General features: G+C 44.9%; 4 protein-coding genes and 1 pseudogene across 4 annotated transcripts; 2 read left to right on the top strand and 3 right to left on the bottom strand.

The window, feature by feature from the left end:
• Positions 1-31,980: 31,980 nt before the first annotated feature.
• Positions 31,981-32,916, bottom strand: LOC118525701 (olfactory receptor 5G9-like). Its single transcript, XM_078059147.1, has one exon. The coding sequence runs from the start codon at positions 32,914-32,916 to the stop codon at positions 31,981-31,983; it is 936 nt and encodes a 311-aa protein (XP_077915273.1).
• A 36,990-nt stretch (positions 32,917-69,906) lies between these two features.
• On the top strand, positions 69,907-70,860 carry OR6Q1 (olfactory receptor family 6 subfamily Q member 1). Its single transcript, XM_036076521.2, has one exon. The coding sequence runs from the start codon at positions 69,907-69,909 to the stop codon at positions 70,858-70,860; it is 954 nt and encodes a 317-aa protein (XP_035932414.1).
• Positions 70,861-86,320: 15,460 nt separating this feature from the next.
• Positions 86,321-102,937, bottom strand: LOC118525741 (olfactory receptor 9I1-like; annotated as a pseudogene).
• Positions 102,938-114,651: 11,714 nt separating this feature from the next.
• On the bottom strand, positions 114,652-121,462 carry LOC118525740 (olfactory receptor 9I1-like). Its single transcript, XM_078059123.1, has 2 exons — positions 121,392-121,462; positions 114,652-115,618 (listed from the first exon to the last, which is right to left on the bottom strand). Exons 1-2 carry the CDS (start codon positions 121,460-121,462, stop codon positions 114,652-114,654), a joined length of 1,038 nt encoding a protein of 345 aa, XP_077915249.1.
• A 14,336-nt stretch (positions 121,463-135,798) lies between these two features.
• LOC118525703 (olfactory receptor 9I1-like) lies at positions 135,799-136,740 on the top strand. Its single transcript, XM_078059145.1, has one exon. It carries the CDS (start codon positions 135,799-135,801, stop codon positions 136,738-136,740), a length of 942 nt encoding a protein of 313 aa, XP_077915271.1.
• Positions 136,741-144,179: the final 7,439 nt, after the last annotated feature.

Genomic DNA, 144,179 nt, shown 5'->3' with positions numbered 1-144,179 from the left:
TTTGCACTCAGAGTGCCTTTGTTGAATATGTATTTATAAAGAAATTGTATGCTACAGTGACATTTCTAAGATGGGGGATTGAGTGAGTTTTCCAAACTGTCACTCAATAATATAAAAAGTCAAACTTAGTGCCATATTTTCTAAAAGTCAGTCATGATTTTTGCTAACTTTACATGCTACTTAATATTTAAAAAATATTTACTTAATATTTAAAAAAGACAACTCACAGGGCGCCTGGGTGGCTCAGTAGGTTAGGCATCTGCCTTCAGCTCAGGTCATGATCCCAAGTCCTGGGATCAAGCCCCGCATTGGGCTCCCTGCTCAGTGGGGAGCCTGCTTCTCCCTCTCCCTGCCGCTCCCCCTGCTTGTGCTCTCTCGCACTCTCTCTCTGTCAAATAAATAAATAAAATATTTAAAAGAAATAAAAAAATAAAAAAGATGATTCACTTAAAAATGAACAAAATCTAGTCCTACCTTAAGAAAAAATGTCCCTGATGGGACAGTTGTATTTTTAATGCATATTAGAAGAAAAATATAACTATTAAAATACATTTAACTTGTGTTTCACCTAAAATCCAGTGGTCCACACAAACTTGGCCTTGTAAATCACTTAAACTAGGTTTATTATTTTTTTCTAAGACTTTATTTGGCAGAGAGAGAGACAACGAGAGAGGGAACACAAGCAGGGGGAGTGGGAAAAGGAGAAGCAGGCTTCCCGCTGAGCAGGGAGCCTGATGTGGGGCTTGATCCCAGGACCCTGGAATCATGACCTGAGCTGAAGGTAAACGCTTAACATCTGAGCCACCCAGGTGCCCCTTAAACCAGGTTTAAATCCTGGTGCTGATATGTTTATTAATGGTGTATCCTTGGATAAATTACATAGTATCTGTGACTGCCAGGTTCTCCATCTGTAAAGTGGGACTGAAAATCCCTATTTCACAAGGAATGCTGAGAGAACCAAATGAGATATGGCACATATAGTATGTAGATTAGTGTAGTCCCTGGTATATAGTAGCCTTCCAGTTAATGACAGTTTATATCAACTATGGATGGCAATTTAGATTCATTTATTGCCAAATATCTTTGTCTTCCTGGAAACAAAGACAGAAAGAGTGACCTATTTGATTCCATCCTAGTAGAATAGATTTGGTGGTGGTAGGGGGGGTTGTTGTTAAATACAGGCATGTCCAAGGAGGTGTCAGAAATCCATTAAGCAGCTCTCAGAGGATTGGTAAATTGTGATTGGAATGAAGAAAAAGGTGAATCTGAGGTAGAATTGAAACAAGAGAACACACCCACTCTTGAGTAGCCAATGGGAAGGACAGCCTGGAGGAAGTGCTGTCCAGTCACGAGGGTGCTGAAATCACTCCATGATGCAGCCAGCAAGTTGCAAGTGCCTGAACATGTCTCTGCTTTTTAACCATCATATCTCAGGTACGCCTACTCTTCTCCACCTTTCTCACAGTCTGTCACCTCAACCTTCCACCTACATCTACCATTCTCACTCAAGGCTCCACATCCCACCCCGTCTTCTTTTCCAGCTGGCTGAATGCTGACCTTCCTGCAGATAATGCTCACTGCTGCCAGCGCAGGGATGGTGCGGAGTGTGGGAAGTAGCTGGAATGAGTCGTTGAGGGCTGATGACTACTCAACACTTTTTCCTTCAGTCATAAATAGCCCCCAGTGTTAATGTGGCTGGATCACAGGCTCAAAGACTGGAGATGCTGAGGATGACAGCTTTCAGAAACGTGGTTATAGCTGCCTCTTATTCTGTGCTAAACCCTTCAGCTCTATCTCCCACATATCTCAGCCTGGACTGCTCCTGTGTTCCATCCAGTCAGAGATTTGTACGCAATACCTTGCTCTCATCCCTGTCTTCTTCTTGTTCTTTAAGCTTATGATAGCCTTCTTTCTTTCCCAATCAAGATTTATCTTTCCCATATTTAAATGTCCAATGTAAACTTCCCCTCGCAGATCACCCTAACTGAAAGCAATGTTGCTTTTGAATTGCAATTGAAAGCAACCACTTAATCCTTGGTTATAAACTGCCTTAAGTTCATTTTGAAAATTGCTAAAACATGTGGCAGTTTTGTCTCTCCAGCCAAACTTTAGGCATCCAAGGGCAGGAACCAATGTGTTTGCATGTTCTGCATTCCATATAGTTCCAGACACCATAGCAGGATACACAGTGCTGCTCAATAAATGTTTATTGATTGAATAATAGAAGGAAATGACTTGCGGGGAAGTGAAAGGTACAAAAAAGTGAACTGAAAGTTGACTAATAGCCTCTCAGGAAGGGCATAGGAGCAGAGAATCTGACAGGTTGTTACTTTCCCTCTGAATAGACCCAAAAGGATGTGGGGATTGGGCATGGGAGGAATTGGATGGAATTGGGGTGGAGCAGGTTATAACAGATAAAGACTCAGGTGTACCTAAGCCTAAAACTTTAGAGTTTCATGGAATTCAATCTAATCTGATTAAACTGTTATAGAAATGTAGAGTGACCGAGTTTGAGGGGACTCAGGGTCACTCCAAAAGACATTGGCTGATGCATGATTCACCTTTTCAATATCCTCACCAGGTGGGCATCAAACCTCTGCTCAGACACCTAGTACTGGGGACTTTACTAGCTGTAGAGACAATATATTCAATGGAATGGAATTCCAGTTTGGCTCAGTTCAACAATTTAAAAAATTTGAGAACCTAATATATACTAGCACTGTGGTAGGTACTCCTGCTGGTAAGAACAGATGACCCATGGCTCTGCATTTCTGTGGATCCTATGGAGTTGTCGGGCATTCTTTACAACCTTTTGTAAGGAACATCTCTATTTTTTCTATCTTCTCTTGTCCTTTCCTCTATGGTTAATTCTTTCCCACAACTTTCTTTTCCAACTTCCCCCTCCCCCATACCTTTTATATCTTCAACATGATTTAGGCTTTCTAGGAGCTTTCAAATCCTGGGGTAGCTTCCTGGAAATACTGAGGACAAAGAGAATGACTACTGTCTATGCTAACAACATTTTTAAAAACTAAAAGAAACCTTAAAGATTATGTATCCAACTCTGTCATGTAAAAGAAGTCAGTAAGGGCCAGAGTGGAAAAATGCTTCATCCTTGATCAAATAGATAGTGAAGTGAGCGAGATTAGCAGTCAATCATTTCACAGAGTAGATCCCAGGGGGAATATTCCCAGTGACCAACACTTAAGTATGTAAAATGAAAGGACAGTAAGAATTTGAGCTGGCATTTACATATATTTGCATACACCCACACCAACTCCCTGCAATCTCTTCTCAGTTATTTCTCAAGTGAGAATGTATCATTGCTTCCCTTGTTTGTCATTTTTAACTTTTCATTTCTCTATTCCTCTTCACCCACTCATAGTCTTTGGCCCGGATCCCCTGCAGCATGCAAGGAAAAAAACGTATTCACAGATCATTAAAATAAAACTTCAGACACCTGTGTTTCTCTGACCATCTGGTTCCTTCTAGAACAGCCACTTCCCAAAGATGGGGATCTTGGCCTCAATTACCCATCCAGTGCCCAGAAAAGGGGGATGCTTGGCAAGAAAGGCCCAGGTTGGAAAGGCTGATGGTTATAGACAGAGCCACCCAGAGATGATTGGGATACATAGTCTGACAGGGATTTTAACCCAAGACTATATATTCCTTGAGAATAGGGACTTTCTTATTTATCACCCTATCTCCAGAACTTAAGTAAGGGTATAAAAGCCAAATATCAGTTAGTTATCTACCGAATGAATCACCTACATAGAATATAGTAATATTTGATGTTTTTGGAGACTTTATAGCCACCCTCTTACTTGACCCCCACTACAGGTTTCTAAAGTGAGCATCTATTGGGAAAATGCTACATGAAGTCCCAAGTGCTATACCAATGTGACATTATTTTTGGCACTGTTAATGGATTAATCAGTTTTTAGAACACATATTTCCAGCCCTAGATTAGGTTCCTCGGATTCAGAGTTACAAAATTTATCCTCAAGAACTTATTAGACAAGAGGGACACATAAATAAACTCTCAACAAAGACATCTGAATGCAGCATGGAGGAATCCAATTTGAGTCAGTTTAGACAAAAGAGGAGAATTTATCATAAGGTTATAGAGGTATCTCATGGCTTTGGTGGTGATTTACAAATAGCTCCGGTTCTCTGAGAGCATTCCTTTCAAGAGGTGGGGCTTCATTCCCCTCCCCTGGACCATGGGCTGGATGTGTGACACACTCCCAACAAATGGACTGCAAAGGAATGGTGTGTGACCCCTGAGGCTTATTGTCCCAGTTCTGTAGGTGAGAAGCTGAGGTCAAGGGGTCAGAAGTCTTGTTTCCTTCTGAGGGCTGTGAGGGAGAAGCTGTTCCATGCCTCTTGCCTAGCTTCTCATGGTTCGCTGGCATTCTTTTGGTGTTCACCCTGGTCTGTCTTCATCTTGACACAGTGTTTTCCTTTATGGATATCTGTTCTGTGCCCAAAGTCCCCATTTTATAAGGACACCAGTCACATTGGATGAAGGCCCAGCCTAATGACCTCATTTTAATGTAATTACCTCTATAAAGACCTTCTTTCCAACTAGGGGCACTTTCTGGAGTCCTGGGGGTTAGGACTTCAATATGTGAACTTTGGGAGGACACAATTCAACCCATAGCAATATCATAAAAGACCTATGGCTTCCTCCCTGCTCCCTCTCTTGGATCACTCACTCTGGCGGAATCCAGCTGCCGTGTTTTGGGAATACCCAAGAGGACCTATGGTAAGGTTCACAAGGCAGAAAACTGAGGCCTCTGGCTAACAGCCATGTGAATGAGCCACCTTGAAAGCACATCTTCCAGCCCCAGTGGAGCCTTGAGATGACTGTGGCCCTCTCTGACATCTTTCCCCTTCCCTCCCCCTTTACTGAGGTATAATCAACAATTAAAAATTGTACACGTTTAAGGTGTACAACTTAATAATTTGATATACTGGTACATTGTGAGATCATCATCACAAGCTAATTAACATAATCATCACCTCACATAGTCACCATCTTTTTTGTGGGTGTGGTGAGAACATTTTAGGATTTACCCTCTTAGCAAATTTCAAGGATACAAGACAGTATTAACTATAGTCACCACACTGTACATTAGATCTCCAGAACTTACTCATCTTGCTTAACTGAAACTTTGTGCTCCTTGACCAACATCTCCCATTTCCCCTTCCTCCCAGCCCTTGGTAACCACCATTCCACTCTGCTTCTATAAGTCTGACTATTTTAGATTACACATGTAAGTGAAATCATGTAGTATAGTATTTGTCTTTCTATGTCTGCCTTATTTCACGTATTTAACACAATGTCCTCCCGGTTCATCCATGTTGTTGCAAATGGCAGGATTTCCCTGTTTTGAAAGGGCTGAATAATATTCCACTGTGTGTGTGTGTGTGTGTGTGTGTACATCTATCTGTATCTATCTATCTATCTATCTATCATCTATCTATCTATATCACATTTTCTTTATTAATTCATCTGATGATGACATTCGGGTTGTTTCCATATTTTGGCTATTGAGGATAATGCTGCGGTGAACATGGAAGTACAGATATCTCTTTGAGATCCTGATTTCACTTCCTTTGGATAAATACCCAGAAGTGGGATTTCTGGCTCAGAAGGTAGTTCTATTTTTAATTTTTTTTAGGAAACTCCATACTGTTTTCCACAGTGGCTGAACCCATTTACATTCCCACCAGCAGTGCACTAGGGTTCCGGCTGACATCTTATCTACAGTCTCGTGAAAGACACTGAGCAGAATCATTCGGCTCAGCTGCTCCTGAATTCCTGGCCTGCAGAAATTGTGAGATAATGAATGTTTGTTGTTTTAAGCTGCTAACTTTTGGGGTAATTTGTTATGCAGCAATAATGAACTAACGCAGACCCCACAGGAAGGGAGAAGGCAGAAACCGGAGTCTAGAAAGTAGACAGAACTTTCTGCCCCTGGCTACCCCTGCCTACTGGCTTTCTCCAGTATTTCATCCATAGAGAGAAGCATGGTAACCCCACAGCTCCTGAGTTTACATGTTTCAGTTCCAGTAACACAGAAATCCTAATTCCAAATTTCTAGTGAGTGTGGAGTTTAATCTGTGTCGGCTGTGGCAGGGGATAGGTTTGGGGGAAATTCAAGTTTTGTGGGGCTTGAAGATTCTATCATTGTGGGGAGGCTCATTAAGGAAAAGAACACTAGTTTACACACAAAAAATGATTATGTGAAGTGAATGAGAAAATAAATCACATGAAATTAAAAATGTTCTAAAGCTGACAAATACCAAAATGTTATAAAATTTAAAAATTGCATGATATTTGGGGTGCCTGGGTGGCTCAGTTTGTTAAGGGTTGGCCTTCGGCTCAGGTCATGATCCCAGGGTCCCGGGATGGAGTCCTGAGTCGGGCTCCCTTCTCAGCAGGGAGCCTGCTTCTCCCTCTCCCTCCCCCTGCCACTCCTGCTTATGCACTCACTCTCTCTCTCTCTCTCTGTCAAATAAATAAATAAAATCTTTAAAAAAATTGCATGATATTTGTATTAGTTAACTCTGATGGCTGGAAGAGGTTTCCATAGGCTATATTCTGGCTCTGTACATGTCCAAGCCACATGCATCTGGGTGCTGTAGGCCACATGAATACAGTGATCTGAATTCTGGTTTTGTGTTTTCATGCATGATGCTGGGTGAGTTGGTCCAGTGGGTGATGGCAGTGCCCTAGAAGTCATTCTCCACTGGGATGACTACCCATACTTAACTATAGATGAAACTATTTATAAGTCGTATAGATAGATGCAGTAAACCCAAGTATATTCTCATCTCAACTACCCCTTAGCTGGATCTCACATTGCCTACAGCCCCTTTAAAGCTGTGAGAGGGAAAGCGTGATGGGGGGGAACCAAGGTGGAAAGATACAGTGATTTTAGCCAATTGTGTCTAAAATTACTTGTAAAATATTACAAAAGCATCTATGGCCTTCCCAGAGCCTTGGAAGAGTCCAGGCAAGTGAGGCGCCCTGGAGCCTTGGTTTGTCACCTTCATGGAAAAATTGCTTCTGGGCAGGGTCTTGGAGAACAAAAAGACAGCTGGAGACTTAACCTGAACCTGGTGGATGAGGTGGGTGTTCCCTGAGAAAACAAACAAAAACATTCTATGATGATAAATAATAGAGTATACGCTGAGGAGGGATTTGGGCAGGCTGAGAGAGCACGGAAGTGGAGGTGGGGGGTTTACTCAAGTTTGCAGAGTAGACCTCAGGGGAGGCTTGAGCGGAGAATGACATCTGGGGTGAATTACAAAGGTTGAGTGGGAGCGGGGCGGAGAATGTTCTGGGCAGGTGGGTGGCATATGTAAACGGGGGAGGTGTGAGGGACTCTGGCTGACGGCAAATGCTTTAGTGATGTTGAGTAAAGGGTACGAGGATGGGCTTGCCAAGAAGCTGAAATCAACCCGGGCCAGATCGTGAGGGGCTTTGCCTGCTAGGCTATGCTCTTCAGACTATATCCTGAAGGGCATGGGGCCTCAGGGAATGGAGCAGAGAATTCAGATGATCAGATTTGCACTAGTATACCAGCCTGGCACTTTTAGTTAGTATGGGTGACTTAGTGGTGTTAAGAAAAATGTTTACAATTTACTGAGCTAGTAAGCTTTTATTGGGTGAAGCCTGAATTGGGCATCATCTACTCTAGCAGATAGAAAGGAGCCTTGGAGAGCTGTACAAGGTGAGAGATGTTCATAGACCAAAAGGAATGAATGATGAATGATGATTTGGTTGACCTTGGCCTTCCTTTTCCGGCAGAGCTGAGCATAGAAACTTAACCAAATTTTGGTTTGCTGACATGGGCTTAGCATGAGCAACTCCATCTTGGGCCGCATATGGTTACTTTAGCAGTGGAAACAGGGACTCCTTCCCATCTCATATATAGACATGTAGGGGGGAAAAATTGCAAAATAATTCAAAAGGTATGACTGAGCTCAAATGTCAGGAAAGGGAATCCGGAAGAGCCAGAACTGAAGAGTCTCCTAAAAGCCAGAAAAGTGAGTGGAGCTTCAACTGTGGTTCCAAGGGGAAAGAGACCGGATCAGGTCTTCACAGTGGAGGCCTGGGGCTGCAAGGGCCACCCTGGGGGGTGGGTCTGGACTATAGGCTGGGCAGCTAGAACACTGGAACCAACCTCAGGAGCTGTAAATCTGGTTGTTGCCCAGGCCTCTGTGGAGAAAGGGTTAGGACACTGGAAACAGCAGGTAAGAGGTCATTCCTTCCTGAGCTTCAGACATGGAGGCCTCTTGGACACCCCGTGCCCCCCAGGCTCTGGGCTGTGTTTGCCACATACAGCAAGTTCATATACGTATGTGTGTACATCCTACTATGTGCCAGGTCTCATGCACTAGACACCTAAAGTGTTTTATTTATTCATTTTTGTTTGTTTGTTTTAAAGCTGCTGAGTGATTATCTGGGAACATTTCCAGTGAGAAAAAATTTGGAAAATTTTGGAATTTCTTCCCCTTACCTGGCTGTGGCCTCAGCATTTTTCTGTCTTTTTCCATCCAAGCCCCTGCAGGGTCTTTGTTTGAGGCAGAATGAGTTGATTTCAGGATGCACATCTGGGCAGAAGAAGGAATGGGGAGGATCCCACCCATAAAGGGAGACTATAAATCTTTATCAAGGGTCGCAATCCTAGGCCTGGTGCCTTGACTAGGAATTTGTCCCCCAGGGCTTGGGAATGTATGAATCGGAAGTGAAGTGGTCAGTGTAACTGAGCATCTTATCTGTCTACCAGGAAGCAGATCTGGATGAAAGGTTAGCAAATAGATAATGACACACAAGGCAGGGGCCACAGGGCCTCGTGGTTCTGAAGTCCCGAGTTAAGCAAGTGGTGAGCAAATTGGGCTGCAGGGAAAGGAGCAGGGTGTGTAAGGCCTTCGGGGACGCATCCGACTCCGGGATGATAAGTCTACCTATAGGGTGGGGTTAGGCTAATTTACAGCCTGAAGATTTATGACTTTCTTCCTGACAAGGGAGTGCAATGTCTGAGGTCCAAGTCTAGGAAAAGGGCCTTCCCTGAGGCAGTTGCCAGGCGAGACAAGGCTGATTTTCCACAGGATCCTTTTTTTTTTTTAAAGATTTTATTCATTTATTTGACAGAGAGAGACACAGTGAGAGAGGGAACACAAGCAGGGGGAGTGGGAGAGGGAGAAGCAGGCTCCCCACTGAGCAGGGAGCCTGATGCGGGGCTCGATCCCAGGACCCTGAGATCATGACCTGAGCAGAAGGCAGACGCTTAATGACTGAGCCACCCAGGCGCCCCCCTCAGGATCCTTTTTGCTTCTAGACTTATAACTTGTGTTCAAAAAATAAATAAATAAATAAAAAATTTAAAAAAGGCCCCCAAATGGAGTCGCTTGCTCTCAGGACAGCCAACCAAGACTTAGTGGCAGGAATGTGACCTTTAACCCTGTCAGTCTGGAAAGAAAGACCCCCCACTTCCCCCAAAAGGAAGGTGATCCTGACTGAAACAATCCTTTTTTTAAAAAAATGTTTATTGTTATGTTAATCACCATACATTACATCATTAGTTTTTGATGTAGTGTTCCATGATTCATTGTTTGTGCATAACACCCAGTGCTCCATGCAGAACGTGCCCTCTTTAATATCCATCACCAAGCTAACCCATCCTTCCACCCCCCTCCCCTCTGGAACCCTCAGTTTGTTTTTCAGAGTCCCTCCTCTCATGGTTCGTCTCCCCCTCCTATTTCCCCCCCTTCATTCTTCCCCTCCTGCTATCTTCTTCTTTTTTTTTCTTAACATATATTGCATTATTTTGAAACAATCCTTTCTTTTCCTTAAAATTTTTTGTCCCCCCCATGTCTGCCTGTAAAAGCCTTCCATTTTGTGTAGCTCCTCAAATGCGATGGTGTCAATTCATGAATTATTGAATGGAGCAAATTAGAGCTTCAAAAAAAAAAAGTTGAACTTTTTTTTTTTTAAAGATTTTATTTATTTATTTGAGACAGAGAGAGTAAGAGAGAGAGAGCACATGAGAGGGGGGAGGGTCAGAGGGAGAAGCAGGCTACCTGCCGAGCAGGGAGCCCGATGCGGGACTCGATCCAGGGACTCCAGGATCATGACCTGAGCCGAAGGCAGTCGCTTAACGAACGGAGCCCCCCAGGCGCCCAAAAAGTTGAACTTTTAGAAACAGAGAGTAGAATGGTAGTTCCTAGGAACTGGGTGGGGCGGGGGGGTGGCTGGGGTGGGGATTAGGGAGATGTGAGTCAAAGAGTATAACGCTTGCTGTGAGAAGGTGAGTAAGTCCTAGAAATATAAGGCACAGCCTTGTGACTACAGCCAACAATACCGTATTATATACTTGAAAGTTGCTAAGAGACCAGATCTTAAATGTTCTCACCACGAACAAGAAATGATAATTGGGTGATGCGGTGGAGGTGTTAGCTAATACCATGGTGGTAATCATATTGCAATGTGTAAATATATCAAATCAGCACTCTGCTCATCTTAAACTTACACAGTGTTATGTGTCAGTTATGTCTTAATTTAAAAGAAGGCCTTATTAAAAAAAACCCCAAAACCCAAGTATCTTCTTTGAGACCAGATGGCCTCACTGTGTAGCTAAGGTCTTGGCCTCTGGAAGCGCCTTGTTGCTGGGAGAAAGGCAGGGGTGAACCTCACCCTTCTGGCCCCACACTGTCCAGTATGGTTACCATTAGCCACACGAGGCTGTTGAGCACTTGAGACGTGGCTGGTCCACACTGAGGTACGTGGTAAGCGAAAGGTACACTTCGGGTGTCAAATACTCCGCATGAAAAAAAGAATGTGAAATATCTCATGGCTAATTTAGAACTATTGACTGCAGGGTTAAAGTGACTGCATTTTTGATATATTGGGTTAAGTAAAACATATTACTGAAATTCTTTTCACTTGTTTCTTTTGGTAAAAAGCAAAAGTCGGCGGACGGGGCTCCTGGCTGGCTCAGTTGGAGGAGTTGGCGAGTCTCAGATCTCGGGGTTGTGAGTTCGAGCCCCGAGTTAGATGTAAAGATTACTAAAAATGTGAACGTCTATTAAGCGATTCATGAATGGGGCAGCTGCCCATCTAGCAAGCAGAGGGGAGCTCGGAGGAGCTATAAAAAAATGGAAGGTTTTTATAGGAAGGAGGGCGGGACAAGGAAGTTGTTAGGAAGAGAAAACGAAGGATTGTTTCAGGCTAGGTCCCCATCCCTTAGGGGGAAGCACAGGGGCTCTTATCATGCAGATGACCTCATCTTCCTTGTAGAATGGAGAGGACCCATGTGACAGATTATCTCCCTCGTGCTGACCAGAAAACTCCCAACTGACCCATTAAGACTTAAATTTCTGGGGGAGTTTGAAAGCGCAGTTAGGTTAGGTAGTAAGCCCAGTTTGATGACGTGGCCCAAGTGACACCATTTTGGGCCTGTGGTTTTCTTTTTGACACTTTAAATTTTTTACAAAAGTAACTGGTTCTGGGAACTTGGTTCCTTCTCGGTGATCATTACTTACTCTTTCTCGCCCACTGGCCTGAAAGAAGCAGCAGTAGAGCCTTGATGTAATTAGGGCCCGAGGGATAATCTCCAGGAACTGCTGCCTGAGAGGGGAGAAGGAAGATTGAAGTCCCTGCCCCATGTTCTGCATAAGCAAGAGAGGGGAGCTAGCTAGACTGGCAAGGCCAAGGTCTCAACCCGGCTGATTCCTCCTTACCCCAGGGACATTTGGCAGTGTTGGGAGACATATTTGGTTCACACAACTGGGTGTAGGGGGTGGTGTGCTAGAGACAGGCCACCCCCCGCCCGCCGCCCCGCCCCCAAACAAAGAATTATCCAGCCCCAAATGTTAATGGTGTCCAGGTTGAGAGATCCTGGCCTGCACCGAGGAAGGGCTCTGGACATCCTTGGACAAGGGTCAGGAGGGAGGCTGTGGACGCTGACACAGCAGAAGAATCTGTTCTACCCTCTTTCTTCCATTCCCTGGCTCTTTCTAGATCCTCACTGACTCATGGGCTTTCCCCCTGAACTTCTGAGCCTGTCTGAACTCATCCTGGTGGAGAGAGAAGGAGCTCTCCTTCAGAGGAGTGACTCACCCTCCTGGAGCCCCAGGTAGAGGCTGCTTCCAGCTGGAGACCAGCCTTCTGAGAGAGAGCTCCAGAAAGGGGATTGGTCCGCAGGGACCGGGTTGGTTGCCCAGCCTTGCCTATCTCTTTTCTTCCTGTCCCCAGTGCCCTCAGTAGCTGCCCTGGAGCTCATTAGAAGCTCCTGGTGAGACCAACTCTGCCACAATCGTTGGGTAGCTGTCAGCCCCTGAGGAGGAAGCCGGTAGAAGCTGACAGCATTTTCTCAGAGGGAATAAAAGCTGACCTGCCTCCAGGTTTCTTGAGGAAAGCCCCGTCTCCAAGTGTGCAGGGAGGGGAGTTGGGGGAAGAGCGGCTGGTCGATTCTGTAACTTTCCAACCAGATTTCCTTGAACTCCCTACCCCCTGCCCTCAGGGAGAGTACAGTCTAGCTGGGGAGGGAAAGCCTGCATGCTTCAGTTGATTATAAAGGGCTTGAAAGAAGACGCCGGGGGAGCAGAGGCTTCAAAGAGGAAGATTCCTGCCCATGATTCAGTCTCAGGTGTACCTCTGAGAAGAGCTATAGTTTGCTGAGCATCTGTTCCATGTCAGACACTGTGCCGGGCACGTTGCTGCAGGCTCCTGTTTAAGTCCTGCTTAAGGTTAGCAAGAACCTAGCATTCTCTCTGTATCCCACACCAGGCCAGGGGCTGGGCGACTGGGATATAAGGCTAAAAAAAAAAAAAAAGACAATGTGCTCCAGGTACTCATGTCTCATGGGGGAAGAAACCTGTTTCCCACCATGGTCTCCTGGCTTTAGAAAAGGACCGCATCCCTCCTTCCACATCTTCAGATCCCCGTTTTTCCTAGACTCCTGGACAGTGCTGGATGGGGCTTCCTGCTTGAAACGAAATGTTTCTTTTCTCCTTTCCTTTTCCTTTTCCTTTCCTTTCCTTTTCCTCTCTTTTCCTTTCCTTTCCTTTCTCCTTTCCTTTCCTTTCTGCTTTCCTTTCCTTCTTTCTCCACTCAGCACTCAATCTTTGATTTCTGATAGTTTTCACATTTTTTTCTTTAATAAAGGCAAACCACAGCACAGAGGAAGGAATGATAAATTGTCTCTGTAGGAGTCAGAGAAGTTTCCCAGAAGAGATTATGTTTAGGCGGGGACTAGAATGATAACGCAGGGATTTGTCAGGGCTGACGCAGGGATGGACAGCACATTCCAGGCGCTGGGGAAGCCGTGAGTAAAGGAAGAGCGAGGCGAAAATGCATGACTGACTCAGGCCAGGTCACGGGTTGTGGCTGTAGGGCAGGTGTTTGGTGGGAACTGTGGGGTGCTCCCTGGAAAGTTCAGTTGGGACAAGCTTGTAAGACAACACGAAGGAGTTGAGAATCTCCCCCATGGGCCAAGGGTTGGAAATTCAAATGCTTGCAAGGGATACTCGGATACCTTATGTGAACAAAAAACGTAGGCTTTAGTCTTTCTACATGGACATACTATTTTGGGGGAGGGGAAGCTCCTATTACATCTATATGGACTTTAAATTTTTTTTTTAATTTATTTTTATTTTTGACATGTTTCACATCCAAATGATACACGGTATCTTCATGCATCCAGAGAGTATTGGCCGAGCGCCGTCTGTGCGCGCACTGGCTCTCTGCCTTGAAACAGGTCATTCGTGGGTCCCTGTTTTCTCCTCTCACTTTTGCCAGAGAGGTGAACATGGTCGGTTTTCTGAACTAGTAGCAAAAACTCAGGGCGTGATGAATGGTGGGGGAGACCAGGGTGGGGGAGGGGGAGGAATGGAGAGCCTTTGACTCAGTGCCAGGCAGTTACAGCGAGGCTGAGGACAAGGCTGGTGGAGAGTGCCGCGTTTCAGTTTTCCTTCCCAGAGAAACTGGGAATACGGATTCCTGAAATGTGATCTCATCAACACTTTTATGTTCACTAAAAAATTCAAACTTATGATGCTGTGCACACACAACCTGTTGGCAGGATGCGTGGGAGGTTGTGGGTGAGCCGTCATTCGCTACCATCCTCTGCTCCAGGCAGTAGGCCATGAGGGAGGCATGGCCACGACTGCTAGATGCACAGCCAGCATTCATTCACCCCTTCCTTCAAAACAGAATCCCAAGATAGTCAAGGTGGCACAGTGCCCAGCTAAGAGCCATATATCCTAGCCTCCCTTGCAGACATAGGACTCCCGTGTGACTAAGTTCTGGCCAGTGAGAGGCAAATGGCTATGACTGGCTGTTACTGGAAAGGCTACCGAAAGGGACTAGGTAGCGGGCAATTTCCCCTGTCCCTCCAGGTTTCTTCCTCAAACCCTGAACTGATGGCTGGAGCTTCAGCAGTCATGCTGGGCTAAGAGGCAGCCTTGACTATAGAAGCTGTATTGTCTGATTGGGCTGCCATGACAAAATACCACAGACTGGGTCACTTAAACAACAGAATTTTTTTTTTTTTCTCATAGTTCTGGAGGCTGGAAGTCCAAGATCAAGGTGTTGGTAGGTTTGGTTTCTTCTGAGGCCTCTCTCCTTGTCTTGAAGATGACCACTGACTTGCTGTGTCCTCACTTGGTCTTTCCTCTGGGCAAGTGCATCCCTGGTGTCTTTGTGGGTCCAAATTTCCTCTTATTATAAAGACATCAGTCAGATTGTATCAGTGTCCACCTTAATGGGCTCATTTTAATTTAATCATCTTTTTAAAAAGATTTATTTATTTATTTATTTATTTATTTATTTATTTAAGAGAGAGGGAGGGCGGGAGATAGTGGGGTGAGAGGCAGAGGGAGAGAATACTCAAGCAGACTCCCTGCTCGGTGTGGAGCCAGACACAGACATGGAGCTTGATCTCAAGATCCATGAGATCACGACCTGAGCCGAAATCAAAAGTGGGCTGCTAACTGACTGAGCCACCCAGGCGCCCCTAATTTAATCATCTTTTAAAAGCCCTGTCTCCAAATATAGTCATATTCTGAGTTATTAGGGGTTAAGCCTTCCACGTATCAATTTTGAGGGGACACGGTTTAGTCCATAACAGAAGTTGTGCACTGAGGATGCTGGGACAGAAAGATAAAAGTCACCTGGATCCCCACTGCCTTCATGGACCCCCCATACCAGTATGAACCATTTCCAGCCTCTTAAAAAAATATATATGATTCCATTACAATTCAGGATGCATGGACTTCTCCCTGATCCCTTTGTCGGCATGAAAAATCTCTTATCAGTCTAATCCTAGCTTAAACATAACTGCTCTTGGGCAACTTCTCTGACTCCTACAGACAGACTTCATCGTAAGAAATCATAGGGACTTAAACTGTTACGGTCAGTTCTCTGTTACTAGCAGAGGAAGGCAATTCCGGAGGGCTCCCTGGAAGGGGAAGGATTTAGCCCAGTGTGTGTTTTCCAGAGGTTTGAGGCAGAGGAGGGGCATTTGGAGGCAAGGGAGACCCTATCAAAAGAAATTAAACTGGAAAGGCAGGAAGGAGGCAATCTGGAGCCACGAAGATCAAGAACTTCCATGTTTCCTGAAATGAAGTTGAGAAGTGTGTTCTGGGGAGTCCACCATGAATCCCTAGGGCACCTGGGTTCTCTGCTCTGCGCTATTTTATGGCGGTCTCATGGGACTCGGAGCTAGCCAGTTCAACCCCTCAGATTTATTATTACTCTTTTGGTTATCTGTAAAATGGGGGTGATGACACCTGGCTTATCTATCATACAGCATTTGGTGAAGATCAAATAAAAGAATGAATGAGAAAAGGTTTAAAAAAATATAAATGAGCCAGAGCAGTGCTTCTAAAGTCATTTGTTTACATCCTTTCTGATGTTTTGCCTTGTGTATCACCTAATTGTGATTTTTAAAAATTGGACCGCGCTAAGCAATTTTTTATTAAAACACGCTTTTTATCAGAATAAAATAAAAAGTGACATAATAAGTAAAAATTAAAGTAGCGTAACATTATGAAGTGATAACTAGTTACTGTTAAGTGTTAAAACTGACTCTCTGTATCAAAAAGGGAGACTGGATTAGGGAAGGTCAAACTTGTACCAAGTAGAGACTTCTGCCTTGACATAATCAGAAGAGGGAAGGAGAAAAGGAAGAACTTTCTGCTGATTCAGTTAAATGCTATTTAATGTCAGAGCTACATGACATAGCCTCACTCTTAAAAAATACTGATGTATAAATCTACTTGGTCGTATGAAGGTTTTCCCAGGGAAGAAAGGAAGACAATGGTGTTTAAATAATGGTTTGTGAGCCTCGTTGACTCTCCTGGGAACCTTACAGTAATCAGTTGAGATGTGGGAAAACTGAGGGTCAGGGGGTTATGTACCTTGACTCGACATCACAGAGATGCCAAGAGACAGAGTCACTCTGAGGTAGCGTGAACTCAGGTGTGCCAAGCCCCTAGTAGCCCCTTCCGTACCACTGGATAATTCCATGATCTGGTTCTCCTTATGATGTATGAATTTAGGAAAAACTGTGCCCGCTGTCTGTTAGATGCGGTCATCAGAAAGGGGCAATATAGTGTACTGGTTGAGAATATTGCTGCTGGAGCCAAACTACCTGGATTCAAAGTATGGCTCTGCTTCTTATTAGCTGTGTGACCTTGGGCCAGTTACTCGGCCTCTCTGTGCCTCAGATTCCCAGGGATAATCACAGTATCCATTTCATATGGTTGTTGTGAAGATTAAATGAGTTGATATGTGTAAAGCTTTTAACATAGCGCTGGGGCACCTTGCTGGCTCAGTCAGGAGAGCATGTGATTTCGGGGGGCTTGATTACGAGGGGCTTGAGTTCGAGCCCCATGTTGGGTGTAGAGATTACTTAAAATAAATGAAAAATAAAATAGTGCTGGCACATATTTCACTCTATTTAAGTGTTAATATGATCTGTGCTTTATGTTGTGGCTCCCATGGTAGGGCTTGGGATAGAATGTTCCACACTCGGTTAAGAAGGCAGCTTGCCAAAGGCATCTCTTCTATAAGCAGCCTCCACCTCTTTATTCCTCAAGCTGTAGATCAGAGGGTTCAGCATGGGGATGGCCACAGAGTAGAAGACAGATATGACCTTGTCTTATTATTCTATAGCATGTGAAAACTCCGCTGAGCTTCCAGGACAGGTCTGGTGCCCGAGATGGGGCAGGTGTGTGTGGGGGGGGTGAGGTGGGAGGCACAGGTGGAAAGCCTCTCGCTCTGAGCCTCAAGGGAACACAGCCTGTGGATGGTCACTGGGATGGAGGCGTAGGAGACCAGGGTAACACTGTCTGTAGACAAGACAGATAATCAGGGCGGAAGTTGTGAAAATGACGCGTGTCCATCTTTGCAAGACTGCGGGCGGCTCAGAGCACAGGCTCCCGGGAAGTGGCTGGAAGTGCTAATTGAAACCGGTGTCTGTGTGCTTTTTCAGGATCTAATGTGGCTTCTTTCCCAACTGGTATTTCCTGTGATCTTCAGAATAGCCTGGGACATGCGCTTGATGGGGTGTGTGTGTGTGTATGTATTTGCTATATGTGCACAGTAATGGGCTTATACCATAGTTGCTTTATTCACTTAACAGTATTGACATCTCTTCACCTCAAGAAAACAAAAAACCAACCCATAACTCTCCCCCCTCTACAAAATAGCGTTATTGTTTTTATAAAAATCCATGCTAGTTGCAAACAATTTAAGCAACACAGAAAAGAATTGAGAAGACAGTAAAATCTGAAAACGAAAGTCAGTTGGGGTCCCACTACCACCACAGAAGATGGGAACTGGCGGACATTCTTACTGGAAAACTCTAAACACAGTCGCGACTCTGTCTGTCCTCGGACAGACCCGTCCTGCACAAGCTACTCTATCAGGTACTCAGCAAGATGCCGTGGGCGTTTTCCCATATCTAGCAGTGAGTGATGGCTTACGTCATCATATTTGACGGCTGCGACTTATTTTGTTGGCTATGTTCTGTGCGTGCCACCCTTTGCTTACCTAGCCCCCTTGGTTGACAGTAAGGTATTTCCAACTTTTCCCTGTTATAAGCAACTCTCTGATGAACGCCCCCAGGGATGGGCCCCCCCCCCGAGGGCCACGTCCAGGGAGCACGGGGTGTAGAGAGACTGCTTTTCCTATCCTAGGAAGGAAGATTCTGGCTCACACCTTGGGGAGCCTGGCCTCTTGGGTTTCCACAATCCCAGGGGCAATCACCATGCAAAGCAAAGGGTCTTGTTAGGCAAATGACTGGTTTGGATAAAAGAAATTCTGTCCCTAGACTCTGATCTGGCAGAGTCTCAGCAGATGGGGGAATGGTTGGCCCGTATTTCCTGTAAGTAAGAAGGGGTTTGTTCCCTTGGGGGGAGACCTGCTGAATCTCCTCTATAGAAGTGACAGCGCTTTGTCCCCTGGCCTTCCCCCACTGCACCCCAACCTGCACAGGTGTCTGATGCGGCTTCCTCACCAATGCCCCCTTCCCCGCGCCGGTCCTCTGCTGTGAATGCACCTCAGCCTCCGCCTGTCTCTCCGCAGGGGATGTTGTGGTGGTGCCGGGGAGTCAGCGCCCCTCCCTGCAGCTCCTTACCTTCATCCTGTAGACGGAGCGTCCTGGACGTGGCTACATGACTGGGTTTGGCCCTGGAGTGGGAGTGGAAGTGATCTGTGCCCTGTTATGAGCTTGAAGCCTTAGGAGCCCCCAGCAGCCCCCTGCCTTTCCTTTCTTCCCTCTGCCGTGACACCAGCCGTGCGTAAGACAGAGGGGCTTCTCTTAGCCCGAGTCCTGGAGTAAGAAGGAGCAGACTCATCATGGACTCATGGTGAACATGAACAGGAGTGAGGAATAAACTTCTATTCTTTTTTTTTTTTTTAAGATTTTATTTATTTATTCGAGAGAGAGAAAGAGAAAGAGAGCGTGAGCAGGGGGAGGAGCAGAGGGAGAGAGAGTCTCAAGCAGACTCCCCGCAGAACGTGGAGCCCGTCGAGGGGCTCGATCTCACAACCTGAGACCATGACCTGGTCTGGTGCCCGAGATGGGGCAGGTGTGTGTGGGGGGGTGTGAGGTGGGAGGCACAGGTGGAAAGCCTCTCGCTCTGAGCCTCAATCCCAGGGGCAATCACCATGCAAAGCAAAGGGTCTTGTTAGGCAAATGACTGGTTTGGATAAAAGAAATTCTGTCCCTAGACTCTGATCTGGCAGAGTCTCAGCAGATGGGGGAATGGTTGGCCCATATTTCCTGTAAGTAAGAAGGGGTTTGTTCCCTTGGGGGGAGACCTGCTGAATCTCCTCTATAGAAGTGACAGCGCTTTGTCCCCTGGCCTTCCCCCACTGCACCCCAACCTGAGCTAAAAGCAAAAGTTGAACGCTTAACCGACTGAGCCACCCAGGTGCCCCAATAAACTTCTATTCTAAGCTGATGAGATTTGGGTGTGGCTTGTTAATAGAGCGGCCTCCGCTGCCTGATGTATTCTTCAAAGGCAAAGTTCCTTTTTTGGCTCTGGCCCCAGTTCTAGCTCATCTGCCCCCAGATCATCCACGCCTCTCAGGTGGGGTGCCTTCCTACCTTCTCTGGGGAGCAGCTCCTTCACACTCACCGAGCCTACATCTAGCTAGTTGAACCGAGGAAATAAAAAAAAATTTTTTTTTTTTTTACTGTTTTTGACTTTTATTAAATTTTAGAAGTTGAGATATAATTGATAAATAACACTTTATTAGTTTCAGGTGTCCAACATAATGATTTGATATTTGTATGTATTGCGAAATGATCACCACAGTAAGTGGTTAATAGCCGTCACGCACCCAGCTGCAGTTGTTTTTCTTGTGATGAGAACTTTTAAGATCTACTGTCTTAGCAACTTTCAAATATGCAGTACAGTATTGTTAACTGTAGTCACCGTGCTGTACATTACACCCCCAGGACTTATTTATGGCAATTTATTATTATTTTTTAATATGAGAAGGTTCCAGCTGTGAGTGGCAGGTTCCATTTGACTCCATTCTTGCCAACCTGATTGACAGGCGATATGTTGCAATGAAACAAAGTCCTGGACTAAATTCAAACTTACAAGTCCTGCCAAACAAGTAAACAAGCGCAAACTGCTGATAAACCTGTCTGTGGTCTAGGAGTAATCCCTTTCTCTGTCCTCAGGACTGCTGACCAGCAAATTCTTCATGAAGTGAAATATCGATGTTCCTACACCAGTTATATCAGCGAGCAGGACCCTCCAGGAAGCAGAGAGATCCCGAACCAAAGGGCCCTGCATTCTAATTACGTGGTGGGAAGTGGGAAAGACGATAACGTGCTATGAGTTCTTAGTGCTTGCTTGCCGATGGCACTGTGCTAAGGTCTATACTGAGTGATGCAGGTCCATGGTCTTAGCCAAGCTGTTCTTGAGGAATATCCCGACTGGGAAAACACATAAGGGCTATGTCAGCAGCCAAATGGATGTCCTTTCTTGTCTTTGCATCTTTTTTTGATCAAGGGTGGAAATACGTTAATAAGGCCAAGTCCAAGAGTCCCAGAAAGCCAGAGTTGAAAGGACTCTTGGGGAACATCGGGCTCAATGTATTTGGGAAGAGGCCTAGAGGGGAAGGTGCTTGCTAAAAGTTATTTGCAGCCAGTGAACTCTGGGGCTTGAGACCTGGTCTTTCTGAATAAAAAATATTTCCTAAAATTACCCAAAAATGCCATAGTAATGTACTGCTGTTCCCAGTCCCACTGGATGACCTGGAATCTTTCGGATGAATGCTGATTATTCATTAACCATCAAGGGCACAGATAGACTATGTACACATGGCAATGGGCTCCTTTTCAGCCGAAATGATTTCCCTATTGACTGTCCCTGCTCACTCGGCGCAGTGTGTGGGAGACACGTTCAGCATGATAACCCCATCATAATGTCATTGATGGAGAAAGTGAGGTGAAGATCTGTTTCCAGGGGAATAGAATAGCATCCCATAGTGGTGTTTTTTTTTTTTTTTTTTTTAAGATTTTATTTATTCATTTGGGGGAGAGGCAGAGGGAGAGGGAGAAGCAGGCTTCCCGCTGAGCTGGGAGCCCGACATGGGGCTCCATCCCAGGACCTGGAGACCATGACCTGAGCAGAAGACAGATGCTCAACCATCTGAGCCACCCAGGCGCCGCCCCCCCCCATAGTGGTGTTTTAAAATAGTAAGTTGAATCTGAGAATGGAAATCATCTATACCTACTGGCTTAACTATCGGGGCTGAGAGAAGTGACTTCCGACAACAACATGACCTAACTAATTGTTCCAGGAAATTCAGCCAAGGAAGATATGGCCATAAACCAAGAAATAACTTCACTGTTTGCTTCGTGAAATTCCTGCAAACCAATTTATCTAAACAAATAGTTTGCTCCTCTGGGCAAACAGCTCTCCTATTAGGACAGTAGATTACTCGCCCAGGGAAATAATCTTCTCAACAAACAATGGTTTACTTCTCGAGATTTGCTTTCAGGCCCTGTCTTCCCTGTACCTGCCAGCCCTAAACTATAATGTCACAAATTTTGTCCAGTCCTAATGTGCTCCCTAATTTATAAGATCCACTTTAGGGGCACCTGACTGGCTCAATGGGAAGAGCATGTGACTCTTGATCTCAGGGTTGTGAGTTCAAGCCCTGTGTTGGGCTCCATGCTGGGTGTGGAGCCTACTTAAAACAAATAGAAAAACTTAAAAAAAAAAAAAGATCCACCTTAAACCACTTGGGTCCGGACGCCCAAACTCTGTAAATATCTTCCACTGATTTCCTCCTTTTGAGATACTAAGATTCTGTGTACTGTCTTACTATAGTAGGTCTCATAAACTTAGCTTTGAGCAACAGGTGTTTGGTGATCTTTTGAAGAGTGATCAGTTGATAATCTATCAATCTATTCTTTACCCAGGGTTACTGTTCTTTGAGAGCATTTTGCTTCTTTTTTCTATTCTTTTCATCTCTTCTCTTCTCTTCTCTTCTCTTCTCTTCTCTTCTCTTCTCTTCTCTTCTCTTCTTCTCTTCTCTTCTCTTCTCTTCTCTTCTCTTCTCTTCTCTTCTCTTCTCTTCTCTTCTCCTCTCCTCTCCTCTCCTCTTCTTCTCTTCTCCTCTCCTCTCCTCTCCTCTTCTCTTCTCTTCTCTTCTTCTCTTCTCTTCTCCTCTCCTCTCCTCTCCTCTTCTCTTCTCTTTCTTCTCCCCTCCCCTCCCTTCCCCTACCCTCCCCTTCCTTCCCTTCCCCTCCCTTTCCTTTCCTTCCCTTCCCTTCCATTCCCTGCCCTCCTTTTTTGAGGCCCTTTTGCTTCCTGTTTTGGCTCCTTGATAATTGGGCAGAATAGTAGAGTTACATTGCCTTGTGGCGGTTACCTTGTCAGTGTATCTTTTATGAGTACACAGATTCACTGTGCTGCCAAGAGGGTTCAGATTTCATGTGAAAGTCAGGACCGGAAGAGACCTTACATAGATCATATTTTCTAAATACCTCTTTTTGCACAAGGAATAATTGGGGTTCTGGGACAAGAGATCCTTCTCTGATTTGGAGGAGAGATGCTAAAGTTAGCTACTTTAAGCAACATCACTCCTTCTCCAAGCCCCCAATTTTTGATGAATCAAAGAATCACTGCAGTCCACTCTTGAAGCCAACCTGGACTGACCATGGAAGAAAAAGTGCCTTCATTCTTTGTTGTGAATCACAGAGAAAACCCTACTCTAGCATGAAGATGGAACCCAGGAAGGGGTGGAGGGCGAGGTAACTGGCTTAGGGAATTGGGGCTTTCTTTGGTGGCAAGAGGGCTGGGGCCAAGGCAGGGGCACCAAGGGTCCTTTCATGTCCTAATTCTTTCTGCCTTTTCTATCCCATTTCTTTTTTCCTGTTCCAAGAGACCAAGGTCATACAGTTTTGTGTGACAGAGCCAGGATCCAGGCTGGGTCGGGCTGTCTTCAAATGCTTTTCAGGTGCTCGGTAGGAACAGTAAAGTCTGTTTACTGTGGACTTGGTTCACCCCAGGAATCATCATGAGTCAAGACACTATGGAATAAGTAGAAAGCTGGGCCCTGGTGGGAAATATGGGAGCAGCTCCTTGGAATTTTTGGAAGCAGTAGAAATATAAACGTGTTGCATAATTTCCTGCAAAAATCCAAGGGGTTTTAGCACTAGAGTAGAGCCTAGGCTTTGAAATCAGCTGGTCTTGGGTCTACCAATTATGACCTATATTTGACCTTAGAGTTCTTGGACTCTGAGTTTCCTCATACGTGAAATAAGCATAACCTACTCACAGATTTGTCCTGAGGGTTAAATGAAGTAGTGTGTATGATGTGCCTCCCAGAATGCCTGGGGCATAATATATGTTCAATAGATGTTAGCTATTAATTATCATTATTGAGAAAATGCCTTCTTTGGGTAGCAGTAGTGTTTTGTTAGGCCCAGGCCTTATGGAGTAATGACAACTTGTCATCTTTTCATCATCTGCTGCCCCAAAGCCTAAAATCCAAAGAGGAATATGCCTTCATCCCTATGTCCTGATTAAGTACCCAGCACTGTGCCAGGCTCCGTGGGGATGAAATGACGTCTGAGGCTGGGCTCTTGCTTCCACATGCCTATGGTTCAGCTGGGGAGGCGAGTAACGGTGGTGAGCAGAGTCTGTGGGAGTGTAACTCTGTGGGGATAATTCTGCACTGTCCCAACAAATGTGCTTGTATCTGGACTGGTGAGGGGACAGGTGCTGGAAAAGAGTATACTTCGCCGCAGGCTCTCAAGTGCTGCCTTTGGCCACTGTCTCCTATCTGGGAATAGAGATGTGGGAGAGAGGCCAACGGCAGGTAGCAGGATTCGAGAGGAGGGGGCTTCAAAGGAAGCTCAACTCCATATAAATTTTGCGCATAAGCAGAAGTCTGGAGGGATCCCGACACACCCCTTTCCTCTGAGTCTGGCTCCTCTCAAGCTAGGTTTGACGTCCCCCTGGCCTTAAGGACAAGAAAGCCAATATTTGTCTTGCCCTCAGGGCACCACCTCTTGGTCTAACTTCATGGCTGACCCTGATTTCACTCATGATGCTGCTTTACTTATTTTGACCCACGTCTTGAAATCTTATCCTCCTCTCCTGGTATTTGACCCTTGGCTCATCCTTGGTTTGGAGTCAGCACTCTGCTCAGCACGATCTGATAACTTGGCCTGGCTCTGACCTGCCCCAGGACTGCAGGGTCCAGCCCGTCACGAGAGCCTGGCTGAGCATGATGTGAATCCCGTGGTGCCACCGAAGAGGGAGAAGATGGGAAGAAGAAAGGCACAGACAGAGAGCTCTGCTTTGGGCTTCAGGGAATGCCTCCTTCAGAAGGTGACTAGGATGCCGTGATGGGGAGGAGGCTGAGTGGAAGGAAGGAAGAGAATGCCCACCCCCCCGGCCTTGGCAATGTCAGCACAAGTAAGCAGGTGGCTGGGCAGAGGTGCAGGTCACAGAAGAAGTGATGAATGATGCTGGGGCCACAGAGGAGCAAAAGGAAGCTGGCATTTTGTGTGACCACATCACTGATACCAGCAGCCAATGCCCCTTTCATGCCCAGAGTGGATGATGCCAGGGGAAGTGGGGAAACCGTATCAAATGAGCATCGATTCAACAGCGTACTTCGAGCTAGGGTTTTTTTTGTCATTTGAGTATTTAAGCTTCACACAACTTTCTTGTTTACAAATGATGCCAGATTGTATGTTGTAAAACCAGATTTAGACATCAGTCCTGTCTGATTCTAGAACCCATTAACTTCTGTTTCATCTTATGTTCTCACGAGTCTCCATTTCTCTGGCCCAGCATTGCTGGTTCACAGGGAAAGAGAAGGAAATTTGGGAGCGTGACCGGGTGGCCTAGGAGGTAGTTTCGTTCCCTGTAGGTCTGGGCTGAGTCTGGGGCCCTGTGATGTCTCGGCAGGTTCTGGGCCTGCGGAAAAGGGGATCAGGCCGTGGAGTGGCAGAAGAGGGGCTGGGGCAGGCCTGACAGCTCGCTGTATTTCTCTCCTCGCCGACAACTGTGGTTCTTCGCCAGTGGACCCCGCCAGCCTCGTTGTTCTGTGATTTCTGGCCTCACCAAACTGTCTCCCCAGCATAGAAATAATAAGGGAGATAAAATAATAAGATAGCACAGGTCGGAGAAATGATTCAGTGTAAGGATGACTAATTACAACAGCTAAGTTGTGCTGAACGTTAATTAAGGACCCGATGGCGTTCTCAGTGCTTTACAGATGTTAAATCTTTAATCCTCACGAACCACCTTATGAGGTAATTAGTATCGACATACTCATTTTTCAGACAAAGAGACCAAGGTCATATAGCTTTGTGTGACGGAGCCGGGATCCAGGCCGGGTCGGGCTGTCTTCAAATGCCATGGTCTGAACCTCCAGGATAGGCAGCCTCTCTCAGGGAAAATGACAATGAGACAAGACTGCACAGGCGTAGAGACCAAGCCTGATGGAGCCCCATAGAGAACCCCACAAGGTTTGGGGACTAAATTCAAAATAATTCAAGGACAACCCATTAGGGGTTATTTCAGTTTTTTTTTTTGTTTTTTGTTTTTAACTGTATAAGAAAGCTCCTTAAAATGTAGTATCTTAAAACTACAACACTTTGTTACGTTTCACAATTCTGTGGGTTAGGAATTTGGGTAGGCTTGGGGCAAACTGGTCTCCTCCTCCACGTGGTGTGGACTGAGATCGCACACACAACTGCATGCACCTGGCCCGGGGCTGTCCCGGAAGGCCAAGGCTTCTCGCAACATCTGGTGCTTAATGCTCTTCCATATGGCCTTTCCACATGGCTAGCGGGGCTTCCTCCCAGCCCGGTGGTCTTAGGGTAGGCTTCCAAGATGGAAGAAGTGGACACCAGCAGTCCTCTTCAAGGCTGGGCCTGCAGTTGGCATGTTGTTACTTCTGCTCTGTGTCATGGGTCATAGCAAGCCGCAAGTGGGGTTGCCCGATAAAATACATGGTGCCCATTTAAATCTGATGAACAAATTCGGATAGACAAAATAAAATATTTTTTAGTATAAATCATGCAATATTAGGACATATTTATGCTTAAAAATTATTTGTTGTTTGTCTCAAATTCGATTTTAACTAGACACTCGTATTTTTATCCCAACCTTGATGGGAGGGGTGGCGTGTCATTCAGAGAAGTAAGGAATCAGTGGTGGCCATCCTTAGAAATCCAACATCGCAGGGGTCCATGGAATACGTCCCAAAAGGTGGAGATGATATAGCATAGTGGTTAAACCTGACACTCCAGAGTCTGAGTTTCAACCCTGTGATTTATGTAATCTGAGACAAGTGATGTCAACCCATCTGTGACTCAGTTTCTTTCTTTTTTAAAAAATATTTTATTTACTTATTTGAGAGAGAGAGAAAACAAGAGACAGAGCATGAGTTGGGGAGAGGGGCAGAGGGAGAAGCAAACTCCCTGCTGAGTGGGGAGCCCCAGGCGGGGCTGGATCCCAGGACCCCAGGATCATGACTTGAGCCAAAGGCGGACCCTTAACTGACTGAGCCACCCAGGCACCCTATGACTCAGTTTCTTTATCTTAAAAATGGGGCTATAGTAGTTTGTGTCTCATGGGGGTAGATGGGAGGATTTTATGAGATTAAAATAAAATTCCTGACATACAGCAGGTATTTGATAAACGTTTGTTATCATTAAGGCAGGATTTCAAGCGAGGATCTGGCTAACGTTCCAGTCCTACCTAGTCGGGGAGCCAAGGGCAAAGAGTGGTCCCTCCGAGGGTCACGCCTAAGGTGGGCACCTTATCTAACACTGTCAGAGAGCTGTACTGGCAGAGAGCTCGGTTGTACTGGCAGAGAGCTCGGTTGTACATTGGTACTTTCCTTAGGCTTGTCCTGGAAACAAGCCAGCACACACATCCGACATGCGCCCCTGAACCCCTGCCCCCCACTAGTACGGTTTTATTCCTTTCCTGAGGTTTTAGTCATGCTGGGGCCCTGTGATCTGACATGCATAAAGCACAGAAGATGGGCACCCAGGAAGAAACATAAAGGACAAGCTGCAGAGTTTACCACGAAACCAATATTGGGTTAAAGAAGTTAAGGCTGAGAAATCGGGGCTTTCAGGAAAACTACTGGCAAGATCCTTCCAACCCGCGCTGCCTGGGAAATGAAGGTATCTTCAGGCTCCTTGACACGCGGAAACAACTGGAGCCATGAGGAAGAAGGGGAAAGCAGCTCTACTTATCTATTTTGCCTTTTCCACATTTGTGAGCCGCTGTTAGCCCCATGGCAGATGCGCAATCACGAGCTGGGGCCTCTGATGGCAGGTGGATGGAGAGCATTTAGCTAATATGTGAGCTGGATTTAACCATGAATTTTGATGGCCACACCACACCAAGTGAAAAGTCTTGTTGACAGAAAGAGGTACTAGGGGATGGTTTCCCCAGGGAGCTCTGCTACCCATACTTGGGCACAATGTCTGAGCACAACGTCCGATGGAAACCCTAAGAAGACTGGAAAGATCTCATCCTGCCCAGAGATCCCTTCTCTAGTCCTCCTTCCCGCTAAGTCACAATTTGCTGCTAACACCTGCAGGCCTTGCTCACATCACTTATTTACAGGTACATTGTAAACTGAGTGATTGGGTTACTTTTATAAAGAATTGTAGATTTGAGGGGCTCCAGGGTGGCTCAGTCGGTCGAGCGTCCGACTCTTGATTTCAGCTCAGGTCATGACCTCAGGGTCCTGGGACTGAGCCCTGTGTCGGGCTCCACACTCAGTGTGGAGTCTGCTTAAGATCCTCTCTCTCTCTCTCTCCCTCTGCCCTTCTTCCCCACTCGTGCGCATTCTCTCTCTCTCAAATAAATAAATAAATCTTTAAAAAAAACTAGAATTGCAGTTTTGAACTTAAAAGCACAAGCAAGTAGAACAGTGAAGTGTGCTGTTGGGTACAATAATAATACAATACCCACGGGGGGCGCCTGGGTGGCTCAGTCGTTAAGCATCTGCCCTCAGCTCAGGTCATGATCCCAGGATCCTGGGATCGAGCCCCACATCAGGCTCCCTGCTCTGCAGGAAGCCTGCTTCTCCCTCCCCCCTCCCCCTGCTTGTGTTCCCTCTCTCTCTGTGTGTCTCTCTGTCAAATAAATAAATAAAATCTTTAAAAAAAAAAAAAATACAATACCCATGGGAAACTACACTGTTCAGACCCTGAGGTCATGCTTTAGACATGTTGTTCATTGGGCAGCATCTCACAGATTTATGGGCATAGAATTTTCTGGCTGGTAATGACTGGTGGACTGGCCTTGGAAACTCAGTCTCTCAAATTATGACAAACATCATGCTTTATTTTAGAGAAGAATGGGATTCTAAGATTGACTGGTGCCCTCCATTGAGCAAACCTATCTTTAGAGAGCTTATACGAACACTGTCCCTGAGCCAGGCTTGTGTCCCGTCTATCTCAGCTTCTTGGGGCTGGTGGCGTTTCTGTGAGGTCCTGGAGAGGGTAGGGATGAAACTGTGTGTATGACACTCTGGGGTTGGGGTGGGGACAATGCTCAGTATCTTGACCTGTGGAGAAGGCAGGGCAACCACCTGGCAGGATCCATGAGTCTTCTGGAGGGTGTCTGCCCATCTGCCCCTTCTGTAATACTAGTCACCTCTGACCAGGCCCAGTTGGAGGTATCTTGGACTGCCTTGGATTCTTTCTCCCAGGGAAGGCCTTGCTCACTTGCATCTGGCTCCTTCCATCCTGTGCCAAGTTATCCCTGGATGTGATGCCTGGAGAGACGTCCCGCCTGGTGAGTGACAGCACTCAGCACTGGAGAGCTTGAGTGTTCCGCTGGGGATCCCAATGCTCGGGCTGCCTCCCTACATGGTTACAGTGTCCCTCCCCCAAGGGCCTCTTAAGGTTAGTTTAAATGAGTTTGAGAGCCTTGGGAACCAGAGGAACATCGAAGAGATTCGAAGTGACTTAACCCCTTTTCCATTTGTAAACACGTAGGCTTCGGCCATCACATCTCTATTGCACGCGGGACAGGTGGAAGCCCAGCAAGGCTAAGTAACTTTTGTCGGGTGACGGAGCGAGTCCCCGCCAACAATAACCGTTTGCTCAATGTCCAGTCCTTGCTGGCTGTGGTCTGCAGTGGCCCGGTGCCTCAGCTGCCCGGCCAGGACCACAAACCGGTCTTCCTTCCAGCACCTGTGGCTGGATCTGTCCCTCCACCTGACCTTTGGCTTCACTTCCACCCAGTAGAAAGTTCCACATCTTCAGGTACTGAGTGGGTTCTGGGTGGTCTCAAGACGTAGTGTAACTCAAATGCTCTTGAGAGAGGTAACACTTTGACTTAATTTCCAGCCAACATTCCAATGCCTCCTATTGGGTTCTGCGCCCGATGGTTTTAGTTGAGGGAAGAGGGGAGGAGACATTTGGACAGGGAGGTGTGCGTGGGGCTGAAGGGGCTGGGTGCCTGTCTCCTAGCAAACTTCGCCATGTCCTCAGCTGCTTCTGCTCTCCCCTCTCTGCCCTGTATTCCCTCCGTTCCTCATAGGCCACCCTGTAATCCATTTCTGGGAAGCCTGTTTACTTTGTAGTCTGTGACTGGGTTGCCCAGGACCATGGGGTGAGCGTGCTCAGGAATTGCTGACATTAGGAGCAGAGTGTGAGCTTACCAGGGCAATGAAGGAGGGGCTGACACCCCAGTGTCTCTGTTCCTGGGTCCTCTGGGTCTCCTTGGTCCTAAGGGAAATTATTATTCGAAGGAAAGTTTTCTGTTAAGCAAATGGCTTATTTTCATGAAAAGACTGCAGTTCTTAAACTGCTGAGTCTGGGATGGAGTGTTGGGATGGTGGGGGGGGGGGACCAGCTGGGGCCTGCTGTATTCTTAGTGCGTGTGATTGTTAACTTACGTGTCACCTTGACTGGGCTCAGGGATGTGGGCATCTCTGGTAAAAGGGATGCTAAAACGTTACTTCTGGCTATGTCTGAGCGGGGTTTCCAGATAAGATTAGCATTTGAATTGGTAGACTGAGTAAAGATTACCCTCACTAATGTGGGTGGGCCTCATACAAATCCATTTAGGGCCTCAGTAGAACAAAAAGGCAGGAGGACGAATTTGCCCTTTTGGCTGGAGTTGGAACATCCATCTCCTCCTATCCTCAGACATCAGTGGGCTTGGTTCTTCGGCTTTTGGACTCCCACCAGGAGTAACACCATCAGCCCCCAGTTTTCAGACCTTTTGATTTAGACCGAATTACACCACCAGCTTTGCTGGTTCTCTGCCTGCAGATGGCAGATGGTGGGACTTCTCAGCCTCCATAATTGCATGAGCCAATTCCTATAATAAATCTCATCTATCTATCTATCTATCTATCTATCTATCTATCTATCTATCATCTATCATCTTTCTATCTATCATCATCTAATCTATCATGTTCTATTGGTTCTGTTTCTCTGGAGAGCCCTAATACAGTATGTTAAGAAAAATGACCCTAAACCATAAATTAAGCCAAGAGATGATTTCAGTACCATCACTGAGCATTGATCAACAGTTCACCCATGCATTATTCAATTTTCTAAGAATATGTTGTTTCACTTCGATAATTATGAAGTTACAGGTGAACATGGAGGTTTCTTCTGGAAGAGATGCAGTTGTTTTTGGTTCCCTGTAAGAAGCAAGCCCAGCTGTGTTGGCTCAGCCCAGTCTGCCTAAAGCTCCCCTTCTCCCCTCCCACCAGGCTCTATGATGGTCAGATTTTGTTTCTCTCTCCTCCCTATTTATACCATCCACATTTCTGGCCCCATGCTTTCCCCCCTTCCTGGATGATGTGTAGGCCAAAGTAAATCATTTAGGAATTTAGGATTTAGGAATTTGGAGCTAGAGGTAACCAGGAAAAACATAAACCATTTACATCCTATCCTCTGCTACCTCAGATTCTCCAGACAGGCAGAAATACAGACATTTTAGCACACATGAGACAGGGTTCAAGCCAATTTTATTTGACTCTCAGAAAGATAGTAAACCTCAGTTGACATCTGGATTTCACAATAAATTTCACCTCTTTCTTTCCCTCTAAAGTTAGTAAGATTGATTTCTGTTACAATAAAAAAGGTTTTTTCTAAGACATAAAGATAATTTGATCTTGACTGAAAAGAGCTCTATGGACTTTCAGCTTTTTATTTTGTTTAAATTGGCGATTTATAGAGAAATAATAGCTCATTATTGCTGTAGCACACATTCTGGTCCCTGGCTAGTTATAATGGAGATTTCTGTAGCTGGGGCTCCATTCAGCCCCACAAAGTCAAATGATCACTATCTCCTTCCTATACTCAAATATCACATGGACCATTTCTCCAATATCACAGAAGGGCAATATCCCCTATATAACCTTTTAGGTCGCTGTGGCATTCAGTGCTCCTTTCTATATTTGAGAACTCTCACAGATAGGAGGAAGACAGAATCGGACTCCCACTCTGGGACCACTGAAGGCGGTCCTAGGGCTCTGTAAGGTAGAAGTGGACGTAGCATGTCAGGGGGTGTAACATATCCGTGCTGAATGTGGTATATTGATGGGTGTACAATAGGGATGTTGCCAAACAGGTGGATGTTCCTGACTCTGGCTTGAACTTCAGGGAATGATGGGAAGGCATAGGAACAGTTGGAGATGAGATGTGGTTGGATGCTATAAGGATGGTAGAGGCTAGTGTCAGTGGCTTTGTCCTGCAGCTGAGCCGTGCTGAATGCTCAGGGGCAGCAGTGCTGGCCATAGCAATGGGGAACGCTCAAAGGTGATGCTCCCAGTGGGGCAACCTGCACAGACCACAGACCACAGGCAGGCGTTCAGCTGTGTTTGGCCATTCTTGGTTCCTGTCCCAGCTGGGATCTCTAGGCTTCTCTTCTATTTTATGAGCTCCCAGATACCTTTCTAACAAATTCCTTTTCTGCTTAAGTTAAGAACCCTAATTTGTACAGCGGCCTTGACACCTTTATTCCTAGGCTGTAGACCGGGGGGTTCAGCATGGGGATCACAATGGTGTAGAACACAGAGAGGGCCTTGTTATAGGCTGAAGCACTTTCTGGGTTGGGTTGGACATATACAAAGAACACAGACCCGTAGAAGAGGGAGAGGGCAGTGAGGTGGGAGGCACAAGTGGAGAAAGCTTTGCTCTGGGCCTCCAGGGACCTCATCCTACAGATAGTGATCAGGATGTAGGTGTAAGAGACCGAGATGGCTGACACTGTGGGGACAGTAACCAAAGCAGAAAAGAAGAGCAGGATGACGTTGGCTAAAGTGGTGTCTGAGCAGGCCAGTTGGAGCACGGGGGGGGGGGGGGGGGGGATGTCACAGAAGAAGTGATCAATGATGTTGGGACCCCAGTAGGGCAAGATGAAGGCATTCCCTGTCTGCACAGCTGAAATGGACACCCCCACAGCATAGGTGCCCACCACCAGCTGGATGCACAAGCACTTGGACATGATGGTGTGGTAGAGGACAGGGTAGCAGATGGCCACAAATTGGCCATAGGCCATGATGGCCAAGAGCAGGCACTCCCCTGTGCCATGGAGGATCATGAAGGCCATCTGGACCACAGAGCCCGCAAATGAGATGGACTGGTCCACGGTGAGGAAGCTGGTCAGCAGCCTGGGGGTGAACACGGAGGAATTGCAGATGTCTAGGAAGGAGAGCACGCTCAGGAGGAAGTACATGGGGGTGTGGAGGGCGGAGCTGGTACGGATCAGGTCTATCATGCCCAGGTTGCCCACGGGTGTCACAGCGTAGATCAGCAGGAAGACGCCAAAGAGATGTTTTTGGTCGGCCTGGTCTGTGAGGCCCAGCAGGATGAATCTCGTCAGCATGGTGTGATCCTGCCCCGATGTCATTCCGCTGGTGTGTCACACACAGGACAACAGCCAAGGGTAAGAGAAACAGGAATGTTAACATTCTCATCAAAGAGGTAGCCTTTAACATCTCCTACCACCGAAGAGCTCATGTATCTCCGAGTGGCAGACTTGTCCCCAAACTCCACATCAATCCCATCCTGTCACACTCACGCTGAGGTTCTGAGGGTTCTCTGTCCCCCTTAGGAAGACGTCTACTTTCCTCTGCTTCCACATCACGTGTGTTCTGTGCCACCTCCATGCTATCCTGCTCTCAGTTTGCAATTCTGAACCATTTACTTCTACAAACACACTGAGCTATTGCAAATGGCTATGCCTTTTCAAATTCTATATTTTCTTGTTGGAATGTCCTTCGGTCTCTCCAAACCCAGTTTAGAGGTTCATCTCCTCCCTCCCTCCCCTGAATTTCACAGATACTCCTTCAGTCAAATTCATGGCACTATATTTTAACATTAAAAAAAAAAATGCCCATCCATCTTTCCTGTTGGACTTTCTCACTCCTGGTAGGAGGAGAGTTACTTCCTATCTCAGGAATTTGTGCTCTGGTATCGATCACAGTGGCAGTGTCAATGAATAAATATAAATTAATGATCAATTCGGTAAGAAAATCTGCCTCATTTCAAACCCCTCAGCAAATCCTATTGGCTCTACCTTCAAAATGTGTACCAATTTCCCACCCCTTCTTTGCAAGACACCCTCATACCTTGCTTGATTAATTGCAAATTGCTCTTAGCTGGTGTCCTGCTTCCCTGTTAGGAGGAGCAGCTGGGGCGAGCCTGTCACTGCACACAAGAGAAAGGCAGGATGCTCACAATGGCTCTGCGAGTTTGGCCACTACTCCGTCACTTCCTTTCACCTCTCTGGCCTCTTGTCTGCTCTTATCCCTCTCGCTTATCCTGCTCCAGCTACTCGTGTCTCCTCGCCCCTCTTAGGACACGCAGGAGGGATTCAGGACCTCTGCGCTACTGTCCCTGCCCCTCGTCCCTCGGAGCACTCTTGCTCCTGGTCGCCACAGGGCTCCTTCCCTCATTTCCTTTAAGTTCAGGCTCCAGTGTCACCTGCATGTCAAGCCCTCTCTAAGCATCTTATTTACAATGAAACCCTGTCTTACCCCGGCACTCGCTATCCCTCTTCTCTGTTTCCTTTTTGTCCTCATAGGACTTTTTCTCTTCTAATGTGCGACACACATATGACATATTGCTTTTGCCTACGAGCTCTGTCTTGATGTCAGGATGCTGGAACCGTGGAGCCGGGCATTTGTGTCAATTTCATTCATTGCCGTATCTTCAGCGCCTGGCACATAGTAGGGTCTCAGTAAACACTTGTGGCATGGGGGAAGGGAAGCTGTAAAGAAGATACAGAGTCTCTTCGAGGCAAATCAGGCTGCAAAGAGGATGGTTACTACCCAGATGGGTGGGTTCAGAATGCCCTTTGCCCAAGTCAGGTGGTAAAAATTGGAGAATGATTATGATAAGAAGTGGGTAAGAGTGGAATCGGGGGACGATGCCCTGTGAAACCCGGTGCCTCTGAAAGCTGGGGCCTGTGGCGCCTAGTTGTTCAGTTGCACCCATGCTCCGCTCTTCCAGCCCTGGAGTTTTGGCCCAAATCCCTGAATTCACAGCCCTCATCTTGACTCTCTGACAACCACACATTTTTAATTCGAGTTGCTGTGGAGGCTTTAGGGTGATTCTTTTCAGATGAGTGTATGCTTTGCATCCTATACTGATAACTTTGGTAGGATCTCTTTATAAGATGATAAATTTTTGTAACAATTCTATCATTTAATATGAACTTGAATACATATTTGAATATACACATATTGGATATACTATTTGAGGGGTTGAAACAAGAGTATCTGCTTAATTTGACTCAAATTAAGGAGGATGATTGGCTAAATTGAATTAGCTGAATTTATGTTTGATTTGACTGCTAAAATGCAGAAGAACATTTGATCTATTAAATACATAGGTTTTGATTTAGTAATTTTCTGGAGTTGTTTAAATGCTCACGAAGGCATTTGAAGGGCTTGGGAAATCAGGTACATTAAATTTGTGATTGTAGTTTAAAAGGTTGAAGAGCATTTAATTAATCATATTTATATATAGTGTTTAAATGTTTAAGAGAATTTGCTTCTGTGGATTTTGTGTGTGTGTGACTTTGAATTGTTTAAGAGAATTTAACTGTAAACAGTGCTTAAATTATTTGGGGGAGTTTAATGTTAGATTTTGAGGCTAAGGGAACATTAACCAAGGATCAAGTGTGATTGTTTTAAATTCTAACAAACATTACTAGATCTAAAATTCAATTGATTATATCTGAAAGTTGCATTTAATGGCCTAAGAAAAACTGAGTTCTAAATTTACAACTTAAAATATTATGATCAATTGACAAATGGCTTTAGAGAATCCTTTCCATGCACAAAAGATCTGGACATCAAAAAAAAAGTCACTGGCGTAACATGACACATTGTGGGAGCTCAAACACTGGTGGATTTGAATGTATTGAAGGGAGAATCATGAAGGAGCCACAGGACTGGGCATCTTTAGTCTTGGAGGAGTTGGGTTGGGAACATAGGGAGGTTCAGGGAATTCTGCCAGGAGCCACCAGATCTGCCTGTGGTCCCAGTTACGCTACACTTGTGATATGCCACTGGGCAAGGATTGGAGAAAGCTGAGTCCTGTGCACCGATCTGCTTCGTCTGGGCTTTTGGGATTCCCGGGAGGACTGAGATGGTCAAAACAGATGTGCTTTGGAGAGAATGGAGAGCTTATAATGATCCCAAGTGGCTGTGGAGTGAGGAAGACATGTTACAATGGAGGAAACATATTTGTTGAGCTCCTGCTCTGGGCTCTTCTCTAGGTCAGGCACTCCCCTGATTTGAGAACTGAGTAACCTGCCTGAGGTCCCAAAAGGATGAACTGATATCTGAACTTGAATGACCATCTGGACAGTGTTTGGCAGAATCCTCTATTCACTAAGGAGGGATAATAGCTGGGGGAAAGCGCATAAAGAACACAAGCTGGAGAAATTATTTCATGAGAATCGAGAGATAAAATAAGGCAACCAGAGCTGAACAGTAAAACCCAATCATTCAGCCAGTCAAAGTCAGCACGAGGTCCTCACAGGAAGGCTTTTTAGGTGAAGTCATTGTCAAGTTCCCAGCCACCTGATGGTAGAAAGGTGACCCAGATGTGCAGACTGTCTTCCATCTGCAGAACACTGAGATCTGCAGTTCTTGTCCTCAGTGGCAGGTCTCTGGAATCCCACCAGGGAAATTGGGACCCCCCCAGAGCCTCTAGACTCTGAATACACACCCTTTGGAGTTTCCACGTTGGTGGAACATTGACACATGGGTAACACAAGGCAATGCTACTCTGTTCCAGTAACCAACTGTTCCAAGTTGGATCCCTGTTCCAAGAACCAACTCTGCTGGGGACTCCCCAAGAGGGTTCTTGAAAGTGTTCGTTGAGTGAATCAATTTCATTGAATTTTCAGGTGGATGGAGGTATAGAAAGAACAAGGGGATTCTCTTTCAATTTTAGTTGTTTTTTCGAGTGGGAAATATATTCCAGTGGTACAAAATTCAAAAGGGACTACATTAAAAATAAGTCCTCAACCTGCCTGTTCCCTGCTGATTCCCCAGTCACTCAGCAATCTGCCTCAGAAGCTACCAGTTTCTTGTATATCTTTCCATGGTTAGTCACTGCTTATATAAGCAATATGTGAACCTATATTTTCTCCTCTTTTTATAAAGATACAAACGGTAGCAAACTATACACATTGTTCTGTACCTTGTTTCTATTTTTTTATTTAACAACTTATTTTGGGGCTCTTTCCAGGACAGTAATTAAGGGCTGCCCATCTTTCCCCACCAAACGCTGCGCAGTGTTGCATTTTATAACATTTCAGCAGTTTCCCGCTGAGGGACTTTGAAATTGTTGCCACTCTTTTACGATGAGCAACAAAACAGCACCTATCTTAAAGCCATTTAGGGTTAAAGCAATTTGCAATCCAGAGCGTGGAGACCTCAGTAAAAGATATTTGCATGCACCTCTGACAAGGCGTTCATGCTGGACCGTTCACAGTTTTGGGGGTGGGGGAGACAGAAGAAACCTGGCAGGTTCGCAGAGGGGTTCTGCTTAGCTTTCTCTTGCTTCTTTCTCTTTTTCCCTCCTAATCAAATGGGACAGAGGCTCACAAGCTATTGTTGCCGATCTTTAGCACCCGGTCACCAAAATGAGACTTGTACACCTGCAGCTTCGACATCACTGCGTGCTCCTTAGAAATGCAGAATCTGGTTCTTCAGACCCACTACTGAATTGGATTTGCATTTTAACTAGACCCGCAGCTGACTTCTATTCTGGTTCGAGTTTGAGACATGCTGAGGGGCAGCCCGAGTGGACTGAGTTCCTGTGCCAGTCGATGCCTGGGGAGAGGGACAGAGAGGAGAAGGCTCCTAGTCCCCAGTTGTGAAACTCCCTCACAGGGACCTCTGGGTCAAGGCTGGCCCTGAAAGTGACCACACATTTGGTGTGAATGTCTGGAAGTGACTGGGGGGTGGGGGCTGAAGGGGGGAGTGTCGTGAAGGTGGGGGACTTGCCGAAGGAGAGAGCACCCGAGAAGTAGACACTCTGGTTCCAGCCCAGATGCGAGAATGACAGACAGTGCCCCGGCCACGGGCGGCCTCCTCCCTTGCCCAGGAGGAAAACTCACTATCCTCTGTGTAAGGTATTGAAGTTGCCTTTTTAAAAAAGATGTTTTTATATAAGTGAATGGAAGAGACGTCCTGAACTTAATAACCAACCCTAGGGACAACCTCACAGATGGGATCTCAGGAGCCAACTTATTGGTCCAGAGGCCCAGAGCCCAGGAGTATATGCAGACTTTGAAAGTCTGGCATTGAGAACCCAGCCCCGTGGAGCAATGGCGAGCATAAATGGCCTGGAACAGCTTGGGGACAGAGAGATTCTCCACCCCTCCTCCTCCACCCACCCCCAACCATTGCAAACCGTACCACTGAATAGCGGAAACTTTCATTGCCTTTTAGGAGGGTTTCTTCCAACCACTGCTGCCTCCTTGGGCCAGTGGCTTGTTTTGGGGAAGCACCATTGCCTTGAAGGGAAGCAGCGAAGAGCACGGGGACTTCGTACTGGCCTGATCTGGATTTGAGTCCCATTGTCAGCCATGACTAGTGTTGTGACCTTGGGCAAGTTATTGAACCTCACTCAGTTTTGTCTGCTCTCAGGGCTGCCGTGAAGATTACAGGACATGATGCATTGGAAGCACTTGTCCCCGTGTTTGGCAGAGAGAAAAAAAATCAGTGCTTGTTATGATTTCTAAATGGGGACCTGAAGGGACAGGGAAGGAAGGGAAGCAAAGGAGAGGAGGTGGACACTGCCAGCGAGCACACTGACCTGTGGAGAAGCAGGGACCATCTCCCTGGTCAAGCCCATCTCCCAGAGCCCCCTGGAGTGACCCCCCACCTCCACCCCGTGACGTTGGCTTCCTCAGACAAGCTCTAGAGGCAGGTGCTCCCAGTCAGTGTGGGCAGACTTTTGGATCTCTCCTCCCTAGGAAGGCATCTGGCTGAGCTTTTATCTGGCCTTTCCACCTGGACCTGTGAGAATTACCTCAGTTTAGATGGTCCCAGGGGCTGAGCAGGAAGCCAACGACTGGCGGTCCAGGATGCCCAGGGAGTGATGCCTAGAGATGCAGCCCCCGTTGGTATGTGAAGTCGGGGACCCCTCGGGGCTCTAGGTACAGGGCTGACCCTCCCCATTTACCAAGTCCCTCCCCTGAGGGACTCTCCTCAAGTTTAATGAGTGTGAGGCTCCAGAGGGGAAGAACTGTACAGAAACCCACTCAACACAATATCACCTTCCTAGGGGCTTGAGGCAATTAATTTTCCCCCTCATTAACAGCAGAGAGGTTGTTAGTGATCTTCTTCCTCTTTCTCCTAAGACCTGGGACCCAATAAGGCTCACTAATTTTTTTTTCTGATGACACAGAAAATCACCAGTAATAATAATGATAGCAACTAACATGCGCGTAGTTTAGCAATAGCTTGCATGTATGTTCTTTTATCTTCAAATTGCTAAAAGCACTGAAGAAGATAAAAGAAGATAAAGCACTTTGCCGCCCCGGGTGCTCTCCGCCTGCATTCCTCTTCATGTGCTCATCCACCCTGGCCCAGGACCACATTTCACAACGTCGGGGGGCCTCGTTCACACTGCGTTCTTGGTGACTCTCACCCCCGGAGCACTCCAACCACACCGACTGCTGGTCCCAGCTTAGACCTGTCGTTATCACGGCTTTGGGTGCCTCCATCTGGGGCCAGCCTTTCCTTCTCGCAGCTGCTGCTCTGGAATCCGTCCCTGCCACCTGAGCCATCCCACCTCCCTTTCCCTGTGAATGGCTGTGGCTTCAGTTCCGGTTTCTTTCTATTGGATTGCAGGGATGCTTCATGTCTGTGTGGCTCTGAGATATGATAGGGCTTGGCTTTATCTTGAGGATCAGGTTGAACATCCTTCTGACAGAGGGACCTGTATGAATGTTTGTTTATTTCAGAATACTTCTATCATAGGGGCGCCTGGGTGGCTTAGTCGATAATGCTTCTGCCTTCGGCTAAGGTCATGGTCCCAGGGTTCTGGAATCGAGTCCCGCGTCTGACTCCCTGCTCAGCGAGGAGCCTGCTTCTCCCTCTGCCTGCCACTCCCTCTGCTTGTGCTCTCTGTCTCATAAAAAAAAAAAAAGAAAAATACTTCTATCATAGAAGATAAGAGAAACTGTCAACTCTATTTCAATTAAAAAACAAAAACCGAAAAAGAAGCCAACCTTGCCAACACCCTTGATTTTAGACTTCTAGTGTCCAGAACCATGAGAATATATATTTCTTTTGCTTAAGCCAAAGAAATAATAAAAAAAAAAAGAAGAGAAACTAAGTATAGAGCCAGGGAGCTTGTGAGAAGCGAAGTGGAGAATGTGTACGATGAATATTTATGGGAACGCATGAAAGGACGGGGAAGCAGCACATAATTGTGAAGCACAGGGGACAGACAGTTCCGTGAAGCGCTCGGCATTCATGAGATCTGAAATCAGCTCGCTGGGCTCCTGCCCGCTTTTGGGTCCACTTGCTCTCTGCCCAGGACGTGCCGAGAAAAGGCACGGTTGCTCCACCTGTCACTGGCCAGGTACACTCACTCCTGCATTTCCGCTGGAACACGTGTGGCTCCGGACGCCTTCTGTCCTCTTTGTTTATCTCCCACTCAATGTGCGCAGGACCACGTGTCAGTAGGGAGGCTGATGTGGCAGAGAAAGAGAACAGGAGAGTGACAGAGAGATGCAGGCACACGCACACGGGTGCGCACACACGCACACATGCGCACACACACACACACACGGGATCCAGGTAGCATGGTTCTTCTGCCCTGCCTGAGCATCTCTTTCTGCTTTCCTCTCCCTGTCTCTTGGTATTAACAAACCATTCTTTTTTTTTTTTTTTTTAAAGATTATTTATTCATTTATTTGAGAAAGAGAGAGAGGGAGAATGCAAGCAGGGAGGAGCGGCCGAGGGAGAGGGAGCAGACTACCGGCTGAGCAGAGAGCCCGATGCGGGGCTCGATCCCAGGACACCGGGATCATGACCCAAGCCGAAGGCAGATGCTTAACTGACTGAGCCACCCAGGCGCCCCTTAGCAAACTATTCTTTTTGAACATCTTAATTTTGTCCTCGAGCCTCTCTGCTCAACAGCCTCCCTGGAGCCTGCACCACGATAATCTCACGTGTGGGCAAGAGCACTTTAACCCCATCTTACGAGCCGTAGCAGGTTTTGTCCCATCAGTGGGCAGCTTGGCACGTGAAGCGCACGAAGGAAGCTTCAGGGAGGTGGGGGAGAGATCGGAAGGGAATCCTGGGCTCTCGGCACCAAGTGTTTTTCTGGACAGTTTTGTCATGACTGCCCACATGTCTCTTTGTGGGATCTTGGCCCGGGTTCTTCTTCAGTGTCTCCATCACCTCTAGCCCAGCGCTTCGAATCTCAGGTTCTTCTCATTCTGCTGAATTCTCTGCTCCAAATCTGACAAGCCTGCTTCGTTCTCTGTATTGGGTACCCCGAGGCAGGGTCTGAGGCCTGGAAGAGCTGTAAGGATGGACTATGGCAAGGCTGCTACTCCAAGGTGACGCTGTATGGGGCTGCCCCTTTCCTCCTGTGCGTTTGGAGACCATTTTCTGCCGCACTGGGAAATGGTCTGATGCAAAACAGTTTTGTTAGGCAGGTAGCTTGTTTGTGTGAGGGAAATCCAGCCTCAAGACTCGTGAAGCTGGGATGGAGTGCTGGGGTAGAGAGATTTGTAGAAGGCTTGGAAAAGGTGGGGGGTTGGGGCGCCTGGGTGGCTCAGTCGCTAAGCATCTGCCTTTGGCTCAGGTCACGGTCCCAGGGTCCTGGGATCGAGCCCCGCATCGGGCTTCCTGCTCAGCAGGAAGCCTGCTTCTCCCTCTCCCACTCCTCCTGCTTGTGTTCCCTCTCTCGCTGTCCCTCTCTCTGTCAAATAAATAAATAAAATCTTAAAAAAAAAAAAAAGAAGAAAAGGTGGTGGGTGTCCTCTGGAGGGACCCACAGGCTCCCTCGGCAGGGTCCCAGTGTGGTGTATCCTTTGGATCCTGACTATCCTATCCCATTTACGGTTATGTTCTACTGCTTTGAATATCGATCTTGTATCCAGTGACCTTGCTCAGCTCACAGTGGTTTATCAGCAGATTCCTTTGGGTTTTCTATGTACACAATCACATCATCTGCAAATAATGGCTGCTTCATTTCAATGCTTATTACAAGGGCGTGGACCTCCCACACAATATTGAATAGAATTGTGTTAGTGAACAAACTTGTCTCATTCTTGATCTCAGGAAGATTGCCTTCAATATATTACCATTAAGCACAATGTTTGCTGTAGTATGTTTTTGGTTTTGGTAGATATGCTTTATCAGACTAAGGAAATGCCTTTTAATTTCTGGCTTGCTAGAATTTAAAATTTAGAATTTAAATGTAGATTTTATTTATTTATTTTTTAAAAAGATTTTATTTATTTGACAGAGAGAGACACAGCGAGAGAGGGAACACAAGCAGGGGGAGTGGGAGAGGGAGAAGCAGGCTTCCCACGGAGCAGGGAGCCCGATGCGGGGCTTGATCCCAGGACCCTGGGATCATGACCTGAGCCGAAGGCAGACGCTTAACGACTGAGCCACCCAGGCGCCTGAATGTAGATTTTAAAAGAATCACTAAGAAGCATTAAATTTTATCAAATATATTATTCTGCATTTAGTGAGGTGATCATAGAGTTTTTCTTTCTGTATTCTAAAAACCTGGTCACTTACATTGATTAATATTCAAACATTAAATGAATCTTGTTTGTATTCTTGGAACAAATACAAGAATTAATCCAGGAATACAACTTTGAGATGTATGACCCTTCTTAGATATCACTGGATTTAATTTGCCGACATATTTCTTATGGCATTTGCATCTATTATCATGAGAGAGGTTGACTTATAATTTTCTTCTCTGTTCTTGTGCCATTATGGATTCAGGTGACATTAGCTTCATAAAAGACTTGGGAAATGATCCCTTTTGTTTCCTTAAATGTTTGGAAATTTCACTTGTGAAGCCCTCTTGGACCAGGAGTTTTCTTTGTGGGAAGATTCAGTTTCTTGATGAAGTATAGAATTATATATGTTCTTACTCTTCTCGTGTAAGTTCTGGTAAGTTTGGTAGATATCGGAGATGCTGAAGTCAAGTTCACACGGGCTTCATTCCTACATGTACAGGTGGAAGGATCCCTAGATGTGGGTGAGGAATCCCAGGTTAGACTAATGGACCCAGCTCAGTGTTCTGATGGTGCTTGGCAGGGAGTTATAATGGGTGGGTTGTAAAAACTCCCCCATTTATCGGCGGTGGCATAAGCTTCTACCAGTTTGACCACATCCAGAAAACTAGATATTCTTTTGGATACCATCAGGTTGAGGTCTCTATTAGGATTACTTCAGCAAGTCCAGCTCCAGTGGAGGCTGAGGTGAAAAGCTGCAGGGCCTCAAATAGAGGAGATTTGTGACCAGTGCTGAGTCCGAATATTCTGAATATAGAGAGGGCGAAAGAAATCAGGGATGTAGCAAGAATGAAGAATTCAACTCCTTTGGGGATTTGTGGATAACGAGAGGAGACTGGCTCACTAATGAGTCTGGGCAGTTTCCAGGGAGGGGCAGAGGAAGTGGGACTGGGACGGGAGGTTAAGGATGGGGCTGTCACTGAGAGTGTCAGAATCCGTGGCACAATCACAGCAATGAGGAGCTGAGAGAGAGTGGCTGTATAGCGGAGGTCAGGAGCTGAAGGGTCAAGAGTTTTAGAAGGATCGGTGGTGACATTGCTCTCCGCCTTGGCTGTATAGTGTCATCACCTAGAGGGTTAAAAAAAGTCGATGCCTTGGTCCTTTATAGACCAAATTAAGCAGAATCTCTGTGGGCTAGATTTTAATATAGGTATATATATCTTAAAGCTCTCTAGGTGATTCTCATGTGCAGCAGGGATTGAGAACTTCTGAGGTGCAAGGGTATCAGAATCACCAAAACCGTGATCTTGGGCCAGGAACGACCACTTTTCCATAACAAGGGGAAAGACCCACTGCTATAGACGGTGTTCACAGGAGGGCTGGTGGGCTGGATAGCGACAACCTGAGAGGACTTTTTAACATTTTTAAGGTTGCTGCTGGGGTCGTGGGGGAGTGACAATGGGTTGGAGGGGCCAATGAGGAAGAAAAAGGAGTATTCCTTTGCTTAAAACCCACGGTGGTCCCCCATCTGGTTCAGAATGGAAGTCTAGGCTCCTCCCAGGGTCTGCAAGGCCTTACTCGGGCTCTTCTTTCCCCCCACCCTGAGTGGTTTCTTGGCTCTCCCTCTTGCCCATTCTTCTACTGCCACCCCATTTCCTTGTCTGCCTTCCATCCCCAGTTTCTGCTCAAATGTCATCTTATTAGATTTTTAAAAAAATGTTATTATTTATTTATTTGCCAGAGATAGAGAGAGTGAGCACAAGCAGGGGGAGCTGAGCTGCAGGCAGAGGGAGAAGCAGGCTCCTCCCTGAGCAAGAAGCTGGATGCAGAACTCGATCCCAGGACCCTGGGATCATAACCTGAGCCAAAGGCAGATGCTTAATGACTGAGCCGCCCAGGCATCCCGAGAGACTTTGCTGATCTTATTTAAATACCAATGCCAGGGCGCCTGGGTGGTGCAGTTGGTTGAGTTGGTCCCCCTCTTGGTTTTGGCTCAGGTCATGGTCTCAGGGTCATGAGATCGAGCCCTGCGTGGGGCTCTGCGCTCAGTGCGGAGTTGACTTGAGATTCTCTCTCCTTCTCCCTCTGCCCCTCCTGTTTGTGTTCTCTCTTTCTCTCTCTAAAACAAATAAATAAATCGATCTTTAAAAATAAATAAATAAATAACAATGCCTAACCCTCTGCCCTCTTGCTTCCTAGCACTTACTACCATCTGCAATGGCACGTGCGTACTTATTTTCTCTGGTCTGCCGTCTCTACAAGAACGTAAGCTCCAAGAGTTCAGGCGCAGCCGTCTGTTTTATTCACTGATGTGTTCCCAGGGCCTAGAGGGCAGTGGAACAGAATAGATGCTCAATGAATGTGTGAGGAATGAATGAATATATAGAGCAAATGAAAAAAAAGCGAGTCGTGAAACTGAATGTCCAACATGATCCTGTGTGTGGGCGTGCGTGTGTGTGTGTGTGTGTGTGTGTGTGTGAGCGCGTGCCCATAAGCTACATATACCTAGAGGTCTGTAAGGATATGCGCCAGGTGTTCACAATGTTACCGCAGGGCCGGGGAATGGGGTGGGACTTTCACTTTATACCTTTGGATGGCTGAACTTTTCCAGCTGTCATGTATGTCCCCTGCCAGCCTCCCGCTCCCCTCCCTTCGCCTCCAACAATAGAAAGGAAGACATGAAGACCACCTGACTTCGGTGAGGGGGAAGGGGGCGGTGGTGGGCAACTTGGAGCAAATATTGGCCAAGTCTGGTCTGAATCCAGATGAATCTCCAAAATGGAGGCTGCCAGGTCTGAATAGAAACAAAGATTAGGGGATCAGGCTCCGAGGGAAGATCTGAGCTTGTGCATTTATTTCGTGAATTTCCTGCAGGTTCAAATCTGTGACGAGAAGGTATAAAATATCACATCACCCACTGGCCAAGCTACAGATGAGAGATGCTGATTCTGCAGGAAAAAGCAAAGACCTAGAGATGATAGAAATAGGAATTTCTGAACTGGATTCCTTTAAGGTCACACACTGTAAATTTGGGTGTATAGCTTTTCCATGTTCTGATCGAAGGTGAAGTTAACCAGGTGAAGCTATCTGGCCGGGAAAGAAGTAGTGAAACATGTAGTGAAACAGTTAATGAAAAGTACAGGACCCTGGGATTACAGAGGCAGGTTGTTTTAGATAAACAGGTTGTTCAGCTGAGAGAATGGGGCACATTGTACAAAGTTTGGAGAAATCGCAAATGGGTTTGTGGGTCCATGCTAGTCTCGGTATTCAAGTTTGGTCATTTGTACAGAGGATTAATTTACCTTTGAATGGATTGTTGTCTTCCTTTGGTATCTGTTAGCGACTGAGAGTTAATTTGTTTCTAAAACAGCACAGGGCTTTTTTGGTTTCACCTAGGAGAATGAATGGGTCTATTTTCTTTCAAGGTTGCGCATTTTTCTGCATTTCATCCAGGCAGAGATAAGACCTGGAGGGCCAGCCGAGTACAACAGGCTATTCTTGTTAATTCAGATGTGACTGGGCACCCCAGTAGCCTCTGTTCTTGACCCCACACCCACCTTGAAGCAGGAGCATTGTTATGTTTCCCAGAAAGCACAGCCAATGCAACAAAGAATGAATGAATAATGATAATTTTACTGAAAGTCTTGGGGAAACCAAAAAGCTCTACTGAATCCTGGGGAGACAGTTTTGGTTATGACAAAACCTATAAAAATTCCCATTAGTCATATATGATTTCCTTCCAAAGGGGAAAGATTTCACATTTCCTTCATCTCTTTTCTCTGTGTTCTCTTTTTTTAAAAAAGATTTTATTTATTTATTTGACAGAGAGAGACACAGCGAGAGAGAGAGAACACAAGCTGGGGGAGTGGGAGAGGGAGAAGCAGGCTTCCCTCCGAGCAGGGAGCCCGATGCGGGGCTCGATCCCAGGACCCTGGGATCATGACCTGAGCCGAAGGCAGACGCTTAACGACTGAGCCACCCAGGTGCCCCTTCTCTGTGTTCTTAAGCAGAACAACCGAATCCCTTTCCAAGTCTCCACCTCGTCCTCCCGTCTATCCCTCAGCCTGGCACACGGAGGGCCCTCGGGAGCATCCGCCCCCCTGTGGTCCCTGTGGCACCCTCTGCCTGCCCGCACTGGGTGTCCTATGGGCGCAGGCCCCTCTTGGACTGCCTGGGGTTTGTTGGTCTCACCTGACAGCCTTATGGTTCAAAGGAACGGGAGGCAGGGAGGGCTTTCCAGTTTGGCCCCTCCGCCCCTTACTTCTTCCTCTGTGTCGCTGACTGCTCCCAACCCCCTAGGAGCAGCATCCTTGGGTGAGTTCCGTATCTTGTCATATCTTTGTTTTTCAGGTGAAGACCCTGGGCCTTGCCTTAGACAAAAAAACAAAAACAAAAACAAAAAACCATAATAAGCACCTCTCCCCACCCCCAACACTGCTGCATTTCACTGCAGTGTTTCCCCGAGGCAGACGCTCTTCTCCAGATTCGTTCTGAACTCAGCCGAAAAACAGAAAAGTCCCAAGCACGCAACTACTAAGCGTTATAATCCATGCCTTTAAAACACCTTCGTGGATTGTTCAATGATTGACTTGCTCTTTTTCTTTCCCTTTAGAGTCCGGTTCTTGTTGCCACTGTGTATTTATCCCTCTTCACCCTAATAGGAAGATTTTGCTACTGAATTGCCATTCATTCATTCATTCGTTCATTCATTCATTCAATGTTTCTTGACCACTCTCTGTGGGCCGGGCAGTGTTCTAGGCCCTGGGGACATAGGGACAAACCAGAGTGAGAACATTCTTGTTCTTGCAGCTCTCACGTTAGGAGGAGGGGGACGAACATACACAAACGTGAACGTATCAGATGGGATAAATTCTTTGACAAAAGTTGGCCCAGAATGATGGACGGGGCTGTGTTGGGGTGACGGACACTGAGCGAACAGGGATGGCCTTTATGATGAGGTGACATTTAACTTACCTTTTACCGCTTCTCAGCGTCTGAATTTTCGGGTCAGGGTTCTAAGGTCGCCGGCACCACTCCCATTTCAGAGGTAAATGTGAGTCTAGATCAGGGATCGGCGAACTTCTACAGAGGGCCACATAGTCCACGTTTTTGGCTTTGCAGCCCATGCGGTCCCCTCTGGCGTTTATACCACAGAAGCTGCCACCACGATACGTCAATGAGTGGAGGGGGCTGGGGTCCCAGAGAACTTCATTTACAAAAGCAGGTGGCAGGCCGTCGCGGCCCACCCGCTGTAGTCGGCGGACCTCCGATCTGGACTGTGCTGTGCCTTTGTTTACTGCAGCTGTTAGAGAGGCCTTGGCCTTTCTTTGCTTCATTAGAAAAAAAATACGAGGGAAGACAGACTAATTCAGAAAGTTTATGCAATATACAAGAAAAATTAGGAAAAAAAGAGCGTCTCATCTTTACCTTTAAATACACTCTAAGAACAACCACTCTTTTTTTTTTTTAAGACTGACCACGCTTAACGTATATCTTTCAAGATTTTTCTATATGAGTGTACATACGTAAGTATATACGTACAGACATCCAAATAGAGGTTTTCTTTTGTTTTATATTTCTTTTTTCCCCTCCCCTCCCTTCCCCATCCCTCCCCTGCGTCCCTCTCCCTTTCCATCCCTCCTTTCGGTCTAGCACCAGGTGGGATTGGTCTGAAATACTGGTCTACAACTTGCTTCTTTCGCCCTCCCTTACATCATGGTGTGCCTCTTTGGATTCCACAGCTGGTGGTGTCCTGCCATTACCAGCCGACACGACGTGAGTGTCGAATTATTTTTGGTGAATGGTGCTCTGGGCAGGTGGTGGGGGGGGCGCGTTCTACTTCACCCCACAACCTGGCTGCTGGCTGGACTGGACCGTTGGTACGAGAGCAGGTCTCAGGGCCTTTCCTTGGTGAGCAGGGGCAAACAGCCAGCCTGGAGTTGGGAGGGGGCTCTGTCTTGGTCGTCTGGCACACTGGGCAGCACTGGTTGGAAGGCTGTCTCCAGAGCAAGCCCCTCTTACAACAGGATTGGCAAACTCCTCCACACAGTGTGGAGAAGGGGGCCCTAGGGGCCTCAAGCACCTCCTCTCCACATGGATGGTTGGGCTTGCCCTTCATTTTTTGAAAATACCTTATTCACAGGAAGCCCATGAACCCTCCTACATGATCCAAAAAAATGACCGATTCGCTCCCCCTTCTTATTTAGAAAAATCAAATAATAGTATAACACTATGATTATAATAGAATAAAGAAAATAGTATAATAAATACTGATATATCCTTCACTCAGATTCACGATGACATTTTCCCACGTTTGCTTTGCCTATTTCTTTCTTAAAAAAAAGGACACATACACACTCACACACACATATATAAATTATAAACATATATAAATATATAAAATTTTTATTTTACTTTAAATTATGGTTCCAAAATAGATCACAGTTCTAATTTCTCCTGTCAAAGCCATTTCTAATAGTCCTTATGCCTTATTCCTTAAGTAGCCCTAAGAGGCTGAATAAAATTTATTTTTCCCAGTGAAGTCCCTATCTTTAGCCCAGCTGCTCGGAAATGTCAAAGCTGGGGCGCATGGCTGGCTCAGTCGGTGGAACATGGGACTCTTGATCTGAGGGTTGTAGGTTTGAGCCCCACGTTGGGTGTAGAGATTACTTAAGAATAAAATCTTTTTTTTTTTTTTTTACAATTTTATTTATTTATTTGCTAGAGAGAGAGAGAGAGAGAGCGTGCGCACGAGAGAGTGAGCCAGAGTACAAGTAGGGGCGGCTTCAGGCAGAGGGAGAAGCAGGCTCCCCGCTGAGCAGGGAGCCCGATGCGGGACTCGAACCCAGGACCCTGGGATCATGACCTGAGCTGAAGGCAGACGCTTAAAGACTGAGCCATCCAGGCGCTGAGAGAATAAAATCTTTAAGAAAGAAATGAAATGAAAAAAAAGTCAAAGCCGAGGTCTATGTGATTCTCTGCTTTTCTTTGCGTGGCCAGATGGTCTGCTGGAGGGCATGCGCCAGCAAGGCATGGGTTTTGCCACTGCCCTTGCGCTCTCCCCGCAGTCTGGACGAGAGCCTGGCACAGAGCAAATACTCACTCACTAAACGTTTGTTGAGTGGCTTGTTGTGGCCCCAGCTATCACTTCAGAAATCCAGGCAGCAAAAATGAGGACAAGATGCAAAAGAAGGGATAATCCCTATGTCAAGAGAACAAAACATTTCCAGAAAAGCCAGAGCCAATGGCCTGAAATCCATAGCTCCATCGACTTGAGCCGCATTGGGCAGAAGTCAGGGCTACCTGTAAGAGAGGCTGGGACAGAGAGTGAGGTTGGCGCATGCCTGCCACACACACAGATATTAGTGCTCTGTAAGTAAGGAAGAAGGGGAATGGATGTTGAACATCAGTAACATTTCTGCGGGACCCTGGACGTGTGCATGTAGACTTGTCTGGGCAAAGCTCTGAGTACGGAGAGCGTGAGAGACTGCTAGATGGTAGATAGACGCAAGTGGTCAGGCCACGGGGAAAGAAACCACAGCAACTGCTTCTCAGAAGACTGTTCAGAATCAGCAGAGAAACGACCTGGTGGTGAACTTGTGACTGCCTTCTGTCTGTGACTCACATGTCTTATTTGTGTCCAGCCAAATGCATCTGACGGATCCACACAATGTCTAAAAACCAAAGACGGGCTTGCAGGTTCAACAATGGGCCCGAGCTGAGCTCTATGACCAGTCAATTCTGAACTGTCAAGATGATGAACTGTTTAAATCAGACAGGCTTTTTCTCTTGTGAACTTTGTGGCCTTTGCCTTTACACATCCTGCGCTTGCCTTGGGTTGGCAAGACTGTCTTCACAGGATGTCTGTGCCTCATGCATATCCAGGACTGGCCGCAGGAGTGGCCATGTGATGTGTGGGGCCCGGGCAAAATGAAAATGTTGGGCCCTTTGCTTAAAAATTATTAAGAATTTCAAGATGACGACAGTAGAGCTTTCCAGCAAGCAGGGGACCCTCTGAGCGTGGGATCCTCTGTGGTTGCACAGATCTCAAGCCCGTGAAGTTGGCTTGGTGTATGCTTAGATGTGATGAAACCCTCAAGGCTTAGGCTAATTGTCTCTGAGTTATTTTATTTTACTTTATTTTATCCTATTTTTTTAAGTAGGCTCCACACCCAGCGTGGAGTCCAATGTGGGGCTTGAACTCATGACCCTGAGATCAAGACCTGGGCTGAGATCAAGAGTCAGATGCTTAACCGACTGAGCCACCAAGGCATCCCCTTCTCTGAGTTATTTTTGACAGTTAATCTGAAGACTCCATCCTACAAGGCTGAACCTCTCTGTGTTGGATTAGATTTTCCCTGCTTTGCCTGGCAGTGAACACAGACTAACGAACCCTCATGACGATTCAGAAATCGTTATTTTGTTTTATTTTTTTTAATCAGCAGCAATTAGGAGTGGCTGCCACAAAAGAATTACTCTGGTTAAATATGGGGGCTGAGAATATGATTTTATGTGTCTTCCTTTCTATGAATCTACTGAAATGTCAGCAGAAGAAAAATAAAGGGTATGAACCCGTAAGGACAAAGAGAGCATGGGAGAGCAGAGTAGTTGAGAAAAACTAATGAAGACAACTAATTCCTCAGCCCCTGCAAAGTGTGGGGAGAAGCTAACAAGACATTAGTTAAGTCATGCTGTGGAAGTCCCTAAAGACTCATGAGCTGGAGATGCAAGGTTATCTCTAAAAGCAGAGGTAGACTGGTGCTAAAAATAAGGAGAGAATTGAAAGTCCAGATGAAGAGTGGGTGTACCCCAGATTCCTTACCTTTGCCCCAGCAAAAGACTGGGGGCAACTTTTTACTTGGGAGAAGTTGAACTCTGGAGCTTTTGGATTGGGGATACCAGACACAGTTGAGGGCAGTCGTTAGGTGCCAGACTGAAAATAGAGACTAATGAAAATCTTTAAGAGGTTTCCCTAGCCTGCTTAACCCCATTTGAGTCCCAGAATGCTGGTGGCCAGGCTCACAGCTGACGAGCAGGGATGCAGAACAGTCCTCTCTGGAGAGGCCACCAACTAGAAGGACAGTGCTATCCATAATTCATATCCCCAGGGGCCAGCGTCTCTCTCAACTGCCCTTTGATGGAACCTATGAGCCAAGAAACCCTGCCCAGGCATGCTGAGCTGTGACTCACTCTTAAATATGAGTGGACAGCCAAGGCTTTTGGGGGAGAGACATTAGAATGAAAGACAAGATCAAAGTCAACAACCAGAAAAGAAACTCAGAGGAAACAGTATAGAGAGCAGATGTCAACTTCAAAACACTGTAATGAATATCATATGAGAGCTGAGGTAGGATATGTGAAAGAGCCACTCCCCATCACTTTCTATTTCCATTCCTTGTTTTAATTATTTTTTTGTAGCACTATCATCTCCTGATATTATATAGTTTATCTATTAGTTGTTTACTCTGTCACTCCCAGTTGAATGGAAGCCCTGTGAGAGCTGGGACTCTGTCTTGTTCAATTTTCTACCACCAGTACTCACAATGACACCAGCAAGTGCCTAACAAATACTGCTAATTGAATGGATAAAACTGTTTCCAAAAACAGGAACAGGGTACTATAAAAAGAAGAGCAGAAAAGATACTGAAATAGTAATAGTGTGATACGAAAATTTAAAAATTCAATAGACTTGCAAAAGACCATTGGGAAAATATCCCCAAATAAATGTAGAATAAAATAATGGAAAACTACTAACGAGAACAGAAGAAAACAAGAAGATCAGTCAAAGAGTTTTAAAATCTGATGACTAGAAATTTCAGAAAGAAAGAACAGAAAAATTGGAGGGGAAAAGATTATTACAAAAATGAGAAAGAAAAATTTCTAGGACTAAAAGATATGAGTTTCCAGAGTTTAGAAGTTCACTGAGTGTCTGGGAAAACAAATAAGGACAGAATTGTCTCAAGGCACATAATCATAAAATTTCAGATTGTGGGGATAATAAGAAGATCCTATACAGTTTCCAGAGAGTAAAAAAGAGCCAACAAACAAAAGACCTGTATCAGAACAGCATTGGACTTCTCAGCAGCAGCCCTGGAAACCAAAAGACAGTGGGGTTCAATGTTCAAAGGACAGAGAAGGTGATCACAAACCTTGAATTCCACTTAGACAAACTATTGAACAAATGTAATGGTAAAATAGAGAAAAGCTCAGATCTGCCAGGTCACTAAAATATACCTCCCAGGCGCCCTGTCTCAGGAAGCTACACAGAGAGTAGCAAAATGAGGAAATAAACCAAGAGAGAGGAAGATCTAAGATCCAGAAAACAGAGAATCCAAAGAGGAGAGAAGGGTAAGGAGTGGCCATCCTGACATGGTCTAGGATGACAGCTGTGCCTCAGATCTAGAGGGCAACCAGCTGAGAGAGAAGCAGGAGCATGTAGGGCCCCTGAAGATGTGTCTCTGAGAAATACATTGAATTAATGGACTATTTGGTGTATTTACTTGGTGTTAGAGATGGGTTTTTAGTTCTTTGGAAATGGTTTGGGGATAGTTTGAGTATGTGTCAATTATAAGTGCATAAAAAACTAAGCAGATGGAAAACTAAGGCAATTATTAATTGAAGAAAAACAAAAAGTCATATGAGAAAGGGTATGCAATCATAACATACCAAATGACTCAGTTATGATGACATATTTTATAGCCAATATAGCCAAATTTCAGTTTAACAAAACATCTTGACACAACTTTGTTAAGAGAATAATCTAGAAGGGATATAGAGAAGTGGGTGTGCTGTGTGAATTAGAACTAAATCCTTGTTTTCTATCTTATGAAGTGAAAAATTAAAATCTTGAAGTGAAAAAATAAACTGTAAGCATGTGACCTAGAAATAGGACAGTAAACACGTTAAGAAACAAATGAAGGAGTTGAGTGTGATTGCTTGGGGGTGTGGAGACTGGGCATCAGAGGAGTGGAGCAGGGTGGCTTTTCCTTGTTATGAGCCTTGTGATAAACTGCATAATGAAGTCCTTTGATAAGAAAAAATAATTAAATAAAAAGCAGTATGCTAAAGAGGTGGCAGTCTCCCATACGGCCTCGTCTGTAACTGGCCTCACGACTGCTGTTCACAGTGGGGGCTTGGAGACAGCTTCATCACTGGGGCCAGTCATGAGGGATGCGGTGTCTTCTTTGAAGCCATCACGAGCTTACTGTGATCTTTTTTTTTTTTTTTTAAGATTTATTTATTTATTTCAGAGGAGGGGAAGGCAGAGGGAGAGGGAGAGAAAGTCTCAAGCAGATGCTGAGCTGAGTGTGGAGCCTGATGTGGGGCTCGATTTGGGGCTCGATCCCACAACCCTGAGATCATGACCTGAGCCAAAACCAAGAGTTGGTTGCTTAACCTACTGCACCACCCAGGCGCCGATGTTCTTTCACTCTGTGGGTCAGTGGTCTGGGAACCAAGGGATAGAAAGGGGCATGGAGTCTCTCATTATACATTTAATGATAAACAAACATGCAAATAACACACAGACATTTGGTTATTTCTTCTGGCTGAAAAACCTTCTTTTGAGCCCACTTTCCCCTCCAACTTTTGCCCTATTTTTCTGCATCTGTTTATAGCCATGTTTCTCTTAGTAGTTGTCCACTGTCTTTAATTCTTCTCTCATTTTCCCTTGAACCGATTCCACTACAATACCAAAACAGCTCTTCTCAAGATCTTTAATGGCCTCCGTGTTACTAATCCAATGGTGAATTCAGCTTTTATCTTACTTAACGTATTGGCAGTGTTTGACACAGTTGACAATACTGGATTCCCCTAGACACATTCTTCGCATGGCACGTGGCTCGCTCTCCAGGTTTCTTTCCACCATTGGCTGCTCCTTCTTTGTCTCTTTTGTGGGTTCCTCCTCATCTTCCCAGACTCATCATGTAGATGTGCCCAGGGCACAGTTGTCAGACGATTTCTCTTCCTAGTACTTCCTACTACTCTTCTCTTAACCTACACCCACTCCCTAGGCACATTCATGTGGTCTAATATTGCTTTCAATATGATCCAGAAGCTGAAGACTCCCAGTCTGCCAAGAATGGCTATTGTCTGTCCTTTCCAAACGTATCCAGCACCTGACCACTTCTTAATCACCTCTATCGCTACTCTTCTGATCCAAGCCACTGAGATTTTCCATCTGGATTATTGCAGTAGTCTCCTCACTAGTCTCCCTGCTTCTGCCTTTGCCCCTTTGCAGTCTGTTTTGAAAACTTCAAGAGCAGGAGCAATCCTTTTAGAACTCAAGTCATACCATGCCCTTTCTCTGCTCACACCTTTTCAATGGCTTCCCCTCTGACTCTCCTTTTAGGGAGGCCATCTTTCCTTACATTTTTAATGGAATTTCTTTATAAAATTTTGAACTTATATGCTTAAATTCATAAGGCATCATGGCATATCTTCTTGGTGGCATGCATCTTTACTCAGTAGAAAATGACATTGTAAGGGGTGTCTGGGTGGCCCAGTTGGTTGAACACCCGACTCTTGATTTCAACTCAGGTTGTGATCTCAGGGTCCTGAGATCGAGTCCCGCATTGGGCTCTGTGCTGAGTGTGGAGCCTGCTTGAGGTTCTCTCTCTGTCTCCCTCTGTCCCTCCCCCTGCTTGCACTTTCTCTCTCTCTCTCAAAAAAAAAAAAAAAAGAAAATGACATTGTAAAATCAGTTGCTTTTCTTTGGCCTCGAGTTCTATCTCATTAGGTTAATATTCCTATACATGCTTCCTTTTTAAACATTTTTTTCTGTCTGTTACCATATTAGTCAGAATAGCCTCAGCTATGCTGCAATAACATATAGATACCAAATATCTGTCTTTTTTTTTTTTTAAGATTTTATTTATTTACTTATTTGACAGACACAGCGAGAGAGGGAACACAAGCAGGGGGAGTGGGAGAGGGAGAAGCAGGCTTCCCGCGGAGCAGGGAGCATCCCAGGACCCTGGGATCATGACCCGAGCCGAAGGCAGACATTTAACGACTGAGCCACCCAGGAGCCCCCCCAAATATCTGTTTTAACACAACATAGTTTTTTTCCTCCCGCATATTAAGTATCCAAAGCCTGTTGTCAAGAAGTGGTCCAGCTGGTAGAAGACGAGGAAAGCTGGAGGGTCACATAGGGGCTTTCTGCTGCTTCAGCCTGGAAGTGACAGCCATCTCTTGTTGTTCTTTCTTGGCCAGAACCATTCTTCCACGTGCCCAGGAAGGAGGAGAATAAATGGTATTTGGGAACAAAAGCATGGTCTTGCCTCAGGCACTTTTTAGGCTGCATGTGACTGAGGGTCAAAGGGAATAAGTGTACCATCGGGGAATTGTACCTATATTTTGGTTAGAACATATGCCTTATTATTTAAAACGACACCACCAAAACCATAAAACCATATTTATGTAATTCCAAAAGTCAGCTCTTTTCTTGTCCCCTGCTTCGGGTCTAGAGCATGTGTGTGTGTGTGTGTGTGTGTGTGTGTGTGTGTGTGTCTCCCGTCCTTGCCCTCAGGCAACTCTACTGTGGAATTCCGCAGTTCTTCCAGTTCTTTTAAGCTTCACAACAGTCTTGAGACCTAATTATCTTCATTTTAGAGATTGAGACATGAAGGCTAGAGAGGTGACGTGTCTTATCCAAGGTCACACCACAAGCCAGTGGCTGAACAGAATGAACAGTGCCAGGGTCCTGACTCCTGGCTGGGTTTCAGCGCTTATCCTGCATTCCTGGGGCCAGAACCTCGCAGAGAGGAAGGCTCCTTCCTCTTCCCGTCCAGCCCCGCAGCTCTTTGCTGCCCTCTCCTGACTTGCTCAGTTACGACAAGTGAGAAGGTCCCGAAATGAACCCCGTGGGCGCCGGGAGCCTCAAAGGTTACAGCGTTTGCCCTCTCTTCTTGACGTTTCACACCCCATCCTCTCTGATTCCCAGGTGCTGAGAATATAGTCGGGACTAGTAAATACTCTTTCTGATTAATGTTTAAGAGCAGCAACTCTGACGGAGGTGTTAGAGTACCCTAATGCATATACCCAACTCTATGCGGATGACGCACGCGTAATCCTAAAGCCTCCTCAAAACTACACCACAGGAAGTGCTGTTAAGTCTCTCACAAATAAGAAAACCCACGTGCAGAGAGAATGCTCCTGCTCTGATCCTCCCCATGGCCGGTGTTGGACGTATGTTTATTTGGTTTGATTCTTTCCTTTTGGCGTTGGAGTTACACTGAATCTTGGAGGCCGAGAGAATATTTCCTCTGCTGATTTGCTACCCCTCTGTATGCACAATATAAATTCATCCTCACAAATGCTCGCATTGGGATCTGCCACAACAAACATTTTCATCTGTTCTTTCATTCCACAATTATTAAACGCTCACTGTGCCCTAGGCAGGGATCTATGAACAACACATAAATCCCAGCTCTCATAGAATGTACTAATACATTCCAGAGGGTCTAATATGTTGTCTTCCTAGTAGCTTCTCTGGATTTCCAAAGCCTGTGGATTTATGTTAGAAATTCCTTGTTTATGGTGTACAGCGTGAAGGTTACTAGAAGGGAGGAAAACTTCATTTCATTGGCGATAATAATCTTTTTTCTGTTTTTAATCCTTTCCTCCTGTTGGCTGGAAAAAATTTCCTTCTGTCGGCTGGGAACATTTCCTGTTCCCTTTTGTTTCTCTCTTCCTGTTGATCCTCTAAAGACCTCTATACCCAATGGATCCTCTGGCCCCTTTGTAGTGCATCCTGATACCAGGTGCATCCTTACGGACCTAAGACATGTACTAAGGCGTGTACTAAGTGCCTCCCCCACCTTAGTCCTCTCTACAACACTGCGAGGTTCTACAGTTGTGTATCATAGGAACAGATTTTTCTAAAACGAGTTAACTTCAAACTTTTATCTCAATTCTATTGATTTCTACTCTATTATTGTTTGAATTCTGAATATTCAGCATAGATTCAGTTAATCTTTAGATTTGACTGCCTCTTGTACGCCTGGGGCTTCAGTTATATGTAACAGATGGAGACAAAATTCAGCCCGGCTGAGGGGCGTTCATTACCACGGATGACCCAGTCCAGCCACTTTGGGCATCCAGATATTGACCGTGGTTGAGATTTACACAATCCAACTCTCTAGCTTTAACAGTACCTGCTGACAGCCAGATCGAGACGGAGCGCATGCTTCAGGAATCCCCTGTGCTCCACAAACATAGCAGTACTGGCTAAAACAAAAAGAGAAAACAGAAGAAGGCATAGTGAGGCTTAAATACACGCATTTTTGAAGATCCAAGCTGGCACAGAAAAACACAAACAGCAATCAGGCCTGAAAGGGTGGGTGGACTGGCAGGGTTTGGGAGGCAGAGGCAGTCAGTGGTGGTACATGAGTCAAAAGTATTCCCTGTGAGGGGAGCTGGGGTGGCTCAGTCGGTTAAGCACCTGACTCTTGATTTCGGCTGAGGTCATGATCTCGGGGTTGTGAGATCAAGCCCTGTGTCGGGCCCAGCGCTGGGCATGGAGCCTGCTTGAGATTCTCTCTCTCCCTCTCCCTCAGCCTCCCCCACCCCCCGACTCTCGTTCTCTCTCTCTAAAAAAAAAGTATTCCCTGTGATATGGGGAAGCAGAGGTAGGCTCCCTGACTGAAGCCCTGGGCTAGCGTGGTATTCATTTCTTACCGCCCACCCTCAGGGGAGGAGGCTAGAAATAAACCTGCTGCCAAATGCTGAAGGAGCAATGGCTCCTATCCAGCTCCAGGCGGGGAGAGAAAGATGAAACAGCCTTGTGACCAAGTGCTGAGTCAAGCTTCCCCTTGACCCAGCCTGGGTTGGCCAGAGCCCACTGGCTCTGCAGGACAGTCCCTGTTGCTGCCCTTACTAGACCTGGACTTTGACTGGGGAGCCCCAAAGCTGCTCAATAGGATAATTGAATATAGAGGTAGAGGAGAAGGGGGGAGGAGGGGAGGAGAGGAGGAGGAGAAAGAGAGAGAGAACTGAAACAAACACACCACCTCATATCCCAGTTAGACTGTAAATCAAGTAAAAAACTGATGGATAAAAGCTAATACTGAGGGGCGCCTGGTGGCTCAGTCGGTAAGCGTCTGCCTTCGGCTCAGGACATGATCTCAGGGCCCTGGGATTGAGCCCCATGTTTGGCTCCCCTCTGAGTGGGGAGTCTGCTTCTCCCTCTCCCTCTGCTCCTCCTCCCGCTCGTGCTCTCTCTCTCTCTCTCAAATAAATAAATAAATAATCTTAAAAAATAAAAGCTAATACTGAGAAAAGCAGTCAACAAACCAACAGTCAGAACATGGATTTGCTTCAGAAGAAATTGATTTTACAGAACAATCAGACAAGGCTTTAGAGTAAATATATGGATTATTTCAAAGAAATAAATGAAATCAAAACTTACATTAAATAATAAAAAATTATGGGAAAATAGGCTGAAAATAAGAATGGAGAGATATGAAAAAAGGCCAATTAGAATATTTGAACATAAAAAAAATAGTCACTGAAATAAAAAACATGGGGCTTTGAGGCACCGCTGGTGGGAATATAGTTGGGGCAACCTCTTCAGAGAGCAATTTGGTATTATTTAGTGATGTGGGAGATGCTCATTTAGGTGTACATCCTAGAGAAGCAGTTCTTAAACTTCAGCTTGTCTCAGAATCACCTGGAGGTATCATTAAAGCAAACCTCTCTGGGCTCCACTTGCAGAGTTTCTAACGCAGTCGGTCTGGGGCCAAGGATTTGCATTCTGACGTGTTCCTGGTGATGCTTTTGCTGTTAGCCGGATCACACTTTGAGAACCACTCACTGCTCTAGAAGCCTTTGGCAGAGGTGCAGGATGTGATGTGTATAAAAATGTTCATTGTTAGGGATAGCAAAATGTAGAAACAATTTAAATGCTCACGGCAAGAGAATGAATAAGGAAATTGTGGGGTTTTGTTAATACAATGTAATATACATAGAAATTAAAATGAATGAACCAGAGATGCAAGTATAACAACAAATATATTTTTAAAGATTTTATTTATTCATCTGAGAGAGAGAGAGCATGAGCAGGGGGGAGGAGCAGAGGGAGAAGCAGACCCCCTGCTGAGCAGGGAGCCTGAAGCCGGGCTTGATCCCAGGACCTGGAGATCACAACCTGAGCCGAAGGCAGACCCTTAATCATCTGAGCCACCCAGGCGCCCCAACAAAAAATATTAAAAACCATATTCTGGGGGTGCCTGGGTGGCTCAGTCAGTTAAGCGTCTGCCTTCAGCTCAGGTCATGATCCCAGGGTCCTGGGATCGAACCCCACATCGGGCTCCCTGCTCAGCGGGGAGTCTGCTTCTCCCTCTTCCTCTGCTGCTCCCACTGCTTGTGGTCAGTCTCAATCTCTCTCTCTATGTCAAATAAATAAATAAATAAATAAATAAATAAATAAATAAATAAAATAAAAATATTCTGTGAAAAAAGCCAACTACGAAGTGATATATGAAGCTGGATACCATCTATATACATTTTAAAGGCATGCAAAACAAAACAACATAATGTTTATGGATAGCAAATAATATAAATCATGCATGAATGGGATAATTCCCAATTTATGATATTCGTTAATTGTGAGGAGGGGGTGAGGGTAATGGGACAGACATGGATAAACAGAGGGCCTCAACTGCACCTGCATTGTTTTTATCTATTATCTATCTATCTATCAATCTATCTATCTATCTATCTATCTATCTATCTATCATCTTTCTATCATGTATCTATCATTAATTTTTTTTCTTAGATTTTATTTATTTCTTAGAGAGAGCAGATGCACAAGGGGAGAGAGAAGAGGGGGAGGACGGAGAGGGAGAGGGAGAGAGAATCTGAAGCAGACTCCACCCTGGGTGCAGAGCCTGACCTGGGGCTCGATCTCATGAGCACAAGACCATGACCTGAGCCGAAACCAAGAATCAGACACTTAACTGACTGAGCCACTGAGGTGCCCCTTATTAATTGTATTTTTTCAAAAAAAAGATCTTAAGTAAATATTGCTGTCCTAGTTCAGGGAGCTGTAACAGAATACCGTTGACTGGGTGGCTTATAAACAACAGAGATTTATTTCTCACGGTCTGGAGGCTGGAATTCTGAGGAGGGAGGAGGGAGCCAGCCTGGATGGGTTCCAGTGAGAACCCTCTATTGGGTTACAGATTGCCAAATTCTTGTATTCTCGAATGGTGGAAAAAGGGCAAGACAACTCTCTGGCGTCTCTTTAATAAGGGCATGAATCCCATTCATAGGGGCTCCATCCTTATGACCAACTTCGTTCCTGAAGGCCTCTCCTCCTAATACCATCACAGTGGGCATTAGGATTTAACATAGGACTTTGGGGAGATGCAAACCTTCAGTCCGTAACAATTGTCAAAAGCTAATATTTGATAAAGCTGGGTAGTGGGTATAAAGTGATTATGTTTCTTCTTGTGTAGATATCGGAATTCTGTCATGATAAAAATGTATTAAAAAGAATACCTGCAAGAATACCAGGCCAGACTTTGCTTCTGGATGTTTTTAAGGCTGCAAATCATCATGTAGAGAAGATTGAGCCTCTCTTCTGGAATAACAACTGCATCCAATTCTGTATCCTTCATGACGATGATATATAAAAGTACAACTACTGATTTCAAATCCCTACTTAGAGGAACTGGTGAAGTCCCCCAGCCTTTCCCTCCGGTCTGGGTTCCTCTTCCTCCGTCAGAGAGTTGCGGCTGCTCATCCTCCTCTGTGTCCTGGTTTCTGGGCTGGGATATTTGATTCTTTGGGCAAGAGCAAAATAAAAGGAATCTGATCATCCAAAGCCTCTTTTATTGCCCTCACTCACAGAGAAGCATTCTGCCTTTCATTGCTCGATTTTGGACTTCTAGGGTGTAAAACTGGGACAACGGAGTGACAGACTCAGGAAAACCCACAAGGCTGGGTTGGTTTACACTGTAAAGGCAGAGTATTGCTGGCAGAAGACAGAATGTTCCCGAGGGAGAGAGGGGAGAAGGAGAAAGACAGGAACCCGGGGGGCCGGAGTGCGACAGCAGAGGTTTGGCGTTTGCCTATTTCCCTGGCTTTCCAGGTAGTTCTTTCTCGGCCAGCTGGTGCGGTGGTCTTCCCAGTGGCTTTGGACCAGCCTCAGATGTCAGCGCCGAAGAGTGGGCGGCAGTTTGCTTTGCATTTTGGGAGAGGAAGAGTCTCTGTTAGATTGGGTCAAATTGGGTCAGAGCTGAAAATTTTCCATTGTGCAGGGACATAGGTATGCCACTCTTCAATGTCCTCCGTGCCTCGAGCGGCCCAAAGTTCTATAGTGTGACTGCCTCGTGTCCAGTTAGGTGAGGGAGCTCTTCACTCTCGCTACCTCGTTTGTCTCTCACCACATCCTTGTCAGGTGGTGTTATCTTCCAGCTTTATTGATGAGAAAATGGGCTCAGAGGGCCCGACCTGCTTAAGGTAACACATCCATTGAGAGGCTCATGTAGATTCAAATCCATGTCTGTGCTGTTTTACACTGAGCTACATGGCACTAGGTTCTGGGGGATGCAGCTAAATGTAAGACGTAGAGGAGCTTTGTCATTTGTTTGGGGACACAAGCTATCTGCCCCTGAAGCATTTAGGCCGACGCAGTCATATGACACAAAGAGAAAGCTGTGTGTTTAAGAAATGTTGAAGGCCAGTCGTCTACAGGGTGCTGTTAGCTTTGGCTCAGCTGCCTCCTACGATCAGAATAGGATCACACCCCTGATGTTCCTTTTGCTTTATAGTGAAATGATATCATATTTCCTTTTTGGAGAAGAAAGATTACTCAGCCTGCAGATAATCATCAAATGCTCTGGAGGAAGTTCTTTGGAAGGAAGGCAATTTGGCGTTGCTACGTTCTGGATAAAAGTGAGTCTTAGTCACAGCCTTTATTGGACCGTGAGCTCCTTCAGGATTGAGGCTGGGTCTTCCACGTCTGTACGCACAGATCCTGGCCCAGAGAAGCTATGAGGTAACATCCGTTGTTGTCATTGTAGATTTTCCCCATGGGGGGGATAAAGGGCAGGCAGGTAGGGAGGGGATATCTGGCCCATTCTAGTGAAGGAAGCCTTCTTTGCATCCTTCATAAATGTGGAAGTCTCAAGATTTCATTTCACCTTATACTAGAGTAGTTTAGAGCCAGAGACATTGGCAAAGAGTCCAGCTGGCGTGGAATCCTCCTCAGCGGGCCCCTCGTCCTGCAGTGATGTTTGTCCAGCTAGTCTACACACTTGGGACTCCCATGGAGCTTCCGCACATCCCCTGGGGCCGAGTTTTCCATGATTTATTATCTTCTTTCCTTTGTTGTCTGAGTGCTTCGAACCTCTGTGGAGCCCTGATCCCATGGGAGACCCGGGGGGTGTAAGAGCCACATACGTGGGACATGAGTCATCTTATAGCCAGTGACAACCCTTGTTTCTTCCTTTTCTAGTTCAGCTGATGGTGGATCTCCACCCTTTTCCATAGGTTCAGAGAAGCTGTGATCCTTGAATTTGGGGCCTGTGTCCCACAATGAGATCCATGACCTGCATTTGCCACCAGCCCCAAGGTTCTGAGTATGTTAGGCCTCTGTGTTCCCCCCAGAGAAGAGATGGGGAAATAGCAGGGGGCAGGTGAGTGGCTCTTTAGAGGCACCTGGAGAGAGGCTATTTAGTTTCTGGTTTACACCAAAGCTGGAAACTCGGAGCTCATACCCGGAAAGCATGCAGAAGGTGGTGCGTGGAAGAACATCTGCAAAGAGGTACCAAGTCTAGAGTAAGGATTCTTCTTCTTCTTCTTCTTTTTTTTTTTGAGAAAGCACAAGGTGGGGAGAGAGGCAGAAGGAGAGGGAGAGAGAGAGAATCTTAAGCAGACTCCACACTCAGCACGGAGCCCAACGTGGGGCTTGGTCTCACGACCCTGAGATCATGACCTGAGCCGAAATCAAGAGTCTGACACACAACCGACTGAGCCACTCGGGCGCCCCTAGAATAAGAATTCTTGACTTCAGTACAACCCAATCCTTTCTTCAGAGTTGCCCAATTTGTCATCTCATTTCTTCTTTTGAAAGTTCTTTTACTGAGTCATTGAGGTTTTAAATACCAACCCATTTTCCAAGCAAAGAAATAGAGGCACACAGAATTCCACTGGATTGCTTAAGGTCACATAGAGTAGGGGTGCCAAGTTTCCCTTCATCTCCCCCGCCTTTCCAGTCACCTCAAATTAACCTACAGTCTAAACAGAATCAGTTTGCTTGTTAATCAGCCGCGGCTTCAAGGCCATGCCCGGGGCCCCACTGAGACTGCCATCCCCTAGGCTCTCCCTTTACTGAAACTCGGCGGTAATCACATAGTCCGTGAGCAACAGAAGCAAGATAATAAGAAAGTCTTCCTGGGGTTAATGTTTTCAAAGAGACTGCACGTCCATTATCTCACCGATGTACTTAATATCCTGGCAGCCCGGAAAAGCAGGTATTATTCCCATTTAAAGGTTAGGAGCTAGAAGCTCAGAAAGTTCGATGCTCACTTTGGTTCCCTCTGCAGTAGTGGGCTCTCCAGCTCACCCTGGCACTGGGGTCTCTTTTGCACATCTGACTGCAGAGATGTTCCATGTATTTTCTTCTGCCTCCATTTCCCGTGTGCTCCCGTTATGGGGAGGCTATATGTGAGTAGCTGTGAGGAACAGGTCATGCCTATTCAGTACCGAAGCTGCCAGAATAATGCGAGAAGCTCTCAGTCACTGATCAGATTTGGTGGTAGGAATGCTAAGCCCCGGGGAGGTGGCATCGTGGAAGGATGGTGGGCTGTGGGGTCAGGCTGGGCTATATGCTCCTCCGGACTCTGTCACTTACTAGCTGGTTGAAGCAAGGCTCCTGGGAGCCTCACATGCCAGGTCCCTTTCTTCCCCTGCATAGCTACCTGACTTAGTCATCGGGTGCTCAGTGGAGCAGAGTTTGAAAAGAGCTGAGGTAGTACAGTTTTTCAGGAAGTTTAAAAGTAAGGTCAGTAGCTAAGAAAAGGAAATTATACATAAGACCAATTCCACTCGTTCCGCCCACGGGCCAGTGGGAACGGGCTAGTCCAGATCCACAGACATCTCGCGTCTTGGAGCTGATGGGTAGGAGGGTTGCAGAGACATCCACACCCACACAGGAGGGCGCTTCCTGCCGGAAGTCCTGGTGAGCTTCCTTGCTTTCTTGTTGGCTTGAGACCAGTAGCTGAAGGTGGAAAGGAAATAGCACTCTGGCTCAGCAGGATGCTCAGAGCATGTACCCAGTCCTTTATTACATCACAATTTATTGCATGCAGATTACAAACGAGCGACTCCTTCTGGCACTGGCAACACAGTCGTGGACAAAGGCACTGTCTTCAAGGAGGTGTGTGTGTGTGTGTGTGTGTGTGTGTGTGTGATGTTATAGCCAAACAAATAAATGTCTAACAGATGACAGTGAGGCTGTGACAAAAATGTCAAAGCAAGAAGGGGGTTGGAGCGTGATGGAGCTGCACTTTCAGGCAGGCGGTCCGAACGGGCCTCCCTGCTAAAACAGCCTTATGCAGAGAATTGCAGGAAGTGGAGGAGGAAGCCACACAGGCAGAGAGAACAAAGACAATTAGGGCAAAGTCCCTGAATGCCCCTTCCTGCTGTTTCCTTCCATCTTTAGACCAGCCCTGCAAATCTGCGTGTCGTGCCCCCCATGTGAGGATGAGAAAGCCGAGGCTCAGCGAGATCAAGGGACTTTCCCAAGCTAGAGCTGGTCCCCGATGGCGCCAGAGCCGAGCCCCGCTCCCCCGATTGCAGAGGTGGTGCTGGGCACCCGGGCTGTCTGCACCCGGGTGGCGAGAGATGGGCCATGGCTGTCACGTTGCCGCAGGAGCAGAGAAGTGGGCCTGCAGTGAGCGGGGGCAGGGAGCCTAGCCCTTGCTGTCTGCCTCCTGGAGCCCAGCCACCACTGCTTGCTCGCCCTGGGGTGGTGGCTGTTTCCCGAAATTTTTGTCTGCGTGCTGGTGAGCTCATTTGGCACTTCGTCTCACCGCTGGCGACGAGCGTCTCGGAGGCCAGGTGGAGAGAGCAGGGAGCCAGGGAGCCGGTCACGTAGCCGCCAACAGCTGCAGGAGTGCAGTTTGGATTTCCCTGCCTGAGCCCCAAACTGTTTTTCTGTATTTGTCAGGGAAAACCTTAGCCAAGGGAGCACCTTCTTTTGAGGACGTCAGATTAGGCCAAGTGCCTGTGCGGCCTCTGTCTGCATCCAGTCACATTCATGATTGTCCCCTGTGACTGTCCCCTTCCCTGCTGGCCCCTTGCTCCCTACATGCACTTGGCTGATAAAGTTCTCTCATCCCAGAGGGGAGGCCCATGGGTTAACAGTCCCAGAGCCTGCGGGGCATCTCTCCCGCGGGTCCCTGAGTGCAGAGGAGTTAACCTCACGGGCAGGGCAGCTACCTGGGGGCAGGGGTGTCCTACAGTGAAAGACCATGGCAGAGTGAGGTGGCATGGCCCAAGTGGGGGGCACTGGCTCTTGGGTCAGGCCCGTGGGCGTTTGCATCTATCTCTGTCACGTCCTAGTTCTTTGATCTGAGGCAAGTCACTTGCTGTCTCTGAGCTTGTTTTTTCAACTGCATGAAACCCAGGACAGTCCTACCTTGACAAAGCCTAGGTCATGGGATCACAGCCTTGTTGTGGGGATGGAATGAGATGATCTAAGCCCCGCAGAATGTGGGCCATGGGAGGAGCTTGGTAAACATCCTCTCCTCCCTCCTTGGAGGGAGGCTCCTCTCCTACCAACACAGGATTTGAGTGCTCTGAGGGGAGGCTCAGCTCCTCCGGAAACTTGCCCAGAAACCTTTCCTCATTGAACCCATCCCTGGTGACTTACACGATTCCATGAGAAATCCATTCAGTTGGGTTGGACATTGCCCTCCATCTATTTTTTTTCATCACAGTTTGGTTAGGAGGTGGTGGACTTGGGGTATGAAGACACTGGAGTAGTCTGACGCCTGAATGGGGTCCTGCTCCCTCTGTCTCCTGCCCTGGTGGGGACCCCACAGTCTCTTCTCACAGATTCATCTTTCACACCTCTCCTCCCTGGCCCACCCCTCTCTCCTCTGCTGAACCTGGATTATTATTGTTGTTTTTATTTTTTAAAGACTTTATTTATTTATTTGAGAGAGAGAGAGCGAGTACACACATGAGAGAGAGCACGAGCAGGGGGGAGGGGCAGAGGAGAGAGAGAGAGAAACAGATTCCCCACTGAGCAGGGAGCCTGACGTGGGACTGGATCCCAGGACCCTGAGATCATAACCTGAGCCGAAGGCAGACGCTTAACCGACTGAGCCACCCAGGCGCCCTAGGATTAGTATTTTGTCAGTCAAGGATTTGATTTTTGTCCGTCAAGGATTATCTTGTCCCTCACTGTGATGTGGTTGGAGATTCTTTCTTGATCTTGCCTATCTCGTCTTCCTTAGGGGCCGGACTAACTGTCCCTGCTCTGTTCTCCCAGATGCATGAAAAGGAGCTCATCATGTTGCTGTGGTAGCACTTGGATACTTCTCTGTCTCCCCTGAAAGACTCTGGGCTCTTCGAGGGCAGGGCTCATGAACTCTTATGGATTTGGTGGCTAGTACAATGCCTGACACCCAGGGGCTCCTTGAGGAGTGCTCGACTGGGCCAGTGGCAGGAATCTAAGTCTGGGTAAACCACATCAGTAAATTACAGATTAGTCAGTTTCAAATGCTGTTGATTTCAAAATTTGCCAAGGGTTTGATAATTGTAGGAATCTTTCTTCCTTATTTATTTATTTATTTATTTAATGTGTTTTCTTTCCTTTTATTTTTGTTCTTTCTTTCTTTTTTAATGAATGAGAGGGAATTAATATACATTAGTAAATGAAGTAATGGGACATCTATTCAAGTATTTTATGCATTAAAACTTTTTGAATGCTTTTCTCAGTATAAAGATTCAATCCATTTGACAGCTGGAGTTACTGTCTTGGATCTCAAAGAACACAACTGGGTCTTGGGCAGCAGAGGAAGAGCTGATTCGATGATCCGCACGATCATGTAGGTTAAATACTGGGCTTTTGGAAACCAAGACTTGGCTCCATTTTACTTTATTAAGTAGCGATTAGGGCCTGGGATGCGATGAAGCCTGTTTTTAACACAGCAAGTCAAATCGGGCTTCTGCAGCATGTGCAGCGAGTGTGTGTTAGGAAGGGCATCCAGGAAGGGTAGGCACTGCTCCTAAGCTGCTAGATTATAAGGCAGCTTGCAGAGGGGAGAAACGTGCAGGGATGGCGTCCCGGAATGTCCTGGAGCCAGCAGAAGCATAAAGTGTCTGGGGCTGCGAGGCAGTGATTTGGCCAGGAAGCCTGTGTTTACAGACCATTTGCTGTGGATTTAGGCATGGTGCAGATGCATGCAGGAATCTGAAGACTTTGACCTTTCCCTGACTGTGTATCTCTCTGCGCTTTCGTTGCCGGGAAATCACGGAATGTTGAAGCCAGCAGGAACGCGCTTAGTTATTTTTTTAGGGGAAGGAGCAAGGGTTTTAGACCTTGTCAACCTGAATTCAAATCCCAGTGTAGGCATTTGTGAGTGTAGGCAAGACATAATACCTTTCCAGAGAGTCCGAGATATTGAATAATTCCCCCGAGGTTACAGAACCGGGATGTCATTGTTTCAGTTATGTATTGCTGCTAATCAAGCCACTCCCAAACTTAGTGGCTTAAAGTAGCAATAATCCCTTATTTAGCTCATAAATCGGCAATGTGGGTGACGGCCCAGCAGGGCAGGCTGGTGTCTGCCGGGCTAGCTCGGCTGGGGGCTGAGGTTCTATTTCCCGGGTGGCTCAGTCACTTGGCCGGCTTGTCCGTGGGAGTTCAGCCCCAGATAAGAGTGGGGAGCTTAGTTCCTTCCCACCATGGCCTTTCTGCAGGCGGCTTGGGTTTCCTCACACCATGGTGCCTGCCTTCCAAGAAGCAGGAAGAGGAATCCATTTCTTAGGACCTGGGCTTGGAAACTGGCATAGCATAACTTCTGTCTTATTCTGTAGACAAGCAGTCACCAAGCCCAGGTTCAAGGGAAGTGGCAACAGACCCCGCTTTTTAATGAGAAGAGTGTCAAAGAACTTGGGGTTGTGATTTAAAACAGCCAAAAATGGAGACCTTATATTCTTTCATTTAATCTAAAACAAGGTAGGAATTCATCTTATTTCTCTTACTCTTATTCACTTCGTATTCATCTCACTCACCTCTTTTTTATTTTAAAAAATTATTATTTAAAAATTTTTAATTCCAGTAGAGTTAACACACAATGTTATATTGGTTTCAGGTGTACAATATAGTCACCCAAGAATTCTATCCATTACTCAGTGCTTATCAGGATAAGTGCTTTCCTTAATTCCCATCACCTATTTCAGCCCCCCCCCCCATAACCATCTGTTTGTTCTCTATAATTAAGAGTCTATTTTTTGGTTTGTCTCTTTCCCCCCCCTTTGTTCATTTGCTTTGTTTCTTAAATTCCACATATGAGTGAAATCATATGGTCTCTGTCTCTCTCTGATGGACATTTCACTTAGCACTCTACTCTTTAGATCCATGTGTGTTGTTGCAAATGGCGAGATTTCATTCTTTTTGGTGGCTGAGTAATATTCCATTGTATATATATCCACCACATCTTCTTTATCTATTCATCAATCGATGGACACTTGGGCTGTTTCCACGGTTTGGCTATTGTAGGTGATGCCTCAATAAACATCAGGGTGTGTGTATCCCTTTGAATTAGTGTTTTTGTTTTCTTTGGGTAAATGCCCAGTAGTAGAATTATTGGATAGTAGGGTAGTTCTATTTTTAATTTTTTGAGGAATTTCCATACTTTTTTTCCACAGTGGCTGCACCAGTTTGCATTCCCAACACCTCTTTTTTTTTTTTTTTTTAAGATTTTATTTATTTATTTGACAGAGAGAGACACAGCCAGAGAGGGCACACAAGCAGGGGGAGTGAGAGAGGGAGAAGTAGGCTTCCTGCGGAGCAGGGAGCCCGATGCGGGGCTTGATCCCAGGACCCTGGGACCATGACCTGAGCCGAAGGCAGACGCTTAACGACTGAGCCACCCAGGCGTCCCTCCAACACCTCTTTTTTTATTATCTGCTTTTAAAAAAGGAATTTTTAGTGATTTGCCCATGGTCACACATCTCAAGTTGATGTTGGAACTTGGATTCAAACACAATCCTGTTGATTCTGTCTCTCTCTCTCTCTCTTTTTTTTTTAAAGATTTTATTTATTTGACAGAGAGAGACACAGCAAGAGAGGGAACACAAGCAGGGGGAGCGGGAGAGGGAGAAGCAGGCTTCCTGTGGAGCAGAGAGCCCGATGCGGGGCTCAATCCCAGGACCCTGGGATCATGACCTGAGCCGAAGGCAGACGCTTAAAGACTGAGGCACCCAGGCGCCCCCAGCACTTTAAATTTTGTACTGAAATTGTCTGTTTTCTGGAGCTCCTCACAGACTATATATTCTCTGAGGGCAGGGACAATGACTGGACTTTGCTTTCCTCTTCCAAAATGAAAGATGTCCTAGTGCACCTCCTCACTGGTTCTCTTTGAGTTGTCTTCGTCTATGAGGCTATGAGTGTCCTGACTTCCACTCCCACATATGCTGCCATATGCCCCAAACTGGACCCACGTAACAGAGTTTGTCATGGTGGGCTTTGCTGGGGTGCATGAAGCACGCCTCCTCTTCTTCACACTCTTTCTCACCATCTACCTGTTCACCTTGGTGGAGAACTTGGCCATCATCTTGGTGGTGGCTTTGAACCATCGGCTACGTAGACCCATGTATTTCTTCCTGACACACTTGTCCTGCCTTGAAATTTGGTACACGTCAGTGACAGTGCCTAAGATGCTGGCTGGTTTTATTGGGGTAGGTGCCGGCAAGAATATCTCCTACGCTGGCTGCCTGTCTCAGCTCTTCATCTTTACCTTCCTGGGAGCAACCGAGTGTTTCCTACTGGCTGCCATGGCCTATGACCGCTATGTGGCCATTTGTTTGCCTCTCCGATATGGGGCCTTGGTGTCGTGGGGCACCTGCATCCGTCTGGCAGCTGCTTGTTGGCTGGTGGGCCTCCTCACACCTGTTTTGCCTATCTACCTCATGTCCCAGCTGACATTCTGTGGCCCCAATGTCATTGACCACTTCTTTTGTGATGCCTCACCCCTGCTAGCCTTGTCCTGCTCAGATGTCACCTTGAAGGAGACCACAGACTTCCTAGTCTCCCTGGCGGTGCTCCTGGCCTCCTCTATGGTCATTTCTGTGTCCTATGGCAACATCGTCTGGACATTGTTGCATATCCGTTCGGCTGCTGAGCGCAGAAAGGCCTTCTCCACTTGTGCAGCTCACCTGACCGTGGTGAGCCTCTTCTATGGCACTCTTTTCTTTATGTATGTCCGGACAAAAGTGGCCTCCTCCTTCAACTTCAACAAGGTGGTGTCTGTCTTCTACTCCATTGTCACGCCAATGCTCAACCCCCTCATCTACAGTCTTCGGAACAAGGAGGTGAAGGGAGCTCTGGGCCGAGCCTTTTCCCTCAGGTCTTGGAAAGGTCAGTGAGGAGGCAAGTGAGGATCTAGTTTTCTTGTCTTGGCTTTTCAGAAGGAGGGCTGTGGGACAGAGCAGTGCCCTGGGTAGCTAGGAGTTATGGATTAGGTATTAGTTAAAGTAAAATATTAATCTGCTGTAACAAGAGACACCTAAGTATAATGTGGCTGGAAGAGGGAAGATTCCCTCTTTCCTGCACCTGTCCAAGGTGAGTGCTCCAGGTTGTTGAGTGGCTCTGCTCAACAGGCATTCAAAGACCCAAGTTCCTTCCATCTGTAGGGTCAACATCTCTTAGGATGTCGGCAAACTAAGAGCGGTAGGCCAAATTCAACTCAGTACTTGTTTTTAATGACCTGTGAGCTAAGAATGGTTTTTATACTTTCAATACTTGATTGTAAACAAATCAAAAGTAGAATAATATTTCATGATGCATAATCATTTTATAAAATTAAAAATTTCAGTGTCCATAAATCAAGTTTTACTAGAATACAGTGACACCATGTATGTTGTCTATGGCTCCTTTTGTGCTACAGCGACTGAGTTGAGTAGTTGTGACAGAGACCATTTGCCAATCCCCAATCTAGGGCCTTCTTGTTATTTACATGGTCAACACAGGGTCCCAGGGGGCAAGAAGGGTGAGGATAGATCACAGAGGAAGCAAACCCCATGTCTTAAAGTTTCTCCACTAGATGTGGAAACCATCATTTCTACTCACCTCTATTGGTGAGAAGCTAGCCATAGTCATGTCTAATAGCCAGGGTGCTAAAAATAGTCCATAGCTAGGCAGCCAGGTACCCAGCCCCAATTTGATTATTGTGGAGAAAAAGGAAAGAACGAATTTTGGCAGACAACCAGCAGGTTCCACCACAAAGTCCTCAGAACCACAGCTGATTTTCCATTGTGATCCATGTACTTATTTTCTTCGAAGCTACATTGTCTTATTTGAAATATAGACCCACCTGTCCTCTTTACCAAACCGTGCTCTGAAAATGCATTTAAGAAGATGCATTTAAGAAGATCTGTATGGCAATGTCAACTCACTTGAAGTAAGGCTTAAAAGACAATTATAATTCAAGTCATTCCTTACACTTAGATAGTTGTACTCTTAAAAACATTTACGATCACCATTTGAATGTTCATTCTAGAAACTACAGTGTATGGAAGAGAAAAGTGCAGAACTTGACTGGGTCGGGGGAAGGACAGATTTTCTGTGATGGTGTTTCTCACCTGGCCAAGAATGAGCAGATGATATGATGATGCCCACAGCATCTACGCCCCTGCCCCACCCAGTGTCTTAGCTGTTGCTTAATGGTTAGTAGAGAGGGCACAAATCACACATTTTGAAAACCATTTCATTTGTTGAAAGTTATATATAATTTATTGAATATTATATATGTGCTTTATATTCTTTTGGATGATGGCAAGATACATAAACAGTGCAAAGATGAGAACCTTTCAGAATCAGAAATAAGAATTCATATGAATGAAATAAGAGTAGAACTTTCAGACACCTGACCTGAGTAGATTTGAGCACAAAATGCATTTGACTTTTAGGTTTCTGGCTGAGGGAAACAAAGCAAATCATACTGGGTATATAAGAGTTCTCCAGAGAAACAGAACCAATAAGATCTATCTATCTATCATCTATCATTATAATAATAATGATATAACTATCTATCTATTTAGATAGATTGAGAGATTTATTATAGGTATTGGCTCACACAATATGGAGGCCGAGAAGTCCCATGATCTGTCATCTGCAAGCTGGAGAACCAAGAAAATCAGTGGTGTAATTCAGTCTGACCTGAAGGTTTGAGAACCAGGGGAACATATAGGGTAAGTTGTGGTTTGACGTCAAAGGCCCAAGAATCAGGGGCTCTAATGTCCAAGGGCAAGAGAAGATGGATGTCCCAGCACCAGCCAAGAGAACAAAATTTCCCTTCTTGCTCCTTTTTGTTCATCCAGGCCCTCGATGGACTCGATGATGCCCACCTGTATTGATGAGAGCAATCTTCTTTATTCAGTCTACTTATTCAAGTGCTATCTCTTCAGAAAAACCCTCGCACACACCCCAAAAATATTTTAATGACCGTCTGAGCATCCCTTAGCCCAGTGAAGTTGACATATAGAATGAACCTTCATAAAGGGTCATGTCATTCTCATTTATGGTTCCAGAAAGAACTCAAATTCAAACAGAATGCTTTCTGGATTTTGACTCTAAGAACAACTCTATGGGAAGTATTGGTAAAGCTTACAATTTTGAGCTTGTGGAAGATAAATTACTTAAAATGGTAAAAACGCAGAAGCATACTTTTAGAAAGGATCCTACATATGTAAAAGTGAGTCTTGTTTTAATAAAATCTGATATGAGAAACTGAACTGATAATATAATATTATAGGTCAACTATACTTCAATAAAAAAAAAAAGAAAAAACTGAAAAAAAGAGGCCTCGTGAGTGTGATTATTTACATTGTAAAGCAATCACTCCCTTAAAAAAAGACCTATCTACCAGAATCTGAAGTGCTGGTGAGATACATGATATTTGTAGGTATTGACAGCAAAAGTTTTTCTTTTTAATTAATTAATCAGCTTCTGGCTTTGTTTTTTGCATTATAGTTGACAAAATATCATATTACTTTCAGGTGTACAACATGGTGATTCAACATTTTTTTTTTTTTTTTTTTTTTTTTAAGATTTTATTTATTTATTTGACAGAGAGAGACACAGCGAGAGAGGGAACACAAGCAGGGGGAGTGGGAGAGGGAGAAGCAGGCTTCCCGCCGAGCAGGGAGCCCGATGCGGGGCTCGATCCCAGGACCCTGGGACCATGACCTGAGCCGAAGGCAGACGCTTAACGACTGAGCCACCCAGGCGCCCCGATGATTCAACATTTTTATCCATTATGAAATGATCACCTTGATAGGTCTCGTTACCATCAGTCACTAAACAAAGCTAGAACAATGTTAATAACTATATTCCTTATGCTGTACATTACATCCCAGTGACTTATTTTAAACTGGAAGTTTCAACGGCTAAAGATTTTAAACCCACTATTAATGGTAGATCATTCTGCAATGAAGATAAATTATGAAATCAGGACAGGAAAATATGTATTCTTGTAAATAGGGCATTTCTGAGAATATAATTCCTTCTTTGGGGGATACCAAAGAGACCCAGATGTACCCAGAGAATGTCACAATGAATAATTTGAGAGATGTAAGACTTGTTTTTTTTCATTTTTTAAAATTTAAATTCAATTAATAACATAATGTATTATTGGTTTCATAGGTAGAGGTCAGTGATTCATCAGTCTTATATAATACCCAGTGCTCATTACATCATGGGCTCTCCTTAATAAGACTTGTTTTTTAATAATTTTTTTAAATTTTATTTTTATTTATTTATTTGAGAGAGACAGAGAGATAGCAAGAGGGAGCACACGAGGGGGCGGGTAGGGCCAGGAGAGGGAGAAGCAGACTCCCCGCTGAGCAGGGAGCCTGATTTGGGCTCGATCCCAGGACCCTGGGATCATGACCCGATCCGAAGGCAGTCGCTTAACCAACTGAGCCACCCAAGTGCCCCAAGAGAAGTAAGACTTATTAAGACAGAATGCTGTAAAGAACACTGTTCAACTTGTTTTGCCCATCCTGGGTACCTAGATAGCAATTTAATTGTTAGCTAGGGACTACATGGGAGCCATCCTGGAGAAGGTCCTTTGACTTGGGACTTGGTATGAATGACGGGATCCGTATACTGAAATCAGAACTCTACAGTTTGCTGTGTACCATTATGTAACCATTGTTGAAGGCTTTGATGCTGGTCTATGGGACCCCCTTCTATGGTTCCAATTCCTTTTATCCTTTACACCTGTGTTGGTATTCCATTCCTTTTTTCAGAGGTCTTAATCTATGGTTGGTCTCTTGCTTTTCAATTTTCACATGTGAAATCCTTGGAAATCCTTGACTTCCAAGCTGTTTGTCAAAACACTGGCTTTGGCTGTGGGATGCTACAGCTTTCTGTTTATTATTTTTTCTGTAATTTTCTTTTTTTAATGTTTCAGTTTTTTAAATATAGATTTTAGAACAGCTTTCTGTTTCTCTAAATTGAGTCTTTTCTACTTATATCCTTGTTTCCATCGATGGCTTCATTGTCACGGTCTAAGTATCATTCTTGGTCAGTAAGATAGGAGCATTTTAAACCCCTTTTGACAGGAATTTAAAATGGATCTCATTGCCCAGAAACGTGGATGCTTCGGGACCTTGAGACCGTCTGTGTAGTGCCGTTCAGCTCTGTCCCTCCCCAGAAAGCAGTCCAGGAGCACTAACATTTAATTAATTGATGCCCAAAACTTTGTGGGCTTCATTAGCACCCCCACACTCCCAGGGAAGTTGAGGGGCTTTATTTAGAGCAGACTCTTCTCTAGTGGTTGCTCAGCTGGGTCTGTGCCAGTCACCTGTCCTCATCTACCCAAAGGTAAGCGGCCAGCCAGAGCAGGTGCAGGTTGTTAGAACAGTTAGTTCCACAAGAGATATATTCAGTTTACTCTGATCAGGTTAGGTTGGAAATGTTAGATCACAAGCTTTGCAAGGGCTCCACTTCAGCCGTTCTGAATGTCCCTCCCCAGGGCATAGCTTGGAGCAAGGGTCTCATAAAAGTTTCAGTTATTCAGCAAAGAGTCAAGACATCCAGGTTTACCACTCTGTATAATTTTATTGAACTACTTAACAAATACTTGTTTAGTTCTCATTATGGGCCAGGTACTATCCTCAATGCTTTATAAATACTAATTCATTTATTCCTCATTGATAACCCCACGAAGTTGGTGCTGTTACCTCCCTTTGCACGTGAAGAAACTGTTGTACAGAGAAGTAATGTAACTTGTCCAAAGTCACACAGCTAAGGAAACAGAGAACTAGGTCTTTAAACTTGTTTATCTAACTGCACAATGATGCCTGGGTATATTGGTCCCTTCTTGGCATCATTTCCCTTGTAAAAGGACAGGGTGGATGGAAGACTTTAAATACCTACCTTTGAGTTTTTAGTATGTGCTGGGCACTCCCCACATTTTCTCACTTCATCCTCACATCAACCCAGAGGGAGCCTTATAGTCTCATTCTACGTTGGTGTAACCTGAGGCTCAGAGAGGTTAAGCCACATCCCGAGGTTCACACAGCAGCAACATGGAGGAGCCAGGAGGCTCTGAGCCAGGACTCTCTGACTCCATCCGACCACTGTACCTCGCTGCCTCCTCTGCAAGATCTCCTCCAATACTAGCTTTGCAGACGTTGACTTATTTGTTCACCAAACAGCTCTTCTGTCTCCTCTCCACACCGGGCACTGGCTGGCTGCCGAGCGGCCGCAGGATGAATGACACCAGATGCTTCCATCAAGGACAACATTATTGCAAACATGTCTCACGTCCCTCTGATGGTAGAAGCCGCTAAGTGACGAGGAGGAGTCCAGACCAGTGTCACAGGGCGTGTTGTCCTGGCGGCCAGCCCAGGGAGGGCATCCTTGGGAACGCGGCACTCCCCACAGTCTGCTTCTGACCTTGCCTGAGAGGATGCCTGCCAAGCATTTGTTCTTTTGTGTTCTTCTTGGGGTTGAGAATGATGATATAGCATTTGGGAAAGAAGAGGCAGGACATGAGGCCTGCTCCTGATGCTAAGATGGCAAAGACCTCCACGGCCACCGTGTCTTTGCCTTGAGTGCTCATGTGGGCAAGGATGAAGGAGGCCCAGACACAGGAGCACACACACATGCTAAGAGTGATATGCTTTGCTTCGTTGAAGGTGTCAGGCAGCCGGTGGGCGGGGAAGGCCACCAGCAAGCTGACCAGCCCTAGCAGACCCAAGTAACCCAGCATGGCATAGAACAGTTTCAAGGAGCCCTCATCACACTTTACTGTCATCATGGATCCAGGCTCAGTAGAGTTCACAGGCCGTGGGGGCCATCTGATCACCCAGAGCGTACACAAGGTTGCCTGGATCAAGGAATAGACAATGGGGACAGTGCTAGGGAAAACCGGCCCCACCCACCTCCTAAGCCGGGTGTCCGGCCGGTGGCGTGGAAGGCTGCCACCACCATGAGGGTCTTGGCCAACACAGTGGACACAGAGGCTGTGAAGGTGACCCCAAAACCTGCCTGACTCACAGCACAGGTGAAGGGTCCTGGGTGCCCAATGAACAGGAAGGGGCAGAGGAAACAGAAGGCCAAGCAGGACAGCAAAAGGTAGCTGAGCTTACGGTTATTGGCTCAGACGATGGGGGTGTGGTGGTGCCAGATGAAGATGCCTAAGATGGCCAGGGCAAGGAGGAAGAGCAGGGCTGTGCAGACCACCAACGCTGCGTTGAGGGGCTTGTGGTAGGACAAGAAGTCAAGCGTTTTGGGGATGCACAGACTCTGCCCCATATTGGGCCACTGGTCCTCAGGGCACTTCTCACATGCAGCACTATCTGAAGGGAGAAGGAGAAACCAGGTCAGAGACCAGAGTGGGGAAGCTTCTGGAAACTGTCCTGTGGCCAAGAAGTCACAGGACTAGGTCTTGTGTATTTCAGTTTTGTAACCCTTCCATGGTACTTGATGTCCTCAGATTGAGGGCCGAAGACCCAGAGGGCAGAAATCCTGGCGGCAACTGGTCATCATGCATCAGACTGTAATAAAATAACATCGACACAACGACCTACAGAAGCTCTAACTCCTCTCTGGGCTTTGTCCCTTTTAGTCCAACCACCACTGTGGCCGTGTCATAATTCATAGTCACGGCTAGTTTATTCATGCATTTATTCATTCATCAGCCCATTTAATTTAAAGAATTTCAGTGGGGTGCTTACTATGTACACAGACTCTCTCTTTTTTAATGGAGGCACCTACGTCTAAATCACTCCTTTGATAGAACGTATCAGAGTTTTGCTTTCCGTAGTGATTTTAAGGATGGGCTTTGTTACCGGAGCTCTAGAGCAGACATACGTTCTCATTTAACTCTCTTCCTTGATTTGGTTACATCTCTATGAACCCAGATGCTTGATTTCATGTCCTAATCTGCAATTCCAAGGATGATTTCTTATTTATCATTTCTGTCCTCTCTTCACCATCCGGTGTCTCCTCCCTGTCCCCAGCTTCATTCAGCGGTGCCTTTCTCTTTCAATGGGCAAAGAGGATCCTCAAAGACCCTGCCTTCCCTACACTGAGAGTTTCCATTGTGCCGGGAGACCTTCCCCATCCCGTGGCTTCAACAGTTCCCTGGATTTTGTGCCTATGCCTCCTGATCAATTCTCTTTCTTTTCAGTACATTGATCGCTTCTCAATCTCCCCAAACACATTGAAACGCACACTGCTTCTCCACGTAATTAATTCCCTGGCTCCCCATTTTTGCAGAGTAGACTCCACGGTCCTGAGTCTGGCAAGGAAGGCCCTCTGTTATCTGGCCACCTGCTCCCTGCATCTCCCATCAGTGGCTGTGTTCAAGTGACTCTGTGCTCCTTACTGCTTTCCTGTCTTGAAACTTTGTTGATGTGCTCCTTGGCCCCGACTGTCCTTCTCATGTTTCATTGCCTGGGAAATTTCACTTGTTGCTCAAGGCCTAAATCATATGCCACCCCCTCCAGTGGAAAGTTCCCCTACATACCCCTTTGTTAGAATTCATTTTTCCTCTGCACTTCCATGGTTCGAGGCTTGAATTTGTATTAAGGCAATTGATTTCACTTCATAGTCTAGTTTCTTTACTCTCCCAGGTTTGGAAGACACAGGGATCATCTCCTCGAAGAGATCATGAGCTCTGTGGTCCGAGGGCTGTGCCTCATTTGTTATCACCGCCTTTGCACCCAGCACAGTGGCTGCATATAGTAGGTGCCAGTTGATATCTGTTGAATGAATGACATCTTAGCAAGATGCAGATTAAGTCAATAGAAGCGTTTTTTTTTTTTTTCAATATTTATGGGATGGCTACTATGTGGCAGACATGAAAGTAGGCACAGAATTTGGACAAACTCAGAGTCGATGAAAGAAAGAATGAATGGATAGCCTTAAATGACTTTACTGTAGCAAGTGGGAAGGACATCTTGAAAACATCTTTTTGATTTCCTCTTTGCTGGGTTTTTCTTTCCCAGTAAAGAAAGGAGTCATTCCTTGAAGTGATGATCAAGGCTTGTCTGAAGCCTATCCTGGCTGCTGGCTGGCCCCCGTCTACAAGGGCAGCCTCTCTCTTACCTGTTGCCATGGCCGTCTCTCCTCTGGGGCAGGGAATGCAACTGTAGCAGCAGTTTGACTTCTCAGATAGGATCGACTTCCTGGTTCCCACAGGACCTTTTTCACTGCAGATCGAGATAAGGACCTATGCACGAGAAGAGAGAGAGCACCGGGGAGACTGTGCAGCATCTGTGTATTCAGGTCTTAGAAGAATTACCAGCATCATTCTACCTTACCAGGACCCTTCCTGTCTTCTTCGTTCTTCCCTCTCCTTCCTTTACCTCCTCCTTTCTTTTCCTCTTTCCTCTTTACCTTCCCTTCCTTCCTTGCTCAGGTAGTTACCAATGTGTTCCATGGATCAGGTACCGTGCAGGATATTAGTGAAATAACAGTAGGTAAAAATGATCTCTTAGAAGAGAAGAAGAAAAGAACAGAGACGAACTACAAGTACAGCCTGTATGAACTAACAAAATGGCAATAAGCACATACCTATCAATAATTACTTTAAATGTAAATGCACTAAATTCTCCTATCAAAGGCTAGAGACCTGAAACCATAAAACTCCTGAAGGAACAGTGAGTAATCTGTTTAACATTGGCCTAAGCAATGCTTTTTCTAGATATGTTTCTTCAGGCACAGGAAACAAAAGCAAAAATGAACTACTGGGACTACACCAAAATAAAATGCTTTTGCTCCGTGAAGGAAGCCATCAGCAAAATGAAAAGGCAAGCTACCTAATCAGAGAAGATATTTGTAAATGATATGTCTGATAAAGGGTTAATATCTAAAATATAGAAATAACTTATACAAGTCAATGACAAAAACCAGACAGTTCAGTTACAAAATGGGCAGAGTACACGATCAGATATTTTTCCGAAGAAGATATACACTGGCCAATAGACACAAGAGAAGATGCTCAACATTACTAATCATCAGGGGAATGCAGATCAAATTGAATTAAATTGGAAATTATATATATTTTACTTTCCCATTTGCTCATTAATTACCTTTGCCTTTAGCAAGCTCCTTTGTTTGGGGAGCTGGGGGTGGTTTTGGAAGGTTTTATTTGCTGAACAGCCTTAGAGCTGTCAGTTGAGTCAATGGTCCGCTCTACCCTCCCTTTGACCAAGTACCCTAAGCCAGTTCAATGTAACAAATACTGTTGGGTGCTCAGAAGTGTGAGGTGCTTTGTGGGCGTGGTAGGGGGGCTCTCAGCTCTCACCTTTAAGAACCCTTCTGCCCAGATTATGGCACTGTCATTTATCAGCAGCTCTTTTCCAGGAGGAGCGCTGAAGTCAAAATGTCCAACAATGGCTGTCTGTCCTCTCTGGTCTGGGAAGACATAGATGTTTTTAATGTCAAACATTGCCAGCATCTCAAGATAACTTCTTCGTGGGCTCTGGTGGTGAAGTGAAGATTCTGGGTATAATGGAGCACCTGAGGCAGGGACAGAAAGTACAAGGCAAGAAATTGGTTAGGCGTACCACAGGCAAGGGAGCTCCCTTCACATCACCGGACCATTCTCCCACATCTGTGCTCACCAACACATGGAGGAAGGCACCTCCTCTTTGCACATTTTATGGAAAAGAACTCTGCTTTCTCATTTTTCAAGTTTGCCTTAATCTGCAGTGCGTAGGGAAGTGGAAGTCAAGTTAATGGAAATCTGGTCGTCTAGGGCTTGCCTGAGACATTTCACGGACAGGCTCATCTTATGAATATGGGTGTCTCCACGTATTCGTAGCAGCGTCCCTTCATACATACTACTTAGTTTCCTTCTCGGTGCCAGACATGATTAGTGACTAGGAAACGGAAACACTCTGAAGGCAAGCACACATTGTGCACATTTCTGTATCCCATGTTGCTCCAGGGAGCATGAAAAGGGCTTAGTAAATACTTGTGTCACACACATATATTTGTTGAGTTAGGCCACTGAAGCTCAGTAAGACCATAGGAGGGAGTTTCAGCAATGATGTTGGCTGGGGGCAATGCTGGGCTTAGATATTGAGAGCTCCCAGGAATACGTCAGCATAGGGAGGCAGCAGAGAGCCTGGCCCAGCGCCCAGACTGTGGAGCCAGGTTGCCTGGTGTGATTCCTGAATCTACTTGAACCACCCGTGTGACCTTGGATGTGTTATTCCACCTCTCCATTTTCTCATCTGTAGAAAGGGGACCTACCTCCTAGGGTCGTTGTGAAGATGCAATGTATTAATACATACAGAGTGCTTGCAACATTACTTGGCATGGAAAAGCACTTGAAAATTGTTAAGTATTATTCCTCTTAAAGCCTTTAAAAACCTCACACTACACAGTACTGATGAAATCACCTAAAACCCATCTTAAAGAAGCTGTGCCTAGTTTGAAAGCATCCTTTTAGTAGTAAGAGGATTTTTCTTCTACTCTGACTTTGTTTCTATAATTTTACTTTGATATTTGTAGCGGCATGTGGCTGAGTGCTCAACAACCAGCTCTCTGGGGGAAAAAGGCAGGATTTTTAGGTCTCTTACTTTCCATGGTGAGCAAGCAGCTTGTGCAATTCCTGAAAATTTTACAATTGACTCTCATCCCCAGCAGGAGCCAGTCCTCTCTTCTAGCTATAGACCCTGACATTTTTCATAATAAGGGATCTGAGCCCAGGAGACGTTGGCTCTAAAGTCAGTGCTCCTTTCATTAGACGTTGCTTCCTCAGCGCTAGCCTGTGGCTCAGAGCAAGCTGGGAAGGATAGGGATTGAATCCGGGGGTCTTGGCTGCTCACCTGCCAAGACCTGGCATTGTGTGGGTCCACACAGGTGCCTCCCAGGAAAGGTCCGTCTCCTGGGAGCAGGACGTCAGGTTCTGATAGGCGGCCAGGAGGGCTCTGGCTGCCAGGTAGGCTTGGTAAGTGGCCGTCAGGTCATGCAGTTTGAAGGTAGACAGGTAGACCACTGTCATGTTCTCATGCTCTTTGCAGTGATGAGCCTCTTCTCTGGCACTTGGGCTGGAAGCCCCTGATCCAGGCCACCTGCATCCCTGCAACTCCTCACAGAGCTTCCTCACCTGGCCGTTGCCCGGGTAGGTGGCTGGGCGCAGCGCCAACTGGAAGTCCTCAAAGCCCGGCAGGAATCCCGAGTGCACGGTCAGGCTCAAGGTGACGTTCAGCAAGGTGTGATGGGTTGTAGAGGAAAAGAGGTGGAGAAGACCCACGTCCTCCATGTCACATTCTTCTCCCAGAGGGCCTCGGCCAGTAGCCTGACGTGGAGGTGGTAACAGTCACAGACGATGACCGCGGTGGTAGGGCTGGCGGCGAGCATGCTGGCCACGCTGTGGATGCCGTGGGCCTGGCTGCCGATCCTGGAGAAGGCCACACAGCCGCCCGCGCGCCTCACCTTCCGCAGCTGCTGCTCCAGCCACTCCAAGTTGTCACCGTCAGAACCCACCAGGCCCACCCAGGTCCAGTTAAAGTGGCTCAAGAGCTTGGCCAGGACCTGGGGCTGGTGGGCGCTGCTGGGCACCGTGAGGAGGAAGGACGGGAACCGGGACCGGTCGGAGAACTGGGGATCCGTGGCTGCTCGTGGGGGAGAAGCGGGGCTGTATATTTGCGTGGGGACACCTTACCACCCCTGCCCAGTGTCCGCAAATGCGCTCACCTGCTGTCCTGGACCCGCCCTCACTGCCCCCCCTTCTATATGCAAATAGTTTTTTTTTTTTTTAACATACAGAAAGCTGTGCGTGATTACCATTTACGACCTGATGAGTTTGGAGATAAGTGTAAACCTGTGAAACCTCAGCACAATCTACGCCATGCACCTACTCATCAGTCCAAAGTTCCTCCCACCCTCTTCTCTATTATATTAGTCTGGTTTTGTGTGATAAGAACACTTAGCACACTATTTACCCTCTTGGCTAATTTTTAAGAACACAGTACATATTGTGAACTCTAGGCATTATGCTGTACAGGAGATCTCTAGAACTCATTGGGTGTAACTGAAACTTCGTGCCCTTTGACTAATCTCTCCCTGTTTTCCTTCCTTCCAGGCCTGAACCACTTCTCTATTATCTGCTTCTGGGAATCTATTTTAATTCGTCATATAAGTAATATCAAGTTGTATTAATCCTTCTGTGCCTGTCTTTTATTTATTTATTTATTTTTATTTATTTTTTAAAGATTTTATTTATTTATTTGAGAGAGAGAATGAGAAAGAGAGAGAGAGCACATGAGAGGGGGGAGGGTCAGAAGGAGAAGCAGACTCCCTGATGAGCAGGAAGCCCGATGCGGGACTCGATCCTGAGACTCTAGGATCATGACCTGAGCCGAAGGCAGTCGCTCAACCAACTGAGCCACCCAGGTGCCCCTGTCTTTTATTTTTAAATATTATCTCAGCATATCTCATCATCTACCTCCAGGTCCTTCCAAAGCCTATATGCTCAGGCCTGGGAGGCCAGTTCCCTGGAAGAAGGACAGCAGTGGACTGAAGAAGGCAGAGTAGGAAGCCAGTGGGAGAAGCAGAGAAGTAAGGTGTGCTAAGTGATTTGTTTTTATGCGTTGTATCATTCTTGACATTGCTTGAGAGGTAAAGGTTCAAGTGAATTAAAAACTTGAATAATCATGAGAAGCATAGAAACAAGATATAGAACTTCCAAAGCAATGGAAGAAAAAAAGGTTAAAAAAATTAGGAAATTTCAAGAAAGGACAAAACAAGAAAAAAGCATAATAAATATGAATGAAAAATGAATGGAAAAATGAATGAAAGCATAGAAATGCTTTCTAACTAAATAACACATAAAACAGCTTTCTATTTGTTATTTCTAGTATTATGTTTTTAAATTTTTTTGTGGAAAGTTATGACAAAGCCTAAGAGATAGACAGTTCTATGAGAGGGCCAAATGGCATCAAACACGTCGGCAATTTGAGCAAATGTAAAAGGTTCAATGACTCCAGTTAAGAAGAGCATAATGTGTGCTCTGTTTGCTGTCTAGACAAACTACAGCCTCCTGCATCCTCACTACAGAAGTGATTTATTTTTATGCCTTTGTAAGAATTTCCACATAAATAAGAAATGAGAAAAGCCATCCTCAGTCAGCTAAGTGTCCTGATAATTGACTGACAAGCCAAGGTCACCCTAAACGAATAGTTCCATTTGGAACCTTGAGGCTAGGTTGTTCCACCCCAAGTCCCGACCCTTCGAGAGCCAGAGGGTGCCCTGGTGTTATGGCTCTCTGGTTCATCCTTGCCTTCTTGTCCAGAGTATGAGCACTTCTGAGGACAGAGCCATGGCGTATGGTACCTATGGCATAGCGCTCTATGCCATGAGTGATGTGCTCAGTAAAAATTTGGAAATAATAACCAGCCCCACAATAGGCAGTATTTCTGTTTAGGTGAGGTTTCCTCCTTCTTGCTTCTGTACCTTCTTCTCCCCGTGGAGTCTGGTTGCCCAGCTTCGAATCCCAAACTCCCACTTATTATTTGTGTGAATTGTGGCAAGTGACATTTCCTCTTTGAGTCTCAATTTCATAATCTGTAAAATGGGAATAATAATATCTACCTCCTAAAGTTGTTGTGAGGATTAAATGAGATAATAAAAATAAAGACAATGATATTAATAAGAGGAAATACTGATATAGAGCTTACTATAAGTCATGCATTTTTCTGAGTGTTTTTCATGTATTAACCCATTTAATTTTCATAAGAATTTGATACATGCAAAATATCTAGAAAGCAGTTCCCACTGAGGGTAATGACTCAAGAAATTACAGATATAGTTACTATTAAGTAATCTCAACCAATAGTGCAGAAGAAAGCCTGTGATAAACTCATTTATACTAGGGTGTGAGTGGTTGACAATAGCTATACATCACTGAACAACAGCTACTGAGAATTAAGCGTTTGCATCTTATTGGATGATTTTTTAGTTGGGGCATTTGAGGCCTCCATGGAATCTGGGAGAGAAGATATTTAATATTTCTTGTGGTGTCTTTTAGAGCTCACAAGTCATAGTCATGTAACTTATTTCCCTGCATGGTGGGGAAAAATAAGGATTCTCCAATTGGAAAATGATTTCATAAACATTGCTTCCCTGCCTAACAGATTTGATACGCACTAAAGATCAAACAGAAGTCAAGTCTAGGCGGATGTTTCATGGAAACATCATGAAATCCAGCACTGTGGTCAGTGACTTGTTCAACTTTCCAACTTTCTGAGAAGGGTGGGAGAAGGAATGAGCTCATCCTGGCCTGGGTTATAAACCTTGAGTGCTCTCATCAGCCCTCAGATCATGGGCAGTTAGAGCACATGTGTCCCAGGCTGTTTAATCAAACAAAAATTATGAGAGTTTGGCCTAAGGTGGCCAAAGTTTTATTTTGCCTCAGAAGTGTGTTGGAAAAATAAAACCTACAGTAGGTCCATCTGGAAACAACTGAAGTGTCCATTGATGGATGAACGGATAAAGGAGCTGTGGTGTACATGTATGATGGAATATTATTCAGCCGTTAAAGGAGGAAATCCTGTTATTGTGAGAGCATGGGTGGAGGGCATCATGCTGAGTGAAATAAGCCAGACAGAGAAAGACACGGACAGTGTGATCTCACTTACATGTGGAACTAAAACAAACACAAACCAAAACCCTAACAAACTCATGGAAAGGAGATGAGATTTGAGGTCACCAGAAGGGGGGAAGGAGGAATTGTAAGAAGCTGCCAAAAGGTAGACTTCCAGCTCCGAGACAGGTAAGCGCTGGGGACGCACGTGCAGCCTGGGGACAGCAGCTGACACCGTTGTCTGGCACATGGGAAAGTTGTCAAGACAGTAAATCCCGAGAGGTCTCATTACAAGGAAAAACTTTCCTTTTCCTTCCTTTGCTTTCTCTCTTCATTGTATTTCTATGAGGCGATGGGCGCTAACTAAACTTCTTGGTGTAATCATTTCAGAGTGGGTGTAAGTCAAACCATCATGCTGTACACCTTGAACTTATATGGTGATATCTGTTAATTATATCTCAATAAAACTGAAAAAAAAAAAAAAAAAAGGAACCACTGCTGAAGGAGGGCCGGTGACCTCACACTGACATGCAAACACCGACCCCAAGGCATTTCTTTGTCATGTTGTTGCAAACCAGAGAAAGCATCCCAATGGATCGGCACTAGTTTGGGGACAAGCACTAGGGAACCACCCATCTAGTCCGGGACCTGCTCCTCCATTTTGTAGGACGGGGGACCCCAGGCCCAGGGAAGGGAAGTAAGCTCTCCAGGTCACAACCTGTGATGCGTCTGGCCGGGTGCGGCATGATCCTGTAGCTCACAGCCAGAGGACGCTAGTGGTTCCTTCTCTGCAGGTGCATCCTCCCCTGAGGGGCTCTGTACATGGACAGCAGCTCAGCCATGGGCTCAGACTCTGGGGAGCTCATCCCACCAACCACCCCCAGGAGCCGTGGCTGGGGGCCGCAGCGGAAGTTGGGTGTGGGCCGGGGCTGGTTGGACAGCAGGGCCAGGGTGCTCGCCAGGGCCCGAGACCCTGAGATACAGGAATCACAGACCGGCAGTCCCACGGTGATGTTGGGCAGGAAGGCTGGGTCCTCTTTCGCCTCGGATACAGCGAAGAGAAGGCCCAGGACATTCAGGAAAAAGCGGGTGTTGAACCTTCGAGAGGGTGAAGGACGGGGGGAAGTTAGGATTGGTCAGTAGCATTCTGCTGAGCCACATAAAACCGCCACAGAGGGTGTGTCCTTGCAAGGAGCGCGGCGAGGTGCGAAGGGAGACTGAATTTAGATGTACACTGGCGGAAGGACGGAAGCCTTGGGGGAAAGACAGCCATGCACCAGTTCACATACACGGAGGAAGGCCGGCAGCTTCCCAGAGGTAGACAAGGGCACACACAAAGTGACAGACATTCAGACACACTGACACGCTCACAAGCACACACACAGACACATTCACAGACACTCACATAGGCACAAACACACATACAGAGACACACACACACACACATACAGAGACACACACACACACATACAGAGACACACACACATACAAACACACATACAGAAACACACACAATACAGAGATACACACAGAGACAGACACACAAACACACACAGAGACACACACACAAAGACACACAGAGACACACACACAAACACACACAGACACACACACACAAAGACACACACAGAGACACACATACAAATGCACATACAGATACACACAGAGAGACACATACAGAGACACACATACACGCACACAGACACGCAGACGTGCAGAGAGGCTGACCGCAGTGCAGCACTCAGCTGACAAACTGGCAGAGTGGAAGTGACAGATGCACGGCACACACACACACACACACACGCACAACACACGTGTACAGCACACACATGCAAGCACACATGTGCACATCACACATGCACAGCACACATGTGCAGCACACACACACACACACACAGCACACACACACTGCGGTGGGAGGCTCCGATGCAGAGACAGGCGCTCAGGTGTGGATGAGGTGCGCACACGCACACACACGCACACACACACACGCACACAGCACACACGCACACACACAGTGCACATGCACACAGCACACACACATCACACACACACAGCGCACATGCACACAGCACACACACATCACACACACACAGCGCACACGCACACACACACACGCACACACACATCACGCACACACAGTGCACATGCACACAGCACACACACACAGCACACACACACAGCGCACACACACACACACGCACACATCACGCACACACAGTGCACATGCACACAGCACACACACATCACACACACATCACACACACAGCGCACACGCACACCCACAGCACACACGCACACACACGCACACACACACAGCGCACACGCACACACACAGCACACACGCACACACACGCACACACACACAGCGCACACGCACACAGCACACACGCACACACACAGTGCACATGCACACAGCACACACACATCACGCACACACAGTGCACATGCACACAGCACACACACACAGCACACACAGCGCACACACACACACACACGCACACATCACGCACACATCACGCACACACAGTGCACATGCACACAGCACACACACATCACACACACATCACACACACAGCGCACACGCACACCCACAGCACACACGCACACACACGCACACACACACAGTGCACACGCCCTGCGGTGGGAGGCTCCGACGCAGAGGCCGGCAGCCGGGTGCACAGCACACAGACGGACACGCCCTTGCAGAGACAGACGGCCAGAGACCAGGTAGAGAGCCCTGAGTAGGTGTGCAGACGCATGCTGGAGTGCTCCTGACAAACACGTAGGCAGGAGGAAGACAGACAGACGTGGGGAGCGGAGTGACATCGGGTCTGGCTACAGACTTCCTGGGCACCTTTCTGGAAAGACCTTGCAGGCTCCCAGCCTGGAAGGCGGTGAGGGCCCAGTGCAGCCCTGGGAGCAGCTCAGATCCCTGTGGAAGCCGGGCAGGCGCGGATGGGTGCAGACAGGCGCCGGCCTGGGGCTGCCTTCCCCTTGGGCCCCCTGCAAACCCCTACGTGCGTCTTCCCACAGCGCCGGCGCCAGGACGCTGAAGCCATTCCCAGCTGCAGAGCTCTTCTCACCTTCGAACCAAAGGAACATTAGCATTGTGCAGAGAGAGAAGGGGACTTGCCTTGGGTGACTCAGTGACTCAGGGACGGCCGGGACCAGAACCTAGTCTGGCACCCAGTGCTCAGAGCCAGTGCTGTCCCTGCCAAGGGGCCCTGGACGCTGGGTGACAGGTCTAGCGCCCGCAGCTGCCTGCAGTGATCAGGAAGGCGTCCCTCCCCCGCCCTCCCTCACTGGGTGGCCGTACCTCCCTAAGGATCACGAGTCCTCCCACCGCTGGCACAGCGGCTGCCCCAAAGGCTGCTGGAACCTTGCTTGTGGCTGATCCAGCACCACGTGTGAGGGCGTCACAGCCCCTTTGGTGGAGAAGCCGTCTGAGGGCCTGGACATCGGCAGGTGGCCAGGAGCGCGGACAGCGTCCCCCGTGAGCACTGCCAAGAGCAGGGCCACAAGGATAACTGGACAGGCCATGGAGGCTGTCCTTTCCTGAGGGCGTGTGGCTGGGGGTCCTTGTTGTCAGACCGCCTGGGCCGGGCCTCCTCCTGGAGGCTCTGGGCACGTCTGCTGAGTCTTCAGGGGACCTCAGAAAGAAGGTGAGTGAGTGTGGCTGAGCTCCTGGCCTTTGCCCTACGTGCCTGTTCTTTCAGAGTCGTGCAGGGCTCTGTGACCCGCTTCCGGGCCTGGCTTGCAGCACCCTGATCCCTGCGTCGCTTGTCCTCACAGCTACTAACTGTCCTTGCTTGCTGGCTGAGGACCCGGCAGAGACGGGTCCACTACCTGAGAGCAAGAGGGGTGCCCTGCCCACCGGCACCTCCTCTCTTCTGGGGACCTGCTGTGGGGGCTTGTGTTTATGAAGTTGTCCACTTTCCTGCCCCAGGGCCCCTGGGCCTGCTCACACCCCATAATCTTCAAAGCCAGAATTACCGCCGTGATGCACAGGGGAGGCTGAGGCCTCCAGGGTCAGGCTGAAGCAGTGAAGCAGCCTGTTGAGTCTGTGGCCGCAGACCTCAGTGTCCCCGGGGAGGGTACACTTGACATCATGCTCACAGAGGGACACAGCCAGGGCGGGCTGGCCTTAGGGTTCAGCTTCAATCTGTTTGTGGCCTGAATACTATCCCATCTCTTAGGCAATTCACTTCCTCTCTCTGGGACCTCTGTTTTCCCCTCCGTGACAGGAACACATGGCTTCCGCAGGTGGTCCCGAAACTCTGTTTCAAGAGCACAGCCTTCCACAACACACCAGCAGAGCTCCGTGCCTAAAATCAGGTGGGTGGGGACACCCTCTGGGACAACTGCTGGGTCCCCTGCACCTCTCGGTGCTTTCTTGGCTCCTGGAGTCCTCCTCCTGCAAGGAGCACACTTTGATGCCTCGGATGAGTCACCTCTGAGGCTCTGATCAAGTCTGAGTCTACTTTCCAAGCCGGCATGATGGGGCGAGCATGGGGACTGTCCTAACTCCTGACCCGGGAGGCACTGGGGCAGAGGAGAGGCCGGGGGAGTCCAGCCCCTGGCTCAGAGGCGGGCTTTGGGATCATGCCCTCTGCACCGGGGAGACTAGTGACACCGAGGGACAGGAACGACTGATAAACTGAGAACTGGCTTCATGAGCCGGGCAGACATTCAATCACGGGCCTCTCCTCTCCTGAAGGCGGGCGCCATGGGGCCTTTCTCACTCAGCTCACTCGGCTGTTGAGAAGCCGAAGTGTGGTAATCAGGGATTTGAAAGAGCCCTGTAAGTTGTCAATGCTTTGAGAAACAAGGGAGGGCCCTGCCAGGATTGCAAACAGAGCCCCCACAGCGTGTCAGTGGCCGCTCTCAGGCTGGGGGACAGGGCTGGGCAGGGCTGTGCCCCCATCGGCCTGCAGGGGGCGCCAGGGAGCAGGAAGCTTGAGGGCCTGGAGATCCGGGTCCAAGAATTTAAACGTGGCAGGCCCCCTGCTTCTTAAAGTTTTATTGAAACAGCCGCAGTCTTTGGTTTCGATATTGCCTGGGGCTACTTTCTCAGGAGGATGCAGATCTGAGTAGCTGAAGAGGAGACCGGTCAGCCTGGAAGGTCTAGAATATTTACCATCTGTTTGTGGAAAAGCTTGTTGGATGCTGCTTTAACACTAGCTTTCACTTAATAAGAAATACAGGGCTGAGTGACATGTGTGAGTTTTCTATTGGTGAGTAATTAATTGCCACAAAGTTAGCAACTTAAATTTGACACAAATTTATTATCTCATAATTTTCCAGAAGCAGGAGTCAGACAGACAGTGGCTTATCTGTGACCTCTGGGCAGGGTCTCCTGTGACTGGAATCAAGGCTCGGGGTAGGGCATCCATCTCTTGAGGATGGCATCCATCTCTCGAGGATGGCATCTCCAGAGGCAAAGGCCTCCTATAGGCCCCATCTGGTTGTGGGTAGAATTCATTGTGTGGCACGTGTTTGACCGTGGTGCCCATTTCCTTGTGGGCTGTAGGCCAGGGCTGGTCTTGAGCCCACCTTCAGGTGCCCGCTTTATGGCCCTCCATCTCACAACATGGCAGCTTGCTTCTGCAAGGTGAGCAGGAGAACATCTCTGCTGCTTTGGCTTTCTCCTGTGGGCTCTCTCCATGAAGTCGGGCTCACTCAGGATAATCTCCCTTTTGATGAACTTAGAGTCAGCTGATTAGGGACCTTACTTATATGTTCACAATCTGGTAAGCTAATAATGGGAGTGTTATCACATCATATTCACGGGTCCGACCCTCCTTTTAGGGAAGAGCATTACCCAAGGACATGGGTCATTAGTGGTCATTTTGGAATTCTGTCTACTGCAGATGTTAGCAGCCAATCAAACACTTTTAGAGTATAGAATATTTATAACGGAGCTATCAGGGTCTGAAAAAGAAAGCGGACTGTTCTAGATTAAAAGAATGTTAAAAAAATAAAAATCAAATGCAGTGCTTGAACTTAGAATGGATCCTGATTAAATTCATACAAATAATAAAATCTATTCCTAGATAAAAAAGAACTACGAATGTGGACTACATATTAAATTATGTGATGGTGTAATTGGTTATTTTCTCAGGGGTGGTAATGGTATTATAATATTACGGTTGTGTGGAAGAATATCATTAATCTTCATAATACTTTTAAAAAGGCGTTGAAGTATAACACACATTCAAAGAAATGAATATCATATGTGAATTTTCAGTCTTAACACACCTCAGTCACTAGCCCAAGTTCAAGATTAAACACATCACCAATGTCTGAAACCCTCTGTGCCCTGTTCCATTCACCACCCCCAATTCTAATGGCTTTGATTAGTTTGCTTGCTTTTGTCCTTTTTACATCTGGATTCCTATAGCATGTAGTCATGTACGTCTGATCTCTTTCATTCAGGTTATGTTAGTGTGAGTCATCCAGATTGCTGCAGATCACCGTCACTGTTTTGATAGAATACCACTTCCTCACACAGGGGTTGAATAAGCTGTAAGAGATTTTTGCTGAATGGAGGGTATTCTTCATTCTATTTTTCTTCATTGAACTGTACAAATAGTTCAGCCCCTGTATTTTCATATGTGCCTTTTTTTTGGCCTCCAGTTGGAATATCTTACTTTGACCCATTTTTCTAAGACAAAATTATAAAATTTTGATTTTTTGAATGTTTCATCAAATTTAAATGATCGCAATATACAAAAATATCAAATCATTATATTGTACACCTGAAGCTAATATCATAATCGTGTTTCAGTTATATCTCAATAAAAATGTAAACGCAGCAAAATTACTGATTTCATCTGTTACTTCACCCCAGTTCAGAATATAATTTTAACCAATTAAAATTTGGAGGTCCACCAAAATTTCAGGATTATGTCTTGTGCACTATTTTTGCTTGTTCATTTTGTTTAGTTTTTTTCTTTCCTAGGGAGGGGATCGATTTCAGTGCCTTCCATTTGTAAGATTTGTTTCCGATACTTGGAATTCATGGGGCGTCTGGCTTAGTCAGTGGAGCACTGGACTCTTGATCTCCAGGTTAATGAGTTCAAGCCCCACCTTGGGTGTAGATTACTTAAAAATAAAATCTTTAAAAAAAAACCTTGGAATTTGCGAAAGTCTTCAAGAGTTGAAGGTTCTTGCCCTTTATTCATTACATGCTTTGATTAAAGATACAAGATTTCTAACTGCTTTAAATGAATACAATGAAAAAATTGAGAACATTGTAACAAATGAGTTCAATATTATGCAGATCCCTAGGTTGATTGAAAGTTAGTCTTTTGGGGCACCCGGGTGGCTCAGTCTGTTAAGCATCTGACTCTTGGTTTTGGCTCAGGTCATGATCTCAGGGTCATGGGATCAAGCCCTGTGTCAGGCTCTGTGCTCCGTGGAGAGTCTGCCTGAGGATTCTCTCTCCCTCTGCCCCTCCCTCCACTCACGTTTTTTCTCTCTCTCAAATAAATAAATAAATATTTAAAAAATAAAAAAAGAATAGTTTTTCAAAGGCTTATGTGCTTCCACAATCCTATGGATAAGAAGCAGGAAAGAAATGAGCTACCATACAGAAGGTTCTTGGTTCTGGTTTTTTGGTATTCCATCCCACTGTACTCAAAAACTTTGTAACTCCATTTCTCTAATTTTGTTTATATGGAAATATTTGTAAATTTTAACAAATATAGTTTCTGTTTTGATAGAAAAACCATCATAACTTATTTGGCTGCAGTTCTAAATTACGCGTATTACAACTGATTCCAAACATATTTCCATTCCATAAGTTCCATAATTCAATAAGAACATTACTTTTATCATGATGCTGTGCTTCACTAAAATTTGTTTTTTGGGGGCACCTGGGTGGCTCAGTTGGCTAAGCGTCTGCCTTCGGCTCAGGTCATGAGCCCAGGGTCCTGGGATCAGGCTCCCTGCTCAGCAGGAAGTGGTTTCTCCCACTCCTTCTGCTCCTCCCCCCTGCTTGTGCTCTCTCTCTCTCAAATAAATGAATAAAAAATCTTTAAAAAATTTGTATTTTTACTATAACCAAAACCAGAGCTGTGGTCTTCCAGTTTGATATTTTATGCTGAATTTACAACAGTGTTCGCAATAACGTCAGATATTTCATCTCTGACAGAATGAACTTTCAACAGCTTTATTTTGATGAATTGGACAGAAAGAGTTATTAGAATAACAAATGATTTTCTGTTTGAAGTGTTTAATGACACTGATATAAAACTATCATCCTCTCACTGTGTGTAAAATTGTTCTTTTCTCCTGGAGCCAATGCGTTACCAAGTATTGCTTTAGTTTGTGTGTGTGTGCGCGCATGCGCACAAAAAATTGGAATTAAATAAATGAGCTAAGTGACCTTTGATGTGACTGAAAAGTCTCGCTTCACAGAGTGAAATGCAAACACACCTGTGATTTTCAATCATTACTGTCTGGCACCGTCTTTGGAAGCAGGCGACGATGCATCTTCGCAGATTTGCGCCTTCTACTCTTCAAGTCCTCGCAGACATCACCACGACTCCCACGGAGGGTGATAAATGCTGACGAACATCTTGTGCAGAATACACGTTCATCGTGGGCTTTCCTATAACATGCAATTCTGTTTTTTTGTTTGTTTTTGACTCTGTCGCTACGGAAAGTGCTTATTGCAAAATATAAGAGTGATACCAAACGATAAAATATGTTGCTGTGGCTTTTGACCGTGCGAAAAGGGACCAAACCATGGTAACAAAAGCTTTCAGCCCGCTCTGCATATGCTCGACAGCAGCGCTTCTTAGTCTCTGTTTTGGGCACATTGTGCATTGATACCTGGGTGTCTGCCGGGGGACAACCTGTGGGCTTCCCGCGCTGTGGCATGGGCCGCCGGACAACTGCCGGGGGCGCTGTGCTCGATATATAGGGTTTTTGTTGTTGTTGTTTTATGCTAACAGCACTTAATTGAGTATAATGTAAAACAGCAAAATACATTAATCTCAGGAGCACAACTCAATAAACTTGGGCAATATACATGTATTCAGATAACCATCACACAGATCAACATATAGAAGAGGTCTATACCCCAGAAAACCCCCTCCTGTCCCTGTCCACACCATCATTCTTCCCCCACCCTCCGGGGCAACCACTGTTCTGATTTCTATTCCCAGAGGTTGGTTGTCTGTGTGAACTTTATATAAAGAAACTGTTTGATCTGGCTTCTTTCATTCCACATAGTATTTTTTGGGATTTGTCCATGTTGTTATATCATTAGTTCATCCCTTTTTAAATTGCTGAGTGTGGATGTACCACAGTTCATTTATCCATTCCTCTGTCTATGCAGATTTGGGTTGTTTCAGTGTTGAGCTATCGTGAACAAAGCTGCTGTGAACATTCACGTGAAAGTCGTTTCCGGTGAACATACGCATTCATTTTTCATTCATACTGAGGAGAAGGAATTACTGGGACTTAGGGTAGGTGGAAATTTAACTTCATAAGAAATTGGCAAATGGTTTTCCAAAGTCATGCAATTTTATACTGACCATGCCAAGTGTCAAAGAATATGGAGAAACCAAAACTGTCATATGTTGCAAATGGGAATGTCAAATGGAAAACCATTTTGGAAAATAGTTTGGCAGTTGTTTAAAACTTTAAACATACACCTACCATAAAACCCAGCCATTCCACTCCCAGGTATTTGCTCAAGAGAAATGAAATAAATATGTTTACACAAAAAGTTGCGCACAAATGTTCACAGCAGCTTTATTTGTATTAGGCAGAAGGTGGAAACAATTTCATGTCCTTTGACAGGTGAATAGATAAACAATTTCTGGTGTATTCATTTATCGGGATATTACTCAGCAATAAAAAGGTACTAATGACAAATGCAACAACATGGATGAATTTCAAAATAATTATGGTGACTAAAGCCAGATGAGAAAGGGTAAATGCTTTTAAATTGATTATGTAAAGTTCTAGAAAATTCAAACACACCTATGATGACACAAAGCAGATAAGTGTGTGGGGATGGAGGGTGGGAGGCATGAATTACAAAGTGCATGAAGAACCTTTTTGGGGTAGTGAATATATATATTCTTTATATTGATTGTGGTAATTGTGTGTGTGTGTGTATATATATATATATGTATATATAATGTGTGTGTGTGTATATATATATATGGAAGACATACCAGATCTACACACACTTCTTTAGAAAATATGAGAAGAAGGAACAACTCTAGATTTATTTTTTTATTTTTATTATTTTTTTTAAAGCTAGCTTCATTGATGTTTTATGTAAAATAAGCAGCACATATTCAAAGTGGTTTGGAACTCATGCAACATCACTCATATTCTGTTGGCCAAAGTGGGTCACAAGGCCACCCCTGATTCAAGGGGCAGAGAAGTATATTCTGACTCTCGATGGGAAGATAATTTGTAGCTATTTATTCCATCACAGAGTGGTTGCTCTAGGAATGATAATATACACCCTTAATTTATTACAAGCTACCTTGAGTTAATTTTATACCATTTAACTTTCAATGTAAAATCCTTATGAATGTAATTCCATTTATTCTCTCCCTTTGACCTTCGTGTTATTACTGTCACCTATTTTGTCTTTGTGTTATGAACTGTACCAGACATTGTAATTATTTTAATTTAAGCTGTCAATAGTTTCTTAAACATTTCGAAAAAGCAGTCCTTTATGTTTATATATATTCACTCTTTTTTTTTTTTTAAAGATTTTATTTATTTATTTGACAGAGAGAGACACAGTGAGAGAGGGAACACAAGCAGGGGGAGTAGGAGAGGAAGAAGCAGGCTTCCTGCTGAGCAGGGTGCCTGAAGCGGGGCTCGATTCCAGGACCCTGGGATCAGGACCTGAGCCGAAAGCAGACGATTAACAACTGAGCCACCCAGGCACCCTCTTATATACTCACTCTTTATGGTGTTTTTTTTTTTTTTTTTCCTTCCTATGGACCCAACTATCCTGGCACTATTTCTTTTATATTTTTATTTTAATATTTCTATTTGTTATTTCTTTATGTTTATATTTATATTTTAATCATGTTTATGTAGTTTGGGTCTGCTGGCAACTTTTTCTCTCAGCTTTAATTTATCTGAAAATGTCTATTTAGTTGGATAGTCGTTCACTGTTGAATGCTATTTTCACTGGATATAGAATTCTGGGTTATTATTTGTCTTTTTTTCTTTTTCTTTTTTTAGCATGTGAAAGATATCATTCCATTCAAACATTTCTATTGTTCCTTTTCTCTGTGCCTTTTTGTGCTACTCCAATTACATGTATGTTGGATCATTTGCTTTTTTCCCCAACTGTTTTTGGTTTTTAAATATTTTTTCCTCCCTCTGCTTCAGTTTGGATCATTTCTGTTGACTTGTATTTGTGTTTATTGACCCTCTATTTTGCTGTATCCAATCTGCTCCATTTCAGATACTGTGCTATATAGTTCTAAAACTTGTATTCTGTTAGATTTTTTTGTTTCTCTGCCTTAATTCCCCATCTGTTTACCCATTTAATCCTTTTCTTCTAAATTCTTTAACATATTTCCACAGCAGTTATTGCAAAGTCATGTAATTCCAACATCTGGATCATCATGCATCTGTGTGAATTTTTCTTTTGGTTTTGAGTCCTAGTCACTGCCTTTTTCATATGTAGTAACTTTTTTATTGTGTGCTGGACTTTCGGGATGGCATGTTGTAGATATTCTGTAAGGCAAATTACAAAAAGAACCATAATTATTTGCTGTTCTTTTCTGCTGGTTCAAAAAAATCTTGTTATGAGGGCCCATACCAATGAATTTAGCTCAATTAATTTTAAAAAAAAAATTTTTTTTTTTTTAAAGATTTTATTTATTTATTTGAGGGAGAGAGAATGAGAGAGAGTACATGAGAGAGGGGAGGGTCAGAGGGAGAAGCAGACTCCCCGCCGAGCAGGGAGCCCGATGCGGGACTCGATCCAGGGACTCCAGGATCATGACCTGAGCCGAAGGCAGTCGCTCAACTAACTGAGCCACCCAGGCGCCCTTAAAAAAATTTTTTTAAAAGATTTCATTTATTTATTTGAGAGAGAGAGAGAGCTGATTTGCCTGCAAGAGCGTGGGGAGGGATAGAGGGAGTGGAGAAGCAGACTCCCCCCTGAGCAGGGAGCTCGAGGTGGAGGGCTCAATCCCAGGACCCCAAGATCATGACCTGAGACAAAAGCAGACTCTTAACCAATTGAGCCACAGAGGCGCTCCACTAGCTCAATTTAAAGCCGAGTTCTCTAATTTTTCATTTAGAAACTTACAGTATTTGCTGTTATAACTTTATAGAACCTTTTAAATTATTTCATGTATAAGAATTCTCTTGGTTTGAATTTGCAGTTGACCTATCTTGGTATATATGTATCTAACCCTAATAAAACTCCACTAATAGATCTGGAGAAAATGAGGGTTGGTAGTACTTGAGCAGGAAGAGAATCAGCTTTGCTTTGCAGGGCAAGGTAACAGCAAGGTTGTGACTAGGTCTTCCTGCACGGCAGGAAGCTCCATTAGACAGAGAAAGAGATGGTACCTGAGCTAGCAAGGGAGGCTCAGTGGGGTTGAACTGTGAGGGACTCAGAGCCACCCAGAAGGGAAGGTTGTTCTCTTTCTCATTCTTTTTCAATTAGTGCCACAGTTTTAAGCCTAGGTGGATAAGAAACTCAGTTCTGGGCTGTAATCCAATTGGCAATATAATTTGGCATCCCACAGTTCAAATGTTAGGCTTCTTTTTTTATTATCAGCCCTAATGCTGAAAGAGTAAGATGTTTTTATTTTTTTTAAATGTTTTACATGAGTTACCTCATTTGAGTTTTTTTTTTTTTTTAAGATTTTATTTATTTATTTGACAGAGAGAGACACAGCGAGAGAGGGAACACAAGCAGGGGCAGTGGGAGAGGGAACACAAGCAGGGGGAGTGGGAGAGGGAGAAGCAGGCTTTCCGCAGAGCAGGGAGCCCGATGCAGGGCTTGATCCCAGGACTCTGGGATCATGACCTGAGGCGCAGGCAGATGCTTAATGACTGAGCCACCCAGGCGCCCAAGGTTTATTTTTTATTTATTTTTAATTTAAAAAATTTTTAGAGAGAGAGAAGCAGGGGGAGGGGTCGAGGGAGAGTGAGTGAGAGAATCCCAAGCAGGCTCCACACTCAGGACAGAGCCTGACGCTGGGCTTGATCTCACAACACTGAGATCATGACCTGAGCTGAAATCAAGAGTTGGATGCTCAATCGACTAAGCCCCCACCCAGGTGCCCCGAGAGTAAGATATTTTTAAAAGAATAGTAATTTATAATCCCTGATTTTTATTCTGTGTTTTGACCAAGACTTTAGGAAATATATGCCATTTAATTTCCTTAGACTGGCCAGCGCCTTTAGAAGCAACCCCTACCATCCAGTCTTGAATTACTCATGCCTTACTTATCACTCATTATGTGACAGAGACCTCATAGTTCTCAAAGCTTTGCCTTTTCTAGACATCACATTTCAGGATCATAAGCTACTGGTTGTTTCACTACTGTGAGCTATGGGATAAAGGAGTATTAGTCTGCATCCTGTGTTGTAATACTAGATATATTCTTGCAGTTTCAGTCTGACTCAGACAAGAGAGCCAATTCTGTGAGGATTAGTTTTATGTGTCAACTTAACTGGGTCATGAGGTACCCAAATGATTTGGTTAAACACTATTCTGGGTGTGTCTATGAGGGTGTTTTTGGATGAGATAACATTTGAATTGGTAGCTGAGTAAAGCAGATTGTCCTCTTCAATATGGGTAGGTCTCATCCAATCTGTTGAAGACCGGAATGGAACAAAAGACTCAGTAAAGAAGCATTCACTCTCCCTTCCTGACCAACACTAAGGTGAGACATAGGTTTCTTCCTGCCTTTGGACTTGGACTCAGATTGGAACTTATACAATCCACTCTCCTGGGTCTCCAGCTTGCTGACTGCAGATGGTGGGACTTCTCAGCCTCCATAATTATCTGACCCAATTCCTTATTTTATATATATATACATATTTGGCATAGACTCAAAGTAGCTAGGAATACAACTTGATTCCTCCAATTTTTCCAATGGTTTCTTTCCTGCAACAATCCTGCTACTGATTTCTGTATCAATTAGTTTTCTTAGCTGTAAGCAACTGATATAGATTGTCCAATTTAATTCGAAAAGGGATTTATTGAAATGATATTGGGTAGCTCATAGATTAGCAGGAAGGCTGGAGAAGTGAAGTCATTTCAAACCGAGAAGAGGATGCTTACACGCTAAAAGACTATAGAACTCTTGCCCCAACCACAGTACCAGCACAGGACGTTGGATATTAACTCTGGCACCTGCATAAACTAGGTGGGGTTTCCTTTTAAGTTAAGACGGTTAGAATTTGCTGTTGGGTGGGATGTGAGAGAATGAGAGGAATAAGAAAATGAGGATGATTTATGTATTTATTTATTTTGCCTGGCCAACTTGGTTCTCCCGGTGGTACAGGAGAAGATTTGGGAGAAGTAGTTTTGGGGGTGGGGAATCAAGACTCCTATTTTGGGGGGTGCCTGGGTGGCTCAGTCATTAAGCGTCTGCCTTCGGCTCAGGTCATGATCTCAGGGTCCTGGGATCGAGCCCCACATCAGGCTCGCTGCTCGGCGGGAAGCCTGTTTCTCCCTCTCCCACTCCCCCTGCTGTGTTCCCTCTCTCGCTGTGCCTCTCTCTGTCAAATAAATAAATAAAATCTTAAAAAAAAAAAAAGACTCCTATTTTGGGTATGTTATGCTTGAAAAATGTACTAGCCAAGTGGGATTAGGGCTCCCTCTCCCTCTCTCATCCTTCTTCCTCTTTATGCATGGGCTTCCTTCTCTGTCTTCTACTCCTCTATTTCATGTGGCTGGAGTCATGCCTTCTACAAAATGCAAGTTCAATATCTTTTAGTTTTACTCAGTAGACACTACTTTATATATGTCTTTTGGCTTCAGTTAGTAGAGACTACTTCTCATTTCACTAATAATATTCCCAGAGGACTCTGATCTTTGCTTGAAAAGCCCACATGTATTCCAGTGACACCTGACCAGGTGGCAGGTGAAAGAGCGGGCCATTTCCCTAAATATGGGAGAGGTGGTTTGTAGAAAATAATCAGAACAATAAAAAAGTAATCTGGTTATTCATGGTTTTGTAGAATGCTGATCATCGCAACCGCAGATAATCGCTGTGGCAGAGTCCATATTGCTTAGCAAATATTCCATTTGCTCTTTTACCTTTAGTGGCCCCCTTCTAGTGAGGCAGGACTGTCTGGCTCCTTCTAACCAGTGGGCTGCAGCAGCAAAGGTCCGTTATGATTCTGTAGCTTCTTATCCCCTGCTGTGATGACGTGCAGTCTGCCTTGTCAACAGGGCAGCTACAAAATGGCGGAGATTCTTTAAGCCTGGGTCTCCAGGTGACTACATGCAGCAGGGCCCCCTGCTGATTTGCATGGGGGGGGGAAGTATTGTGAACAGTTTGGGAGCTGAGTGTTGCCAGAGCAAACCTGGCCTCTTCTGACTAAACCAAACCTGCACATTGATTTTCATGATCTTCCTTAATCCTCCTTTCTATAATTCTTTCAAATAGGAAGTATTAATTTTTTTTATCAAAGGAAACTGATGTTCTGAAAGGGTAAGACATTACCTGAGAAGGTAATTCCGTTTATGACTGTTTGCTGAATGTCTACCGTTGCTGACTTTGCAGCCCATAGGAATGAGCTTATTGAGAACACTGACTGTCATGAGTCAGGTGCTGTGTTTAAGAGGAGGAGAAACAAAAGAATTGGAGATCCAGAAGGTAGAGAATCACCACTTGAAAGGCAGGTAATAGAACCCTGGAGATATTGGGAACCATTTGGGGAGACATAAATTGGGGAGTAGTCAAAGGAATCACCCCTCCTTTTACTATTCTAACCTTTACCAATGGGAAATTCCACTGGGTTCATGGTTTTTTTCATTAACTTCCTCATAATAAGTTGGCAGGTTATCCATACCATAAGAGAAAAAAAATTCCTGACGGTCCTCCCATTAGTATGATTCCCAGCTATCATCTTCCACAGAGAATATAAGTTGAAATCAATGAGCACTGAGATGATAGGATAAGGAGGGAGAAACTGGGGAACTTAAATGTGGTTGAGCTGGGGATGGGGGTTTGGATGTGGTAGTCAGTTCACTTATGACTATGTTAACTTGTAGCTCTGTGATATCAGAGTGTAGCCCCCAAACCCTGAGAATTTGGAGGTGGGGTAAAGATGGAGAAGGCAAGAAAAGAGAGGTAGAGGGAGTCATCTAAGCAAACTTCACAAACCTTGTGGTTTTCCCTAAACTAAACTAAACAAACAAACAAAAAAGCAGGTAGTTCTTCTCATCACTTCTCGGGTGTTGCTGAAAGCCACCATTCTTGAGGGCAAGCACCACACGGTGTTGATACTTATCAGAGCATGAAGATCTGGGGAGACAAAGGGCTAAGATGAAGGACTCTTACCTGCATTCTTTGGGAACTGGATTTTACCAATGACTTTTCTGAATGCAGCTTTTACATCTTTGTTCCTCAGACTATAGATCAAGGGGTTCACCATGGGGATGACCACGGTGTAAAAGACAGACACAACCTTCTCTTCCTCTGGGGATTGGTCTGAGTTACTTCTCTGGTACATGAAGGCAAATGTCCCGAAGAAGAGGACAACAGTGGTGAGGTGGGAGGTATAGGTGGAGAAAGTCTTGGCTTGCCCACCAGCAGACTTCACCCTCAGGATGGCTCTGATTATGAGCATATAAGAGACCACGATGATCATGACATTGGCCAGGAACGTGAACTTGGCAAAAAAGAGGATGACAATCGCACTTTGTGTCATGCTGTTGCAGGTGAGCTTCAGCAGGGGCGGGAGGTCACAGAAGAAGAAGTTGATCTGAGTGTGGTCACAGAAGGAGAGGGTGAAGGTGCATGTGGTACGCAGATGACTCCTGATACCCCACAGACATAGGCTGCAGCCAACAATCCCCTGCAGGTGCCTGGAGTCATGGCCAGGTTATAACGCAATGGGTGGCTAATGGCAACAAAGTGGTCATAGGTGATGACCGTCTTGCCTGTGGCCAGTGTGGCCAGGATTCGAGGGGTGATGACTGAGGAGTAGCAGGCATCCAGCAGAGCGAGATGTACATGGGGTTGTGGAGTTGGAGATCCACTTGGATCAGAATGATCGTCCCCACGTTCCCCAGAAGGGTGACAATATAGAAAATGAGAAACATCAGGGATAGGGGGCCTGCCAGTTCAGGGGTGATCTGTGGAGCCCACAAGAATGAACTCCGTCACAGCAGTGAGATTTTTTTTTTTGACCATAGACTCGAGGTAGCTAGGTGGTCAGAAGAGGAGAATGGAATTGGAGATTCCAGAACTGAAGGACTTTGCTTTCTTCAGTGTCAGATGTTAGGTGAATACCTCAGATAGTCTCTGCTCAGAGAGAGAAGAAAATGTTTACCATCTTGAGAACCCACAACTAGCAGTTACTATGAAAGGCTTTTACCTATCTCTGTGCCCCTCCTGTGGGTCAGTATTTCTTCAAATTTGCTTGCTTGTTGTCTTTAAGACCAGAGAACCTTAGACTATCAAGACTGGAAAGGACCATTGTAGCATCTCTCTATTCTAGAATATCCCCAACAAATTGTGTAGTCCAGTGTACCCCAGGGCTGCATCAGATGGCCTCTTGGGCTGTGCTCTGTACAACTGCTTGTGGGGTAGCTCATTAGCCTGTGGTGTGAATGGTGCCTCCAAAATTGTCAGATGCAGGGCCTTGCGCTACCGCTTTCTGTGATGGGGACTTTTGGGGACACTCTATCTTTGGAAAAGTCTCCCTGTTGGGAAAGCCACATTACTTTTTCTGCATCTTCCACACAGTGATATAGTCTACACATTGATACTATGTTGAGTAAAATCCCTCTCTCCCAAGACAGTGTTAACAATCACTTTTATCTAATCTCATCTCCAAGTCAAACATTTCCAGTTACTTCTGTAATTCCTTGTGAGTGCTCTCATCATCTACTTCTGCTCTCCTACAAATCAGGTCATGGTCTGTCTTGGATTTCTTTCCCTAGGGTCCGAGAAAGAAAGTGATTCTGTGGAAACCATTAGATTTATGGAGCCCTTATTCTGTGTCGGACATTTCCTTTTCACATTAACTTAGCGGTTCCTCTCAATAATCCTGGAATAACCATTAACACCTTCAAGAAGGTGTGGAAATCGATACATATCCCATTTATTGCTTGGCGGTAGCCTGAGCCTGGACTACCCCAGTTCCTCCCATTGCTTCCATCTTTTTTGCCCTGTGCTCTCTCACCCGGGTCTAGTGGAGACTGAAGATGGAAGGAAGTCCTAGATTACTGAACTGAAGCGAATTCTCCGGACATTAAGAACAGGAGTTTAGGCAGCTTTCTTCCAGAACCCTGTTATTACTGTGATTTTTTTTTTTTCTGTACTCCAACCATCTGCTTCTTTCTGTCCCTTTCTCCAGTGAGTTTCCTATCATTTTTATCTTCCCTATTTCCTTTAACTCTGACTTGTACATAGTCATGGCTTATCACTCCTTAGAGGTCCATCACTGTTAGTACCATGAGGAACTGAAAAGTTATTTCAGGATTCCCTGGTTCAAATACTTTACAAAGAGAGTTTTTTATTTATCCAGCTGCCTTTTTTGGCGGGGAGGTGACAGTCCAAAAGTTAAAAAGTTGAAAGCATGTAGCCAGCCCACATATTAACTGTCTGCTATATCCAAAGGGATAAAACAGCTTTCATACCTTCCGCTGGGCTGTGAATGGGGCTGGTATCTGACATCTCTTCAAGACCTGTCCTTACTCAGTTTGGAACTTTTTAGTACAAACATCCTAAAATTGTACCCAAATCTATAATTTTGTTCTATGACTCAGTAACTCCTTCTTTCATGGCAGTATTCTCCATCCTTTATTTAGCCAAGAAAGTTTTTCTTTTTCCTCCTTTCCACAGACATGTAAATTTAGAGATAAGGACTCCATGCTTTAGCTGCACCTTGCTTAACTAGACATTCTCCGAGGACTCTTTTCTTGCTGCGCCTATGTCTGAATCATAAGATTACAAATATGAGTTTCCTTGAGGCTGTTAATATATTACTCTGAATGCTTCAAAAAAATGAATGCTTCAATAATTTGAACTAAATAACCAATGAATTCAGATTTCTATCATGTTTAATCATATGCTTCACAGACTTATAGCAATATCCCACTGCTTAGTAGGATTTGGGCTGTCATGATTGGCCAATCACAGCACCTTTTTTTCCCAGAATGGTCATAACCTTTCAGTCCAGCCCTTGGACATGCTCCACAACACTGGTATTGAAACTGAGATTGAAATTATTTATTTGAGACACACACACACACACACACACACACACACACACACACACACACACCAGCAGGGGGAGCGGGAGAGGGAGAAGGAGGCTCCCTGCTGAGCAAGGAGCCTGATGTGGGGCTTGATCCCAGGACTCTGGGATCATGACCTGAATTGAAGGCAGATGTTTAACTGACTGAGCCACCCAGGCGCCCCTCCCCTCCACACTTGTTGAAAGCACCCACGACCCTCAGCAGAGACCCCGGACCTCACAGACCCACAGAACCTGGAGTTGGAAAGGACCTGGGTGATGTGGTTCTGTAATTTTCCAGCTCTGCTACCCAGAGGCCCCAGCCTTCCCAGAGCTGCCAACTCACACATCTTCAAACGAAGCAGCAATTCCTTGAACTCTTGTCAACAACCAGGTGCTTCATTTCATTTTGTTTGGAAAGGGAATTCTGATGTTAAAAAGAGATTTGAATGCACCTGGTCTACTATGTTCTCTTCATTTGGCAGAGGGAAAAATTGAAGCCCAGAGAAGAAGCAACTTTTACCCAGTGTGTCAGGGAACATTCCCTCCCCAATTTATCCTGGTGGGGGCTCGACACTAGAATCCTATTTGGAGCCTCAGGAAAGGCCACGGAGTCATTAAAGAACAAACCAGAAGTGACAAGCCCAGGATGGGGCCACAGGGATGGGAGGGTTGCTGGGACATTCAGAGGCCAGGTTCAGGGCCCCCCACTCTTCATCTCCCTCACTGCACTTCCCTCCCGTGACATCCATTTCCACATTCTCTTCTCAAAAGCTGCCCATTACAAGTATCTTTCTTTCTGACCTCACCAGTTGAGACAACCTCCTCAGAAGGCTCCAGGCCCATCCTTGGTTCTTGCTCTGAATACTTGGTTACTCAACAGTATGGCTGTCTGGAGAGTAATAATATCTGAACACCAACTATTATTCCCTGCACTCAACATATGTGTTACTGATTCCTGCAATCATTGGCAAGGTATATATATTCCTAGGCCTGCTTTATAGAAGACAGAGTTGAAGCTTTGGGAAGGTAGCTTGTTCACAAGGTCGCACTGTTCAAAAATTTGGAAAACACATTTAATAGTCTTGGAAGTATATCTGATCTCCCAACATAGTTACAAGATTCACATTACCGCGTAGGAGAAGAGCTGTTCCTTTTGTTCTTATGAAAGACTTCTGTGAAGCACTGTTGATATTTTCTGTTTTCTTTGCAGATCCAAGGAGATGGCTGCTGTGGCAATCTGAAAATGATAGAAAATGCAATGATCTCATCGTCTTTAGGCTGGCTGTACACATATGCTGAACCCCCCTTCAAATACGCTTCCAGCGGGTAGCAGAGCCAGACTGTGTGCCCAGTTCACCCAGCGGCGCTGGATGGAATTCAGAGCTTGCAACCAAAGGTCCTCCAGGTGGCTACTGTTTTGCCTTCTTGCTCAAAGAACCCAATTAAGATCATCTTGTTTCCAAATCAATGAGTTTTCTGATCCAATTGAATCCTTTGGTGGTTTTAACATCTATTTATAGAATTCACCTAGGATGGTGCTTGTGTGCGAAGGTGATAATGAAAAATGGAAGACAGACTCTTTCTCCATGATTCACTATGATGATTTACCTTACAGTGGGGGCTGTGTGAGCCTGGACTTGTCTGCCGATCACAAAATGAGAGGCGAGGGCTTCTGGGAGAAGGTAGCCTCCTCCTGTCAGAGCCGACTCGGGGGTATTATAGCCCCTCTCTCTCCATCTGGGGAAGAAAACAGTGAGTCTGGGGATTAAAAAGCTCAGGAGGATAAGTGGAAGACCCTGAATGATGTCATTTCTCATGTTCCTCAGGGAATGAATATTGTCACCTTCATGTCACTTCTTCCAGGGCTGGGAAAAAAAAACAACAACCAAACAACTGAGAGAGAATTCAGACTTATGTTGACACATCACAGATGAAGAAACAGGTCCAGAAGGGCCACGTGCCTCTCCCGAGCTCCCGAGCTCATGTAGCTTCTCAGCTGTCAGATGGAGGTCGTGTGGGCTGGTGAGAAGTGATGGGTGAGGGTGGCTATGGTGGGGAGGAGGAACTGGGACTAGGAACTGTGGCACGTTCCATCAGGTTGTCTTCCCTATTAGTCTGCTTTGCCCACGGATGCTTCCTTCTAGACCCAGTTCAAGCCTCACCACTTCTGGGAAGCCTGACTGGACCCCATGTCAAGTTCCTCCACCCTCAGAAGGACACACAATGCTTACCTTTCCATTTTATATTGTGGCAAGGTCTTGAGCATCAAGCCCTCTTTGGTGTAAACACCTGCCTTCCAGAATATTCTGTGGGGTAGTGAGCAGTCCTATAGTGTATGTAACTTAGAAACAAAGGAAGACCACCTTACTGGTGGAAAATCGGTAACAAGAACAGAGCAGGGTGCCTCGAATCCCATTTTGTTGTTGCTGAGGAGAAGGGGGGGTAGTTTCATCCATCCATGTATTGCTAACAATATGGCTTAGTTTAGCTTATTTTTGGATTATATGTATATAGACATGCACACTATTGTTTTTTAAATAAGATAAATGTTTATTTCCATCCTACATAAAAGAAGCCTGGAGATAAGGCAGCCCATGGCTGGTATGGTGGATTAAAAATGTCATCAGGGGCTTAGCCTTCTCTGTGTTTCTTCTCTGCTGCTTTCTGAGCATGGCTTCCAGCTTCAAGGTTAGTTTATGGTCCATAATGGCTATCAGGCTCCAGCCATCACATCCACACTCCGGATCAGAAGAATAAAAAAAAACTAAAGATAAGTGTTTTGAATTTTATGCTATTACAATGCTTTATGAACATTTTTGTACCTGTATCCAGATGGGCATGGGCAAGAGTTTCTCCGTTGTGTATACCTAGGTCACTGGAATATCTGGGTCAGTGGTTATGTGTATATTTGACTTTGAAAGGTTAATGCCAAAATATTTTACAAAATTAAACTAATTTGATACTACTACTACTAAATTAGTTAATTTATACTACTCTTTTCATCTCTTTGTCAATAGAGTGGTGTCATACTTTAAAATTTTTGCTAATCTAGTGAGCATATTGTGTTTTTAATTTGCATTTTCCTGATTACTAATGAGAATAAGCATCTCTTCATAGGTATTGGTTATTTGAACAGTCTCCTTCTGACTGGCTCAAACACTGCTTGAGTGTTTGTGCTATCTTTTCTCAATCACTTTTCTTTTTCTTTTAACCCTTCCCCCTCTTAATCACTTTTATGTATACACATACACACACAAGATAGTAGTTGTGATTGTGTACCTTAAAAATATTTTCTCCCACTTTGTGTCTTGATTTTTCATCTTCTTTTTAAATATAAGCTGAAGTTTCTCTCTCTTTTTATTTATTTATATTTTTAGAGTAGGCTCCACATCCGATGGGGGGGCTTGAACTCACAACCCTGAGATCAAGAGCTGCATGCTCTACTGACTGAGCCAGCCAGGCACCCCAATTTCCATTTTCTTCTTCTTTTTTTTATTTGACAGAGAGAAAGAAAGCAGAAGCAGGGGGAGCAGCAGAGGGAGAGGGAGAAGCAGGCTCTCCGCTGCACAGGGAGCCCGATGTGGGACTTGACCCCAGGACCCTGGGATCATGACCTGAACTGAAGGCAGATGCTTAACCATCTGAGCCACCCAGGCGCCCCAATTTTCATCTCCTTAATCATGTTTTTGATCAACAGAACCTCTTTAATGAATACTGACACATTTAGGAATATTTAAATTTATGATTAATGCCTTTTGTTTTGTATATAAGAAATTCTTCCATATGATGAGGTCATGAGAATATTCTCCTCTGTTATTTTATAAAATATTTGTTAATTTGCCTTTCATATTTAGTTCTTGATTCTACTTTGAATTTATTTGGAGTGAGGTCCAGGACTGCATCAGTCAGGGTCCTTACAGGTAACAGATGCTACATTTGATTTGGGTAATCTGAGGAGGGTTTAGTAAAACCACTATTTAAAAAGATGTGGACAAGATTTAAGAAAACCAGGATGAGATGAGTCAGTGCCCCACAGCTAGTGACAGAGAGGAGCCATTACCAGTCCTCCAAGTAGTGATTTCTATTGAACCTCTGTGACCTTCAACCAGTGGCTTCCAAGGTCACTGTGTTCAGTTGCCTCAGGCCAGCAGAATGGGAAGGAGCATGGCTTGGAAATGGTCCACAACATTTAGTCAAGCATTCTGCTGGCTAAAAACTCAGCTCTATGTCCATACTTAGCTGCAAAGGAGGCTGGGGAAAGTAGTCTGGCTGTGTATCCAGTCCTAGCTGAATAACAGTTTGTTTGGGGTCAGAGGACAGACTGCAGAGGCAGCTCCTAAGATGGCCCTGGATGATTCTGCCTTCTGGTATTCATGTCTTTGAGTAATTCCTCTCTCTCGAGTATGGCTTGGATTTAGTGACTACCTTCAGTAAATACAATGTGATGGGATGTTACTTCTGAGATTAGGTTTCAAAAGGACTACAGCGTCTGTCTTTAGCACCTGCTCTGATGAGAGTCATGTTGTGAGTTTCCCTATGGAGAAGACCATGTAGCAAGGAATGGGCATATTTGGCCAACAGTGGGGAAGGACTCAAGTCTTGTCAACATGACTAGAACCCTGGGCAACATCTTAATAAGTTTTGTGAGAGACCCTGAGCCAGAGACTAACTAATCCAACTAACCTGTGCCTGGATTCCTGACCCACAGAAACTGTACGATAGTAAATGTTTGCTGCTTCAAGCTGCCAATTTTTCACTCAGGGTTGTGAGTTCAAGCCCTACATTAAGTAGGCTTCACACCCAATGTAGGGTTTGAACTCACAACCCTGAGATCAAGAATTGCATGATCTACCAACTGAGCCAGCCATGGGCCCCTAAGCTACCAATTAACAGCAATATATAACTAATATATCCTTATAGGGTGATGCTCTTGATGACACACATAGTTTCAATACTCTGCTTACTTCTTAGGGTTCTTATTTTCCCTCAGATGTTTAGCCTTTGATTTCTTTGATTAGTCTTTTCACCTTTTTATTTATTTTTTTCATGTTTTTCAGGGTTGCTAAAGCATCATAGGGTTGTTAAATACATATAAAAGTTTCTTGTTAGAAAAACCTTAGTCCACCATATTTCCAGAAATGGAAGTCCTATTCATTTCTATCTTCTTTTTGCTTTTCATTAGATATTTACTTAACACCTACTGTGAGTCAGAAGATTCACTAAAAATGGCAGACAATCTTTGCTTGCATGGGGGTGGTGACAAAGAACATTCTCCTGGGGGCAGGGATTAAAAACAAACTATTGTTAAGTGTCTTGAAGAATAAATAACAGAGTAGGGGGATGGGAAATGATAGGCAATAGGGGATCTATTATTTTAGATATGGTGGTCAAGAAAGGTTTCTCCAAAATGAGGCAACACTTCAACAGAGACCTGGATAAAGTAAAGAAGTAGGTCCTGTAGGTTGATTAAGGGGGAAGAATGATTTGTGCAGACAGTTTCTCTTTTGTAGGTGTGCGAAAGATGTTGGGAAGAAGGCATGAGTTTCTCCTGACCTTATTCCTTTTATTCAGAGAAGTTGAATACAGAGAACTTGGACTTACTCCCTGGTTGGTAGATCTGAGAATCAGTGTTGCTTTCATTCTCTCAAGTGAACTTGGGCTTACTGCCTGGTAGGTAGATCTGAGAATCAGTGTTGCTCTCATTCTGTCAAGCGTCAACAGAGCTGCCTTGTCTAGGGCAAGCCTTATGGCTGATTCTGACCTAAATGCCCTGGTGGGATCTTAGCTGTCACAGAGAATAGGGTCTCTTCAGCCCAGCTCAGTGTATATTCTGAATGAATCTTCATGGAATGTCCTTTACAGGGAATCTCTTCCAGCTTTCGTTTGGTGGCTTAGCCAAGAACCTGCAGGTGCATAGGCATTTGTGAAAAGTAAGAGCCTCTCTTTGTTAAAGTGGTCTTTCATTTTATTTCATCTTGTGGAGACCTCTCCATCAACCATCGAATGTTTTTTTTTCACACGACTTCCAGTTCCGAAGCAAGGAAACCATTTTTTTTTTTTTCCTGATTCCTGGAGAAAGAGCCTAATGAGTAAGGCTATTTTCCCTTAAGTGATTCTGTACCAAGGAAGGGACGGTTGTATATAAAATGGCATTCAAAGGTGATATAAGAGAGTAGATAAGAGTGGAATTTCTGGAACCAGATTTCCTGATCTCAAATCACGGCCTTCTATGGCTTTTGTGGCTTCTGAGACCTTGGGCAACTTATTTTAACTTCTCTGTGTCCTAGTTTACTCATCTCTAAGTGGGGATAGTAATTGCACGTACATCATAGGGTTGTTAAGCATCATAGGGTTGTTAAATACGTATAAAAGTTCTTAGAATAGTGTCTGGCATATAATAGGTGCTCTGTAAGACTTAGCTATCATCATCATTATTATTTTGTTATTAGTAGCTAGGGCAATGAGTTGCCACGTCGTTTAGATTGTAACAGAGGCCCACTCAGATTATCTAGTAGAATGTGGGTCTATGGCTAAGATTCTTATGCTTCAAAAGGGATATAGGGATTTCTTGGGGACCTATAGAGTGCCCTAGAACTCATTCTGGAACATAATTCAAGACCTGAAAGATCTAATGCAGCATGAGGGACCAGGTTATATTGCTGCCTCCTCAGCACCTGATATTTGCTCATTTTCTCTCTGGTCTGCCCATTAACATGACTCAACTATTTTCTCCATAACTAATTATAATTTGTGAGTCTCCTTTCTCAAATAACTTCATCTTTTCCCATATTTTTCAGTTTAGACCCTCAAGAGGCAGATAACTTTATTGTTCTGCTTAATAATCATTGTATAGCTCTAGAGCACCTCATGGCTCTCTACTCTGTTCATGCATCGATGAAAGCTGGGTCAGGGGCTTTTTCTAGTTTGATCACCTGAAGGTCAAGGTCAAGTGCTAGAACAGTGGTTACCTAAGCAAAGAGCTCTAGGTGGGGAAGTTTCTCCTATAATGAGAGTATGATAAAAGTATATAGATACTGAAACCCAGAGCTTTCTTTATTTAAAGGGTGGATGGAATCAGTGTGTGTGAGTGCAGATCTGCTAGAATATGCTGAAGAACTCCTCTCCATTAAAGTTCTACAAGTATCCTTTGAGTCTCATGACTAAGCTTGAACTAGTTCCCAAAGGGGAATTTAGTGTTGGATCCTGAACACTAAACACAGTGTGTCTTAAGGAAGCAAGAAAACTACTGTGGCTGCCCCTCAGTGCAATGGGAAGCAGCGGATGGAAACTGCCAGGGTTCTTTCTTAGTCTGTTATTGCTGATTCCCTTTCAATAACTGTTTCATTTTTGTATCTCTCTTGACCTCTCTACCTTGGCCAGCCTGGCCTCCTATTCTGAATCTCTTTTACATGTTCAACTTCATAATGCCCAGGGAAAAATTTTTATTAAACCTACACTGGGTCAGGTACTGATTTCTGAACCAATCAACTGTAGGTGCGGTGGTGGGCCATTTTAATACAATGATTGTTCCCATATGGAGGGTCATGGAGGACCAACTTCTCATAAAATTAAGATCTGGCGGAGGGGTTCTTTGGGCACACAACAATATATTCAATAAAAAGACATCTTTTGGTTATCCTTGACCATATGGGATGCAGATAAGTGCACCCCCACCCCAACTAAACACCCATGTTTGTTTTATTTCTTGGGTGAAAAGGATTGAGTTATTCATCTTCCTCAGTTCATTGTCTTTCATTATCACTTGTTTGTGATCTGTTTCATTTTTGTTAATGGCCATGGAATTGTGGCAACACCCATGGTGAAACTGAGGGAAAGCGGAGGGAAGAGAACAATATATATTGAACAATGGGTTTGTGCTAGGAGCTTTCTTTCTTTCTTTCTGTCTTTCTTTCTTCTTTCTTTCTTTCCTTTTTTTTAAGATTTATTTATTTTAGAGAGAGAGAGAGAAAGAGTGAGAGAGCAGGGTGGAGGGGTGAGGGGCAGAGGGAGAAAGAGAGAGAATCTCTAGCAGACTCCCTGTTGAGCGCAGAGCCTGACATGGGGCTGGATTTCATGACCCTGAGACCGTGACCTGAGCCAAAATCAAAAGTTGGATGCTTAACTGACTGAGCCACCCAGGCACCCCTGTGCTAGGAGATTTCTTTTTCATCACCTCATTTATTTATTTCAAACCCCATGTTGGCTCAAACTTACAACCCCAAGATTAACAGTTGCATGCTCTTCTGACCGAACCAGCCAGGTGCCCCTCACCTCATATAATTTTTTACAATATGCTCTTGAATTAGGAGTTGTTATATTTATTTTAGATCTGGGGAAAATTAGGATCTGAGAAATGGAACCATTTACTATAAATTTCACAGTGAATTAGTGGTAGAATTGGGATTCAGTTACAAGCCTGATTCTGAAAGCCATCCATTGTCTACCGCTGTATACTCTGAACAAAGGAACTCTGAGCAAAGGTCCAAAGGGACTATGAGAAAGCACTTTCTTAACTGCAAAATGGGAATCTTCTATTCAACACTGTCTTCCTTATTTGCCTTACAGAGTTTCCCTGAGGCTCAAATGAGATCATGAATGTGCCCTAAAAATCTGTTCAAAAGCAATTATCAAGAGTTCATCTGGTCCAGACCCTGAACTTGGATTGAGTTCCACAACAAGCAAAGCAGACTCTGCCCTGAAGGGTTTTGCAGTCTCAAGCAGAAATTAGTTACTTTCTTTTCTCCAAAAACCTTCTTCCAGAGAAGTTAACGTGTGGTTTAATGTTTACCTTATACCTGTCTTTGTTCTCTGTCTTTGCTGTTCCTGGAAATTATGGGATGCTTGATAGGAAGGGACTGTTCACGAAGCAGGCAATGTGAGGGGGGAGGAGGAGCAATGTATCATGTCCTTCAGAAACTAGGGAGTTGGCCTTTGAGGAGCCAAAGGTAAGGTGGCTTAGTTCATCTTGGAAATATGAGAGGAACATTACACAGCAGGAGCAACAAAGCCAGGGAACCATCAAGTGGGAAGGCAGTTTGCAAATTCCATCCTTGTGGCATGAGCAAGAAGGAAGGCTCCTCAAGGGGGTGTCCCAAGACAAAGATGGTGAAGAGGAAGGCCTTTTTCTCAAACACTCCCTTCCCTTGGCCATTTGGAGACTCAGTTTTGTCTTATACAGCACTCCCCACTTGCTGACGTGATCAGTTACTCATGTATTAAAAGAAAAAAAAAGACTTTTTAGCATTTAACACTGGAATCCCCAATTAGAATCTCTGACACAGAAAAAGGTAGGTTTAATGGGAGCAAAAAATGAGAAGGAAAAGATGGAAGCTTAAGCATGGCTGCAAAGACACAGGTGGGATAAGATAAACTCAAGTCCCACGGACCCCTGAAATTCTGTAAGTTAAGCTATTAGACAGTATCATAAGACTGTTGTGTGCTAGGGAATGGACTGGAGGCAGGAGAGCCGGGAGGAGAAAAAAGCACCATGGGATTGCTGGAAATGAATTTTACCATATTTGCAGTTTTCCTTCTCTGCCTGCTGATACCCATCTACCTTCTGTCTATTTGTGGGTCTGATTTGCATATAGTGTTGGTACCTCTTAGGATCTATTGACATGGGAAGAAAATGGACCAAGAGGAGAGGTCCTGTCACTCATATCTACACACTCTGGGACACCTGGAGTCTACCAGTGACCTTTCTGAAGGCTGCTTTCACATCCTTTTTTCTTAGGCTATAAATCAGAGGGTCTAGCATGGGGATGACCACAGTGTAGAAGACAGACACAACCTTGTCTTCCTCCAGGGACTTGCCTGAGCCACTCCGCAGATACATGAAGATGAGGGTCCCAAAGAAAAGGGCCACAGCAGTGAGGTGGGAAGCACACGTGGAGAAAGTCTTGGCCTTGCCACCTGGAGACTTCACCTTCAGAATGGACTTGATGTTGAGCAGGTAGGATATCAGAATGACCAAGGCATTGGCCAAGATCACAAAGTTGCCAAAGAAGACAATGACAATCTCAGTGTTTGTCGTGTCACAGCAGGCGAGCTTCAGCAGGGGTGGGAAGTCACAGAAGAAGAAGTTGATCTGATTGTGGTCACAGAAGAAGAGGGTGAAGATGCATGTGGTACGCAGGATGGCCCCTGACATCCCACAGACATAGGCTCCCACCACCAAACTCCAGCAGATTCTGGGATTCATGGCTACAGTGTAGAGCAGTGGGTTGCTAATAGCGACACAGCGGTCATAGGCCATCATTGCCAGCAGGAAACACTCCGTGCCTGCACAGATGGTGAAGAAAAAGAACTGGGTAGCATATTGGCCAAAGGAGATGACCGCCTTGCCTGTGGCCAGTGTGGCCAGGATCTGAGGGGTGATGACTGAGGCGTAGCAGGCATCCAGCAGGGAGAGATGGCTCAGGAAGAAGTACATTGGGGTGTGGAGTTGGACATCCACTTGGATCAGAATGATCATCCCTGCATTTCCTAGAAGGGTGATGATATAGAAGATGAGAAACATCAGGAAGAGGGGAATCTCCAACATGTGGTAGTCAGTAAAGCCCATGAGAATGAACTCTGTTACTGTGGTGAGATTATTCTCGGTCGTGGATTCAATATTGACAATTGACCTGAAGATGAGAATGAACAACAGGAACAACAAAGAACTGAAGGGCAGATCCCAGAACTGAAGGGCAGATTCTTTCTCTCTTTGGTAGAAGTTAGCTTTCTATTTCTGGGCCAATTTGTAGAGCTTGTTTTTGAGAAATCCTGTACCTGGCCCAGATTCTCCTTGGTCATCTATGTTCTTCTGCAGTTTTTGGAGCTGAGCCCTGAGCTGGTGTTTCTGCTTCAAATTAATTCTGGTTTGTATTTGGAAATTCTGTGAAAACAAGAGACACATAGCCTCAGATTTGGGGAGAACCTGGTGAGCATGTTTTTTAATCCCCATGGATATTGAAGTGTCCCCCACCGCATACCTTCTGCTTGATCATCCAGTTACTGGATGAGCCTCCATTTGTGGACAGTTCTACCCACTAATTCTTATTTTGGATCTGTATTCTCTCTCTCTTTATCTTCCACACATTGGTTTTCGTTTTACTCCTTCCAGACACAGCAAATTTAACTCCTTCTTCTCATAAAAGGCTTTCAAAAGTTGGAAGATGATGAATCTGCTCTCTATGTTGACTGTTCCCTCATATTACCCACTGATGTGTTTTTTTCTTATTATATAACTATTCTCATGTGGTCAAAAACTGCTTAGTCAGATGGTATTAAGAAGATGTTTAACAGTACAAACTTGTAACTGGCAGATATGAGTTCTAGAGATCTAACGTGGGCATAGTGATTATAGTTAACAACATTATATTATAAACGTATTATAGTTGACAGCATTGCGTTACAAACTTCAAAGTTGCTAAGAGACTAGTTCTTAATTGTTCTCACCACAAAGAGGACTTAGTAATTGTGGGAGGTGGGAGAAGAGTTAGCTAACACTATACATATAGTAATGTATAAATATATCAAACCAACACATTGTACATCTTAAACTTACAAATTGTTGTGTGTCGATACGTCAGTGATAATAAAAAAATAACTAAAAGTCTTTCTCTCCACTTTAATCTTTGCCATTTTATTTTATTTATTATTTTTTTTTAAGTTTACTTATTTATTTTTATTTTAAGCAATCTCTACACCCAGCATGGGGCTCGAACTCATGACCCTGAGATCAAGAGTCTCATGCTCTTCTAACTGAATATGCATGCACCCCTAATCTTTACCATTTTAATCTTGGGAGCCTCCTCCAGCTCAAATCAGAGGTCACTAGTGAAAGAGAGACACTGACGTATCATATAAAACATGGTTTCCTGAAGCTGTTTCCCCCACCTGACTCCAGCAGCTAGGTCTGGGGATGAGTCAAGATCCGTGGTTGTCCCCTCTAGGACAGACACCAACTAGCTGAATCACCTTTAAAATTCACTTCCCCTCCTTGGGCTTTATTTTCTGTTCAGCAAAATGGTAGGGCTAGGTTATATGATCATTAAAGTTCTTTTGTCTCTCACAAAGCATGATTTGTAGGTCTAGCTATATGGGTTAAATGAGGCTTTTGAAAGGACTTTCCTAATATCTATACTAGAACCCGCATACTCTTTAGCTACAAATTACTGAGTAAATAAAATATGCAGGTACTATTTCAAGTGATTTATTACCTATGGGATCTTAGGTCTGAAATTGAGTTAATCGTACTTGCCAGTTCCTGAGAAGTCATCATTACTGATCAAGGCAAGGCTCTTTTTCACTTTATTCTTTATCCTTCCTTCTCTCTCCATGCCCAATCCTTCCCCCGTTCCTCATAGGTATCCAGTCTAGTGTATGCAAAATATATATACTCCCATGTTTAGTCCTTTCATATTGATTTAAAAATATGTGTGCCTTTAAAAAAATACAGTGATTTTGGTGTAGTTTAAATTTTATATACAAGGTCTTGTGCTATAAAACCTATATTTTTTTCTTTTCCCACATACACTATATTTTTGTGATTTGTCCATGTCATGTAGCTACATCTAGTTTGTTATTTCTGGTTTTGCTATGGTCTTCCTTGGTATGCTTACAGCACATTTACTTATCCATTCCACCAAACATGTTGAAGTTTTGCAAAAATTATCTTATTGTATCCTAGAAACAGCTCTTCGAGGGCTGTTATAGTATCTATTTTATTTATTTATTTATTTATTTTTACCGGTGAGGAATTTGAACTTCTGGGACATGAATTTGTTTAAGGTGACCCACTTTAATAAGTGGAAGAGCTGGGTTTTGAATGATAATGGTTTGCTGGCGAATTCTGTGCTCTTAGCTATGAATTCGTTTTGCTGCTTTCCTATACTTAAGCACATCTCTATGATTCATGAAATCAAAGGACTCTCCCTGCAGTTGTTTGGGTTATCAGATCCTTCTTGCTTTCAAACCATGAGAGCTTGGCTAATTTCAACATCTTTCTCACCCTCTAATTCTGAAACTGACATATACCATTTTCTGTCCATCTCGTGGAGAAGTCCTGGGGTTCCCTCTGATTCTGAGCCAAGACTGTTCAATGCACATGACCGAGGAGTAGTTGGCCCAGATCACTGGGGTAGAGATGCAGCTACACTGGGTTTGTCCTACACGCACACTAGGCCCATCTCATACTCTGACTTTAATTTTTCCAGCAGCCCTGAAAGTTGCGTACAGCCATGACTATTTTGTGGATGAGCAAAGTGAGGCTCAGAGACGTTAAGGAGGCTGCCCAACTTGCCAGACGTCTAGGAAGAAACAGAAGCAACATTTGAATCTGAGACTTTCTAACTTCAAATTCTGTAGTCTTTGCTTCACATTATGCTGTCCTCTTAGGGGAAGCAAATAACTTTTTCTGCAGACCCAAGGCTCAACTTTTAAATTCATCGTACTTCTAAGATTATTAGACATATACTCAGCTTTCTGGGGAAAGAGGACTAAGTTTGACTTTGGAGTATTTTGGTGGTCCATGTCTTTTATTCTTCCTTTTTTTTGGGTTAAGACAGACTTAGTTGGGCCACATCTCTCCTTTGGTATGTTCTTGAAGAAACTGCCTAGCCAACTCTAATCTCAATTTGCTCAAGCACAAAATGGGAATATAATAATGAGTTTTTGAAAAGTTAGAATGGATTTTACCCTAATGTGGTAGAGTTTGCCTATTTTCTAGAAAGGCAATTTCCAGAATACTTCTGGAAAGGAAGAATTTCAGGACCAGGTGGTCACACCCAGTTTTGTATGATCTTATTTAGAAGGGGCTTGGAGTATCAGCAGCTTGGGTTAGGCCCAAAGTAGAGGGTGACTCCAGACTCCCAGAACCCAGAACAGCTTCCAGGAAGGAACGCCAAGGTTTATGGCCAGCAGATATTTTAAGAAGGCTTAGGACACTTATAGGTTGACATTATTACTTATAATATGTGATGTAGATGAATATGGGATCTCTGGAGGGGATGGAGAGATGGTCTTACCCATGAGGAAGACTTCAGAGAAGAGATGGCTCCTAAATCTTGTGCCTACTTTCACTTGGAACCTTCTCCTGAACTCTTCTTTCTCTTTCTTCCAAAGGTTATATCCATTGGGGATCATGAAGAAGCTCAACAAAGCTAACTTTCCTTACCTTATTGGGATTGGTCTAAAAATATTACAGAAAATATTTACTGAGCTCTTGCCCTGAGTCAGGTAGCATGCTAAGCACTGTAAAGGCTTTATTTCATTCCAGCCTGGTAGCATTAGAAGAGGAGAATGTTTGTCTTTATTTTACAGGAGAGGAAACTGAGGTTTGCAAACATTAAGTATTTTGCCTGAGGTTCCACAGCTAGAAAGAGAAGGTGTTTAGATATTAGCCCTGGTCTCCCTGAGCTCAGAATTGGGGTAAGGCACCACTGTAGTGGGCTGCTCCTCCTAATCTTAGTAGCCATTTGTTGAGCATCTTCTCTGTGCCAAGCAGGATGTGAAGCATCCTGTATACATTATGTCATATAATTCTCACAATGACCAATGATAGAGGCATTATTTTGTCTTGGAGGAAACTAAAATTTGAAGAGTTAAGTAGCTTGTCCAAGGTCACATGACTAGTCAGTGAAAAAGCCCAGATTTTTTTTTCATTTTTTTTTTTATTTTTTAAGATTTTATTTATTTATTTGAGAGAGAAAGAGAAGGAGAGAAAATGAGTAGGAGAAGGGGAAGGGGGAGAAGCAGATTCCCCACAGAGCAGGGAGCCCAACGCAGGACTTGATCCCAGGACCCTGGGATCATGACCTGAGCCAAAGGCAGACACTCAACCAACTGAGCCACCCAGGCATCCCTAGAGATTACTTAACAAAAAAAAAAAAAAGAAAGAAAAAAGAAAGAAAAGTCTGGAGCACCTGCGTGGCTCAGTGGGTTAAGTATCTGCCTTTGGCTCAAGTCATGATCCCAGGGTCCTGCGATCAATTCCCATTCAGGCTCCCTGCTCTGTGGGGAGTTTGCTTCTCCCTCTGCTGATCCCCCTGCTTATGCTCTCTCTCTCTATGACAAATAAATAAATAAAATCTTTTAAAAAACGTAATCTCTGCGCCCAACATGGGGCTTGAACTCATGACCCTGAGATCAAGAGTCATACGCTCTACAGACTGAACCAGCCAGGAACCCTGAGAAAGCCCAGATTCTAACCCAAGTCTGTCTTATTCCAAAGCCAGAGCTCTAGTACATATGATTAGTCCCACCTCCAGCATAATCATAGGTAGTACAGTAATTTACAGTGAAGTCTTGGGTCTAAGTTTGCAGTCGAGTATCCCACCCCTGCCCCCATGAAACTGTTTATATATATATTTTTAAGTTTTTATTTAAATTCCAGTTATTTGACATACAGTGTGATATTATTTTCAGATATACAATATAGTCCTTTCACACTTCCATAAAACACCCGATGCTCCTCACCACAAGTGCACTCCTAAATCCCCATCACTTATTTCACCAACCCCCCATCCACCTCCCTTCTGGTAACCATCAGTCTGTTCTCTATAGTTAAGAGTCTGTTTCTTGATTTGCCTCTCTCTTTTCTTCCTCTATGAAAAAGAAGATGTGCGACATACATACAATGGAATATTACTCAGCCATAAAAAGAATGAAATCTTGCCATTTGCCACGACGTGGATGGAGCTAGAGAGTATAAGTCTAAGTGAAGTAAGTTAGCCAGAGAAAGACAAATATCATACGATATCACTTATATGTGGAATTATTTTCTAAAGTTTGCCTAGTGACACATAAACCCAAAGAGATTACAGCTATAGGTTTCTAAAAAAACTTCTTTAAAGACCCAATCTTACTTGTGTATTTCATACAAGAGCTGAAATCCCAGTCTGAACATGGTCCCATTAGATGACAGGTTCCAATGACAATGGCCAGATTCTCTGCCCAGGTTCACCTTCCGTAGCTCTCATGCACCTTACTTCAGAGCTAGCACCCTCTCAACATTACCAAGGTCACAATTACACCTTAATTACCTGGTGGGATAATCCAGTTGGATTCATCTTTGGTTTGGAGTCAAACTAATCTAGTTCATTTAAGCATTTTGCAGTAGGCAGCTGAGATTGCCCAGATAGTTGAGTGTAGCTGACAGATTCTAGGTTTCTTCTTACTAAGCAAACCAGCGAGATATTTAAAATGCTTTGGGGATGGTTTTGGGGGAGGGATGCGGAGCACACAAAGGTTGTCCCTGAATCACGTGTTGGCAACTGGGACAGCCTCCGGGCTCCCAGGAACAGTCAGCCTTGCCAGGGAGAACACACTTCAACAGGGACTCGTTATCTCATCTCTCCACACATCTGAGAGGATAATAACAAATCTTGTGGGATTTCATGGCAACTCCGAACTCACCCTAGGCTCAAAGCTCGTTTGCAGTTGCAGTAGGGAATGAAGCTGGTTCCTCTTTGCCACTGGCCCTCCATGTCCTGCTGTCCCGGTCAGTCACTGGTTCTGCCAGGACTCCTGGTGAAGTCCTCTTCACACTGCATCTACCCTGTACTCAGACCTTGTATCAAGTCTCATCTCATGGTCTGCTCAGAATTTCGTTAGTAAGGATGGATTATTGGTTCGGGGGGAATGAGGCTAGTGCGGTCTAAACATGCTTCCCTTGAAACTTTCTCTGGCTATTCCAGCTCTCATCTCTCCCCTAGTCTCTGAAACCCACTCTGCCTGTGTTAGAACCACACACTTTGGCATTGAATTCTAGTTGTCTTACACTGTTAATGGCTATTCCTTGGTGGTTAGTCTTATTGCCCAGCTCGACTGTAGGTTTCCGGAGAATCCGTCTTGCTTCCTCCAATTACCATGCGTTCTGCTTCCGGAGAATCACTCCCATGCCCTGTATGCTTTCATCCACTCATCAGTGTAGGATCGGAACTCTTTCAGCAGGGTCTCAGAGAAGCCATGCGCCCCATTCACTCGAAGTAACATGGCAGGGATAAGACTCCTTGATAAGTAGCAAGCATTCAGCCTCGCCAGGGTGGTTCTTGCTATTGCAGATGACAGATGGAGCGAGAATATATGACAGAGAAGGAAGGCAGCCACAGACCAGGACTCCTGGTGGCACAGGGAATTCTATCTTCCAACCCATTTTTGTACAATATTTATTATCATTTCCTATAATTAAATACCTACTAAAATATCTGTGTGGTAAGAGGGTGTGTCTTGTATTACAAGTGTTTCCTATAGACGATAGAATGGCTATTGGGACAAGATAGAGGAACAGGAGGGAGAATATGCCAGCAATGATAATATTCCATTAAACATCCCCTGGGGAATTTGTGGAGGTGGGCGATTCCATCGTATTTATTACCTTCTCTTGGTAACAGGTTGGAAAGATCTGGAGTGCTTTGATGTATTACACAATTATTATTGTTGTTGTTCTTCTTCATATCAAGCCTAGGACCCTTGTTTTGACTTTTGGGAAGAGATGTGTCTTAGGTTGGTTTCCTTAAAAAAAAAAAAAGGATGTGGGACAGGGGTTTGGGGGCCAGTGTGTCACTGAGACCTGTCAGGCAGTGAAGGAAGCAGAAACTAGCTGAGCAAAGATATAGTTTCTGGTGGAGTCTAGCCTGATCCCTAGGGCAACTCTGGAGTATAAATTATACCCTGACTCAGTTCTGCCTCGAGGCAAGGGATTTGGCCTTCTGCAGCCCATATTGACTGTTTACAGACCGTGGGCTGCCCCATAGAGGAGAGGTGGGACCCCCTTTGGGGAGATGGATCGCTTGGCTGAGGAGGGCACTACTCCAGAGAAGGCTGCCGCTGTGAGCTGTTAGCAGCCAAAGCTACGAGAGCTGCAGGTGGCTGGGCTGATCTGGAAACCGGGATACTCAAGGATGCTCTCTGCTCCTGATGGACTTTTGAGTATCTACAGCCAGGGCTTCTGATATTACCATGTGGAGCAGAGACAGCCCAAGAGGGCAATAAGAAAGATGTTTCAGTGCAATCCCTATCACAATCCCAGTGATATATTTTTAAAAAATGTTATTTTTTTATCTGAGAAAGAGAGAAAGAGCAATGTGCAGGGGGAGAAGCAGACTCCCTGCTGAGCAAGGAGCCCGACGCGGGGCTCGATCCCAGGACCCTGACATCATGACCCGAGCCAAAGGCAGACGTTTAACCGACTGAGCCACCCAGGCGCCCCTCCGGTGGTATTTATTTCACAGATATAGAATAAACAATCCTAAAACTCATCTGGAACCACCAAAGACACTGAATAGCCAAAGCAATCCTGAGAAAGACCGAAGCATCACACTCTTTGGTTTCAAATTGTACTGCAGAGCTGTAGTCATCAAAACAGTATAGTACTGGCATCAAAATCATCATATAGACCAATGGAAGAACTAGAAAGTAAGGCTTCTTTATTTTTATTGAAGTGTAGTTGCCACACAATATTACATTAGTTCCAGGGATACAACGTAGTGATGGGACGAGTCTATGCTTTATGCTGCGCTCATCTCAAGTGCAGCTCCCGTCTGTCACTACACCATGTTATTACACCACCACTGACGATATTCTCTATGCTGTACGAGCGAGGCTTCTTAAGATTCCATATGTAAGAATGTCATACAGTATTTTCCTTGTCTGACTTATTTCACTTAGGATGATGCCCTCAATGTACACCCATGTTGTCACAAATAGCAGGATTTCCTTCCTTCTTATGGCCAAATAATATTCCATTGTGTGTATAGCATATTTTTTTGGCCTCCCTATAATCCATATTCCTTACAGAATTTGGAGAAACTGTTTGAAACCTACATCCGTTCTATAATTTCCCTACTAAAATTCCCCCATTGATTTCCCATTGCACTTAGAAAAACCCTAATTTCTTACTCTGGCCTATGAGCTCATACGTGATCCATCCTCTGTGTACCTCCCTTCCTCATCTCCTACTGACCTCTGTCTATTCCTTGAGAGCCCAGCTTATCCCTGCCTCAGGCCTTTTGCACGGGTCGTTCCCTGTGTCTGAAATGCTCTTCAAATAAGAAGATGCTCTTGTGTGTTCTTTTCATGCAGGTCCTAGTGTAAATGCCATATCAGAGACCATTTCTGACTTCAAGTGCCCTTTCTCTGCCACTCCCCCAGACAGTTCCTATCACATCATCTTGCTGTATTTGTTTATAACCCTATTTTCTTTTTTTTTTTTTTTTTGTTTATAACCCTATTTTCTGTCTCTGCCTATTAGAATGTAAGCTCCAGGAAGGTAGGAATTTAATCTGTTTTGTTCACTGCTGTGTGGCCAGTGTCTAGAATGTTTCCTGGCATACACTAGGTGCTCAAATATTTGTCAAACAAATGAAAGGAGAGATCCTTAATGTTTCTATTATTCAGTCAGAAAAGTCAAACGTCTCATTAGAAGAATGGGAACATTAAACGAATGCTAAATTTGCAAAAGAGGAAATAAGTAACTACTGGTATGAAAAACGTTTAACGTCACAATGAATACAAAAATTACAATTTACGTAGCCCTGAGCTACATTTTTTCTTTCATAATCACCAAATATTTAAAAGAAGATCATGATACGTATATTAGCAAGGTGCTGGGAAACAGGCTCCCTCATACGCTGTGCAGGTCTGGGGAGCATCTTATAGTCAGTTTTATCATTGTGTATAAAGACCCTCACAAATGAAAATGCCTCTCTCCCCAGTCATCCTGATTCTAGGAAGTTACCGCACAGAAATTATCATTAATGTCTACAGATATCTTGGTCATGGCACTGTTGTTTTATAATAAAAAGTTGAAAATGTCAAAGTGACCCAAATCATTTAGGTGTAATAGGATACTTTGGACGTGAGGAGCCGGGGTTCGAAAGCGAGCATCTCCCAATGCACGCGTTTGCTTGGGTGGGTTGCACGGGGTGGAGATGAGAAGGGTCACTGTTGTACATGGCAAGCCAAGGGATTTCCCCAACTCGGACCCTCACAGAGGTTCAGGGATGTGAAATATCCTTGGTGGCCTGGGTTGGGGAGGTGGGCTTGTGCAGAACTCGCCCTAAGGCAATGAGGGGGTCTTCCTGGTGGGCGGGGCCGCACCATTGGTGGTGAGTGTTGGTGTCGTCGTACAAGTAGCAGACCAAGGAGATCATATCCATCCAAATGCATTGGTGGATGAGGGTGGAAGGGGGGAGTGATTTAAGAAGTAGCCCTTTGGGGCAGAGGCCGATTCCCTGTGGCGTCCCATGTACTGTACTGTACTGTACTAGGTGAGCCTGGGAGTTCAACACCATAGCTCAGCATGAGGGCATCTCTGTGGACCGGGCAGGGGTTCTAGGGAATCTTGAGATGGAGGGAGTACGAATCAAATGTGACCACCAGGGTGGAAAATGCTCAGGATATAATGCTAAGTGAACAGCAGTGTTGGGGGATGTTTAAATGTTTAAAGTTTCCCCATATGAGGATAAGAAATACCATATATCTTTTAAAAAATATATGCACAGAAAACTTAATTGATACCGGAAGTCCAAAATAATGAACCAACAACTATTGGAGTTCGGCAAGTTTTCCAAGTGAAAGGACCTGCGTAAATGATTATCAATAGCCTTCTCTATGTGAGCAGTGATTGATAACACAATACGAGGGGAACAAAAGGGCCCGAGGAAGGAACTGGATGAATGGAAAGGAGGTGTCATGTCTCATGGGTGGTAGGGGCTTAGAGCTGTAAGTATGTGTGTCCTGCGTATAGCAACAAGAAATACCACACATCTTTATCAAATTAACGCTTCTAAATTGCATCAATGTGCCCCAATTCCCTTTTTGTCATGATTAAGGCTATTAAAATGTTATATATAATATGTAATATACTTCTGTCCCCCATGGGTCTCTCCTCCACTCAAAGGTTTTGAGAATTTCCACATACAAGAAAATCTGGGGATGTCTTTTGCCTTCAGGTTATCATGACTACCCCTGAGATTGTTCAAGTGCGTATGGGACATCAGACAGGGCAATCTCACGGCCTTTGTGGCAAATTTGGGAGTCAGTTTTTCTTTTCCTGTGGTTGCCTGGACATTTAGGGTACAGAGTCTCGGGGCTCAATGGCCCCAGCCTCACGAGCCGCCCGACGAGAGGCCCCACCACTTTCCCCCATGTTGGTGTGGACCACAGGCCCCTCCCACCTGAGTAGCTTTAGGGCACTCACATTTTCTCTTGTTCACTCACCTCAGTGGAACAGTATAGAGATAGTGTGTCGACTTTAATCCCGATTTGTAAATATATGTGTAAAATTTCTATAGAAAAAAAAAATTCTGGAAGGATATTCATAGTAGCAGACCCTGTTCCATCACCTGTGTGTCATGTCATGTCCTGTCCCCCATGTCATCCCAGGACATAACTGACTTACATTCCCGACACAGAGGAGGATTTGAACCCGCGCAGTCTGCTGCCAGAGCTTATGGGCTAAATAACTATGTTCTAGTATCTTTCCTTCTGTTAATAGCACCTTTTGGAGCGGTATGATTACAGGGATTACACTTCTTCATTTAGACTTTTGTGACCTTGTCCAAATTTTGTCCTACATGGTTGTATTTATAATCAGCCAGCATCTACCAGGGAGTACAGGATGGTGGTTAAAAGCAAGGTGTGTGAGGCCAGCCTCCCCTGGTTCCGATCCCACCTGTGTGACCACGGGTGGTCACTTCACCTCTCTGAGCCTCCGCTTCCTCACGGGGAGAGGAGAGCAATAGTGGTGTCTTCCTCAGGGGTCGTTGTGGGGAGCCCGTGATGAGTTACCCTAGATAAAACTAGTGTGGTGTGCTGGGCACTGCTCAAAGGCCTTTATGTATCGATTACTCGATTACTCATGTTAGTTGAGTAAATGAGTCTGCAGGCTGCTGGGACTCCACATAATCACGTATTTCATCTGAGCCCTCACCGTGAGACTGGTTCAAAAGGGTCACTCTGACGACAACCCTTCAGAGAACAGAATGCAGTGGCATTTCCCCCCTAGCCCCCCCAGCCCCCAAATGAGACTTAATTATGGCAGAGACTGCCAGACAGGACAAAGTGTGAATGGGGAGGAATTGAGACAGCTAACTTTGCAGGGGCCCTTTTCTGAAGGTTTCTCGCCTCCGGGGACCAGAGGAGCCTAATTAGCAGCTTAGGGCCTGATTAGAGAAGCCCCATCAGCGACAAGCCCCCCTGCCCTGGTCTAATTGCCTTCCTGGAATGCCCAGGGTAGGGTGGGGAGGCAGGCACCTATGAATAGGTGCTCCTGTGGTTGCTGGGGCTTGAAAGCTGCAGGTGCTGAACGTGCTTATTCCTCTGGTCCCCCACAAACCCCACTTAGACACCACATTCTGCTCTCCCCCCTGGCTCAATCTTCTGGCTTGGTCCTGCTGGAGGTGAGTGTGAGCAATAGCAGATCCGAGAGAAAATGAACTGCAGTTCAGCTGCAAAGTGTACCTGACAACCTGAATCTTGGTTTTCTATCATGTAAAATGGGTTTATCTCTTTTTTTCTTTTTTAAAAAAGATTTTATTTATTTATTTTAGAGGGAGAGTGTGTGTGAGAGAGAGAGAGAGAGAGAGTGTGTGTGTGAGAGAGAGAGAGAGAGCACGCACAAGCAGGGGAGGAGCAGAGGGAGAGGGAGAAGCAGGCTCCCCGCTGAGCAGGAAGGCCAATGCGATGTGGGGCTCCATCCCAAGACTCTGGGATCATGACCCCAGCCAAAGGTAGATGCTTACCCGACTGAGCCATCCAGGCGCCCCTATCTCTTTTTTCTTGAGAGAGGAGGGCCAAAGTCAGTACTAGCTGAGAGTTCCTAGTTGCATTTCCCCCTTGCAGTGATGCAAGACACTTAGCCTTTGGGGTCTCAGTTTCTTCATCTGTATCATGGGACTGACGCTGCCTCTCACACCTGCTTCAGATGATTGCTTTCAGAATGAGAAGAGACACGGTAGGTGAGACCACGTGGAAAATGAAGGCTGCAATTTAAGTATTGGGGGTTCTATTAAGAAAAGGGGAAGAGCAAACAGCTCCCTTGTTGAGTCTCTGAGGAGCTTGTAACTCTCGGGTGGGTGGTGGGAATCGCAGAAAGAACTGGAAGCTCTAAGTGGGCTCTAAAACAGAGCAATCTCCTTGGTGGGAGATTTAATTTCCCCATCACTGTGATTTGTCAGGAAGCTCAAAGACCAGTCATCAGCGATGCTGCAGAGAGGGTTTCTGTTGTGGGTGGGAAGTAAATCTAGATTCCCACAGGCTAGGGTCCATGAAGCTACTTTTGGTGGGTGCTTGGCTGAGCTGCCCCTAAGGCAAGAGAGCTGAGGCTCTCATTTAGGACTGGTCAGCTGGGCGCTGACTTTGGGAGAGGATCTAAGGAGGTCAGGGGACGAAGAACCCCATCCAGAGCAAGAGAGACCTGATGCTCATGCTCGTGCTTTATAAGGCTGGCTCAGTCTAGGTGTCCCCATTGCCGCAGCCTTTCCCCTTCCCCATCCCCCTTTAAAGGAAGGCAGTCCATCTGTCCTCACCGCTCTCCCCGACATGGAGAGCTCGAGTAGTTGTGGGCATCAGAAAAGCAGTACTACGCCTCTGAAAAGGAGTAGCCATCCCAGCAGGAAGGGGTGTCTTGTTGGTCTGCAAATCTGGGCTCTAGTCACTCCTAGCCTCTCCCACCAGGAGTTTGCTTCTAGGCAAGACCCACCTCACCTCGGTGCCTCTTTCTCATCTCTGCTTACCCCATCTGAAGGCAGAAGGGCACAACCATAACATTTAGAGACTCCTTTAAGTTCCAAGATGTTACTGTACGCTCAGCCCAGGAAGGAGAAGTGTAACAGATTTGAGGTCAGCATTTGGATAGACTTGATATGCCATTCTAGAAGTTTGTTGTTGGATAGCAAAATGAAGAAGAACCTCAAGATTTCCACTTTTCAGGTCATCTGCCCCACACCTCCCATCTGTATCACGATGACCTCCATGGTGAGGGGCTGGGGCGGTGGGGAGGTGGAAAGAGTTCTGGATCCCAGCTCTGGGTTTTCTTTCTAGCCATGTGACTTTTGGACAAGTCTGTCGACCTCTCTGAGTCCCACTTTCCTCATCTGAAAATGGGCTGTGTGAGGATGGGATGAGATAATGGGTGTACAATATTCTAAAATGAGGCATCATGAAAGTCGTTTGTAATTTTGGGGAGGAGGAGCTCACACCTTCCCTTGTGTGCAACAGAATCAATGTCTGTTGAACACACGACATGTCCTCTCATTTCGTCCTGCAACACTCCTGTGACTTCGGTGGTTTCACGTCCATCTTCTAGATGAAAGAGCTGAGGCCCAGAGAAGGTAAGCAGCCGGCTGGGGTCTGACCCTGCTGTGCTAGAACTTTGAAGCGTTCTCGTTCCGTGACGACATGCTGGTTCTGCCTCGCTGCTATTTTCATGAGGCTTGCCAGCGAAACTTTTCCTATGTCTTGATGAGTTTAAATCCAACTAGAAAATGACCAACTGAAGTTTTTTTTTTTTTTTTCAGGACAAGTTTCTGAGGACTCTATTTTGATCTCTGGGTTGAGCCGCTTTGTAACCTGAACACAGACAGAGTGTAGGTGGAAGGAACTGCTATGTTTTTCACCATTTAAACATTCTGAGGACCCAAGTCTCGACCATTCCCCCCCCCCCCCGAACACTTTGAGTAGCAGTCAAAGCATCTGGTACTTCATTTCTTTGTTCCTTTTTCCTCTTCAGGTCATCACAAGCAAATGATACCAGTTCTATTATAGTGGCAGAGGGAGGGTAACTGTCATCTGTATCTCTTTAGTTCTATATATTCATCACGACATCCCCAGCGTCCAGAACACTGCCTGGCACAGAGGATAAAGGCAGATCTTTTATAAATCTTTGTTGCATACTTCCAGCTGAGGAGCAGTGACCACAGAACTTTAGGCACATCATACCACCTTTGTATCTTGCCATTTTTAAATAACTTTAAACCTGCCTTGGAAGATCTAAGTGGATTAGTTTTGCTGAGCTATATAAATACTCCTCAGATCTATGGCAGTATATTTTCCACAGCATGGGCTCTTATAAAGATGGTGTCTGGGCACTTCTAACAATCCCTTCCCAGTGCAAACTTTTTACTTTTAAAATCATCTACCCATACATTTTCTCGTTTGATCCATAGTGGCCTCTAGGCTCCGAGGCCAGTGTTCCTCTGCTCTAAGATGACAGGTGGAGCGTCATAAACACGGAAGTCTGCTGGGCTTTCTTTCTTCTGAAACCCCTGTTAGTTTTCTGAGGTTCTGTGGAAGTTTTAGGGGAGCATCCATTATCTCAAAGAGCAGGTGATCTTGACGTCTTTCTCCTTTAGCTTTGGAAACTGTGAGAATTACACGTCGTAGGTGTGTTTACCGTGGGCGGTGGGTCTTGAGCATATGCGAGGAATGTGGGGGAAAGATAACCTAGACGTACAGAGGTCTGCCGAGGGAGGCCTGTCTGGAAGTAAACTATTTCTGTGTTGGATCAAGAGTTAGATAACAGACCACTGAGAATGTGAAATGTCGATGTTGCTCAACACCGTGGAGCATGGTGGGTTCATGGCGGTATTAAGGATTCGCTTTCTTCCTGTGCATCCTTACAAGTCAGCAATTTCAGCTATTTTATGGGCTTCAAAAACAGGAAATGGCTGCTTCAGTGATCTTTTCATATTTCTTGAGCAATGTAGTTTATCTAGGTTGCCTGGGACGAAATATCTTCCTCTGGGGCCACACTGAGGCAGGCCCCCCATGGGTTTTCTCCCTCCCTGAAGATTTTGTGGAGCTGCTATGTGTTTTCCCTGAACTTAATCATTAGGAAACCGGCTGGCCGTTCTAGCTAGAATTATCAATCATTTTGAACGGGTTCAGGAATTTAGACAGTGTATCAGAGGCAAGGAGGACCTGTTTTTGGAGGGGCCGACCCTTCCGGCTCATCTGCAGATCAGCAGACGTTCAGCAACTTTGGTTTTCTTAAAATTGTCCTCTGCCCTCTGTGAAATGGTTGATACTCAGAAGAATCACATGCAGGTGTGTTTTGAATGAAGGGTCCCTCCATGCTGCTCACCATCTCAAAACGGAGGCCCCAGTCGTCTTGGGAATCTGGATTTATGAAGATTTCAGGAGCTGGCTACAGTAGCACAGATCTGGAGGCCTTCCTACGCTTTCCATTTTCTCCCTTGAGCATCTGCCTTTCTTCATCATCCATAGATCAGTCTGGTTTTTGTTGAACCACTGTGCACTGTCTTTCCAGAACCCATTTGGCAAAGTCTTCTGGCGGCACTCTTATCGGTCCGATGATGATAGGGCTACTTATTCTAATTGTGCTGGCATCTGGCAAACAGGCAATTTTATTTTGCATTTATTTATTCATCAGTACTTCTTTCCAAAAGAGACTTGGAGTGGCTTATAAAAATGCATAGCATGCAGTAAGATACAATAAATTAAAAATGAGGGATGAGATTTGGGCAAAGTGCAGGTAGGTAGATGATGATGAGGAGCCAGGAGCAAGGCTGGTTCACACAGCTTTTATCTAGCTGCTGTAAGCTATGCTAGAGGTGGACAGCTCCTTGGTGGCTGCATACTCCTCATTAGAGTCTGATTCTGATGGGAGCCCCTGTACATCCTTCTACCCTCCCATCCCTGCAGAGGAAACGTGACAAATAAAGGAGTTACGACAAAAGGGGGGAGACATGTGCAGTGTTTCCAACTCAGAAATGGAACAATTTTCCCCAAATCTTTATCTAACTTATGTTGCTTTCCTCCTTGCCCAAATGTAGTGGGTAATTTATGTAAAGCTGCTCAAAAATTCTGGGGATAAAAAAGGTGTTCCTTTTTTTTTTTTTTTTTTTTTTTTATAGTGTTCCATGATTTATTGTTTGTGCATAACACCCAGTGCTCCATGCAGAACGTGCCCTCCTCAATACCCATCACCAGGCTAACCCATCCTCCCAACCCCCTCCCCTCTAGAACCCTCAGTTTGTTTTTCAGAGTCCATTGTCTCTCATGGTTCGTCTCCCCCTCCGATTTCCCCCCCTTCATTCTTCCCCTGCTGCTACATTCTTCTTCTTCTTTTTTTCTTTCTTAACATATATTGCATTATTTGTTTCAGAGGTACAGATCTGAGATTCAACAGTCTTGCACAATTCACAGCGCTTACCAGAACACATACCCTCCCCAGTGTCCATCACCCAGTCACCCCATCCCTCCCACCCCACCCCCCACTCCAGCAACCCTCAGTTTGTTTCCTGAGATTAAGAATTCCTCATATCAGTGAGGTCATATGATACATGTCTTTCTCTGTTTGACTTATTTCGCTCAGCATAACACCCTCCAGTTCCATCCACGTCGTTGCAAATGGCAAGATCTTATTCCTTTTGATGGCTGCATAATATTCCATTGTATATATACACCACATCTTCTTTATCCATTCATCTGTTGATGGACATCTTGGCTCTTTCCACAGTTTGGCTATTGTGGACATTGCTGCTATAAACATCGGGGTGCACGTAGCCTTTCGGGTCCCTACTTTTGTATCTTTGGGGTAAATACCCAGGAGTGCAATTGCTGGATCATATGGTAGCTCTATTTTCAAAAAAAAGGTGTTCCTTTTGTGATAACTCATTATGACCATACTCAGGAGGAAATGGATAGTGGCTGGGACACGGGCGGGGGACCAACAGATGTGGTTTTACCTCAACCACATTACTTCCTCTCTGCAGGCCTCTGTCTTCTGGTCCATGAATACCGACAATGACAATATGGCCTGGAGTGGGGTGTTGTGAGAAGTAAGTGGGGCACTTGATGTGAAGCACCTAGAACAGTACCCAACACACGGGGTGGGGGGGGGCTGTCTTCCTGTCATTATTTATTTATTTTAAAGAGAGAGAGAGAGTCATTTATTTTATATCTTTTTTTTTCTGCTTTGTGTTCCTTATTTTATTTTATTTTATTTGATTATGCTATGTTAATCACCATACATTACATCATTAGTTTTTGATGTAGTGTTCCATGATTCATTGTTTGCGTATAACACCCAGTGCTCCATGCAGAACGTGCCCCCTTTAATACCCATCACCAGGCTAACCCATCCCCCCACCCCCCTCCCCTCTAGAACCCTCAGTTCGTTTCTCAGAGTCCATAGTCTCTCATGGTTCGTCTTCCCCTCCGATTTTCCCCCCTTCATTTTTCCCTTCCTACTATCTTTTTTTTTTTTAACATATAATGTATTATTTGTTTCAGAGGTATAGGTCTGTGATTCAAAAGTCTTGCACAATTCACATCGCTCACCATAGCACATACCTTCCCCAGTGTCTATCACCCAGTCACCCCATCCTTCCCACCCCCTACCCCACTCCAGCAACCCTCAGTTTGTTTCCTGAGATTAAGAATTCCTCATATCAGTGAGATCATATGATACATGTCATCTTAAGTTCCAAATTCAGAATTTACGAATAAAATCACATGGTATTTGTGAAATCATATGGTATTTGTCTTTCTCTATCTGACTTATTTTACTTAGCATTATACCTTCTAGGTCCATCTATGTTGCTACAAATAGCAAGATATTATTTTTTTAAATGGCCGAATAATATTCCATGATATATATATATACACACACACACACATATACCACATCTTCTTTACCCATTTATCTGTGGATGGACACTTGGGTTACTTCCATATCTTGGCTATTGTATATAATACTGCGAGAAACGTAGAGGTGCATCTATCTTTTCAAATTCATGTTTTCATTTTCTTTGGGTAAATACCCAGTAGTGGAATTAGTGGATCCTATGGTAATTCTATTTTTAATTTTTTGAGGATCTTCCATGCTGTTTCTTTACACTGTGATTGTAGGCTGATCATTAGACTCTGATACCTCAGGGGCTTCTCTCTGTATTAGGAAGCTGACACTTCTGAACAAAGCTGCCTTGAAAATGTCTCACAAGGGCCTGAAAAACTCCATATATTTTGTACTGGGAGTGGGCTGGTCTCGTGGTGATGATTTGTGTCTTCATTTTCTACTGGTTGTGGATAAAAGTGTGCAAATAAGCGTGAATAGTTACCTGATCCCCAGCATTTTTGCTAAAATGTCACCTTTTCAATGAACCTTCTACTGGTCCTGTTTAATATCCTCTTTTTTACTTTGGCTCTCTCCATTCCCCACACCCTGGGGTGTGTGTGTGTGTGTGTGTGTGTGTTTGACAGCACTTGTCATCATCTGTCATGGAAAAAATACACTTCTTTTTTTAAAAAAGTATATTGCATATGCCTGGCTCTCTGCTAGAACAGCAGCTCTATAAGGGCAAAGATCTTTGTGTTGTTCTGAGCAGCTGGAAGAATGTGTGGCACATGGAAAATTCTCAGTAGATTCTTACGGAATAAATAAATGAATATAGTCTCTCTCTCTCTCTGTTTCCCTCTTTGGTGAGGATGATTTGTGTGAATTCCTTTTAGAACACAGCAAATCATTGTTTTGGATGAAGGTCAAGATTAGATTAGGCCGTAAGGGGGGGAAAAAACCCTCCTAAATATTCACATTGTCAGGAATTCAGCAGGGGAAAAACACCAGATGCTGACCTTTATTTCATCCATAGATAGCTCTTGCCAAACATTGATCAAAGTTTCATTTTCTTATTTATCTGAAATCCTATGAGATCTTTCTCAAATTCAGTTTTTATTTCAAGGATGGAAGGAGGACAAAAATAACCACCTTTGAAGTCCACATTCAGTATCCTCATTACCCCAAATCATCAGCATCCAAAGGTGCAGAGGCAAGATTGTCCAAATACTTGGCAAGAACTCTATCTGTATTAGAATTCTAAACTCAGTGTGATGCCTTTGTCCCTTAATGAGCTGTGCAGGCTAATTCTGGAATGGCTTGATTCATGTAGCTCATTGATTGATAATGATCTGGCATTTAAAAAAATGGGACAGGTCCTTTGGAATAAGAGGAGCATTTGGAAACCAGGCCAGGCTGCTTGGCAGGAACAACGAGGAAGAAGAGACTTGGCAGGCAACAGGTTGTAGAGGTTCTAACAGAGCTTATGTTTCATGGCTCACTCTCTTGCATCCAGCTCGATTGTGTTCACATGCATATCAAAACCAACCACAATGAAAGATAGAGTTGATATTGGGATGCCAGGGGACTGTGGACTTAGAGATAAAAAGATTCCAAAATGTACACGAACCTAGAGCATGTTACTCTGTTATTGCAGAATTTAGAAAAAATAATTCTAAGTGTGTGAGTCAGACCATGTGCTAGGAATGGTACATCTCTTATGTTCTTCACAATAGTACCGTGACTTTGGAGTTGAAATTCCTCTTACACCAACAAGGAGACTGGGGTTCAGAAAGATGAATTAACTTGTCCGAGGTCTCAAGGTATTTGAACCTAGGTCTGTTTCAAAGCCTATGTACTTAATACTATACCAGTAGGGTTTCTCCATCGAAAGGGTGTTTTCTGGCTCTGTAGTGAGGCTGATGAAGGTTTCCAATTTGGCACCTATCAGAAGCTTGGAAATGCCTAAGGAAGAGAGTTCTAGATCCAGCTTTGGTTCTTTGCTATGAAATCATGAACTAGTAACTTCACCTCTTTGACCCTAATATGCTTCTCCCAAGAATGGGATTAACAATATATGCTCCGAAGGATTTCCAAAAGATCAAATGAAATAGAGTTTGTAAAAAATGTAAAGTGCTTGACAAATTTACAAGATTATTATCATTGCTGAGAATGATCAATCACCTTAATTGATCTTTAATGAGATTTTATTTTTTTATTTCAGCGGACAACCTAGGATTCATGGCGGAGAATGGCACCGTGGTGACAGAATTCATTCTACTGGGGTTCCAGCTGCCGGCGGAGTTGCAGATGGGCCTCTTCTTTGTGTTTCTGGTCCTTTATTTCATTACCCTGGTGGGCAACCTGGGCATGATTGTGTGGATTCAGAGAGACCCTCGTCTCCAAACCCCCATGTACTTCTTCCTCCGCCATCTTTCCTTCCTGGACGTTTGCTACTCCTCTGTCATTGTCCCTCAGTCGCTTGAGACCTTGGGTACCAATAAGATGGCCATCACGTATGAGCGCTGTGCCACTCAGTTCTTCTTCTTCACCCTCTGTGCTAGCACCGAATGTTTCCTTTTGGCTGTGATGGCCTATGACCGCTCTGTGGCCGTGTGTAACCCCCTCCTCTATGTCCCTGCCATGACACCACAGACCTGCCTGGGGCTGGTGGCTGGGGCCCATGCTGGTGCCATGGTCAATGCTGTGATCCGCACTGGGTGTACTTTCTCGATCTCCTTCTGTAAGTCCAACCACGTGGACTTCTTCTTTTGTGACCTCCCACCCCTGCTGAAGCTTGCCTGTAGTGACACCAAGTTACGGGAATGGGTCATCTACCTCTTAGCTTTCTTGGTCATTACAACCAGCATTTCAGTGATTCTGATATCCTACTTTTTCATCATTCAGGCTATCCTGAAGATTCGTACAGCAAGTGGCAAAGCCAAGACTTTCTCCACCTGTGCTTCTCACACGATCGCAGTGGCTCTTTTCTTTGGGACACTCATATTCATATACCTGAAAGGTAACATGAGCAAATCCCTTGGGGAAGACAAGATTGTGTCAGTATTTTACACTGTGGTCATCCCTATGCTGAACCCAATGATCTACAGCTTGAGAAACAAGAAAGTGAAGGAGGCTCTGAAGAAAGCTCTCAATGGGATGAAGGTTTCTCAGGTAGACTAAGACTTGAACTCCATCAATTTAGAAGTTCCTGCAAATCATCCTTTGGGTTTGGCTTCTCTCCTTAGCACATGAACCAGATTTCATAATTACAAAGACATATTGAAGCAAAAAAAGTATATAGCTTTGGGTTCCAGCAATTTCTTTATTAACTCTATATCCTTCAGCCAGAAATTCTCTGCCCCAGTTTTCACATCAGTAAAAATTTCTGCCTTGCTATGATTAAAGCCAGGATCAAGAGAGATGGACCGCCAAAGGGCTTTATAAATAATAACATGCTATAAAATGTAAAATTGACTTTCTTACCTGTCCTGGGTATTGTTGAGTGTTTTCTCAGCTACTTGAATTCAAAAAAGTTCAAGCTACTGAGCTAACTTTTACATTTGAATAATTACAAAACAAAAGCTTCTTGTTTACAGAGTGAGGACAGTTACACTCCTTGGTTGTGGGTAGTAGGGTGGAAATCAGCCTTGACCAAAGAAACCTTTTCTCAACATTCAGTTATATCCAAGTTAGGTGTTTGTCATAGAAAATACAAGTAGCTAAAGAGAGGAAGGAAAAATAGAAGGGAAAGGAGATGTAAACTGGGAAATGTTCACCTAGAATATGTTAGCCTACTTCCCAAAAGAGCATGGAGGACCAAGACACTGGGGAATAAAAGAAAGATGTAGTGATTTACATTAATTATTGGAAATAATTTGATCTGATATAGAGCTGAACTGAGTCCCACATATAACTTTCTGGGATATTTCTTGATCACCAAAGGTCAGAAGCTCTATTTTATTTCTGAAAGATTTTTCAAGGACCATCTCAAGCTGTTTTCTATTCACCAATCATGAAAACCACTACCTACTTCCATCTCCTGTGGGACATTTACTTTATGGTAAGAAGACAGGTAACTATGAATCTGACTGCCCCCTTTTAATGATCTCATATCTGCTGGAAATATTACTTGGAAAATGTCTCCATTGTGATTCCACAATCTTTGTCATCAATTCAGCAAATATTTACTGTCTACTATGTATCAGACATAATCCTAGGCTCAGGAATATAGAAATAAATAAGATAGACATGGTTCCTCCTTCATGGGGATTAGAACTTGGGGCATAGGCAGATATAAACCATGGCAGTTAATGGATTTTTTTCATATGGTTTTGGAAAGTGGGAAAAAGCAGGACAGGGTATTGTTACACTGTATAGTAGGGTTCTGACCTGGTTTGGTGTGGTCAGAAGAGGCTTCCCTGAGGAACTAACATTTGTGCGGAAGCTTAAAGAGTAAGTATATCATAGTCATGGGGGAAGCTGAGGGAAGCCAGAATGGCTGCAGCATAAGGAGAGGAGCTGAGTGTGAGGGGAAGTTGGAAAACTCAGGAGCAACTAGGTCACAGAGAGCCTTGCGGGCTCCCTTAGGGACTTGTGGGCTTTACTCTAAGAGTGAGGCATGAAATGATCAGACCTAAATTTGAAAAAGATCCCTTTGGCTGCAGTGTGATGGGTGGGAATGGAGACTCATGGCCTGTGGCGGTGGAGATGGAAGGACGCATCCTCATTTCATTTAAGAAGCAACAAATGGTGCATCCGAACATGGGGTTTGATTTTCACACAAGACTGTATGCTTCCTTCTAAAATACGTATCAGGTCAGAGAAAGCTCACAGGTGTGTGACCATGATGTTGGTATAGGACTGATTCTTAGCAAAATGGTGAAATTGGGGAAATATACTTTTGGAGGCATCTGCTTTTTCATTGGTCTACCTTTCCTTCCCTGCCTGTGACCTCCCTCAGGTATACATCAAAACGGCCATCAACTTCTCCCTCTCAAGAGGGCAACACATTTTCATTAACTCCCACGGTATGCCAGGTTATGTCAACAGGCTGAAGAAATCAGCCTTTGCAGGGCTTCTTATACACTCTAAGTCAGGAAAAGCTTTCAACTTAAAAAATATATAAATGGGGAAAATGCTAGAGAGTGAGGGTGCTATTTTGGTAGTGGTGGGAGCTGCCAACATTCCTTCCAACTTATACTTGGTGAGTGGCAACAAACTGCCCATAAGTGAATGACCTTTAATACATGTACAGTATTTGATGTAAATACGGTTGCTTCAGGGATGCACCAAGTGGATGCAAATAAAATGAGGTTCTGGTGTGTTTTAGGAGATCACTTTCTGATTAATGTGAAAAGGCACTGGAAGAAATGGCATTTATGGTGAATTTCCACTTGCATATATTAATAAATATAGTAAGTGAAAACATTTATTAATTACCTAATGTGTGTCAGGCTCTGTGCCAAGAGTTTTTACGTATCTCATAGATAAGTCTCATTCTTTTTATTTTTTATTTTTATTTTATTTAATATTTTTATTTTTTTTTAAATTTATTTGACACAGAGAGAGAGACAGTGAGAGAGGGAACACAAGCAGGGGGAGTAGGAGAGGGAGAAGCAGGCTTCCCGCTGAGCAGGGAGCTCGATGTGGGGCTCGATCCTAGGACCCTGAGATCATGACCTGAGCCGAAGGCAGATGCTTAACCAACTGAGCCACCCAGGTGCCCCTATTTTTTATTTTTATTATTGAAGTATAGTTGACATACACTGTTATATTAGTTTCAGGTGTATGACACAGTGATTTGACAATTCTATACATTACTCAGGGCTCACCCATGATAAGCGTAGCCACCATCGGTCACCATGCAACATTATTACAATATTATTGACTACATTCTCTGTGCTATAATTTCATCTCTGTGACTACTTTATTTTAAAACTGGAAGTTTGTACCTCTTAATCACCTTTATCTATTTTGCCCATCCCCCACCCACCTCCCCTCTAGCAACCACCAATTTGTTCTCTGTATTTGAGTCTGTTTTTTTTTTTTTTTAAAGATTTTATTTATTTATTTGACAGAGAGAGACACAGAGAGAGAGGGAACACAAGCAGGGGGAGTGGGAGAGGGAGAAGCAGGCTTCCCACAGAGCAGGGAGCCCGATGCAGGGCTCAATCCCAGGACCCTGGGATCATGACCTGAGTCAAAGGCAGATGCTTAACGACTGAGCCACCCAGGCGCCCCTTTGGGTCTGTTTTTTGTTTTGTTTTTTAGATTCCATGTATAAGTGAAGTCATATAGCATTTGTCTTTCCCTGACCTATTTCACTTAGCATAATGTCCTCTAAGTCCATTCATGTTGTCACAAATGGCAAAATTTCATTGTTTTTTATGGCTGAGTAAAATTCCATTGTGTATATATACCACTTCTTCTTTATCCATTCATCTATTGATGAACACGGGTTACTTCCATATCTTGGCTATTGTAAATAATGCTACAATAAACATAAGGGTGCACATATCTTTTTGAATTAGTGTTTTCATTTTCTTTGGTTAAATATCCAGTGGTGGAATTTTTAGATCGTATGGTATTTCTATTTTTAATTTTTTGAAGAACCTCCAAATTGTTTTCCACAGTGGCTGCACCAATTTGCATTCCCACCAACAGTGCATGAGGGTTCCTTTTTCTCCACATCCTTGTCAACACTTGTTCTTTCTTGTCTTTTTGATTCTAGCTATTCTGACTAGAACAGGTGTGAAGTGTGAGGTGATATCTCTCTGTAGTTTTGGTTTGCATTTCCATGATGATGAGTAATGTCAAGCATATTTTCATGTGTCTGTTGGCCATCTGTATGTCTTCTTTGGAAAAATGTCTATTCAGATTCTCTTCCCATTTTAATCAGATTATTTGTTTTTGTGTGTGTGTGTTGAGTTGCATAAATTCTTCATATATTTTGGATATTATTCTCTTATTGGATATATCATTTGCAAATATCTTCTCCCATTTAGTAGGTTGCCTTTTTGTTTTGTTGATGGTTTCCTTCTCTGTGCAAAAGCTGTTTATTTTGGTGTAGCCCCAATAGTTTATTTTTGCTTTTGTTTCCCTTGCTTGAGGAAACATATCTAGAAAAATGTTTCCATGGCTGATGTCAAGTAAATTACTGCCTATGTTTTCTTCTAGGAGTTTTATGGTTTCAGGTCTCACATTTAGGTCTTTAATCCATTTTGAATTCATTTTTGTTTATGGTGTAAGAAAGTGGTCCAGTTTCATTCTTTTCATCTGGCTGTCCAGTTTTCCCAACGCCATTTGTTGAAGAGACCATTTTTTCCCCATTGTATATTCTTGCCTCCTTTTTTATAGATTAACTGACCATGTACGTGTAGGGCTTTTTATACTGTTCCATTGATCTATGTGTCTGTTTTTGTGCCACCACCATACTGTTTTAATTACCACAGCTTTGTAATATATCTTGAAATCTAGGTTTGTGATACCTCCAGCTTTGTTCTTCTTTCTCAAGTTTGCTTTGGCTATTTGGGGTCTTTTGTGGTTCCAAACAAATTTTAGTATTATTTGTTCTAGTTCTGTGAAAAATGCTATTGATATTTTGATAGGGATCACATTAAATCTATAGATTGCGGGCGCCTGGGTGGCTCAGTTGGTTAAGCGACTGCCTTCGGCTCAGGTCATGATCCTGGAGTCCCCGGATCAAGTCCCGCATCGGGCTCCCTGCTCAGCAGGGAGTCTGCTTCTCCCTCTGACCCTCCCCCCTCTCATGTGCTCTCTCTCGCTCTCTCTCTCTCTCAAATAAATAAATAAAATCTTTAAAAAAAAAAAAAATAAATCTATAGATTGCTTTGGGTAGTGTGGATGTTTTAACAATCTTAATTCTTCCAGTCCACAAGCATGGTATATCTTTCCATTTGTTTGTATTGTCTTCAATCTCTTTCATCAATGTCTTATAATTTTCAGAGCATAAGTCTTTCACCTCCTTGGCCAAATTTATTCTTAGGCATTTTATTATTTTTGTTGCAATTATAAACGGGATTGTTTTCTTAATTTCTCTTTATGCTACTTCATTATTAGTGTATAGAAGCACAACAGATTTCTGTATATTAATTTTGTATCCTGCAACTTTACTGAATTTATTTATTAGTTCTTTTTTTTTTTTTTTTTTTTGAGTCTTTGGGTTTTCTCATACAGTATCATGTCATTTGCAAATAGTGACAGTGTAACTTCTTCCTTACTGATTTGTATGCCTTTTATTTCTTTTTCTTCTCTGGGCTAGGACTTCCAGTACTATGTTGAATAAAAGTGGCAAGAGTGGACATCCTTGTCTTGTTCTTGATAGGTCTCATTTTGGAAAATAGACTCTACACATAATCTTTTAGGAACTAGAATCCTCTGAAGGTTGATTTTATGTATCAATTTTGACTGGGTCACAGGGTGCCCAGATATTTGGCTAAACATTATTTCTGGCATATCTGTGAGGATGTTTCCAGAAGATATTTGCATTTGAATCAGTGAACCCTATAAAGCAAGTTGCCCTCCCCCAAATGGGTCGGCATCATCCAATTCATTGAAGGCTTGAATAGAACAGTAGACAGAGGAAGGGAGAATTCATTCCCACTTTTCTGCCTGACTGCTTGAGCTGGGACAGCAGTTTTCTTCTGTACTTGAACTGGGATTCACACTGTTGGCTTCCCTGGTTCTCAGGCTTCAGACTGAATCACACCCATGCTCTTCTGGGTCCGCTGGATTGTTTTAGCTTCCATATGAAGATCTGCATGAGCCAATTACTTGTGATAAATCTTCTATGTCATAAGCAGATCACCTCCAAAAGTTTCCTATCACCCTCTTTATTATTATTATTTTGTGATAAGAATATTTAACATAGGATCAACCCTCTTAACAAATTTTAAATATACAGTATAGATGTAGTGATAGTTTCACCATCATAAACCACCATAAAGTGGCTTAAGAAAAATCTCTCTCTCTCTTTCTCTCTCTCTCTCTCTCTCTCTCTCTATATATATATATATATGCACATACATATATCCTGTTGGTTCTGTATCTCTAGAGAATCCTGGGTAATAAAATCCAGTTGGTAATATGGGAGACTGTTTCTTTTTATCCCTTTCAGCTTCTAAGTGTGTATTTTTTTTAGGCACTGGGTTTTGGAATAAGTTTTCAGCTGTTAGACTTTGGTCTCAATCTACCAAAAATGATATAAAAAAGATGAAGAAAGCAGACCTCCAGACTCTGAATGGATCCATTTAACTCACTACGTCAAGAGACCAAAGTGCTATATTCATCTCATCACTTAGTATCTCAAAAAGTGGTGTCACCAAGATGGCAGTGTAGGAGACCCCACAAAAACCAATAATTAGGCAACTATCTATGAACAAAACAGCCCTGGGAGAACTCATGAATACACTTGAGAAACTTCAACCACACAGTGGAACAACAACAACAAAATCTGAGAATAGTCCCACAAATAGGGAAAGAAAAACAGCTTCATTTTGCCTGCATCATTCCATCCCCCATGCTGTCACCACTCAGTGCCAAGAGGGAGTTCACCACCTAGAAAGAGTTCCCCTCCTTGGAGTGAATGACCAGTGTCTTCAGGCTTTCAGGGCAAGGCACAAAGGGCTCACTTGGTTTTACCTACCCAGAGATGGCTGTGAACGAGGAAGAAGAGCAGGGCCTACCAGCATCAGTACACAGTGAAAGTGACCATAGTTCCCAGTGACCTGTTCTGCAGAGGAATCCAGAAGCTTTGACCACTGAAGAAACCAACAGCCAGCATAGTCATAGACTCCGTCCAGAGGTCACTGGTTTTCACCCAACGGGCTTTTGTGTTTGCACTTGCCAGCCACCCGAGTCCCTCCCACTTCTTTGCCCCTGCCCCCTCTGTACCAGCAGCCAGCCCAGGTCTCTGTGGCTGCTTGAATGCAAAATTCCAGCTTAGACCCCTGCAGCTGACCCCCACTGCCATGTGTGCAGTCAAGGTTAGCCCCTCCATCTGTGTACTTACATGCTTACAGCCTGACTCTTGTCACCAGCCTTCACTACTGTGCACATGCCCATGAAGAGACTCTGTAGCCCCAAGGGTGTATGATGACAGCCAGGGCCTTTTGAAGCAAAGGCAAAAAGCAAAAATCAACAAGTGAGCCTATATCAGACTAAAAAGCTTCTGCCCAGCAAAAGAAATGATCAGCAAAATGAGAAGGTAACCTGTGAATGGGAGAAACTACTGACAAATCATGTGTCTGATTAGGGGTTAGTATCCAAAATATATAAAGAACTCCTACAACTCGATAGCAATAAAACAAACAATCCAATTAAAAATGGGTAGAGGACCTGAATAGGTGTTTTCCCAAAGAAAACATACAAATGGACAACAGGTACATGAAAACAGGTACATAGTGATGCTCAGTGTCGCTAACCATAAGGGAAATGTGAATCAAAACCACAATGAGAGACTGCCTCACACTTGTTAGAGTGGCTACTCTCAAGAAGGCAAGAGATAACCAACACTGGTAAGGATGTGGAGAAAAGGGAATCCTTGTGCACTGTTGGTGGGAATGTAAATTGGTACGACCGCAAGGGAAAACGGTAGGGAG

This window comes from Halichoerus grypus, chromosome 11 (genome assembly GCF_964656455.1).
Source record: "Halichoerus grypus chromosome 11, mHalGry1.hap1.1, whole genome shotgun sequence".
Classification (NCBI taxonomy): domain Eukaryota; kingdom Metazoa; phylum Chordata; class Mammalia; order Carnivora; family Phocidae; genus Halichoerus; species Halichoerus grypus.
This window is presented reverse-complemented; position numbering and strand designations above follow the sequence as displayed.

Excerpts from the sequence above, each read along its gene's own strand:
- OR6Q1 (XM_036076521.2), top strand. The coding sequence starts at position 69,907 with ATGCTGCCATATGCCCCAAACTGGACCCACGTAACAGAGTTTGTCATG.
- LOC118525701 (XM_078059147.1), bottom strand. The coding sequence starts at position 32,916 with ATGACATCGGGGCAGGATCACACCATGCTGACGAGATTCATCCTGCTG.
- LOC118525740 (XM_078059123.1), bottom strand. The coding sequence starts at position 121,462 with ATGGAGGGCCAGTGGCAAAGAGGAACCAGCTTCATTCCCTACTGCAAC. Across the intron at positions 115,619-121,391 it reads AAACGAGCTTTGAGCCTAGG|GTCAATTGTCAATATTGAAT; the intron begins GTGAGTTCGGAG and ends TCTCATCTTCAG.
- LOC118525703 (XM_078059145.1), top strand. The coding sequence starts at position 135,799 with ATGGCGGAGAATGGCACCGTGGTGACAGAATTCATTCTACTGGGGTTC.